Below are 120,075 nucleotides of genomic sequence, written 5' to 3' on the forward strand. Positions count from 1 at the left end.
CTGCTTCCCCCTCCTGAGGCGCCGGACGGTTTGCCAGAATCGCTTCAAGGCCAACCGGTAGTCCTTCTCCATGGCCTCACCGAACTCTTCCCAGGCCCGAGTTTTTGCCTCTGCCACAGCCCGGGCCGCAGCACGCTTGGCCTCACGGTACCCGTCAGCCGCCTCAGGAGTCCCACAAGCCAACCACAGCCGATAGGACTCCTTCTTCAGCTTAACAGCATCCCTTACTGCCGGTGTCCACCACCGGGTTCTGGGATTGCCGCCACGACAGGCACCGCAGACCTTACGGCCGCAGCTATGGGCAGCAGCATCGACAATAGATGCAGAGAACATGGTCCACTCGGACTCTATGTCTCCAACATCCCCCGGGATCTGGTCGAAGCTCTCCCGGAGGTGGGAGTTGAATACATCCCTGGCCGAGGGCTCCGCCAGGCGTTCCCAGCAGACCCTCACTATGCGCTTGGGCCTGCCAAGTCTGTCTGGCTTTCTCCTCCTCCAGCGGATCCAACTCACCACCAGGTGATGATCAGTGGACAGCTCAGCCCCTTTCTTCACCCGAGTGTCCAAAACATGCGGCCGAAGGTCTGATGATACGACAACAAAGTCGATCATCGACCTCCTGTCTAGGGTGTCCTGGTGCCAAGTGCACTGATGGACACCCTTATGTTTGAACATGGTGTTCGTTATGGACAATCCGTGACTAGCACAGAAGTCCAATAATAAAACACCACTCGGATTCAGATCGGGGAGGCCATTCCTCCCGATCACGCCTCTCCAGGTGTCACTGTCGTTCCCCACGTGGGCGTTGATGTCCCCCAGCAGAATAATGGAGTCCCCGGGAGGGGCAATATCCAGCACCCCCGACAGGGACGCCAAGAAGGCCGGGTACTCCGCACTACCACTCGGCCCGTAGGCTGAAATGATAGTCAGAGACCTCTCCCCAACCCGAAGGCGCAGGGATATAACCCTCTCATCCACTGGGGTAAACCCCAACACGAGACGGCTGAGCTGGGGGGCAACAAGCAAACCCACACCAGCCCGCCACCTCTCCCCGTGGGCCACTCCAGAGTAGAAGAGAGTCCAACCCCTCTCAAGGAGATGGGTTCCAGAGCCCACGCTGTGCGTGGAGGCGAGCCCGACTATTTCTAGTCGATATCTCTCGACCTCCCACACAAGCTCAGGCTCCTTCCCTCCCAGCGAGGTGATATTCCACGTCCCTAGAGCTAGCCTAAGCATCCGGGGATCGGGCCGCTGAGGTCTCCACCTTCGTCCGCCACCCAATCCTCTTTGCACCAGTCCCTCACGGTTCCCCCTGCAAGTGGTGGGCCCACTGGGGGATGGCCTCGCGTCTCTCGTTCGGGCTTGGCCTGGCCGGGTCCCGCGAGGAGCAACCCGGCCACCAGGCGCTCTCCGACGAGTCCCGACCCCATGCCTGGCTCCAGGGTGGGACCCCGGCTCCGCCGTACCGGGCAACTGTACTGCTACCAGAAAAAAATGAATTCATAAAATTAAATCTGAATATATATATTATATATACCTATAAACAAATTTATAGGTATATATAGACACAAAAAAACACAGAAGCACTGATCTAGGAGTACTTTCAATGTGAAAGAAATTATTAAATGTTTAAGGCAGTAGTAACTCATTTAGAGGCTTCATCTAGGAGGGGAAGACAGCTAAGCAGATGAGCTCTCTGTTAGGTTTCAAGTCTAGAGGACAAAAGAGAGCACAAATAGTTATGCCCGTTTTACATCAGTACCTAAGGTACTAATGGAATGCCATGCGGTATCAAATGAAGGGTATGAACTCGAGGACATGAGGACAAACTAATGCTACTTAATGGTAGCTTGCTATAATAGTGCTCATATACACAACAAGCCCAGCGTAAAACAATTTAAAGATATTAAAAACAGTTAAAGATATTAGTTACTGAAATAGGCTGTGACTAGTGACACCACCCCCTAACCAGTCAGTGACCGACAGACTTAGCAATGGTATAACTGTTACTATTTTTAGTAAATGCTTGTGGTTGCAACCATCACTAATGGAAAAGCCTAAAAAGCAAGTCGATCTGTATGGACCCGTTCGTAGTTAGTACTAGTGGAAAAGGGGCATTATTCATAGTAGAAGCTCAGTCAGTAGCCATGTCTAGGAGAGACAGGGTTAAACACTGAAAGACAGGGCCATGTGGATCATCTGTAGAAGGTGAGCATTAAGTTGTTGGCAGCAGAGGCTCAGCTTCTAGCTCAGCTTCTTTCTCTAGAAAGAGAAAAACTGAGAGAGAACATAAAGTTAAAAGCTGAAATAACAGCAAATATCGCAAAATTGCAGAGTAGTATGAGAATGTAGCTGAGTGAGTGAAAGTGGTCATTATGTCCTCCAGCAGTCTAAGCCTATAGCAGCATAACTACAGAGATAGCTCAGGATAACTTAGGCCTCTCTAACTGAATTGAATGTAACTAAGATTGTGTTTCAGCTCCATGTTTCCTGTTTGACAAGATCAAATCTTAGATTGAGTACCTCAGGAGCTGGTTTTGGCAATATAAAAGCCAGAACCAGTATACTTATCCAAATCAAAATAACATTCTAACCATAATACAGTTCCTTAAGAGGTGGTCATACATAGGTACTCATTCACACTTATATACAACATGCACTCAGACAGCATTCAGACACTCCCGACCTGCACAGCAATCCAGCACTTCAGCTATCCCGCCAGGCCAGAAAACTCACAGATGGAGAAATAAAAACACAAACCAAAATTGATCACTCAGCTAAGACTCTGCTGAAGATTTCAAGTTGAAATCTTCTCATCCATGACTGTGACTCTGTGTTTTCAGGCCGGCTCATCAGTTTGAGTTGGTGACACTGAATGATCATCTGATCTGTGATGCTGACAACAGGGAAGCACTGCAGACTCACTTGGTTCATATTCTAAAGGTACAACACGAAAACCAACTACTTTAATAAAATAATCTGATATCATAGCAGCCTTACAGTCATCCATTATTCCCTCAGATTAACCACATTCCTGCTTTTTAGGTCATTCTACCAGGAGGTGTGTCCTATGCTGAGGTGGGTGGTGCCTCTGCTGTCAGCAAGGTGTGTATTGTTGATGTGGGTGGGACTTCAAATCAGTCTGATGCCTGGGTGTTACTGTGGGAGGATGGAGTCAGCATCCATCCCATAAAGAGACACTCACAACAGGTTCTGAGATTCGACCTGAGCATGCTCAGTCAACAAGGTAACTAATCAGGTGTTTTGTATGACGGTGTAAAGCTAAGGAAAAAATTATTCATATCAGTGGTTATTCAGCTTTAAAGTAATCTTTTAATTTGTCAGTAACTTCCTGTTCTCTTTCTGTAGAGGATACACCTGTTCCTTTAACTCTGTGTTTAAGTCCGTCTCTCATTATTTACCGCTATCTCTCTGTGTTTCCCCCTTTCTTTCTGTATTTACACCTATCTCTCTGTGTTTCTCTCTGTTTCTAACCCTGTCTCTCTGTGTTTAACCTTGTCTATCTGTTTCTAACCCTGTCTATCTGTTTCTAACCCTGTCTCTCTGTGTCTAACACTGTCTCTCTGTGTTTAACCCTGTCTATCTGTTTCTAACCCTGTCTCTCTGTGTCTAACACTGTCTCTGTGTGTTTAACCCTGTCTCTCTGTGTTTAACCCTGTCTCTCTGTGTGTTTAACCCTGTCTCTCTGTGTTTAACACTGTCTCTCTGTGTCTAACACTGTCTCTGTGTGTTTAACCCTGTCTCTGTGTGTTTAACCCTGTCTCTCTGTGTTTAACACTGTCTCTCTGTGTCTAACACTGTCTCTCTGTGTTTAACCCTGTCTCTCTGTGTTTAACACTGTCTCTCTGTGTCTAACACTGTCTCTGTGTGTTTAACCCTGTCTCTCTGTGTTTAACACTGTCTCTCTGTGTCTAACACTGTCTCTGTGTGTTTAACCCTGTCTATCTGTTTCTAACCCTGTCTCTCTGTGTCTAACACTGTCTCTGTGTGTTTAACCCTGTCTCTCTGTGTTTAACCCTGTCTCTCTGTGTGTTTAACCCTGTCTCTCTGTGTTTAACACTGTCTCTCTGTGTCTAACACTGTCTCTGTGTGTTTAACCCTGTCTCTGTGTGTTTAACCCTGTCTCTCTGTGTTTAACACTGTCTCTCTGTGTCTAACACTGTCTCTCTGTGTTTAACCCTGTCTCTGTGTGTTTAACCCTGTCTCTGTGTGTTTAACCCTGTCTCTCTGTGTTTAACACTGTCTCTCTGTGTTTAACACTGTCTCTCTGTGTCTAACACTGTCTCTGTGTGTTTAACACTGTCTCTCTGTGTCTAACACTGTCTCTGTGTGTTTAACCCTGTCTCTCTGTGTTTAACACTGTCTCTCTGTGTCTAACACTGTCTCTGTGTGTTTAACACTGTCTCTCTGTGTCTAACACTGTCTCTGTGTGTTTAACCCTGTCTCTCTGTGTTTAACACTGTCTCTCTGTGTCTAACACTGTCTCTGTGTGTTTAACACTGTCTCTCTGTGTCTAACACTGTCTCTCTGTGTTTAACCCTGTCTCTCTGTGTTTAACACTGTCTCTCTGTGTCTAACACTGTCTCTGTGTGTTTAACCCTGTCTCTCTGTGTTTAACACTGTCTCTCTGTGTTTAACACTGTCTCTCTGTGTCTAACACTGTCTCTGTGTGTTTAACACTGTCTCTCTGTGTCTAACACTGTCTCTGTGTGTTTAACCCTGTCTCTCTGTGTTTAACACTGTCTCTCTGTGTCTAACACTGTCTCTCTGTGTTTAACCCTGTCTCTCTGTGTTTAACACTGTCTTTCTGTGTTTAACACTGTCTCTCTGTGTCTAACACTGTCTCTGTGTGTTTAACACTGTCTCTCTGTGTCTAACACTGTCTCTGTGTGTTTAACCCTGTCTCTCTGTGTTTAACACTGTCTCTGTGTGTTTAACACTGTCTCTCTGTGTTTAACACTGTCTCTCTGTGTTTAACCCTGTCTCTCTGTGTTTAACACTGTCTCTGTGTGTTTAACACTGTCTCTCTGTGTTTAACACTGTCTCTCTGTGTTTAACACTGTCTCTGTGTGTTTAACACTGTCTCTCTGTGTTTAACACTGTCTCTCTGTGTCTAACACTGTCTCTGTGTGTTTAACCCTGTCTCTCTGTGTTTAACCCTGTCTCTCTGTGTTTAACACTGTCTCTGTGTGTTTAACACTGTCTCTGTGTGTTTAACACTGTCTCTCTGTGTTTAACACTGTCTCTCTGTGTTTAACCTGGTCTCTCTGTGTCTAACACTGTCTCTCTGTGTTTAACACTGTCTCTGTGTGTTTAACACTGTCTCTCTGTGTTTAACACTGTCTCTCTGTGTTTAACCCTGTCTCTCTGTGTCTAACACTGTCTCTGTGTGTTTAACACTGTCTCTCTGTGTTTAACCTTGTCTCTCTGTGTCTAACACTGTCTCTCTGTGTTTAACCCTGTCTCTCTGTGTCTAACACTGTCTCTGTGTGTTTAACCCTGTCTCTCTGTGTCTAACACTGTCTCTGTGTGTTTAACATTGTCTCTCTGTGTCTAACACTGTCTCTCTGTGTTTAACCCTGTCTCTCTGTGTCTAACACTGTCTCTCTGTGTTTAACACTGTCTCTCTGTGTTTAACCTTGTCTCTCTGTGTCTAACACTGTATCTGTGTGTTACCCTGTCTCTCTTCTACAGACATTAATCAAAGGAACTATTGCTGTGACCAAATCTATTAATTCTGTTTTAATGACTTAGATTTTCCTCCTTTCTCAGAGCTTATCTGTTTACCAGAATTTCTCTCCTAGATGAAGCCATTAAATTTGCTTTTGCTGCCATTAAGGTCTTTTCTATTTTCTCTTACAAAGAATGTACTCCTGGATCAGTACTTTCTTTTTTTGTGTGTGTATGCTCTGTCCTTTCAAACCACCAGTTGGTCGTGGCAGATGACTGCTTACACCGAGCCTAGTTCTGGTTCTGCTGGTGGTTTTTTTCTGTCAAAGGGGAGTTTTCTTTTTTGCTGTTGCCAAATTCATGCTCAGTATGAGGGATTGATGCAAATGATGCAATAAACTGTCCACATGCTCTAAATCCCTCTACATAGTTGGGTTGAATTGACTTTATATCTCTGACATAACATGTGCTATATAAATAAACTGAATTGAATGTAACTAAGATTGTGTTTCAGCTCGTTTTCTGTTTGACAAGATAAAATCTTAGATTGAGTACTTCAGAAGTCTGTTCTCTACCCTCTTAAGTTTTTATTATATCATTTTGACTCAGCAGATGGTGTTTGATGACATTAACTAATTAATTAATTAGTATTAATCTACTGGTGCTGATGCTCTAAGCCTGCCGATGCATATAAAGTGAAATTATAACCAAATTAAAATGTAGATGGGTCTTTATCTCAGTTTTATTCAATTAAAGCATAGCAGACCCACAGATAAAATCTTAGTTATTATCATGTTTTTACACTAGAAACAAACAAAGTGTTTAGTAAAAGAAACAGAAATTCTGTATGTAATATTATGATCATTGTAGGACTTTACACATAGGGAGGTTGAGGTTATGTGAATTAATATCCTGTGTGAGTTTGAATTTATTTCCTTTTCAGAAATAGGTTTATGCGAAGATATCATCACCTTGGTAACCGTAGAAAGGTGAGTATCTCACACACCTTCAAATCCAGTCCAGAATCCTACAGCTAAGCCCAAAATGATTCATACATATCTGATTGTGACTTGAAATTATTTACATTCAATAAAGACCCAGAAGCAGTCTTAACTCATAAATAACCTCTTTTAATTTACATTATATTCAAAAAATAGCATGTCAAAATTTTGTATCCCTGTCTCAGCTTCCTCTTACAGCTGAACAGCTTTCTCCATGGTTCTTCTAGTATTCTAATGATTTATTTTTGCTGATGAGCTCCAGATCTTTGAGGTCAGAGGGCCTCCTCACCATCATCCTAATTTTAAGCTTCACACACAGTTTCAGAATCAGCTTTTTTGGCCTTACAAGCACTCATTAGGCATTATGATTTTAGCTGCCCTTTTCCTGACCCTTGACCTGTATAAGTCCTGGATGGAGGGAAGGTCAGCCCTCAATTATTCTCTCTGCAGACCTGATTGGTCATTGCAGTCTGGACCTGTCCTGTTTGGTGGATGATCCAAACCACACTGAGATGGATGAAGACAGGATAGACTGAATGATGACAGTGTAGAAGATGACCAGCAGCTCCTGTGAAAGGTTGAACTTCTTGATTTACCTCAGGAAATACAGTCTCTTTTGGGCCTTCTTCTGAACATTGTCTTTGTGTGAGGACCATCTCATGTCCTGAAAAAGGTTGGTTCCTAGGAACCAGAAGTGATCCACAGGTGTCCAGAGTCTGATCTGGACTCTGGCTGGGCCTCTGCAGAATCTTAATATTACTCCCAGCCAGAAGAAACATGTTGGTCACAGTAAAACATGACTTGAAACCTGAATCTGCCAGGGGTATGAATAAGTTTGGGCTAGTGTGGCTTGTAGAGCTACTTTTAGCAGCAGTAACTCTCCATAGATGTCTTTTGTTGGACTTTATCGGTCAGAGGTGGATAGTAGGCTGATGAGCAGCAACAGTTGCAGATCATTGCTGTTGTTGTTCCATCCTGGCATTGGGTTACCACCAGGTGAAAGTAGTTTTAAATTCTTGCCGGTACTTAGGGGCGGAGCTAGAGAGGGGGGCTGGGGAGGCACTGGGGGCAAATATGTGTGTGTGTGTTAATTGTTACTCTCTTCAGTGCCCCCTCGAGATCTCTCTCAGCAAAGTCCAAACTCAAACTAATTAAATGTATCAATATTTTACTTTACTGAAGGCTGTCTGTATAAGGCAGAAATAAGAATCACTTGACAATGTAGAATATATATATATATATATATATATATATTATTTTTTTTTTCAGTTGTTAAAGAACTGCCATGTATGAAACAATGATAAACCATTTTCTGATGCATAACTTTTCATCTTCAGTTTCCATCTTTTCTTTTGAACAAAGAAGTTATTGTTATCTGCATTGTGGTCAAGTTTTGATTTCATTTAAATTAAAAATTTGACAGTTCGGTTGTTTTCGCAGTTTTTATTTAAAAGTCTGTAGATGGTAAGTGATTTATTGTTCATCCTGTCCAAATGCAAGTGGCGATTTGTTATGTCTGTGCACCACCTGTGTAAAATCTCCCAGTCCATTAAACCGAACGCACCGATCTCCTTGGCAACCGCTCTGTTTTGGAGGTGTTTTTGGAAAACGGTGTTTTCGAGCTGTACTGTGTTGTTGTAATTCAGCAAAATAACATGAAACACAACTAGTTTCTCTCCCTTTGCTTTAACTGGGGTATTTAGTATCGAGCAGACAGACATTAAACGTAGCGGTGCTCGTTTTAAAGCCTGGCCGTTCACAAAAACCTCGAGCTCTGAGGAGAGAGAAGCAAAGCAAGAGCCTTGAGGCTCCAACATAGCAGAACAGTTCAGAAACTATTTGGAATGAGGGGAAAATAACTATATTTATAAACAGATTAAGTCGTGTTATAGACTGATTATTGGTAGCGGATGTGATCTTTGTGTGCTCGTGAGTTTTTGCAGCCGTAACTGGTTCTGAATGACGGCTTCATAGCAGACAGCCGTTCTTCCCTCTTCCCGGTACTGTGTACCGGCGCTGAATCTTTTAGTGGTACGCAGTACCGGACCGTACCGGCTCACTTCACCCCTGGTTACCACACACCTGGATGCCACAGAGCTGCAAACAGACTAAACTTCTGCTTTCATAGAGATGCTTACATTGATGCTGATCAGTTCATCTGTTCATCTGATCAGCAGCAGCTGGCTGTAACTTTGTCTCTAAAATCATCAAGGAGCACAGAGGTTGAACTCACTTCAGTCACTGTCTCTGCATCTTGGATTAGTCATTATGAATAAATGAATGGTGTAACATTTCTTGCGTTTTTACTCTGAGGTTAGACTGACCTCATTTTAAGCCCCAGAACAGATCACTGTCTTTATTATTACATTGTCAGCAATAAAACTTCATAACTGTATTCTGATTGGCTGAGCCCTCAACAGGTAACCAACAGGTGACACCTCCTTTCTCTAATCAGGAGTATAACCTTACGTTTTGAGGAACACCAATGCTGTGAGACCTGGTTCAAACACCTGCAGAAAGCTTTGGTCAATCAAGACTCAGCTTGTAACCGACCACCAGGAGCCAATCGGAGTCCAGCTTGTCTGGGTCTGCACTCAGTAATTGATGCAGGGATTAAAGGTTCGGTTTCCCCAGCCATTGAGCGGTGCATCTCCCACATCATGACCTATGGTGAGTCTGTACAGTCGGATTAATAGAGGACAGGTGTGACTGTGGTTCTGCTTCTTGTTGTAACAAGCTGTCAACAGAAACCAAAGCTGGGACTGCAAACACACCGAGAGACCAGAGAAGCTTTTTTATCCTAGATTCCGACAGAACATTCTGGTCCAGCTGATGCAGTAAACATTTTTGGTCCGTGTCTAGATCAGTGGTCCCTAACTTTGGTCAGAGGGACCTGGGGACCAGGTTAGGACCACCTGGTGTAGATGTTGTTGAATTCAATGGTTCTGAACCCGAACTGACCTGAAACTAAACTTCCTAAATTGGATCAAATCATGTTCCTATTACTGGACTTGAGAAAGTTCAGTTTGGTACCAGAACCTACTGAGTGTCATAGCTGACTCAACCAGCTGACTAAATCAGGACCAGAACACCTCTGCTGGATCTAAACCGGGACAGTAATGGCTCGTTGCCCAATGTGGCTACTCGACATCCGCTAATCAAAAGTTGTGAGGGCGAGTACTTCCTGTTTGGTTTTTCACCCCCAAAGCAAGTTGTATTACACCCGCTGCCTTCAGAACCTCCCAAAAGTTTCAGTTAGTGATGTTCTCCGCTTGATTCAAGCCTTATTGTCAGCTCCATGTTGCAAAAAAGAAAAGGGTTCAAGCTTTTACGTATCAAACTACATTGACAACTATGAAGGTAAGCGTTAAACACATTCAGTTACTGTTTGGCTAATAGCTTACGTATGTAACTCACATATATATATCAATATATATATATATGTTAACACAGCATAATTAGCCCAATAGAATAAAATTTCATCGTCTGAGCCTGCAAAGCGCTCCAAACCAAAACGGATCAGCAGGTGCAGTCCTTCCACTTGGCTCTGTAGCTGTTCACTTCTCTTGTGCAGAGCCGCATTTTCAATCTGTAACTCGTTGGCCATTACTCCTGTTGACGGTTAAACGCAGTAATCATGATCAGGAGCTACAAACACCATCTCTGATTCTGAAGGGTCCACAGGCGGATCTGCAGCGGCAGATTTCTCCTGAGGCCTACGGTCCCACACACAAGCAACAAGTATTTCTTCCACTCAAATAAAATGGGAGTTCCAACCCTTTTTAACCATCTCCTCCCCCCTGGTGTATCTACCAGATCCTCAAGTAAGAAATGTCGGCTACATACCCATGTTTTCTCTACTGGGGCTAAAGTTATCTCTCCGGATTTTGGCTAGCCATTGCTGACGTGCTACATTATCAGCAGGGAAGCTGTGAAACCTAACTTTAGAATTATAGCGTGAGGAACACGAACATTGAGGTACACAACAGTGTGGCGACGATCCGCTCACCCGCTGATAGCATAATTTCTTCCTCTGGACAACTGGCATACTCATTTCTTTCCACTGCTTGCTATCAAAACAATCCAACCTGAATGGCAGAGTTCTCGACCTCACAACTTTTGACTGGAAGTTAGCAGTCGCCATATTGTGCACATAGCCAATTACAATCAGAACAGACACTATAAGGCACACTGTTTCCATAGAAACCTCAGTAGGTGGAGCTTTTATTTCTGTGTCTAGGTCTGAAGGTGGAGGGCATGTACCGGCGCTGCGGCCTCGCTTCCAGAGTCAAAGAGCTGGTAAAGGTTCTGATCACGTCACCAAATGCCGCCCCTCTGGAGGCAGATGAGCAGGGCGTTTTGGATGTTGGCTCCGCCCTCAAGCAGTACATCCGCGACCATCAGAGTCTGATCCCTGAAGGAGAACAGCAGCAGTGGCTGCAGGCTGCAGGTACACACAGAACTTTGTGTCAATTTGAATTAATTATATGTATTTTTACTTTTATATTACTGCATATTTGGGGAACACTACATATTTTATATGAGATTATGTGTCAAATGCTAATGTCATTTTTTTATGATTTCAGGTTTTAATAAGAATAAAGTTCTGGCTGGGTGGGGTGGGTCTGGTTGCTGTGCACTGTCAGTGAAAGACTTTCTCCTCAAGAGAGGAAAAAAGGATATTGATGCTGTTGCGCAGATGATTTTGTTTTAAGTCAATGACAAAACCAGGTGTCCCTAGTTCAGACTAGACAAGCCACTGTAATAAAAAAAAAACAAAGTATGATAAAGACAAAGTAAAAACAGAAAAGGAGGAAAGGAGCCAAAAACAACATTATTAAACTAAATAAAACCAAAATGATAAGAGTAATAATAATATAAAAACCAGGACATGTGCTGAGATCAGGGCTCAGGTAGGCAGTAGCAGGCATGGAGCTGTCTCAGCAGAGCACCTTTATAGTGGGGAAACCACAACCTTCAAATTACTAATCAACTCCTCTTTCCAGTGAGCAACAGCAGAGTTCCATGTAAATACAGTTAAGGCCAAAATTATTCACACCCCTGGCAGATTCACATTTAAAGCCATCTTTCAATGTGACCAACATGTTTCTGACTGGAAGTAATATTATTATGTTCTCGAGTGGTCCAGCCAGAGTCCAGACCTGAATCTCATAGAGAATCTGTGTAGGGAGCTAAAGATTAGGGTGATGGCGATGAGCCCATCGCCAAAAACATAAATCCTCTATAAAACGGAAGAACCATGGTTTGATTGCTGATGATGCTTAGAAAGATTATTCCACTGATTATTGAGAAGGGGAGAGATCATTTTCAGCATGTCAGTTTTTAAAATGTAAATAAAAAAGCTAAATTACTTTTGCCCAATTGATAGCTGCATAACAGGCTGCCTTGCACTTGGCTTCCTGTGCTGTGATGGTAGCAACAACTCTGAACTGATTCACTGACACAGCCAGGCTGACTAGCACAGCGATGCTGAGCTAACTCTAAAGGTTTCATTCTACCTTCAACTGATTCCGTTATTCTAAGATGTCCAAAATAAAATAGTTAAGGTGGAAAACAGTTTGTTGCAAATGGCCTAGTCTGCAGGGCCTACCCTGACTGGACGTGACTGAATAATAATTGTTCTAAAAATGTCATGATAAAGGACAACCATCTATCTTTTCTGCAGCTTCAGTCATCAGTCTAACAATCTTTCTGTCTCTCAGTGATTTCAGAGGAACGCAGCAGGTTTAAAGAGTACAGACGGTTACTACGGCAACTACCTGCTGACAACAGAGCCACACTCAACGTGTTGTTTGGACACTTTTACATGTAACTGACACTTATCCTAACACACAATGATACTACATGATTAATTGTCTGATGTTCAGCTGTCAGCTCCATCTGTTCATTTGCTCCTCCAACTCTGTCTCAGGGTCCAAGTGTTCTCTCAGTTCAACAAGATGTCAGCCCATAACCTGGCTGTGGTTCTGGCTCCGTCAATATTCCACACCATGAACCAGGAGATGATCACACTCACAAGAGACTTCATCATTCACCACACGCTACTCTTTCTGGTAAGTGCTGGTACTGATGACACCACCCAAAACACACCTGAAACATTCCAGAGACTCACAAGAGACAAACATGAGACACACCTGAGACACACTAGAGATACACCTAAGACAAAAATGAGACACACCAAAGACACTCCTAAAACACACAAGAGATACACTTGAAACACACCATAGACACACACACACCTAAGACACACCAAATACACCTAAGATAAACATGAGACAAACATGAGACACACCAGAGACACACCTGAGACAGAGCAGACACACACCAGATACACCTGAGACTCACATGAGATACACCACAGACTCACACACCTGAAACACACCTAAGATAAACATGAAATACACCTGAGATTCACCAGAGACACACCTGAGGCACACCTGGAACATGACTGTTAAAGAGGCAGAACCAAAACAGACAGGTGAAGCCACTACACAAAATAATAGTTTTATTGTTAGTGCAAATCTGAATGCAGCAGAAATGAACTCAAATCATATTCATATCAGTCAAACTGAGCCTTTTCAAGTTATACAACCATGGGTATTATTAGATCCATCAGTTGATTCCGAGCTATGCAGGAACAACACAAATAAAAAGTAATCAGTTCAGATAAAGTATCAATCTGTTCTGTTTATATGTCCAAAGTTATGCAGATGTATCAACAAATGCAGAAAGTGGGACCGGGTCACATTCACTGAGTTTGAACTTAAGTAGGAAAAAACTCCTGTAGTACTATGATGACATGAATTATAGTTTGTATAATGTTGTTTCATTTAAACAGAAACAGAACTATAGACAAGCAAGTTTGCATCATAAAGCAGAAAATGAGCAAAACTTGGAAAAAGTATTTGGATGAAGAAATTAGGGCTTAAGGATTTTAAGCTCAGAACAAAACAGGAAGAAACAGTGCAGAGGAAACAGTTGTGTTTACAGCTTAGATTTGGGCTGTAACTGTAATAATACACAATTTATTAGCAAAAAACATATTACAGGTATATGGGACAGCCGTGGAGAAGATGGGACTTTATATAACAGGAAGAAGTCTGAAAATTAAAGGATACCACTGGTTAACTGTATAGAAAAGGTCAAAGTAAAACTGGACCCTATTGATTTATTACTAAATAATTCAGAATGTGATGGTTATTAGGTCTTAATTCACAATTTTGTTTTGTGTGTGTGTGTGTGGGGGGGGGGGGGGGGGGTGTAAGCATATTTGTATATATAGGTGTGTCTTTGTTGAGTGGGTGTGTGTGACTGCGAGTTTGTCACCTGGAACTGTACATTTGTAAGTGTGGCAAGAACAGTAGTAGGTCTGCAATCCACATCACCAAAGAGCATCAAAGGGCAGGTAGACCCTGCTCTGGAAGGCAGCAGCAGTTCCAGGCAGCCAGACTTTTAAATCCTTCCCCTTCCTATTTAAATCATTCAGATGTGGTCTGTATAAAGTGAAACTGCAATGCTTTGGTTTGAATTTGTCGTTATTGTAGTTCCTCAGTTGTTCATTTTACTCATTTTTTTAAGCTTCCTTTATGACCGTCTCGTTTTGCTGCAGTCTCTTTAAATACTAATGAGGCACTTCACACCCTGCTCCCCTCCAGGCTGCGGAGCCTTCCACTCCACCCGGTTTGGCCTTTGCTGGTAAATGAGGGCTCCTGCCTCATTGCTTTAGACCTCTGCAAAACACGAGATTCCATTACTTTACTTGCCCTCAATAAATATCAACAAATGTATAAAAAACAAGAAGTATGTACAAAATAAATGCACCAACAATGTGCTACGTTTACTAATGCATGAGAACAACAGCACTAAAACTAACATTGTAGCTGTAAACTATCAAATCCAACAAACAACTGTGATGGTTGATTAACAGGCTTTTGCTGAGCTGCAATCATCTAAATCAGGTGTGTTTAAAGCAGGGAAACGTCAGGACCTCGCAAGGACTGACTTTGAACACCCCTGCCCTAGTAGGCTACATGAAAAATGTAAATCCTTAAACAATAGCTGAGAAAAGTGAAGGAATTCACAGTAGTTACAAAAGCTGTATTCCCATTACTGTCACTGACCTCAGATGGGATGAAACCCTATTTCCAGTGAAGTTGGGATGTTGAGTAAAACATAAATAAAAGCAGAATGCAATCATTTGAATCTACTACAAAGACAAGATATTTAATGTTAAACTGATAACCATTATTGTTTTTTTTTGCAAATATTTACTCATTTTGAAATTGATGCTTGCAACACGTTGCAACAAAGCTGGGATAGGATCATGTTTACTATTTTGTTACATCAGCTTTCCTTTTAACAACACTCAATAAGGGTTTGGGAACTGAGGACTAATTGTTGAAGCTTTGTAGGAGGAATTATTTCCCAATCTTGCTTGATGAACAACTTCAGTTGCTCAACAGTCCGGGGTCTCCGTTGTCATTTTTTACTCTTCATAATGCGCCACACATTTTCACACATTCAAAATGAGTGATTATTGAACAATAACATTTAGCAGTTTAAACATTAAACATCTTGTCTTTGTAGTAGATTCAGCTGCATATTGCTTGATCAGGAATTGCAAATCGTTGTGTTCAGTTTTTATTTATGCTTTACACATCCCAACGTCATTGAAATTGGGGGTTTCTGTGTGACTATAACACTGGGGATGTTCCCACTCATGAGGAAATAAAGGTTTAATCTATCTGACATATTAAAAACTGACAGTAAATGTTCCTCAGCTTTGATTTGTTCCAACCAACTGGAAGCTGGTGGACTGAGGACCATGAGCAGCTGAAGATGGGCTCATTTTCATGGTTCTGATCTGATCTGTTTGTATGCAGACACCATACAGCAAGGAAGAAGAAAAAGAAGAGGATGACGAAGAAGAGCAGATCACCATCCTCTAATGAAGTCTTTTCTGTGTTTTTACATTTTAAAAGTCTGGATATTTTACTGATCATCAGACTCTTTTATATGTATTTAAACCAAATGATTTGTTCACAGTTCATGTCCCTGCCTTTTTGGTGTTGGTTCTGATCCAAACTGAAATAATCATACTGAATCAAAAAATAAAAGTCTTCTTGGAGACATTCTGCAGCTGGTCTGCTCTGTGTCTTTACTGGTATTTTAAATATGAATGTGATGCAAAGGTTTAACCAACAGAACAGTTGGTTCAGTTCTGCTTAGTTTTATAGTGGAACTAAAGAACCACCAACTTTTCAGTAAACCAATCCTCAGTTAGACTCCACAATCCCAGCTGCCACCTCTGGGCTTTGGTTCTGAGTTAAAGCCATTACAGAAGAGGATCAGAACCATTTCCCCACAGCTCAGTTCCAGGCTCCACAGCTTCCATGTATTGGGTTCATAACAGCCCCAGGCATTCTTGGGACTGGGCCTTCCTTCAGTACAAGGCTCGCCCCCATATAACTAATCTAAAGGAATAAGCTGGCTGGTTGTTTCTCATTGGTCCAGTTTAACCAGGCAGGATCAGAAGAAAGGAGGCAGCAGTCAGGAATTATTCGGGACATGAAGCAGACTCTATCAGTCAGACAAAACACTGAACTCACTCTAAGCTTCAAAGCCTTCTTTACCAAAGAATCTTATCAATGAACCTATTGGAGATAACAGATTTTAAATAGTTTACATTTTAAATTAAAGATTTAAATGAATTGGCAGGATTATTTTTATCTTTTATTATTTTTATTGCTAGTACACCTTTTTCTACTACCAAAGTTTTTCCTTGTACTCAACTTTCTACACATATGCTTGGATACAGCACTCTGGGAACAGCCAGCAATGACATTTTGTGGCTTTCCATCCTTATGGAGGGTGTCCATCAAGGTTTTAAGGACATCTGTCAATTCATAAGTCTTCCCCATGATTGTGTTGTCTAATGGCCCTGACTGAGTGACCATCCAGAGATTTAGGAAAAATTTGCTGGTGTTTTGGATTTATTGGCTGATTACTTGGAATTATTATTCTCTTCTATTAATGATGAGAAATAAGCTGTTCTAGCTTGGTGAAGTGTCTTTTTATACAAGGGTAAAACATTTGCTCAGATTAAGTAGGATTCATTTAGATGTGTAGAGCACCATTTTTTCTCCAGTTTTCTAACATTGTCCTTTAAAGTAAGCAGCTATTATTCAAACCAGGGAGCTAGCCTCCTATGAATAATTACCTTCTTTTTCAAAGGGGCTACATTGTTTAATGCACCACGTAATGATGAAGTAACACTATGAACAAGATAATTAATTTGTGAAGGGAAAAATTTAAATTACTGCCATCAGTTGTGTTTTTCTGTCCTAATGGGAAAACTAAAAATGGATCAGATTCTTTAAAGGTTGTTACAGCATTGTTTGATAAAGATCTACTATAATTACATTTTCTTTCAGGTGTGGAGTACTCAGTTAAATTAAACTCAATGTTTATTAAAGATGGTCAGACAGGACAGGGTTATGGGAAAATGCTGTTATTTCCAGGTCCAGAGTATGAAGACAAAAGTGGATAGGTCTACAAATGTTTTGAGCAAAGCCAATTGAGTCAAAGATAGCATTAAGACTATCACTTTCACTGTCATCATGAATGTTCCTGTTGCATTGTGTGAAAGGTGGGTAACTTTAAAATGGGCTAAGTCAGTTCAGTCGAATCATATAGATTTCAAGTCAGGTACATACATTCCAGTTGTTAATGTTTTGAGCAAAACCAGTTGAATCTAAGATAGCATTAAAGGCTATATTTAGGCTATCACTTTCAGTGTGAACATGAATGTTAAAATCCCCCACTATAATAACCTTATCTGTATTTAACACTAAATGAGATAAAAGGTCTGAAAACTGATCTAATAATTGAGAGTTATTAGATCATTCAACTGATCCCGAACATGAGCCCGAAGAAGAATCCAGTGTGGGAGGATTTTGAGGAGATAAGGAAAGCGTTGGATTTTCTTTCTGGAGAAACCGCGGCCATCCGACTCCAGCAAAAGTACATCCTGGACTTGGTTGAAGAGGTGAAAACTTTGCGATTTCTTAATGAACAAAAGGATAAGCGGATCGCCGTTCTGGAGAATCGCGTGGCAGATTTGGAACAGTACACCAGGATGAACGAAGTGATCATCACCGGACTGCGTGTCAGGCCCCACTCTTACGCCGGAGCGGTGGCAGGGCCCTGTCCGGCTGGTGAGCCGGAGTCCACGGAGGAACAGGTGGCCTCTTTCCTCTTGTCCAAGGAAATAAAGCTGGACTGTGACTCCGTGGAAGCATGCCACCCTCTCCCGAGACGAGGTAACAACGACAGACCAGCAATCATCATGAGGTTCAGCAACCGGAATCCCAAATCTGCTCTGCTGAAACAGGGCAGGTTGCTGAAGGGGTCAGACGTGTTCATTAACGAGCACCTGACCAAGAAAAACGCCGACATCGCAAGGAAGGCCCGGTTCCTGAGGAGACAGAAGATCCAGTCCACGTGGACCACGAACTGTAAAGTCTTCATTATGCTGATCGGAACACCGGAGGAGGCGAAGGTTCTGGTCGTTCGGGACATCACGGAGTTGGATAAATATGACTGATCTATCTGAGGAGCGTTTGAGCACAGGTGATATCACGCACGACTCACTTCAGCATGTCACAAGTTACAGGAACTCTTTCTTCTTCACTTATGAAGACAACACTAACACCTACAACTGTTAGTGTCGATAATCTGGAGCTGAAGACATTCAGCTATACGGATTCTAAAAGTCAGGACATGGAAGTGGATCCAGATAACAATTTCTTTAATGATATGGTTGATAACTGCTGCTACTACACAACGGATCAATACAACATGGAAGTTAAAGTAGATAATAAGCTTTCAATCATACATTTCAATAGCAGAAGTTTATATGCAAACTTTAATAGCATCAAAGACTGTCTGAGTCAGTTTAAACAACCTTTCAGCATCATAGCGATCTCTGAAACCTGGATCAGTCATGAGAAGGAGGCTGACTTTGAGCTGGAAGGTTATGAGTTTAATTATATCAGCAGAGAAGGGAAACCTGGAGGAGGAGTAGCTGTGTATGTTGATAAAAACTTAAAGTATAAAATAGTAGAAAACATGACCAGAGTGACTAAAGATGTATTTGAGTGTATAACCGTTGAAATATATATGGAAAAGTCAAAAAATGTCATTGTCAGTTGTGTTTACAGAGCTCCTGGTTCCAATATGGAAATATATAGAGAATGGTTTGAGCAAAAATACACATCTACATCTCAGAAGGTCTTTTTCATCTGTGGGGACTTTAATATTGATCTACTTAACTCAACTAATCATAAACCTACTGAAGAGTTCATTAACACCATGTACAGTTTGAGCCTTTTTCCCAAAATCACTCGACCCAGCAGGATCACACTGAACAGTGCCACATTAATAGATAATATATTTACTAATATCTTAGATAATAATACAATAAGTGGATTAATTATTCAGCATATTAGTGATCATCTTCCAGTCTTTGTTGTTAGTGACAATTTCTATATAAAAAATAAGAATAAAAGTAATCCACACTTTAAAAGAGTAAGAACAGAGGAATCACTCATATCTTTCAAAGATGATTTACTGAAACACAACTGGGAGTCTGTTTTGCAAGAAGGTAATGTTGATATAGCATATGAAAATTTTCTAAGTACCTTTAAAGTATTATATGATAAAAACTGTCCATTAATAATGTACTCTCACAAAAACAAATACTCAGAAGCTCCATGGATGACAAAGGGTTTACAAAATGCCTGCAAAAAAAAGAACAAACTTTATAGAGATTTCATAAAGTATAGATCTTTAGAGGTGGAGAATAAATATAAGAAATATAAGAATAAATTAACTGCTATTCTACGATTAGCTAAACAGGATTACTACAGTAAAATATTAGATAGAAATAAGATAAACATCAAAGGGATTTGGAATGTATTAAATAATATTATCAAGAAAAACTCGGGAAAAATTAATTTTCCGCAGTTTTTTATAGATAATGATGGCAAATTGGAGGAGAGTAATGACGTTGTTCATAATTTCAACAAATGTTTTGTGACTGTGGGACCCAAACTGGCAGAAAAAATCCCTGATCCTACAACAACTGGAGCTCTGAATGAAACATTAATCAGTAGAAATCCTTTTTCTATGTTTCTCACTGCGGTGGAAGGAAAAGAAATTATAGATATTGTCAATAAATGTAAAAGCAAAAGGTCAACTGATTGTGATGGTATTGATATGGCAATAATCAAGAAGGTAATTGAGGAAATTATCCAGCCTCTGACTTATATCTGTAATCTGTCACTTCAATCGGGTAAATTTCCAGAAAAGATGAAAATTGCCAAAGTTATTCCACTCTATAAAAATGGGGACAGACACCATTTCACAAATTATAGGCCTGTTTCTCTACTTCCACAGTTTTCCAAAATGTTGGAGAAATTATTTGTGAGTAGACTAGATACATTCATTAATAAACATAATCTGCTTTCTGAAAGTCAGTATGGATTCAGATCACAAAGATCTACAGCAATGGCAGTCATGGAATTGATAGAGGAAGTCACTGGCGCCTTAGATAATAAGAAATCGGCAGTTGGTGTATTTATTGATCTCAAAAAAGCTTTTGACACAATAAATCATGAAATATTAATTAAGAAATTGGAGCGCTATGGCATCCGGGGAGTAGTTCTGCACTGGATGGAAAGTTATCTAAGCAACAGGCAACAATTTGTGCAAATGGGTGACTGCCGGTCACCATGCTTGGACATTGTTTGTGGTGTTCCCCAGGGGTCAGTACTGGGGCCAAGATTGTTTATTATTTACATTAATGACATCTGTAAAGTTTCTAAAATACTTAAATTTGTTTTGTTTGCAGATGATACTAATATCTTTTGTACAAGTGATAATTTGGGTCAGCTTATGGCTGAAATCAACTTAGAGTTATGTCAACTTAAGATATGGTTTGATATGAACAAATTATCATTAAATTTGGATAAAACCAAGTTTATGTTGTTTGGAAACTGCGGAAGTAGAACAGATGTTCAGATCCTAATAGATAATATAGCAGTAGAGAGAGTTAAGGAAATTAAGTTTTTGGGAGTAATGATAGACAATAAGATTTGCTGGAGACCTCATATAAAATACATTCAAACAAAATTATCCAGAAATATTGCTGTTCTCAGCAAAGCTAAATATTTTCTAAATCATGATGCTCTTCATATTATGTATTGTTCACTTATATTACCTTACTTGAGCTATTGTGTGGAAATATGGGGCAACACCTATAAAACCTCACTGCGACCGTTATGCACATTACAAAAAAGGGCCATCAGAATGGTTCATAAGGCAGGATTCCACGACCATACTAACATATTTATAGAGTCCCGCCTCCTCAAACTCCCAGATCTGGTAGAATTTCAAACAGCTCAGCTGATGTATAAAGCTAGAAATAAACAACTACCAGAAAATATTCAAAAGCTGTTCACTGATAGAGTGGGGGGTTATGACTATAGGGAAAATCTCAATTTCAGAACCTTGAGGGTTCGAACCACCATGAAGAGAATGTGCATTTCAGTCAGTGGTGTGAAGGTCTGGAATAAACTCCAAAAAGAGCTGAAGCAATGTCCAAGCATGAGTCTGTTTAAAAAAAGACTAAAACTGATGTTTTTCAACATGTATTGGGATGAAGAGGCGAGGTGAATGGTATCTCATCTGAGCACGGTATGTATGTGTATGTGTGTGTGTGTGTGTTTCTGCTGTGTGTTTGCATGGGGGTGCTGGGCCCTCTTCTTTGCTTCTGGTCCTCTGTAGCTGCAGCCTGACGCTGCAGTTGTTGCAGCCTGGCTTCTCTCGCTGCTCCTCGCTCTGTGCCTCGAGGTGGTGGGGGGCAGGTCGGGGTTCAGGGGACTCTTGTGGACGGCTTGGTAGTTCAGGGGGGTCCTGGGGATCTTGTCTGCCACCTTGCGCTATGGGGTGTGGGGTTGGGATTGGTGGGGGGAGCTGGTGGTGGTGGAGCTGTGGTGTTGGATTGTGGCTCTGATGTGAATGTGGATTTAGGCCTAATGTGTGGTGTGTTTCTGTGAGTGTAGGTATGCATGTGTGCAGTTACATGTACATATGTGGAGGTACATGTGTGTATATGTATATATATAGATAATTGTGTATATATATTTATTTATTAGTTTTTGGTTTGTGAATTCTGGATCAAAAACATAGATGTTAATTAGGAAGGTTACTCAGTTAATTGAAGTGCAATTAGAGGGAGAAGGGGTATTAAAAATAAGTTTTACTTCTTCATACCCCTTTTCAGACAATTTATATTAATTAATAATCAATGTCAGATCTCAGGTTAAATATACTGACAAGTTGCTTGTTGGAATATGTTTATTTTATGTTTATTTTACTGGTTGCTATTTGTGTTTAAGTTAATTTAATTTATTTGGAACTGGAAATTTAATTTAATGTTTACCAAACACCTTTTTGTATGGTATTTGGATATTTGTTCGTTTGTTATAAGCATTTCTGAAATTGATTTATTTACCGAAATCATTGTCTGAAATAAAAAAAAAAAAAAAAAAAAGAGTAAGGACCTGGTGGACGATACAAACCAACAAACAGAAGAGGTTTTAGTGCTTTGCAATTTGGATGAGGAAAACTAAGGATTAAATATTCAAAAGAGTTGTAGCTATTGATTGGTCTGGGACTAATCAATAAATCAGACTGAAAGATGGTTGCTACTCCTCCTCCTCACCCAGTAATTTGAGGAATGTGAAAATTAAAATAATTAGTAGGAGTTGACTCATTTATAGTAACATAATCCTCTTGCTGCAGCCAGGTTTCTGTGAGGCAAAATAAATCAATCTGATTGTCACAAATCAGGTCACTAACTAGCAATGTCTTTGAAGAGAGAGATCATGTTCAGTAAGCCACATTTAATTGTTTTATTTTTCATTTCAGTCTGAGTTGTGTTTATTTTATTAGATTTTCCTGATTTCCTCCTTTTAGATTATTTTTTAACCTATTCAATTTTGGTCATGGACGAGACACTGTCTTAATAGGGTAATGGGTGGGTAGCAGTACAGAAGCTGCAGAGAGGAGTGTTAAACTATGACCCTGCTTCCTGGTCTGAACCCTGGGTTGTCAGAGTTCTGGAGAACTAATAAATTCGGCCAGATTCCTAGATAGAAGAACTGCTCCATCCAAAGTGGGATGGATGCCGTCTCTCCGGATCAGACCAGGTTTTCCCTAAAGTGTTCGCCAGTTATCAATGTAACCCACGTTGTTTTCTGGACACCACCTAGACAGCCAGCGGTTGAATGACAGCATGCGGCTAAACATGTCGTCACTGGTCAGATCAGGGAGGAGACCAGAGAAAATTACGGAGTTCGACATTGTTTTGGCAAACTTACACACCGAAGCAACACTAACTTTGGTGACCTCCGATTGACATAACCGGGTGTCATTACCGCCAGCATGAATAACAATCTTATTGTATTCACGCTTAACCAAGGCATGCAGAAGAGTATCTCTGAATGCACAACACGTCGAACCTTGAGGCGGATGGGCTACAGCAGCAGAAGACCACAACGGGTGCATCTCCTGTCTGCTAAGAACAGGAAACCGAGGCTACAATTCGCACAGGCTCATCAAAATTGGACAATAGAAGATTGGACAAACGTGAGTGTATGTCCACCCTACACTGTGCTCTGTGAAAATACCTTGCTAGGTGCATTCAGAAACAAATGTGAACATCATTTTTTTTTTTTTTCACTAATGACTGTAATCCCAAAATGGCTCTGAAACTTACAGGGCTGTTTTATCATATATGTCATGTGACTTTAGCCCCTTTCCTTTTTTTCTTAAAGCTAATAACAAGGCTGAGGTTGTATCTTTGACAGCTTGGAAGGAATATTGTTCATTTTTAGGTGAACTAGCTGCAGTATTGCAGTAAGCTTCTATTAATGGTTCCAGATCAATTTGGGCATAATGAGGGTGCAGCCTAGGCAAGAGAACAGTGTGTTAATAGCGTGAATAACAATCTTACTGTATTTAAGCTGATCCTTAGCCAGCAGTTTCAGGTAGGATTTGATGTCGCCCATTCTGGCCCCTGGCAGACATTTGACTATGGTCGCTGGTGTCTCTAGTGCCACGTTTCTGACTATGGAGCTGCCAATTACCAGAGTTGGTTTCTCAGCGGGTGTGTTGCTGAGCGGGGAAAATCTGTTAGAAACGCAGACGGGTTTGGTGGTGACCTGTGGGCTGGGATCTAGGACTATGCTTTCTACGTACCGTCACCCAGCCGGCCTGAGGCGCTGGCTCTGCTGGAGGACTGCTACAGGGAGCTACCCTCGGTGGCTCCGCGCTGGCTAAGGGGCCTCGGCTATCTGCTGGGTTTTCAACAGCGCGGAGCCGGGCCTCCAATTCCGACACCCTCGCCTCCAAAGCTACAAAAATACTACATTTATTACACGTCCCATTATCACTAAAGGAGGCAGAGGAGTAACTGAACATCTGACAGAGAGAGCAGGAGAGAGGAGGAGACTCAGAGAGAGAAACAGCAGGAGAGAGAAAACGGGTATCCATTGTAGAGCTGAAGCTAACGCTAAGCTAGCGACCCCTTACCCCAATGAGAAAAGCCATGTGAAACACAGAGGGTTTCCAAACCTAAAGTGCGGCAGCAGAAAATGTGTTTTAATGTCTTTATCTGTTACAATAAGTTACAAATGTCACAGCAAAAACAATTCAGATCAAATCGAGAGAGCATCACACACCCAACAATCTTCCGAGTGGATTGTTTACCTCCATCTCCTTTCTTCTGATGCTTCAGAGGTTCTTATACCACTGATTTAAAGAAGGTTCAGATTCAGAGGTTCAAACATCTCAGAATATTCTATGGTGAGATCAAAGTGAGGAGACAGGCCTGATCATTATGAAATCTTGTAGAAGAAACAAGTAGGAGTTAAATCTCCAATGCTGCCTCTTCATCACTGTCATCAACAAATTAGACCCACCTAAACTGCAGCTGCCGCATTGTCATTGTCACCTGTACCGTAAAAAGCCACATCTGGTGAAAGGAACACAACTGAGACCTAAACTAAAGCATAGTTTTCTCCGTCCTCTATGTATGACCAGACAGTGAAGACAGAAATCCCACCAAGCCTTCCAGCATCCAACAGAGTTCTAACATAAAGCTTTTCAAACCTTCTGGAGCAGAACTTTTCTACATGGTCAACATGTTGTATTCCCTGGTCTGTCTGTTGGAGATGATTTTTATTAAAACAATAAATGCTCTGATTATTTGGATGTGCTGTTGGTGAGAAAACAGATAAACCAGGATTTCAGCCTCATGCTGTCAGACGCTGTTACAGACCAAACCCTGCTGCTCAACCTGAGAAACAGGAAGACAACATCTTCAGTTCCCTGTTTCATCTGAGAGCTTCATCATCAGTCATATTCTATGTCATACAAAAACTGTTTGACTTCATTCAGTAGATCTTTGACTTTAAAACCAACAGTTTACCTCCATCTTCGTTCTTCTGCTGTGACTGATATCCCACACATCCTCTGACATCATCAGTGCTCAAACACTTTGATAAGGACACAGAGCTGAGAGTCATTCTTCCAGGTCCTCCAGCTGCATGTTGGAAGCTGAGATGTCCTTCATCATGATCCTCAGATGGATGTTTGGCACAAAGATCAGACTGATGTATCTCCAGACTGTGAAGAGAGGACTGACCACGGCTGAGGATGTTAAATATTTAGAGATTTATTCTCCATCAGCTTAAACTGCCTAGACTAGAACCTGCTGGATGTTAGATCATTATCAGAACATCACCTTTGCTCCATCAGAGGAGCCATTCTCTGATCTGAGGTCACTGAACTTCCTGGTGATTAAAGCTCTTTCAGAATGTAGTCAGAAGCTCCTGCTGAGCCCAGGTGTGGTAGACCTGCTGTGACGTGTTTCTGCCACCAGGTGTCACTCTCTAGCTGTGGATGAATGTAAGTTTAATTGGCCTTCAGACTGCAGGCTGCCTCCCACATAAACAGGTTATTTCTGAGCTGTGGCACCAACTATTCTAATGACAAGAGATCACTTTATTGACCTTTATCTCTTCTTAGTTCTGGTCATTTCCTTCCTGCTCCCACAATTTGGTGGTCTCATGATCAGTTGGTCCTGCAGACCTGTGTCTCTATATGTGCTCCATCAGGAGCCAAATGCTAGACTCATCTTCTAGACTTGAAAACTGGCTCAGAGTTTATCTGTTCTTTCTTTCTAGATGAAACGACTAAAGGAGCTACATCCATTAACATTTACTTTTCCTTCCCATAGAAAGTACTCCTGGATCAGTGCTTCTTTGTTCTCTTTGTGTCTCTGCTCTGTTCTCTCAAACCTCCAGTCGGTCGTGGCAGATGGCCGCTCACACTGAGCCTGGTTCTGGTTCTGCTGGAGGTTTCGTCCTGTTAAAAGGGAGTTTTTCCTCTCCACTGTCGCTACATGCATGCTCAGTATGAGGGATTGCTGCAAAGTCAACCCCAGTGACTGTCCACTGTCTCTACATGCTCATCCAGGAGGAGTGAATGCTGCAAGTCACTGACTGGATGCAATCTGCTGGGTTTCCTTAGATAGAAAAACATTTTATCCAATTTGAATAAATAACTGAATCTGACTGAACTGTTTGATAGTTAGTATTAACTGGAATGTATGAACCTGACTGGGAATCTGGTTGATTGATTGAACTGACTTTGTGAAGTGCCTTGAGACAACATGTGTCGTGAATTGGAGCTATATAAATAAACTGAATTGAACTGAATTGAAACTCCTGACAACTGAACCAAGAGCTCAGCTGGATTCTCCACAGAGCCACCTAGAGTAGGGACCAAGATCAGCTGAAACTTCAGCTTTCTGTTCATGGTGGAGTAGAAACAGGGACAGAGGATATGCTTCTGGCAGAGTTGAGATTTGTTTTCAGGATTTATTCTTGCTAGATATTTTCCAGATCTCTGAGCTGGAATCACAAGAAAGTAAAGTGCTTAAAATATAATAGGCTGATGTTTTAAAGAGATTCAGTATTAGTTGATGGTGTCTGAAATCTTCAGAGCTGTTGTGTTGTTCCTGCTTCAATGAAGGTTTAAATAATGGAACCTGATAATCTGATCTTCAGAGCTCCAACCTTGGATCGGACTATGATGGACTCATTCAGTTCAAAAATACTTTATTCATCCCAAAGGGAAATTAAATGTTGTAACTCATTTCATCCAAGTTTCTTTAAAGAGTCGTTGTAGATGTCGATGGCTGTGGGCATGAAGGATCTCCTGTAGAGATCAGTATTGGAGCAGATCTGAAGAAGCTTTTAACTGAAGATGTTCTGATGAAGAGGAAGTTCAGGGTTCTCCATAATGTTCTTCTGCAAAATCTGTAAATGAAATAAATTTGTGCCAAGCATAAGTGTAGGGTGGTGACATAAATATGCCAATAGATGGTGCTATTGCTCTGAGTGTTCTCTGGAAATGTACTGTTTGTCCTAGTAGGGACACTGTAGCTCTGAGGTTTTCTGTGTTCAGGATGCCATTTTCCTCACCGTTTTTGTGATGGAAATGACAGTTTCTTTGAGTGCGCTGAATTCCTAGAATCAGTTTATTAAAACGAATAGTTTGAGTGCACACACAGCGAACTGACGTTGAGTGATTCACTAACTAGTACTGAGTCACAGAACGCAGAAGTTCTACTCCTGACCCGCACGCTAGCGCTGAACTGAGAAAGGAACAAATCACTTAATGAAGTGATTCGATTTATTTTGATCTCTCAAATGATTCCTTTGTTTGAATGAAACACTCAATAGTGACACAACACAGAACAGTTTACCTTTGCTGCCTGTGAAGTAAGCAGCATCCCTGGTGGCCTACAGCCCAGCATACATCAGAATGTCTCAAACCGTTCATCCAGGTCAGGCTTTAGCATGTTAAGGTTGTTAAATATCTCAGTGAAGGTTTGATGACCGAGCTACTGTTTCATTGAACAGTTTGAATCATAGTATTGACGCATATTGATGCAATGTCCATACTTGGTGTGGAGAGGCTGGCCATTGAAGGACCACCGTTATAAACTGCAGTTTGTAGCCTAAGTGTCATATCTAGGGTTTGTGAAGGTCCAAAGACATCGGCAGACACATGGTGTATGGATGTCTTCTAATGGAAGGTATGATGAAAGAATCACAGGAACCAGGGAGTCAGCAACGGCAAGTCAACAATGTAGGGACAGAAAACAGGAACCTAAATACAATAGAGGAGAAAAGAACTACATAGAAAACAGGTGAGTGTAATTAACAGAAACATGAACAGTTGAAGATGATTCCTGAACTGCTGCCGTGAAACCAACTCCTTCACTAAAGGCAACTTTTCCTACAGAGAGCCGAGTTTTTTTCCAGGATGTTGGAATTAGAAAATACTGTTTCTATTTTCAACACTTTATTGTGAGAGTTACCAGAGTCTCTCCTGCAAAATGTTTCTGCTGATGCTTTTCATAATTCAGGCTTTTTCATCAAAATAATTATGATTTAAAAATGAAACAGAACCAGATGGGACAAGTGTTTGAGCACCACTGGGGGTCTATATGTGCACATGCCTGGACCTAAGCTTCCTCAAGAAGTACAGTCTGCTCTGTCCCTTCTTGTAGATGGCTTCACAGTTGCATCTCCACTCTAGTCTGTTGTCCAGGTGAACACCGAGGTATTTATACTCCTCCACCACCTCCACTTCTTCTCCCATGATGGAAATAGTGTCTCTTGTTTTTCTTAAAATCTACAATAATCTCCTTTGTTTTATTCACGTTCAAGATGTGATGGTGCTCCTGTGCTGCTGACTACCTGGTTAGACTCACAACCCTTCAGTCTCACAAACTGTGGTCTGTTTGTCAGGTAGTCTTTAATCCAGAAGATTGTTGAGGCCTCCACCTGAGTCTTCTGGAGTTTCTGACAAAGCAAATCAGGTTGGATTGTATTAAATGTTCTGGAGAAATCAAAGAACATGATCCTCACAGTGCTGCTGGCTTTGTCCAGATGACAGTGGGTTTGTTGAAGCAGGTGTATGATGGCATCTTCAACTCCAACTCCACAGCGATAAGCAAACTGAAGGAGGTCCTGATGGCTTATTGTTTGCTTACTCAGGTGGGCCAACAGGAGTCTCTCTAGGACCTTCATGATGTGAGATGTCAGGGCAACAGGTCTATAGTCATTGAGGACTGATGGGTGAGTTTTCTTTGGTACCAGAACAAGACAAGAGGTCCACAAAACTGGAGCCTTCTACTGGGCCAGGCTAAGGTTAAATATATGCCAAACCTTTCAGTTCTGTTCCAGACTCAGACCCCATGACCAGACAGAATGTGGAGATGATCCAGTATCTGAGTCTTCATCCATGGAGTCAGACTCTGAAGCAGAACCTTCCAGAGAGCTCTGTGGGGAGATCAAGAGTCAGAACCTAACAGGAAAAACTGAAATGTACCTGGTTCACTTTGAATCTAAGTGCCCAGAACACCTAAAACTGGTCCTGTCACAATGGGACGCACCTGAAGATAAAGACCTCTGAACCTCAGATTAGACCTCCATCAGCCATAATGGTTTTAGGTTCATTTATTTTCATTATTTGGTCAACAGAGTAACAGTAAGTTTCACAGAGCTCAGCCAATCATGGCTAAGTGTTGGTGGGAGGTCTGCAGAGCTCTGATTGGTTGTCACACATAGATGTTTTCAGCCAGTTCAGCAGGAACCCCAGGATTACAGGGAACTGTGGAGGACAGAGGGAACATCAGGAGGTTCAACTGGTTAACTTCAGGTTTAAACCAATACAGGTGTCTTTACCATAAAGAGGTTCTTCCTCTCTCTTATCCTCCTCCTGTTTGTTGTTGTTGCCACGGATACCATGCATCGCCATGTAGACGTGGGTCTCCTCCTGGGAACCTGAAGAATAGCACATAATAGGTTAATCACATCATGTTCAAGTTGAGGAAAACACCAGTTGGAGTCCAACTGTCCCTGATTGTCTGCTGCACCTGAGGTCCTGGACCAGGGAAGCCACCTCTTCCCCAGGATGAAGAAAGTGACGAAGAAGAGCAGGAGAAACAGAAGGATGACTGAGCAGATGATGGAGATGCTCCTCACAGTGGGGCTGGTATCTGAAGATTGGTTGGTGGTTGTTTGTTAGATTTTGTGGAGATTTCAGTTTGTAAACTTATGGCTTTAATGAAGTGTGGAGAACTTTGGTTTCAGATGATTGTTTGGTGGTTTTTGTTTATGTTTCAAACATTTTTATAGAGGTAGTTTGTGTTTTGCTTTAAATCATCAGCAGTCATGGACTCACCTTTCACCTGCAGAAAGAACACCTTCTTCTCTATTATTGTTCCATGTTGATCATAGACCTCCAGCGTGTAGTTTCCTGAGTCTTCTGCCAGGACTTTGCTGAAGCGCAGTGATCCATCCTCTATAAGTTCACAGCGACTGTGGTAACACTTGGTGGTCCTGTTGTTGAGTAGCAGGTGGAGGTGGGTCCACCTGAAATCTCTATTGGCCCCAATGGTCCTGCCGGACAGCAGCTCTACGCTCTCACCGCTGAATTTAGAAACTATGGTGTAATTAGCAGCTGCAGCTGGGGTCAGAGGTCACACACAGAACATGTAATGGATCAGTACCCCACTTGTCCACCAGGTAGTGTTTACAGTGTTAAAGAAAAACTCAAACCACAACTTTAACTGAATCATTTTGGATTCACTTGTTGAAGTTTGTCGGTTTTAAGCTTTAAAGTTTTATTTCTTTAGGGTCTTTTTAGCACTTTTAGGTTATTCACATATAGACAATGTTCAGCTGAGGCAACTCCAGAAGAAGGCCTACAACTTTCCCCAGGAGCTGCTGGTCATCTTCTCCACTGCCATCATTCAGTCTGTCTTGTCTTCTCCATCTCAGTGTGGTTTGGTTCATCCACCAAACAGGACAGGTCCAGACTACAACCAGCATTCAGGTCTGCAGAGAGAATCATCAGGGCTGACCTTCCCACCATTCAGGACTTATACAGGTCAAGGGTCAGGAAAAGCTAACATCTCTGCAGACCCCACACATCCTGGACACAGGCTGTTTAGGCTTTTACCTTCAGGTGGCGCTACAGAGTGCTGTCTGCTAAACCCAGCCGCTACAGAGACAGTTTCTTCCCCTAGGCTGTTTCTCTGATGGACACCTAAGAGTCAGAGTGTCCATACCAGGAATATTTGCACTAATTTAACCTTGTATTTCCCTTTTGTAAGAACAGATTTATACACTCGTACTTGTCATTTTCCTCTTTATCTGGGACCGGGTCGCGGGGGCAGCAGACTCAGCAGAGACGCCCAGACGTCCCTCTCTCCAGACACCTCCTCCAGCTCCTCCAGGGGGAACCCAAGGCGTTCCCAGGCCAGCCGAGAGACATAGTCCCTCCAGCATGTCCTGGGCCGTCCCCTGGGCCTCCTCCCAGTGAGACGTGACTGGAACACCTCCCGAGGAAGGCGTCCAGGAGGCATCCGGTATAGATGCCCGAGCCACCTCAACTGGCTCCTCTCGATGTGGAGGAGTAGCGGCTCTACTCCGAGCTCCTCACCCTATCTCTAAGGGAGTGCCCGGCCACCCTACGGAGGAAGCTCATTTCAGCCGCTTGTATCCGTGATCTTGTTCTTTCGGTCATGACCCAAAGTTCATGGCCATAGGTGAGGGTAGGAACGTACACCGACCAGTAAATTGAGAGCTTTGCTTTTCGGCTCAGCTCTCTCTTCACCACAATGGACCGGCACAGCGCCCCCATTACTGCGGCAGCCGCACCGATCCGTCTGTCGATCCCCCGCTCCATTCTTCCCTCACTCGTGAACAAGACCCCGAGATACTTAAACTCCTCCACTTGAGGCAGGAACTCCCCTCCAACCTGAAGAGGACAAGCCACCCTTTTCCGGTCGAGAACCATGGCCTCGGACTTGGAGGAGTTGATCTTCATCCCAGCCGCTTCACACTCGGCTGAGAACCGCCCCAGCGCATGCTGTAGGTCTTGGCTAGAGGGGACCAGCAGGACCACGTCATCTGCAAAAAGAAGAGACGAAATCCATTGGTCCCCAAACCAGACCCCCTCCGGCCCTTGGCTGCGCCTAGAAATCCTGTCCATAAAAGTTATGAACAGGACCGGTGACAAAGGGCAGCCCTGTCGGAGTCCAACATGGACCGGGAACAGGTCCGACTTAGTGCCGGCAATGCGGACCAAACTCCTGCTCCGCTCGTACAGGGACCGGATGGCCCCTAATAAAGGGCCCCCGATTCCATACTCCTGGAGCACCCCCCACAGGGCATCCCGAGGGACACAGTCGAATGCTTTCTTCAGGTCCACAAAACACACGTGGACCGGTTGGGCAAATGCCCATGAACCCTCGAGTACCCTGTAGAAGGTTTAGAGCTGGTCCAGTGTTCCACGGCCAGGACGGAAACCACACTGTTCCTCCTGAAGCCGAGGTTCGACTATCGGTCGGACTCTCCTCTCCAATACCCTGGCGTAGGCCTTACCAGGGAGGCTGAGGAGTGTGATCCCCCTGTAGTTGGAACACACCCTCCGGTCACACTTCTTATGAAGTCCACTCGGACTCTATGTCTCCAACATCCCCCGGAATCTGGTCGAAGCTCTCCCGGAGGTGGGAGTTGAATACATCTTTGGCCAAGGGCTCTGCCAGACGTTCCCAGCAGACCCTCACTATGCGCTTGCGCCTGCCAAGTCTGTCCGGCTTTCTCCTCTTCCAGCGGATCCAACTCACCACCAGGTGGTGATCAGTGGACAGCTCAGCCCCTCTCTCAGACCTCTCATCAAGGTCTGATGATACAGATTTATACATATTTACATAAAATACTTTATTTCCCACCAAATCTCTTACAGTTGGGAGAACAAGTATTTGATACGCTGCTGATTTAGCAGGTTTTTCCACCTCCAAAGCTTGTAGAAATCTTAAATTTTTATCATGGTTCTTTACAACTGTGCGTGACGGAATCTGAAACAAATATTCAGAAAATCACATTGTGTGATTTTTAAATAATTAATTTTATTTCATGACATCAGTATTTGATACATCAGAAAAATAAAACTTAATATTTGGTGCAGAAACCTTTGTTTGCAGTTCCAGATATCAGACGTTTCCTGTAGTTCTTGATGAGGTTTGCAGACACTGCAGCAGGGATTTTGGACCAGTCCTCCATAGAGATCTTCTCCAGGTCCTTCAGCTTTCAGGGCTGTCGTTGGGCAATATGGACTTTCAGCTCCCTCCAAAGATTGTCGATTGGGTTCAGGTTTGGAGACTGGCTAGGCCCCTCTAGGAGCTTGAGATGCTTCTTATGGAACCACTCCTTAGTAGCCCTGGCTGTGTGCTTCAGGTCGTTGTCCTGCTGGAAGACCCAGCTATGACCCATCTTCAATGCTCTTACTGAGGGAAGGAGGTTGTTGGCTAAGATCTCCTGAGACATGGACCCATCCATCCTCCCCTCAGGACGGTGCAGTCGTCCTGTCCGCTTTGCAGAAAGCATCTCCAAAGAATGATGTTTCCACCTCCATGCTTCATGGTAGGGATGGTGTTCTTGGGGTTGTCCTCATCCTTCTTCCAAACACGGCGAGTGGAGTTTAGACCAAAAAGCTTTATTTTTGTCTCATCAGACCTCATTCTTTTTAAAGAAAGGGCTGTGAGAGCTGGGATTCTTACTGGTTGTTAGGTGATCAAATACTTGTCATGCAATGAAATAATAATTAATTGCATAAAAATCACACAATGTGATTTTCTGGATTTTTGTTTTAGATTCTGTCTCTCACAGATGAAGAGAATCTATGATAAAAAATTTAAAACTTCTACAAACTTTGGAGGAGGGAAAACCTGCTAAATCAGCAGCGTATCAAATACTTGTTCTCCACATTGTATATTTAGATGTAAATTATCTGTACACTGAGAGCAAAGTGGAGCCAAAGTCAGGTTCCTTGTTTGTGTTGAAACCTGGCTTTAATAAAACTTCTGATCTGAGTAGTTTTAACAGGCTTAATTTAGTTTTTAGTTAATCTGAATCATTGATAACCTCATTTAATCATTACAGACAGCTTTGCTTAAGATGGTGTTTCCATGGTTACCACTGCACATATATAAATCTGTCTGTGTTTTTCTTTCTGTTTATTATTTGTATAAAACTCTTGGTTCTAAACATGAACAAAGGTTTCATCCACTGATGAACCCGCTGGTCAGACCACTCAGGGTCAGTCTCTCTGAGGTGTTGTGTTGGTAATAATGAAACTCGGGTTACTGACTGTCTCTCTCCATCATCACCATCAGGATCATCACCCAGGATCGACCCAACATGGTCTGCCTCTGCAGCTCGTTCTGCCTCTCTGTGATCAGTTTCTGTGGAGAGGAAACACACAGTCTCAGTGGTCAAAGTGGGTTTGGGTCACATGAGTTCCAGTCAGTCAGGACTCACATCCTCCATCCAGCTTCACTTTGGAGTCATCAGATTAAACCATATCAGCTGCTGCAGAGCCTCAGCACCAATACAGAAAGAGCAGAAAGTCTGCTCAGGTCAGGTTTGATGTAAGTTTTATTAAAACTTCAAAAACAATACTGATGCATAATAACTTTTCAGCCTTCCGGGATCTTATTCTTACAAAAAAAACACCCTCATAGAGTAGAACAGCAAGATTTTAATTCCCTTTACTTCCATCCAACAGGTCCAGTAGTGAAAACCCTCCAGCTCCATCTGTGGGATCCCATTTATTAGTGGCATTTTAAAGGTATGTGTATGATTCAGCTATAAGCTTCTTTTGTTAGCTCCAACCGCTGATGGCTAAGAACACGTTCTTGCCCACATTATGAGTCAGCTGAAGATCATTTACCCAGAAAGGTTGGTGGTTTCCAGTCTAGGAAATAATATTTCCTTAAATATTATTCTACTAAACGTGATAACTATTTAAACACCACTAAAGATCCGGTCCAGAAAGGCTGTTGGTCTTCATTCAAAATATTTCCTTAAATATTATTTGTACTAGATGAAGCCTGCTAATTAAACACCATTGATACACATTTATCCAGAAAGGTTTGGTTCTTAATCAAAATAATATTTCCATAAATATTATTTTAATATTTCCTTAGTAATATTTCTTTAAATACCTTTGAACTAAATGAAGGCAGCTAATTAAACACTGTTGAGGATTAGTCATCCAGAAGGTTGGTTTTATTCAGCAAATCATTCTTTAAAATATTATTTAATTAAACTAAGGTTTTATCTGATCTTGCATTGTCAATGGTTGTTTAAAGGTATACCAATTATTGTCTAAGTTAGTTCCAAGACTAACTTAACTTCACTTCCAGATTCTTCAAGATAATCCTTGGTTCTCAAACATAAATAACATTGAATGGTAATATTGCATCACTTTACTGATCATGGTTTTCAACCATCTTTGATTCACTTGTTCATATTGTACATAGCTGGTCTTCTTTATTCTTTCATTCTGCTTTGTTGTTTAGTTGTTCTCGTATAGTAAAGTGTTTGGTTGGAGATTTTCTCCCCCTCTTTCCTCTCCAAACTTTCCTTAAGGTCAGTCCACAGATCTAAAAGTTGGTTGAGTGATAATTGTCTACAGTTAAAGTCAATTAAAACTGAGACCTCCAGATAGTGCTATCCCAAGACCTTCTTTTGTCACCTTCGCAGGTATCCTCATCTGCTGTGCCCTGCCTGCGTACTCTAATTAATAGATTGATGACCTCTAGGTCATATCAGATGACCCTCCTCACAGGTGAAGGGGAACCCTTGGATTCCTCTGATGAGTCTGAAAGTGACTCTCATGATGATTATGTTTTCTAATAAATTTACCGATATTCAATTTAGATATTCAATTCTAATGATGTAGATGTGTACCGAACACACACAGGGTAGATGATAACTCATGATTTCATTTTGCTAGTATATTGGTGTACAAATATATTCTCCTATATTTTCTTCATTTAATTTTGTTTGAATTCTTTATATTATTTGTGTTTTCATTTTATCTGATCATTCCATAAAAGGTTAGATTGGACAGATGTTTTGTTTCCATCAGAATGACAAATTATTTCCAACAAAGAGGATGACAGTAATAATAGATTTGTTGTAGTGTTTAGCTTTGTAATAATGTTTCATTATTCATTTTACATTATTTAGTCTTGTTGGACCACTTGTTTGCTGAATATTGGACCATTTGCACGTTGCTGGACGCCACTTTGCCTTTCCAACATAATCGGCCATTTTGTACCGCAGGATAGTCTGTCCTACAAATCCCAGCGGCCACTGCGGCTGATAAGACGGGGCGTCCCAGTTCCGATGCCCCACTGAACTATATAAACGGACTATGAGACTGCCCACATTTTGCTTTTCACGCTGGAAACTGGACAGGCAACTGAAGTGCATCATTCTGGAGAAGAGGTCCCACGTGGATTTCATTTATTCTCCTCGTTGGCCAACGAAAAAGAAAAATTCATGAAAGAGGTTTCTGGAATAAGAAGGCCAGAAATTTCAATTTGCCAATCGAAGACGTGGGTTTAAAACGTAACAGAAGAAAAACCTCACAGAGGTTTCAAGGAGACGGATCGCCGCCTTGTTTTCTTCCAGTCAACTGCTGACGGTCAGATCATATTTTTCCCTTTCGCCAAGGAGGCCAGAGGACAACCCCTGTATGTACCTGACTTTTGTGAAGTGTCTTGAGACGACATGAACACCACCAAGATGGCGCCGACGATGGCAGCCTCGGAGCTTCGCTCTCTCTTTGTTTTTGTATTTTGTGTGTTTTTATGTTTTTCGGGCCACAGTTCTGTGGTCTCATTCAGCAGAGAGGAACTTCTCAACATCAGAGAGTCCTCTCTTGGGATTTTTTCACCGTCTTTCATCGATCCGAGGTTCACTGAGCTCCTGGCAAGCGGAGCTGCGGCACACTGTGATACTGGGGCGAAAGCGTCGAAGGGGAAAGCGTGCTGGCGTGCTGGTAAAGCTCCGCGAAAGAGGACTTCGCACACCACTGCCTTCAATCCACCTGGCAAATGTCCGCTCTCTAAGTAACAAGATGGACGAGCTGCTTCTACTCACCGGTAAAAACACGGACCTCCGTGGATCAGCGGTTCTCTGCTTCACCGAGACATGGCTGAGTGGAAACATCCCGGACCGAGCACTGCTGATGCCGGACTTCCAGCTGCTCAGAGCGGATCGCAACGTGGAGCTATCGGGGAAGAGGCGAGGAGGCGGAATCTGCTTTTATATAAATGAAGGTTGGTGCAGAGACGTAAAAGTGCTGGAGAAACATGTAGTCCTGATCTGGAGTCATTTTCCATAATCTGTAAACCATTTTATTCACTGAGAGAGTTTTCCTCGTTTATAATAATCGGCTCATATTTTCCACCTCATGGCTGAACTTCTGCTGCTGAAAAACATCTTGCTGAGATGATTACAGACGTGGAGAAAAAATACACGGACTCTTTCATCATAATACTGGGAGATTTTAACAGAGCAAACCTCTCCAATGAACTCCCCAAATACAGACAGCATATTAAGTGTCCCACCAGAGATAAAAACACACTGGACCATTGTTACACAGCTTTAAAGGACTCATATCATGCTGTTACCAGGGCTGTTCTGGGTTTTTCAGATCATTATCTAATCCACCTCATCCCAACCTACAGACAGAGACTAAGAGCTTCCAAACCCAAGGTTCACACTGTTAAGAAGTGGACTGAGGAATCAAAGCAGATGCTACAGGCCTGCTTTGAATGTACAGACTGGACTGTTTTTGAAACCTCAGCCACTGACCTAAACCAACTAACTGATGTGGTGACATCATACATCAGTTTCTGTGAGGACATGTGTGTGCAGACCAAGACCTTCTGCACCTTTGGGAACAACAAGCCATGGTTTACTCCACACCTCAGGAATCTGCGCAGGGAAAAGGAAGAAGCTCACAGCAGTGGAGATTGGGCGCGGTACAGGCAGGCCAGGAACAAACTAATAAAGGAGATCAAAGCAGCCAAGAGAAGCTACAATGAGAAGCTGAAGAACATCCTTTCTACTGGTGACACTTCAGCTGTATGGACTGGTCTGAGAAACCTGACTGCCTATAGGAGCCCCTCCACCCATCCTGAACAGAGTCGTCTCCTGGCCAACCGTCTGAATGGCTTCTACTGCAGACATGACAAGAAGCCATTCACACCTCAAACCATCTCCTCTACATCCCATTCAGGAACAAATTCCTCCCATAAAGTAACCAACCCTCCACCTGATAACGTCTCCCCATCATGTCTGAAAGCCTGATCAAATCAACTTGCTCCGATCTTCACAAGGATCTTCAACAAATCACTGGAGAAATGTGAGGTCCCCTCCTGCCTCAAACGATCCACCATCATCCCGGTACCCAAGAAACCCACCATCGTAGGATTAAATGACTACAGGCCTGTAGTCCTGACGTCTGTGGTCATGAAATCCTTTGAGCAGCTGGTGTTGAAGCACCTGAAAAACATCACAGGCCCCCTGCTGGACCCCCTGCAGTTTGCTTACCGAGCAAACAGGTCAGCAGATGATGCTGTTAACTTAGGTCTACACTTCATCCTGCAACACCTCGACCACCCAGGGACGTACGCCAGGATCCTGTTTGTAGACTTCAGCTCCACCTTCAACACCATCATACCAGACATCCTCCACCAGAAGCTCACCCAGCTCAACGTCCCAGCCTCCACCTGTCAGTGGATCAACAGCTTCCTGACGGACCGACAGCAGCAGGTGAGACTGGGGAGCATCTTCTCCTGATCCAGATCAATAAGTACTGGTGCCCCCCAGGGGTGTGTTCTATCCCCACTCCTCTTCTCTCTGTACACAAATGACTGCACCTCATCGGACTCGTCCGTGAAACTCCTTAAGTTTGCAGACGACACCACTGTCATTGGACTGATCCAGGACGGTGATGAGTCTGCATACAGACAGCAGGTGGATCGGCTGGTACACTGGTGTTGTCAGAACTACCTGAAACTCAACCCACTCAAGACTGTGGAAATGGTGGTGGACTTTTGGAGAACACCACCCCCATACACCCCCCTCACCATCTTCAACAACACTGTATCGGCCGTGGACCACTTCAGGTTCTTAGGAACCACCATCTCTGAGGACCTGAGATGGTCTTCACACATAGACAATGTTCAGAAGAAGGTCCAGCAGAGACTGTACTTCCTGAGGCAACTCAAGAAGTTCAACCTTCCACAGGAGCTGTTGGTCATCTTCTACACTGCCATCATTCAGTCTGTCCTGTCTTCATCCATCTCAGTGTGGTTTGGATCATCCACAAAACAGGACAGGTCCAGACTGCAACGAATAATCAGGGCTGACCTTCCCTCCATCCAGGACTTATACAGGTCAAGGGTCAAGAAAAGAGCTGCTAAAATCTCTGCAGACCCCACACACCCTGCACATAAACTGTTCAGAGTTTTACCTTCAGGTGGCGCTACAGAGCACTGTTTACTAAAACCAGCCGCCACAGAGACAGTTTCTTCCCCCAGGATGTTTCTCTGATGAACATTTAATAGAGTACAAAACAACAGCATACAGATGTTGCAAATGCACCTTTTTATTATATATGTGTACATTGTAAATATGTTTATTCTGTAATACAAAAACAAAGAGCAAAGTGTACCGGAGTCAAATTCCTTATTTGTATGTATGAACTTGGCAATAAAGCTGATTCTGATTTTGATGTGGTGTGAATTGGCACTATATAAATAAACTGAATTGAATTGAATTGGAGCCAATATGGACAGTTTGGGCCAGGAGCGGTTTTATTCCAGCCATCTTGAATCTCTACACATTCCGGGATTATCTGAATTTTATGTTCTCCCATCTTTGACAGTGATTTAAAATTTGATAAACAGATGAGCTCAGCTATTTTTAGGTAAGGTCAAAGGTTACGTCTCTTTTAAATATCTGGCGGGAGTGATTCTTGCTTTTATATAATCAGTAGCAGTTTGGTACTGCGCACGGCCAAGCACATGACCCAGAGCATGGACCAGCGCAAGGTCCAGAGCAAGGTTCAAAGCACGGCCTAAATGTCCATACGGCCTGGGACCTCAATACCTTTGACTTACTGCACGGTCAGGACGCCTAGGTCGGCAAAACAGCTTCTTCTAGAAGACCCAGAGAGCAGGTTCCAAACCAGAGGTGACTGTCATTGGATGGCAGCCCCTGATCTCCAGCTTTGTGCTTTATTACATTTTATTTTCTTTATTTCTTTCAATTAACATTGCATGGTCAGTTTTAGAACTTGATATTTTGCACAGTACTGTGATCATCACTGCATACAACTATAGTTATGTACTTACTTTTTATCTGAGCCCTTCGTTGTCTTGAATTTGATTTAGAAATAAAGTTGGATTTCAGTTGAGGTTCCCTTATTGAAGAGTGGGTGTCAGCCACATATAAGCCCAGGAAAACAGGAAGTCATAACAAAAGCTCAACCTTAAAGGGGAAGAAGGAATTGAAAACATGTTCAGATTAGATTTATTTACAAGAATAATTAGAGGGGCAAATAAATGTGACACCACTGATTTAGTCCAAATTATTTATTAATATGAGATTTTTTTTCACACTGAATAAATCTCCCAAAATTGAAGGTTGGATCTCTATTCTTCAGTGTGAGATGATGGTGTTGAAGGAAATGGTGAACGTTTCTCATGTTCGATGGAATTATTTGAGCAGAGCTTGCAGTAGGTGGAAGAAGGAGGCTCTCAGAATCCAAATTCAGTCGGTGGTGAAGAACCACAGCACAGACATAGAAGCTCTGCAGACCTAAAAGCAGCGGGTCTCAGAATAAAACAGCAGAGCCGTTTATTAAAGCTTCACTGCTGTTTCAGCTGCTAGAAGATCTCTGCGGTCACAGGAAACAGAAACCAGCATCTACAGAGGTCCAACTTGATCAGAAAGGTCTCTGCTGGGAACCAGGAGGGAATAGCAGGTCAGTTAGCAGAAACCATCACTAAAAGCTGCTGCATCAACTGGTTAAAACAGATTCATCAGCTGGATCAGTACACAGGGCTCAGGACAAAGTGATGAGATTGGATCCAACCTGTTTAATATGCAGCTGAAACAAAGGTTCTGACTGACCTGAGAGATCATTGAACATCCATTCATCCATCCATATATGCAGGGTTGCGGGGGAGCCGGTGCCTATCTCCAGCAGTCTATGGGCGAGAGGCACCTTGGACAGGTCGCCAGTCCATCGCAGGGCAACACAGAGACACACAGAACTAACAACCAGGCACACACATTCATACCTAAGAACAGTCTAGAGAGACCAGATAACCTAACATTCATGTTTTTGGACTCTGAGAGGAAGCCAAAGTACCCGAAGAAACTCACTCATGCACGGGGAGAACATGCAACCTACATGCAAAAAGAAACCAGACTGGGATTCAAACCCAGGACCTTTTTGTTCCAAGGCTACAGGGCTACAAACTGCACCACCGTGCACCCCATTTTTCTAATTATTTAGATTTTCTTATGGTAAATGCTAAATGGTCTGCACTTATATAGCTCTTTATCTAGTGTGAGGACCTCAAAGCGCCCTATACTACACCCATTCATCCACCCATTCATCCACTGATAGTGGTGAGCTGCTTTGTAGCTACAGCTGCCCTGGGGCAGACTGACAGAAGGAAAGCTGCCATACAATCAGCGCCTCGGGCCCTCTGACCACCATCAGCAGGCAAGGCTGGTGAAGTGCCTTGCCCAAGGACACAACGACTGAGACAGTGTTGGGACCCAAAGCCATGGATTTCAACATTAAACTCCAGTACAAACTCTTCTGGAACTTTTCAAAATAAATTGGATTAACCTACTTCCGGCACAACTTAGGAATTGGGGGTAACAGCGGACTTCCCATGATGCCTCTGTCTGAATAAGAGCACCCTCTCTCCAACAAGCCAATCTCTTTCCACACAGCCTCTAGTGGGACCGGTCAGGGGAGGCTCAGCGCGCTGATGTCTCTTTGCTGGCAAACAGACATAAACTCTTCAACTGGATCCAAGGAAGCCATACGATCATCGATCATAAGCAAAGATAAGTACGAATGAAATGCTGTCTGTGTATCCGGTATTTTCATTCATGAACGGGGAAATGAAGGTGTAAGAGTTGCTTACTTTTTCCTCTGAGGCCTGCAGAAGCAGGTTTAGGTCTGGACTTTGACTGGGCCATTCTAACACATGAATATTTTTTGTCTAAACCATTCCATTGTAGCCATGGCTTCATGTTCAGGGTCGTTGTCCTGCTGGAAGGTCAACCTCCACCCCAGTCTCAAGTCTTCTGCAGACTCCAACAGGTTTTCTTCTAAGATTGCCCTGTATTTGGCTCCATCCATCTTCCATCAACTCTGACCACCTTCTCTGTACCTGCTGAAGAGAAGCAGCCCCAGAGCATGATGCTGCCACCACCATATGTGACAGTGGGGATGGTGTGTTCAGAGTGATGTACAGTGTTAGTTCTCCATCACACAGAGCGTTTTGCATTTGGCCAAAAAGTTCAATTTTGGTCTCGTCTGACCAAAGCAGCTTCTTCCATGTTTGCTGGGTCTCCAACGTGGCTTCTGGCAAACTGCAAACAGGATTTCTTATGGTTTTCTTTTAACAATGGCTTTCTTCTTGACACTCTTCCATAAAGACCACATTTATTCATTGCACCACTAATAGTTGTCCTGTGGACAGATTCCCCCACCTGAGCTGCAGATCTCTGCAGTTCATCCACAGTCACCATGGGCCTCTTGGCTGCATCTCTGACCAGTGCTCTCCTTGTTGGGCCTGTAAGTTTAGGTAGACGGCCTTGTCTTGGTAGGTTTCCAGTTGTGCCAAACTCTTTCCATTTCCAGATGATGGATTGAACAGAGCTCCATGAGATGTTCAAAGCTTGGAAATCTTTTAATAGCCTGATCCTGCTTTAAACTTCTCCAGAACTTTATCCCTGACCTGTCTGGTTGTTCCTTGGACTTCATGATGCTTTTTGCTCCCCAATGTTCTCTTAACCAACCTCTGAGGACGTCACAGAGCAGCTGTATTTGTACTGAGATTCGATGACACACAGGTGGACCCTACTTAGTCAATAGCAATCATCAGGCAACTTCTGAAGGCAATTAGTTGCACTCAGAGTAAAGGGAGCTAAATACTATTGTACACCAGACTTTTCTGTTTTTTATTTGTAAAAAAAAAAAAAAGAAATCATGTTTAATTTTTGTTCCACTTCACAACTGTATACCACTTTGTGTTGATTTTTCACATTAAATTCCAATAAAATATATTTATTTGTGGTTGAAATGTGACAATATGTGGAAACGTTCAAGGTGTATGAATACTTTTACAAGCCACTGTAGATATGCTGGGTAGCAAGGGTGAATAAATTGAAAAATAGTCTATTCAGGAGTAGGTTTTAAATACTGCTGAGTAGCACAAGAATTCCCTTTTGCTGGTGTTAAGGGTTCTCCACGGGTCGCAGAGATTTAGATCTTTCAAATATTTCTGATTTATCTTCCTAGTTTTAGAATGGGAGGTATTTTTCCCCGACGAGCGATCCAACTTGGGTCCAATGCACAATTCATGTCACCTGCCAAAATAATCTTACCAAGACGTGTGGCCATCAACAAAAACAGATTCTCAAAAACTGAACGGTTATCTTGGGCTTGGACATGAACCAAATTAATATTTTCTCCCGGGATAGTACCTTCCACCACCAAAAATCAACCAGTTTTATCCTCAACTGCGTTTTTCACTGGGAAATAAACTGACTTGTGAATTAACAACATAACCCCTCTAGAGCGAGAGGGAAAAGAGGAGGCCAGTACTGTACCTGGTCATCTCCTCCGTACCTTGCCCAGGTCCTACCTGATTAAATGGGTTTCCAAGATAAACACGATGGATGGTGCAAGCTGCTTGAGCCTGGTAATAATCTGATTTAGCTTCATCAATTTAACCATCTCCCTTTTGTTCAAAGAAGTAAATTTAAAACTATTATTTGAAGTCATCTTAATCTAATAATATCTGAGATGGTACATATGGCTACGTTCCCACTGCAGGTGGTACCGAATGTTCATCGATCTTAGCTGTTTTTCACCCGGTCGAAGCCTCTCCTCCACTGGTGAAGCTCCACTGAAAGATCCGGGAAAAACAGGACTTCTTTATTGCCACAAACAACCTTGCCTTTGGCCTTTGCTCAGATCTTGTCCTGAAGGTTTAGAAATTTCACGATGAGGACTCTTGGAGTGTTTCACCGTCCCGGTTGTGCGTTTTCAATGAGAATAGGCATTGGAAATGTCATTGGACCCAGGGCTTCAGGAAGCCACTTCTCCAAGAAAGCAACTGTCTCACTCCCTTCAATTTTCCCGGGCACATTAATTAATCGCAAGTTGGACCGACAAGAGTGTTATCAAGCTCATTTAGTTGGACCATAAGGTAAGCCACTTGTTTATCCAATGGAGCAGCCTTGCCTTTCTCTGCATTCACTGTGTCTTCCATGTTGCTAATACGTCCTTCAACCTCATCCATGCGAGCTGAGAAGTCAAACACATCTCTTTAAATGTCTTGGATGGCCTCCAAGACCTCATCTATCTTTGTGGAAAAGTCTTTTCTGATCCCCTCAAGAATGTGTATCGCATCCAAGTTCTGGACTTCACTAGCATCCTCCTTGTGTAAGCACAGGGCTAGCTACATCGGTTGAGTTAGCTGGGCTGCTAGCTTCTGAGAAGTTGTCCTCCTTGTCTGGAGAAAAATGTTTTAGATTTGTTCCGCGCTTTGTCAGCATATTGTCGTTGGTAGATAATAATAACAACTCGCTGCAGTCAAGAGTTGTCACTGTTAGTGCAGTTCCAGGAATATACTCAGGATTTTATCGATGTATCGTCAGGAGCTCACCAAATGACGTGAGCTTAGTTCAGTGCCATAACCAATCAACCCCTAAACAAATGGGGTTTTAACCTTGATTTAAAGAACTCAGAGTTTCAGTACTTTCAGTCTTCTGGGAATTTCAACTCAGTTTATTCATATAGTTATTATATAATGTATAATATAATATACTATATATTTATTTATATATAGGTTGTGATATATATTTCAATATGAAAAGACTCACAAAGAAAAGGGATGGCAATTAGAAAAGTTTTAATGGTGTGAAATTACATGGTTATTTCTTTGGCGCTCGGACCTGGGAGGAAGACATGAATGCTGAGAATGACATGAGTTAAGATGAACATTTGTAAGGTTTAGATTTAGAGATGTCTTCCCCCCGATCCGACACTGGTGGTGGATTGGCGGCCAGGGAGCGAGGAAGCCGGGTGGAGATGGGCAGGAAGATGGTGGAGGTGGGGTGGAGGAGGGATGAGCTCAGCTGAAAAGCGAGGATTAACACAGCTGAAGGTCTTTTAAAAACAAGGCATCGGAAGGTGATTGGACGGAGAATCAGGTGGACAGGATGCTGATTGGAAGGCCGGGTGACGCACAGAAGAGTCATTGGAAGGTGGAGGCGGTGAGTCTTTCATTCTGAATTTTCGTCTAAACTCCATATCACAACATGCTGTCTCAAGTCAATTCGATAGAATGAAAACAGATGGATATCAAGTCAAATACATTCAATCCACTTGTACATTCTTCTCCATTTTAGGTACTGGTTCTGGGGATTCAGAGAAGACCGGAACCAGAATACCTGAGTGGTCTGGGAGGTTGATACACTGACAGCAAATCTGTCATTCATTAATATATAAACTAGCAGTATTTTAACATCTATTATCTGAGATGTCTCTAGAAGTAGAATGGGAGGCAGATCCTTTAGTTATCAGGTTCCTCTCCTGTGGAACCAGCTCCCAGTTTTAGTCCGTGAGGCAGACACCCTGTCTACTTTTAAGGCTAGGCTTAAAACTTTCCTTTTTGATAAAGCTTAGGTTATAGCTAAAAATATCCTGTTTTTCCCGGATCTTTCGGCAGAGCTTCACCGGCGGAGGAGAGACTTCGACCGGGTGAAACAACAGCTAAGATCGATGAACATTGTGTACCGAATAGTTTACCCAGCCAAGCTTCAGATGTGAATTGCCACGTTATTAATAAAATTGAATTGAATAGATGCAGGGTGATGGGGTGATGTGTTCTACATTCTCTGTTTTCATCCCTTAATGTGCCACCATGTTTTTCAACATGGATATTTTGTCTCTGTTGGACATTTTTAACATAGTAATTCTTCCATGTAGGCTACTGTGCTTTATTTTTAAACACAACACAATGTGTGCATATATCCTATTGTATGTCATGTGTCTCCGCATATCACATTACTAATCATGGTGGGCTGCCATGACCAAAATTGGCAGGGCCATTTTTTGGTCCCAGTCCAGCCCTAGAACACAGAGTCAACTAAACGTAGCTGTAGAGATAGACTGGTCCGTCTACAATGTCAGTGATCTGGCTGCAGCATTTTATATGGCTTGGAAGTGTGAAAGGAAAGATTTATCCAAACCAGTTAACAGCTCATTACAGTAATATAAACGTGATGATACAAATGCATGGATTATTCTTTCCATTCAGCTGAAGAGACCATATATCAGTTTAGAAATGTCCCTTAAATGAAAGAAACAGGAATGAGACTAAGATTTTAGATTCAGAGGCCAGAGAGGAGTCCAATATTACACCATTACAGTGGAGCCGGGGTCCCACCCTGGAGCCAGGCCTGGGGTCGGGACTCGTCGGAGAGCGCCTGGTGGCTGGGTTGCTCCTCGCCGGACCCGGCCGGGCCAAGCCCGAATGAGAGATGAAAGGCCATCTCCCAGTGGGCCCATCACCTGCAGGGGGAATCATGAGGGACCGGTGCAAAGAGGATTCTCGGCGGCCCGATCCCCGGATGCTTAGGCTGGCTCTAGAGACGTGGAATGTCACCTTGCTGTGGAGGAAGGAGCCTGAGTCTGTGCGGGAGGTCGAGAGATATCGACTAGAAATAGTCGGGCTCGCCCCCAGCTCAGCCGTCTCGTGTTGCGGTTTAACCCAGTGGATGAGAGGGTCACATCCCTGCACCTTTGGGTTGGGGACAGGTCCCCGACTGTCGTTTTGGCCTACGGGCCGAGCAGTAGTGCGGAGTACCCGGCCTTCTTGGCGTCCCTGTCGGAAGAATGGAGCGGGAGATCGACAGATGGATCGGTGCGGCTGCCGCAGTAATGGGGGCATTGTGCCGGTCCGTTGTGGTGAGAGAGCTGAGCCGAAAAGCGAAGCTCTCAATTTACCGGTCTGTCTACGTTCCTACCCTCATCTATGGCCATGATCTTTGGGTCATGACCGAAAGAACGAGATCACGGATACAAGCGGCTGAAATGAGCTTCCTCCGTAGGGTGGCCGGGCACTCCCTTAGAGATAGGGTGAGGAGCTCGGCCATCCGGGAGGGGCTTGGAGTAGAACCGCTGCTCCTCCACATCGAGAGGAGCCAGTTGAGGTGGCTCGGGCATCTATACCGGATGCCTCCTGGACGCCTTCCTCGGGAGGTGTTCCAGACACGTCCCACCGGGAGGAGGCCCAGGGGACGGGCCAGGACACGCTGGAGGGACTATGTCTCTCGGCTGGCCTGGGAACGCCTTGGGCTCCACCCAGAGGAACTGGAGGAGGTGTCTGGGGAGAGGGACGTCTGGGTATCTCTGCTGAGTCTGCTGCCCCTGCGACCCGGTCCCAGATAAGCAGAAGACGACGAGTACGAGAATAATGGATCCAGAACCGACCCCTGTGGAACCCCACAGGTTAGAGAGGCAATCTTAGAAGTAAACTTGTTTGCCATGACAGAAAAAGTCCTTCCAGATAAAGGTCAGAAGTAAACCAATCTAGTGCATAACCAGAGATACCAGCTAAAATCCTCAGCCTATTGTTGAAAATGTTATGGTCAATGGTATCGAATGCCGCACTGCATGTATAATCATTGTGGACGATGTTCCCTCTAAGCTGCGCATCTGCGCAATCACGCACTGCTCACACATTGTCAGAGCACAAAAAATAAAATTCACCATAAACTGTATATTAATTAGACCAATAACACTTTTTCTGTATCTTTTTGCAAAATAACTGAGTGTGTGACAGATGTCCAGCCATGATACAGAATGGTTCATTTACACAGCCAATCATAGCATTGATAGTGCTTGCGTATGCGCCCATTCGCGCCGTGGTGCTCTGCAGGTTAGCTCGGTTCACAACAGTGCGGCGGAGACACAAAGGCTGACCCCTTATCATGGCGAAACAAACATTGACATTGGCATTGACACATCCACTCACCAAGCCAAAGTAAAAAAGAAATGCGGTTCTTTTAAAATGGACTGGCTGTCGGAGTATCTGCAAACAGAAGAACAAATGGTGAGCTGGATGAGACTTTTTATTTTTCGAGTGAGAAAGGTCTGCTCTGCAAAACTTGTAGCGAAGCCAAAGGAGCAAATGGGTTTTCAAAGGGAAAAATGTGGCTTTAGTTTATTAAATCATTTTAAAACAGCATCCAGAAATCGTCTTGAAATGACACATTTGGACCAGCTGATGCGCATAAAGTCAAAGTAAGAAGCAGATGGAGCCATCAACCTGTGTACAGCCATTGGACAAGGGAGGACAGACATGACAAATAAGGTCAAATTCAAGTCAGATTAGATATTTTACAAAGAGTTACAGGAATGTACAATGTATCACCAACTCAGCAAACGTTATTGTTGAAAATTTGAATGTTTTAATGTGAACAAAATGTTATGTCTGAAAGGTGTTTACGTCTCATTTTCCAGAGCAGCATTCTCTCCTATAACATATTACACATCTCATGAGCAACAAGATTAGTTTCTTTTTTGTTTTAAATGGGCCAAGTCACTAATAATAAAAGGAAACTAATGGAAATTGCTGCTGTAATTTGATTTTTTTAATAAGCCATGTAACTTGCAGTGGAAAGCCTGTCTGAAAAGGGTCTTACATAGCTGAGCTCTGAACTGACTTTCTACAACTTTTTATAAAAGGCAGTTATGAAATCGTCCGATAACTACTAAGAAAGCTGAAGAAAGCTCAAGATTAGGTTTCTCTAGTAGTGCAGGTATCTCAGCATGTTGAGATACCTGCACGGTAAGGAACACAGTGACGGTTTCATTTTACCAGGAAATGTATCAAACTCATCAAGTGTGATTGTTAAATAACAAATGACTCCAGGCTCTGAGGACCATCAACATGAGTAGAGGAACTCGGGGTCCACGACCTTATTCACAAAATGATGGAGATGTCTTGCAGTCATCGTCAAAGTAACACAGCATGCTGAGGTGGAGGAGATGCAAAACTGTTGAATAATAGCCAGGACAGGATGAGATGACTGAAATAAGAGGATCTAGCCTCTTTCACTGCCTCATTATGAAAGTAAAGAAGCTGTTTGAAGTTCTCGTGATGGACAACCAAACCTGTGAACCTCCACCTTCTCTCTGCTTTTCAACTAGAACGTGAAAAGCCACGAGTCTGGTTGTTTAACCAGGCTGAGCGAGAAATACCACAGGGCTCTATTCTTCCCCCCACAGACTCTATTTTAAAGAAATGTCGCATCTTTTTGGAGCTACGCAGATCTAAACATCTGAAACATGACAATGCTTCAATGGTCGATGGTTCATCACCTCTAAAAGAAGGAAGCAGTTATCCAGCATACTAGACTCCATCACCTACTCTTTGGATCTGATCTCAGAACAAGAAAACAGATTCAGAGCAAATCATGTTCCTGATTATTGATGTTATTTTGTGTTTGGCATCATCGCCTTGTTTGATTTGATCATCAGCTGATGTTTCACAGCTGCTTCATAAATACACCAGATCTGGTCGTTGCTTACACAGACTGTAGATTCTGACCCATAAAAGGGGACAGGGCAGTTCTTCTTACCTGAGAGTTCTTCAGAGATCTGCGTGAGCTGCACAATCCGAGACGATGTGGAGCCAAAGTGAACAAAGCAGGAAGTGAGAAGAGGAATGAGCTGCTGAGCATGCAGAAAGACCCAAACACTAGCCTGCTGCTGATCACCTTATAAATTATAAACAGAACTAAGTCTGTTCTGATTGGACCACAGAGTACAAACCTTCTACCAACCAGGAAGTGTTTTCTCCTGCTGGCCAAACAATGAATCAGCATGTTGATCCAACAGAAAGCATCTGGGATCAGCTGGAGAAGATTTTGTTGCTGCTGGTTGGATTCAAACCCTGGTTCAGAGTCAGATGATGGATTACTCCAGGAATGATGATTCAAGAGAAACTTTAGTTTCTCTAAAAACCTCAACCTCCTTTCTGACAGTCTGAGCCGATCTTAAGTAAACCTGGACTCTCCTTAGAGATCTGAGTCAGGAGACCTGCTGGCCTCCATCTCCTCTTGATGTTTGCCTCCCTGATGGTCTCGTCTGCTCAGTGAAACTCTCAAGATGTTGAAACTTCATGTCCAAGAAGGTTTAAACTGTCTGAAAAGTTGCTGAGCTCTGAGACTGGTTCTGAGACGGACCTCCATGGAACCAGTTCTCCCAAAGATGACATGATCTCGTCCACATTCAGGGACCACTGCTGCCTGCTCCACAGTGGATCTGATCCATTTCTCATTACAGATATGAAGTTAGCTCTTCAGATGGGCGCAGGAAGGAAAAGGTGAGATCAGCAACCTGCTGCAACTCACACACACACACTCACACACACACACACACACACACACACACACAGTGACCTCAGTGGCCTGAGTGTTTAGTTGTCAGAAGGAATTCACTGTTGTCTTATTTCTCTGAATGCTTCCTGAAAGAGAAGCTCCTCAGCTAAACGTAACGCCCCAAACTCCATGTACATTAAATGTTAGCATGAATGAAGATTCTCCCCATCAATGAAGTCGAAATGTAACACTTTTGTTGGACAGAAGATCAGAAACCCGTTGGATAAAAGCTCCACACTGAAAAATAAACTCCTTTGCACTCATCCAAGTCAGATACGTCCATCCTAGTTCATCCGAGTTATCAAACAGTTCAGTCAGGTTCAGTTATTTATTCAAATTGGATAAAAAGTTTTTCTATCTAAGGAAACCCAGCAGATTGCATCCAGTCAGTGACTTGCAGCATTCACTCCTCCTGGATGAGCATGTAGAGACAGTGGACAGTCACTGGTGTTGACTTTGCAGCAATCCCTCATACTGAGCATGCATGTAGCGACAGTGGAGAGGAAAAACTCCCTTTTAACAGGAAGAAACCTCCAGCAGAACCAGAACCAGGCTCAGTGTGAGCGGCCATCTGCCACGACCGACTGGAGGTTTGAGAGAACAGAGCAGAGACACAAAGAGACCAAAGAAGCACTGATCCAGGAGTACTTTCTATGGGAAGGAAAAGTAAATGTTAATGGATGTAGCTCCTTTAGTCGTTTCATCTAGAAAGAAAGAACAGATAAACTCTGATCCAGTTTTCAAGGTTAGAGTCTGAAAGAGAGAACATAGAGTTAGTTACAGTAGAAGCTCAGTCAGTAGCCATGTCTAGGAGAGAGAAAGGGTTAAACACTGAAAGACAGGGCTATGTGGATCATCTGGATCATCCCAAAAACATGACTGTTAGGTAAACTGGTCTCTCTAAATTGCTCTTAGGGGTGTGATGAGTGTGTGTGCTTGGTTGTTTGTGTGTTGCCCTGTGATGGACTGGCGACCTGTCCAGGGTGAACCCCGTTTCTCACCCACAGACTGCTGGAGGCACCAGCTTCCCCGCGACCCACTATGGAAGAAGGGGTAGAAAATGACTGACTGTTTAACCTGAGTTAAACACATGAGTTTATGGCGCCCTTGTGTGGTAATGTGACTTTGAATTTTTTTATTGTGTCTTTAGTTTACAGTACAGGTCAGTCAGTCAGTCATTTTCTACCTCTTATTCCATAGTGGGTCACGGAGGAGCTGGTGCCTATCTCCAGCAGTCTATGGGCGAGAGGCGGGTCCACCCTGGACAGGTCGCCAGTCCATCGCAGGGCAACACACAAACAACCATGCACACACTCATTCATACAAACTCCATGCAGAAAGACCCCCGGCTGGGAATCGAACCCAGGACCTTCTTGCTGCAAGGCAACAGTGCTACCAACAGCGCCACCATGCAGCCCCCAGCACATGTAATGCAGAGAAAAAACAAGTTTTAGGAAAACATCTGCATGGAAGTAACAAAACCCAAACGCAGCTGCAGCCTTTCTGACCCAGACTCCAGCAACCAGTAAACTAATAAACTAATCTGATCTTCATCAGCTGTTGACACTTGATTCAGTTCATTTCTAGAGCGCCAATTCACAACACGTCATCTCAAGGCTCTTTACAAAGTTTCATCTGAAACTAAAAGACCTGATATAAAGTTCTGATAATCTGTTCATGTAGGACTTTCACCTCTACCCTTTTTATTAAAATAATACAGCAACGTTTTTTCCATAAAGATTTTAATGAGTAGTTTTGTCGTATTGAAGTTATGTTGCGCTTCTGTCTGGTTCACAGTACTGTGGTATGAAGCTCAGGCGGCCCTGCAGAATCTTTAACCCTCTGGACCTACTGGTACGTTACGGCAGACTAGGGGGAGGGCCCCTAAGGTTTGCCTGGGGGCCCCAAATGACTAAGTCCGCCACTGTTGAAGCTGGAGTGATGATGAAGCTGATCTGAGGTCAGTGCAGACAGCTGAGGGCCGCTCTGCAGAGGTCAGACTCTGAACCTCAGCCCAGCCCGGTTTGATTATCTGGCCCAGTTTAATAAGATGGATTTTAAAACATAAAACTCCTGAGTCTGGATGTTTCCCCCACAGCAGAACCTGGGTCCAGCATCATGTCCTTAAACTTTGGATGTAGCCCATTGGGATCAATAAAAGTATCGATAGGATATCAATATCTATCAGCAGTGTCTGTACTGATCCAGCTGCAGATAGAACCCTCAGCAGACCCAGGCCAGCAGGAAAACATTTGCATAATCCGATCCAGAGTCTGCTGCAGAGCGTCTGTCCGGGATCTGGGTCACGTGACCACTTCCTGTCAGCTTGTCTGAAGGTCTCCGGGCTGCAGTGACGTCCTGAGTTCCCTTCAATCGTCTCGTCTATCAGCCGGAGGAACCGTTCCACTTGCAGATGGTCTCCTGTCCGAGTGTTGTCCAGCACGCAGTGTCTCCCTGCACAGCGGGACACCAGCTCCGACACGCAGCGGTTGGACCGGATCCTGTCCGAGATACTCCGGCCTCCTAGAGCGTCTCCGTGAGTGAAGAGCACCACGGCATGTTTGGAGAGATTTCCGTCAAGCAGCTGAGTCATGATCCGGAGCAGCCGGGAGTCTCCGCCGGACAGCCAGCCGATCTTCACCACAAACACATACACATGAGGTCCTGGTTCTGCCAGGTCCATCGTGGTACTGATTTCACGGACCAGCTGGTCCAGAGTCAGACCTTCACCTGGGAGTCCTGCAGAGTCCACCACAGTGAGCTGGACCCCGTCCACCTCTGCAGAACCGCACTCTGGTCCCCGTCTGACTCCATCAAAGTCACAGTCAGGTTCAAACCGATGGAACCCCAGCAGCGTGTTCCCAGCGTGTTCCCAGCAGAACTCTTCCCAGATCCAGCAGGTCCGATCAGAATGATCCTTCTCTCCTTCAACCTGATGCATCCACCATCAGCTGGACCAGTCCCATGGTTCCTGAAGACCCCTGATGTCCACCATCGAACATCAGAACCATCCGGACCGGTTACATGGTTACATGGTTCATTGGAAACGTCTGGATGAAGACAGAAGATACATTAAATACTGACAGACATGGATCAGTACTGCTGCGAAACTTCAAGAGGTCCTTCAGGCTCCTCCTGGAACACCTGCTAACTTGTTACCTGCTGAAGAAATATTCAAGTGTCCAGACCTCACCAGCAGATCCTGGACCTGCTGTCTTCCTCCGTCTTCATTGTTGAACATGTGAAACCTCTCAGAGAACCTTCTAACAACATCTGGAAGGGAGCTCTGGTCGTCCTTGAAGATGAAGTCCTGCAGCGAGGTGTTCTTCAGGCTGTCTCCGTGTGTGAAGAGCAGGAAACAGCAGCTTGAAGGCCTGATGTCCAACCACCCTGATGGCTGCCTCCACTGCCTTCCTCTGCTCTGTGGTGAACCGGTCCACTTTCACCACCAGCAGGAACAGATGAGGTCTGAAGGTTTGCAGGACTTTCTCACAGCAGGATTTAATCTGCTCCTCAAACTCGAGGATTCCTGCCATGTCAACAACTTGGATCAGTTTTCCAAACACTCGTCCTGCTTCCTGTCTGACGGGGACATTACTGGGACTGAAAGACGCCTTGGACTCGAACGCGGCTCGTCCTAAGATGGTGTTTCCTGAAGAGCTCTTACCAACACCAGAGTTTCCCAGGAGGACGATGGTGAGGTCAGGATCAGAGCAGGAATCCATGTCTGAAGCTTCAGGATCCTGAAGGGCAGAGAACAGTTCATTAGAATGTATTCTGGACTCAAGTTTATCTCTGCTGGGCTGTGAGTACAGAGATGTTCAGGAGACAACAGAACCACAAAGATCTGTGAAAAACCTCCTACTGAACAACATCTAAAGGAAGAGGTTTCTGCAGGAACCCGAGATAAGCCGGGTTTGACCTCGACAGGAACAGGTTTCTGATGTGTGGTCCTACAGTTGGATCTCTGAGCATGTTTCACACGTTCCAGTTTACCACCACAGGGACTGTACTGGACCCTATGAGGCCAGGTTCTCACTTGGGACCAACATCTGTCCCAGGTCTTCTGATCAAACCAGGTTCTACTTCTTGGGACAGACACTCAGAACTTGAAACCCGGAAAACAAATCCTTGAGATCAGCTCAGAAGCTTCAGCACCATCTTTGATCCAAAAATATTTCGATGCGGACTGAAAGGCAAGCTCTGAGTCTTCCTTACCATCACCCTAATCTTTAGCTCCCTCCACAGATTATATATTAGATTCAGGACCGGACTCTGGCTGGGCCGCTCCAGAACATTATTATCAACTCCAGTCAATTTAAAAGACCCCAAACATCATTAGAAAACATATTATGACGTTGTTCAGGAATATAGTGATGAAAATATTAATAATGATTAAACCACATTTTCCAGACCACTCTCCATTTCCATCAGCGGTATCATCCCACCAGAACCAAGGAGCTTCCGGATCAGCTGTGAACCTGAACAACAGTGAAGGATCCTCTAAGTCATCAAACATCTCAGGAAGCTGAAGGTGAATGCCGAGGGCAACGGATCAGTGGTCTAGTTAAAGCCAGAGTGTTCAGTACAACAGGCTAAACTCTGACCTTTAGCTGGGTCACATGGACAAATTTCCACCTGATATTTTATTCTAGGATGTATTCACCTTGCCACTATTGGTCCGCTTTAAACGGACCAGAGTTCGTTTCCCTCCTCGGTCCGGACCTTTTGTGCAGGTGTGAATTACACTCAAGTGAACCCTGGTCCGGACCAAACAACTGGACCGAGACCTACTTTTTCAGGTGGTCTCGGTCCGCTTCCAAACGGACTCTGGTGCGGTTCGCTTATGGTCTGAATACAAACCGGCACCGATCCGAACCAACTACAAAAAGCGTACGTCTCTTTGGACCTAAGAAGCCACCGTAGCCCATAGCAAAGGTGTGTGTTGCTTAGCAACGCTACCGGCTTGTTGTGGGACAAGGCACGTAGAGAACGTCGGCGTTCAGCACGCGTTCTCCAACGGGGTTCCAACATTATAAATAGAACGTCTCAAAGTCTGTGTTGAATGAGCTGCTCTTCAGTTTCATAATAATATTACAGCTTTAATAACGACATAAATATGCAGAACAGAGGAGCTGAACGCAGCACATCTACAGATGTTTTCCTCCATGTCCAGGTCTGTGCAACATGAGCAGATGTTACTGACAGTCCCCAGTGGGGCGGTTCTACCTGCTAATATCTGGTTCCTCAGGTGGACTTCTCCTCAGCTCTACAGTCGTCCACTCGTGTCTTCTGGAGCCAGGAGGCTGTAATATGAGCAGAAGCAGAAATCATATTTCTGATTGTTTACAAGCAAATAAACAAACATCGCAGCAGAACTCTCCAGAACATGGTCTGGATCATTCACTCATTCTGTAATAATTTGATCTGAACCAGAACCGACAGACACAAAACAACTACTTTCCCAGCAGATGTTTGTCTTTAACTCAAATGATCAGAGAACCTGTCGCCCATCCTTTAATTCTTCCCTGAGCTGCAGAACAGAACCACAGATGACCTCGGTATTTACTAATCATTGGTTCCGTTTAAACTCTGATGAACTCTGAGGATTTATCAGAACTTTGCCCCTCAGTGGTCAGAGCTGGTTTTAAGATTTCAAACAACCAGAACCCATCAGAGAGGGGAACCTCCAAACATCTGACCTGGAGATATAGAACCATACTGATGCTGACATCAACCTGGATCAGGACCGCTGCAGGTTCAGCTGCCGTAACCTACACACCTGGACCGAACAGCTACATGCAGGTTCGGAACTCTGGCGTCACGTGATCCTTTCTGCAGTCCGGACCGGCCCGAGCTCGCCTGTTTAGGCAAAAGAATCCAGAAAGGTTCGATGAGGCCACCGAGGAAACTTGTGATTGTTTACTTTCGCTTCGTCACTTCCGCTCTTACGTTGAACGGTGTTGCGTCATAAAGTGACTGACTATGGCAAGCCAACTGTGCCAAAACAAAGGCCACTTTTACCACGCGTCTGGCTAATATGTCACGCATAAATGGCCTTTTATAAGTCAAGACTATGGCAGGCCACACAGGACGCCGTAAAATACGACGAACATGCAATGAAAGCGCCGTTTAATGCAGAGTTTTAAGAGCACGCGCAAAACGCCGAAAAAACTGCGTTTTTCTCGTCGTTGAACGCCGCTTTTTACGCGCGAGGGCGTTCAATGTCCTGACAAAACGTTGTTTTTTTCGCAACTTTGTGACAGTTTTTCTAAATTAAGCAGGGCCCTGTCCACACTCTTTTTATCCAGTTAATTTAAGCTCCAGCCACCCAATAAGTAACTACAGGTCCTTCTCAAAATATTAGCATATTGTGATAAAGTTCATTATTTTCCATAATGTAATGATGAAAATTTAACATTCGTATATTTTAGATTCATTGCACACTAACTGAAATATTTCAGGTCTTTTATTGTCTTAATACGGATGATTTTGGCATACAGCTCAAGAAAACCCAAAATTCCTATCTCACAAAATTAGCATATTTCATCCGACCAATAAAAGAAAAGTGTTTTTAACACAAAAAACGTCAACCTTCAAATAATCATGTACAGTTATGCACTCAATACTTGGTCGGGAATCCTTTTGCAGAAATGACTGCTTCAATGCGGCGTGGCATGGAGGCAATCAGCCTGTGGCACTGCTGAGGTCTTATGGAGGCCCAGGATGCTTCGATAGCGACCTTTAGCTCATCCAGAGTGTTGGGTCTTGAGTCTCTCAACGTTCTCTTCACAATATCCCACAGATTCTCTATGGGGTTCAGGTCAGGAGAGTTGGCAGGCCAATTGAGCACAGTGATACCATGGTCAGTAAACCATTTACCAGTGGTTTTGGCACTGTGAGCAGGTGCCAGGTCGTGCTGAAAAATGAAATCTTCATCTCCATAAAGCTTTTCAGCAGATGGAAGCATGAAGTGCTCCAAAATCTCCTGATAGCTAGCTGCATTGACCCTGCCCTTGATAAAACACAGTGGACCAACACCAGCAGCTGACACGGCACCCCAGACCATCACTGACTGTGGGTACTTGACACTGGACTTCTGGCATTTTGGCATTTCCTTCTCCCCAGTCTTCCTCCAGACTCTGGCACCTTGATTTCCGAATGACATGCAGAATTTGCTTTCATCCGAAAAAAGTACTTTGGACCACTGAGCAACAGTCCAGTGCTGCTTCTCTGTAGCCCAGGTCAGGCGCTTCTGCCGCTGTTTCTGGTTCAAAAGTGGCTTGACCTGGGGAATGCGGCACCTGTAGCCCATTTCCTGCACACGCCTGTGCACGGTGGCTCTGGATGTTTCTACTCCAGACTCAGTCCACTGCTTCTGCAGGTCCCCCAAGGTCTGGAATCGGCCCTTCTCCACAATCTTCCTCAGGGTCCGGTCACCTCTTCTCGTTGTGCAGCGTTTTCTGCCACACTTTTTCCTTCCCACAGACTTCCCACTGAGGTGCCTTGATACAGCACTCTGGGAACAGCCTATTCGTTCAGAAATTTCTTTCTGTGTCTTACCCTCTTGCTTGAGGGTGTCAATAGTGGCCTTCTGGACAGCAGTCAGGTCGGCAGTCTTACCCATGATTGGGGTTTTGAGTGATGAACCAGGCTGGGAGTTTTAAAGACCTCAGGAATCTTTTGCAGGTGTTTAGAGTTAACTCGTTGATTCAGATGATTAGGTTCATAGCTCATTTAGAGACCCTTTTAATGATATGCTAATTTTGTGAGATAGGAATTTTGGGTTTTCATGAGCTGTATGCCAAAATCATCCGTATTAAGACAATAAAAGACCTGAAATATTTCAGTTAGTGTGCAATGAATCTAAAATATATGAATGTTAAATTTTCATCATGACATTATGGAAAATAATGAACTTTATCACAATATGCTAATTTTTTGAGAAGGACCTGTAATTCATAACAGATCAACTGTGCTGAAAAGTTTTTCTGATGGATTTCATATATTCTGCAGCACTCAGTGTGAGCGTTTGCGTCTGTAATCATCTAAATTTTAATTTTAATGTCTTCAAAGTGAAAAGCAGAGATAAAATACACAATAACTGTCTGAAACCAGTGAAGACCGACGTGCAACGTTGACATCAGAGTTGTAGCTATAATACTTTTCTTCTCCGCCAGATGGCACTCGCTCGGGGGCCACTCCACAGAAGCGCTATCTGTGGACATCTGGTGGTTGTAATGTTATTAAATACAGCAAAAATACATCTTGTACGCTGTGTTTGCGGTCATTTTTCCGCGTATCAGAAGGCTGTGTTTGAAGATGTTCTGTGAGCAGATGCTTTATGTTTGTGGTCCGGACGGACCCAGTGAGGCAGGAACTACATCCTGCTTCGGGTTTGATCAGAATGATGGATTACAGGCTGTTGGGCAGGAGGGCAGAGCTGTGTCCAGAGCTCCCTCCGCTATTGGCGCACATGGGTCAGCTGGTCGGCTGCGTCTAGGCTGACAACACGTCAGCAGCGCCCAGCTTGTTTACTGTTTCTGAGTGAAACTCGCAGATAAGAAATTGGCCAATCAATATTAACAATAAGGAAGACAAATATGTCTGTTATTTAATTAATTGGGGGGTTTACCTCCCTTAAAATTTTAATTCTTTTTGGGGACTCACCATGTTCTTTTTTTAGAGTCTGAGTTTGAAGAATAAACAGTCACAATATTTACGCCTGAATTTAAGATTAGCAACATAAAAGTTGTTTTTTGTAGGAGTTGGCTATCTCTATATTATAACCTTGCTAATTTTATTTGATTGTTTAAATGGTCATTGATGACAAAGTCATTTTTCACTTTGTAAACCCTCCCCTGGCTCCAATTGCTCTGCAATAACACAATGTTACTGTCAATAATGCAATGTGTTTAGTGACAACGTTAAAGCGTACATCCAATCAGTGACTTGCAGCATTCACTCCTCCTGGATGAGCATGTAGAGACAGTGGAGAGGAAAAACTCCCTTTTAACAGGAAGAAACCTCCAGCAGAACCAGAACCAGGCTCAGTGTGAGCGGCCATCTGCCACGACCGACTGGGGGATTGAGAGAACAGAGCAGAGACACAAAGAGAACAAAGAAGCACTGATCCAGGAGTACTTTCTATGGGAAGGAAAAGTAAATGTTAATGGATGTAGCTCCTTTAGTCGTTTCATCTAGAAAGAAAGAACAGATAAACTCTGATCCAGTTTTCAAGGTTAGAGTCTGAAAGAGAGAACATAGAGTTAGTTACAGTAGAAGCTTAGTATATTGCTACCATTGCTACCATATATTCCGGATTATAAGCCGCTACTTTTTTCACACACTTTGAACACTGCGGCTTATACAACGGTGCGGCTAATACATGTTTTTTTCATGCCGCCAAAAACATTTTGCCTGGTAACAGTAGACCAATCAAATTGATGAGTAGTTCAAAGAGGTCCAATGAACTTGTGCAATAAATCAAGAGCACTTTCACAATTCAATTACCGGTATTGTAAACCAATAATTTATATTCAACCTCATCAACATGGAAAATCACCAGCGGATTTCTAAAGGCTGGACTGCGGCGTGAATAAGGGGACCGGATGCGCTCAAGTGAGAGCGTCAACAAAGAGGCTAAAGTGAGTGATGTGATCCTGTGGCTGTTCAATTCGGACACTGAAGAAGAGGACTTTGATGGTTTCAGTGCGCAGGAAGAAGATGAAGAAGGCGATCAATGACTTTTGACCAGGTAGGCTGCAGTGTATATCAGTTAGGGGATATTGGATGTTGTCTGTGGTCTGTTCAGTAAAAAAGCATTAGCAACGAAATTTGTGTGTTACTGATAACGTACGTATATTTAAAGGTAGCCGTGTTACAGGCACTGTTCGAAAAAAAGCAATTGCAATATGCATTTGTTTATATTACCATACGGAGTAAATTAAAAGTTGAAAATTCCTCACGTGTTAATATCTTTCTGTGTAAATCATATTAAAACGTGGGACACCCGCACCTTAAGATCCGGTGCAGCCTGTACAAGTACATAATTGGTTTTCTTTCTAAAATTAGAGCATGCGGCTTTTAATCAGGTGCGCTCTGAAGTCCGAAATTTACAGTATGTCTAGGAGAGACAGGGTTGAACACTAAAAGACAGGGCCAAGTGGGTCATCTGTAGAAGGTGAGCATTAAGTTGTTGGCAGCAGCAGCTTGGCTGATGTGTCCCTCCAGGAAGGTGCCACAGCTAAACACAGAGCCAGGCCAGGTGTAGCTTCTAGGAAGAGAAAAACAGAGAGAGAACATAGAGTTAAAAGTAGAAATAACAGCAAATAACGCACAATCGGAGAGTAGTAGGAGAATTTACGTGAAATAGAATTACAGTTAACAAGCTGTGGCACTACTCTGGTAGATGATCAGTTATGTGCACACCTCTGCATGATCAGGTTTGTGCTTCAGCAGCAGATGATCTCACCGACAGCAATAGTGTGCTGGAATGATCCAGAAGAAGTGTTGGAGGCAGTTTTATGATAGGAAATGTCATGGCTTCTGTTTGTGATTGGCTCCAAATTAGACCTTTGATAATCATACATAGAATCATTTATTCTCATCTGTTTATTATTTATTATTATTTATTTTTATTATTTTTATTTTTGACTATCCCAATCTGTCGACACATGAACAGAAGTTTCTCTCTTTCCATCATCTGTCATTCTTTCTACACTTCTTTCTGGCCACAGTGACAGCAGACATTTTTGAGTCCCAGTTAAGATCTGCATTTCAAACGTGCTAAATCTAGAACCAAAAACAGCACTGCAATCCATTTCAGGTTTGATAAGTCGCGATGTGGGTGGTAATATCCTCCTCCCATAAATTGTTTTGGTCATTATCCTATGTTTTGCATATTCATGGATCCAAACACGCACAAAAATTAGCAACCACTGTCTCGCTGATTTTACACATGCAATCTGATGAACACCTTGTTTGTAGATCAGCTTTGCGTGTCGTTCTGTACACGCAAACTTTTTGAATATCAGCCCCTTAATGTTCTGATTCATTTATTTAGACAATATGTAAATATGATCAGATGTAGAAATTATTTACAGTTAAAACAGAACAGTAACCATTAATTACAAGTTCTCTGTCCCATAGAAAGTGCTCCTGGCCCAATGTCTCTGTCTAACTGAAGGAACACTTTCTCTTTAGCAGGATACAGTTTGAGATTGCAAAAACAAACCTCAGCACAAAGAAGCAACATATATACGAAACAACATCATGCAGGGGATCCGGTGAAGGCGGTGTGAAGGGGTGTGTATGTTTATATGAGCATGTGAGTCCATGAACTCTGTCACAGAGGTCATTGCCCTTGATGGTACGTTGGAAGGTTCATCAACCGGCCACACAGTTCTGAGCAGGTCCACAGATGTCCTCAGGGAAGAGAGGGGGCAGAGGGAGCAGAGCGTCATGGTTACATAACTTCCAGGAGAAGTTGAAGATAACCAGCCATCAAGGCCGTGCAGGGGAGCCAGATTCAGAAAAACAATAATTATTTGGGTCAGGCTGACTCTTAATTTTCTGTCAGCCTTGAGAGTCTCACTGGTGCTTCTCAAAGGCGAATCCAAACAGTCAAATTCCTTGTCTTTCGGCAGATCCGAGCGAACAACTTTCTCCAAGATTTATACCATTTCACCCCTGAGTCCAGGAACCGCAACCTGCCTGCGATCCTAAGGATCACATCCAGTCTGCGATTCAGCTCACGTAACATCTCAGTCTGAGTGTTGATCACTCTGAAGATCCCATCATACATGCCAAGCAGCCTTACAATGGCCAGGACAGCTGCTGACATTCTCCGAATTTCCTGATATGCCAGGTAACCGCTGACTCCAAAAAGCAGAAATCCTGATATCAAACATCCAATTATATACATATCTTCCACATCCTCGACTGACATTATTGACAGACACACAATCCTCCACTTCTGCCAGGAGTCCATTGTGTATCCGGAGAAAAATGTCCCATCTGGACAAGAGGGTTCCCCTTCACCCTGTCGTCTCGTCGAGAAAAATGTGATCAATTGCATTGAGAGACCAGCTGACCAAAATCCATAACTCAGAATTTTGGAAGATATGCAAGAGGCTCCAAAAAGAAGACAAGACAAAGCTGAAGCAGGGCAGATATGGGAGGGGGTGGGAGACAGAGAAAAGCATCCTCCTCCACCGAGAGCAGAAAGAAAAAGAAAAACGTCTCATCCAGGCTTTGGTTGATCCTCCTTCTGTTTTATTCTGGGTTTTTATCAAGGACCATATGGAGACACTTTAACGTGATAAATAACATCATGTATCCCAGTGTCTCTGCAAACAGAACCTCTAACATGACCACCTTGGTTTATTAACACTGTTTGAAGCAGCAGTGCTGCTGAACGCTTTACAGTCCTGATTAGCTGATCTCTGATCATCACCAGCAGCTGGAGAACTGGACTGGAACATCTTTAGAGTTCGATTTATTAAAACGGCCTGGAGATATTAACAAACCTACAGGGTTAAAGGTCTGAGCTGAAATAAAGTTTCTGGATTCAGTAAAAAACAATCAGCAGCTAGCGGCTCATTGACCCACTGCAGGAAGATCAGAGATTGTGAGATTCTGTTGTTCTGGCACTTCTTTGTTCTCTTTGTGTCTCTGCTCTGTTCTCTCAAACCTCCAGTCGGTCGTGGCAGATGGTCGCTCACACTGAGCCTGGTTCTGGTTCTGCTGGAGGTTTCTTCCTGTTAAAAGGGAGTTTTTCCTCTCCACTGTCGCTACATGCATGCTCAGTATGAGGGATTGCTGCAAAGTCAACACCAGTGACTGTCCACTGTCTCTACATGCTCATCCAGGAGGAGTGAATGCTGCAAGTCACTGACTGGATGCAATCTGCTGGGTTTCCTTAGATAGAAAAACTTTTTATCCAATTTGAATAAATAACTGAATCTGACTGAACTGTTCAATGGTTACGATTAATTGGAATGTATGAACCTGACTGTTGTGAAGAACCTTGAGACGACATGTCGTGAATTGGCGCTATATAAATAAACTGAACTGAATTGATAGGTGGAGGTCCATCAACCCGGAGGATTGGAGTTTACAGTAACTGTTTGATGGACTACTGATGATGTTAGAAGCGGGTTCTGAAAAGGCTGAACTTGGAAGACACTGTTTGTCAGTCAGTTGGTTTATTTTGTAGCAAAGTCCAGCTGTGGGTTTCCTGTAGAGAACAGGACCTCCATCTGCTCCTTCATCTGCAGCTCTAGGTCATCACTGACTGGGCACTGAAATCTGCTGCCATTCTACACACATTCATCTTGAGATGTTCCAGCATCATCTCCAGAATTCATCTCTGAATCTCTTTCATCCACAGTCCATGACTGTTCCTCTTCAGCCCACGAGAACCTCGTGGTGTCCTGTTAAGCTCTGAATGAAGGTTCTTCAGATGATGATCTTCTTTAAATTTGCTCCTGCTTGTCTTCCATTTCAGTCGTTCATTTTCAGGTAGGTTCCTTTTCTGGTACTGCCAGGTCTCATTATGGTCTACCTGGATGTTTCTATTTTCCAACCAGAAGATGTACGTAGTTTGGACCCAGCTGACTGTTTTCCTTGTTTGAAGCAGTTCAGGATACTTTCCACAGCTCTAGCTTCCCGTTCAACTGCAGGAGATCTTTACAATCTAACAGATCTCTCTACTACCTGCTGACTCATCTGCAGAATCAGACTTATGCAGGTATTTGTTTTAAAGATGGCCATTGATTGTACCATCATCAGTAGCTTCTGGCTGTGCCACGTGTTCTCCAGCAGGTGGCGCTGTTCCATCGAGAAGCTGCAGAGTTTCTGCCTCCTTTCAGTCTAAAGTCACAACAACCAATTATTTCAACAAACTCGCCATTTGTGCAACAGACACAGCACACACACACATACACACACACACCACACACACACACACACACACACAAGGCAGAGGGAGGAGATAATGACAGAGTGGAGGAGTTGGAGCTCCGCCGCTCTCAGTCAGTCTGGATCAGTACGTCTGCTAGGACGTCGTTCTGTCCTCCTGTCTGTCTTCATCCTTCCCAGCATGGACCAGCCTCGTCATGGATTTCTGATTATTGTGTTCCTGCTGCAGATCAGCCGTTTCCTCTCCGTTTACATCAGCGGCGACTCAGGTGAGATCAAACTGCTGTACTGCAGTTCCTGTGTCTTCTTCTTCTGTGGTGGTTAGGTCCTCCAGCCTCTGACTTCTGCATGCTGACTGGCTCTCAGCAGCTTTGATGCACATATTCATAAATCTCAGTGTTTGTGTTTCAGGCACTCAGAGAATGTGAACCATTCAGGTCAGATTTCATCATATCCTCCAGCCTGTGTGTGTCTGTGTGAATCATATCAGCCACTGAGAACACGCATCCATATGTCTGAACTTCCAGAGAGGAAAAAACCCTGAGATTACTGAGCGCGCTCCAAAGTAACATAGCAGGGACCTGAAGGAGTCAGAGGGATCCTGGTGTTCTTCCAAAATATGTTCTTCTCTCAGAAAAAGGATCCAAAAAAACAATAAAAAGATTTGCAAGAGGCAGAAATGTTAAAGCTGCAAAGAAGCAGGGAAAAACACTTCAGGAAAATTGATCTGAACCACATGGTGCAACCAGGAAGAGATAAGAGACAAAAAAAACTCAAAATCAACACAATCAGATGTGTTGAACCTCAAAATTACATGACAACAAAACTGGAAAATAGAAGAAACATCAGAAACTAAAGAGATGAAAAATGAGCCCAAACATAGAATACAACAAAGTGGTCTGTATGCCAGAGGAACCAGGATGGGTTTTACATGCTTTACAAACTAAAATGGTCTGCAGAGATGACAAAGATCCCAGAGAGAGAAACCGACCAGTGACGTGTTAAAGATAATTTATAGCAAACACAAAGTTAACTAAATGATCTCAAAGGAATTAAGAATTTCTTTCCTTGAATCCTGAACCTCTTTCAAAAGAGTTTCTACAGACCTTAAAGTAAAATGCTCAGAGAAAAACCCAGAAGAGATGTAAAATAGCTCCAAACAGACCTGGTTTGGTTCTGAAGAGCTCCAGTCTGCACAGATGTGAGTTTAATGAGATGAATCAAGCTTTAAGGAATCATCATCAGCAGTTCTAGTCCCACCAGAAGGATCTTGACTGTTATGTGCAACCAAGGTGTTGTTGCACATGTAACAGTCATGTGCAACCACACTCAGGTGGGAGCAGGAAGTGGAGAAGAAGCTGTGTTTCAGTCCCTCTAATTGGAGGAGCTGGAACAGGTTATTTCCCGGTTTCCAAAGGTTTTCTGAGCTGTTTTTGTAAGATGCAGCAGAGCTTTTTTAGTCTTTGGTGCAGATGGAAACTTGAAGCATCTCAGAAATGTCAGCTCCCTTAACTCCATTAAAAAGCTGAGATGTTGTCTCAGGAGACTCCCCCATGTGACGGTAAACATCTCACTCTCTCTACCTGTCGATGCTGATTGGACTGGGTTTCCTTCTGGTCCTAAAAACCACAGGTAGACCCACAAGTATTCATACCCCTGGCAGATTAAGAATTAAAGTCATTTCATTTATTTCTGATAGAGGAAAGACAGGCGTCTGTCTGAAGATAATAAAACACTAAAATGAAAATCATTCTTTCACTGTCTTTACCCTCCCATCCATGTCAGATCACAGGGGCCTGGTGCCTATCTCCAGCAGTCATAGGGCAGGGGACACCCTGGACAGGTCTCCAGTCCATTACAGGACAACATGGAGACATAGAGGACAGGCAACCATGCACACTGGGCAGTTCAGAGATCAGTTACCCTAACAGTCATGTTTCTGGACTGTGGGAGGAAGCCGGAGTACCCAGAGAGAACCCAACCATGCACTGGGAGAACATGCAAACACTATGCGGAGAGACCCCCGACCAGGATTCCAACTGAGGAGAAAATGATTATCAGTTTGGAAAAAAATCTATTATTTGCATTTTATTAAACAATGGCATGTTGCCAATATTCAGAGGAAAAATCTTTAATGGCTCTGCATCAATCACACCCATCTTCTAAAAGCTGAGCAGCTTTCTCCATGGTTCCTCTGGGATTCTTATGATTTATCTTTGGTGATGAGTCTCTGACGTTGGAAGGCCTCCTTACCATCACCCTAATCTTTTGTTCATTAACAAAAATGTTAATGATTAATATTTCTTCCAGTGAGAAACATTTTGGTCACATTAAAAGATGACTTTAAACCTGAATCTGTTGGGGGTATGAATAATTTTAGCCCTAACTGCACATCCCTGATCTCCTTACATTGAGGCTGACTGGTACTGATCCAATGATCTCAGCAATGATCTCACAGAAATGTGGATCCGCTAACAGCTGCTGCAAACAAAGAGAAATCTTCACAAAAGGGGTTTATATGAAACAACATGGAAGCTTCAAGCGTTGTTAGACATCAGAGGGACACAAAGCAGACAATAGTCACAGGTTTTACCAGCTGGGTTCTGGAGTTTAGATCAGTACTATCTGGATCCACCTGCAGCTCAGCTACAGTCGCGGGTCGTATCAGCGCCAAAAGTCATTTCTGTTAATGCAGGACAGATATTATCAGAATGAGACCAATTCAGACTGTCCTCAACGACAGAATGTCCCTTTCAGCTGTTGGAGAAGAAAATGGGAGAAGGTGATCTGGAGGTTTTTCTGGAAGGTTTTGTAGCCTGAAAAGCCTGGATCATAGTTAACAAATGAGACAGAAAAATGCTCAGCTTCATGATTTGAAGAATGTTTATTAACAAGAAGACCAAATATGAACTAAGGACTGCAGGAGTTTTGGAAATAATTCATCTGTTTATCAGATGTTTTAACAAAACCAAAAAACCTGAAAGATAAACCATTTTTTTATCCTTTGGATCCAGACACTGAAACTCCCAGAGGAACAGCTGATCCAGGATCAGAAGTAGATTATTTTTACTTTCCTGGTGATGAAAAACATGAATTTCAGGATAAACAGGGTCATGTGGTATGCCCGCCCAAGCTGGCTGCATGGTTTGAGTTGGGGGTCTTTGCTTTCCCAAACCCGGATAAAAACATGAGTTAATATCGTTGGTTTGAAATGACTCTGGTCTTAATGGCATACAAAAGGTGGAATGAGTCAATTCAATTCAATTGAGTTTTATTTATATAACACCAATTCACAACACATGTCGTCTCAAGGTTCTTCACAACAGTCAGGTTCAAACATTCCTATTAATCGTAATCATTGAACAGTTCAGTCAGATTCAGTTATTTATTCAAATTGGATAAAAAGTTTTTCTATCTAAGGAAACCCAGCAGATTGCATCCAGTCAGTGAGTTGCAGCAGAGATTCAGAGATGAATTCTGGAGATGATGCTGGAACATCTCAAGATGAATGTGTGTAGAATGGCAGCAGATTTCAGTGCCCAGTCAGTGATGACCTAGAGCTGCAGATGAAGGAGCAGATGGAGGTCCTGTTCTCTACAGGAAACCCACAGCTGGACTTTGCTACAAAATAAACCAACTGACTGACAAACAGTGTCTTCCAAGTTCAGCCTTTTCAGAACCCGCTTCTAACATCATCAGTAGTCCATCAAACAGTTACTGTAAACTCCAATCCTCCGGGTTGATGGACCTCCACCTATCAATTCAGTTCAGTTTATTTATTTGGCGCCAATTTACAACACGTCGTCTCAAGGTTCTTCACTAAAGTCAGGTTCATACATTCCAATTAATCGTAATCATTGAACAGTTCAGTCAGATTCAGTTATTTATTCAAATTGGATAAAAAGTTTTTCTATCTAAGGAAACCCAGCAGATTGCATCCAGTCAGTGACTTGCAGCATTCACTCCTCCTGGATGAGCATGTAGAGACAGTGGACAGTCACTGGTGTTGACTTTGCAGCAATCCCTCATACTGAGCATGCATGTAGCGACAGTGGAGAGGAAAAACTCCCTTTTAACAGGAAGAAACCTCCAGCAGAACCAGAACCAGAACCAGGCTCAGTGTGAGCGGCCATCTGCCACGACCCACTGGGGGTTTGAGAGAACAGAGCAGAGACACAAAGAGAACAAAGAAGCACTGATCCAGGAGTACTTTCTATGGGAAGGAAAAGTAAATGTTAATGGATGTAGCTCCTTCAGTCGTTTCAACTCTCCAGAAAGGTGTCATAGGTCTACACCTGGCCTGACCAGGTGTAGCTTCTAGGAAGAGAAAAGAGAGAACAAAGTTAAAAGCTGAAATAACAGCAAATTATGCAAAATTGGAGAGTAGTATGAGAATGTAGCGAAGAGGGTGAAAGTGGTCATTATGTCCTCCAGCAGCCTAAGCCTATAGCAGCATAACTACACAGATAGTTTCAGTTCAGATTATTTAGTTAAACGGCGCTTATTTACAACAATGTCGTCTCAAAGAACCTCACAAAGGGTCCCACTGATGGTCATTGTTATACTAAAAACCACAAGGATTGGGATACCTCCCTCTGTCAGACTGATTATAACCATTGGAAAAGAGAAGGGGTCATACAGGTAGCAGAAATGGAGGGTGTGTTTGCACCTCAACCATAACTGAGCCGGTTTAGGCTAAACCTGACTCCCCCTTACTCCAACCAACAGGGAGGGAAGAAGACGGAGTCAGAGAAGCCTCGTAGTCACCCTCCTAACCTGCAACATCATCAGTAGACATGGCAGCCACACACCTGTTGGTGCAAAGAGTCCAGTCTGACCAGCTTACAATCTACCCACGATATTGAGATGTTGGCTCTGGATATGAGCACTGTGAAGAGTGCTGTCAACAGCCAATAACCCTGAAGGAAAATCAAAGAACTTTCTTGAAAGAGATGGAAGCTAAAGCTAGCTTAGAAGCCACTGAAGCAAGAAAAACAGACAACACTGGAGGAGTTCCCCCTACACCAGAATATTCAACTTTCTACGTCAAAGAACAATCAGGAGGGCTGTCTGAAATCTCTGCTAAAGGAGGTGCTAGATATCGAGGCAGACCTGCGGGACGAAATGGACAGAACTCATCGTCCTGGACCCGGATGAGATTTACCGCGTGACACCATTGTCTGTTTTCTGCAGGATAAAACCAAAGCAGCGTGGGTCCTCACTGCAAACCACCAGAGGTGGGAGATGGGATCGAGTCATAACTTTCCAGGTCACAAGTTAGTCCTCCAGACCAGGCTAACAAGTCCCAAGTCAAGTCCTATGGTGCAAATTTTAAGTCAAAAGGTCATGTTGGGCTATCCCTGAAACACTATACACACAAACACCTAAAACTTTTTTAAATGTCATAAAGTATCTAAACAAATACTTTGTTTATCTTCTTTCTTGAAGGCTTTCAGCCCTGCAGTGGATCGGCAACTTGTTCAGGGTCAACCCACCTTTGGCTTGTTGGTAGCTGGGATAGACTTCCTAACCCAGCTGTCTTACAGGACCATAAATATCATGTAGCAGAAGAAAATGTAATATAATGAATGAAAAGTCATAATTCACCATTATGTTAGTTAAAGAAACAAGCAGATTCCTTCCCACTGTTTCTTTTCAGTCTTTTATTTTTGTGAAACATAAAATCAGTGGTAGTTTCTATTTAAACTATTCTTTAAACCTGTTAACACAAAATAAGAACGTGGTTCAGCACCGCTAGAAAGCATGAGTCGAAACAAATTTAACATGAACTAAATAACAAAGGAGTGGTTAGTTCTGAGTATAGCTCTACACTATTGATTGCTCTAGTTATCACTGTGTGGGCATAACTAGATTGGAATTTTATTTCATTATAGTTAAAATCATTTATGTTTAATACATTTAATAAAATAAAAATGTGTAAAACACAAAATGTTTTCAACTCCCCACAACTAGATAGTCGTCGTCGTCTTCCACTTATCCGGCACCGGGTCGCGGGGGCAGCAGACTCAGCAGAGACGCCCAGACGTCCTTCTCCCCAGACTCCTCCTCCAGCTCCTCCAGGGGGAGCCCAAGGCGTTCCCAGGCCAGCCGAGAGACATAGTCCCTCCAGCGTGTCCTGGGCCGTCCCCTGGGCCTCCTCCCGGTGGGACGTGCCTGGAACACCTTCCGAGGAAGGCGTCCAGGAGGCATCCGGTATAGATGCCCGAGCCACCTCAACTGGCTCCTCTCGATGTGGAGGAGCAGCGGTTCTACTCCGAGCTCCTCACCCTATCTCTAAGGGAGTGCCCGGCCACCCTACAGAGGAGCTCATTTCAGCCGCTTGTATCCAGGATCTCGTTCTTTCGGTCATGACCCAAAGTTCATGGCCATAGGTGAGGGTAGGAACGTGGACCGACCAGTAAATCGAGAGCTTCGCTTTTCGGCTCAGCTCTCTCTACACCACAACGGACCGGCACAGCGCCCCCATTACTGTGGCAGCCACACCGATCCGTCTGTCGATCTCCCGCTCCATTCTTCCCTCACTTGTGAACAAGACACCCAGATACTTGAACTCCTCCACATGAGGTGTTCACATCTAGATAGTGCACCTGTAAATCTGTAAAAAAAAAAAAAAAAGGAAAGAAAAGAAAAGAAAAGAAAAGAAAAGAAAAGAAAAAATTGAAATATCTTACTAAGTTCAACATTGTCATGTCACCATCAGTAATCTATCTTTGAACCACATATTTTACACATGGCAAGAGGATTTTATTGGAAACCTTAGAGTTTTTTTAACCGAATGAAATTACCTTCGGGGTGAATTTTCCGCTACCAAAGTTCAGTCAGTCAGCGCTTTGTTAGTCTCCTGCTACATAGTGGGAATGGGGTGAGAAGGAAGACATTAATGAAGTCATTTTAAGTAAAGACGCCAGTAAAGTCCAAGTCAAGTCTCATCAAATCTGTGATGCAAGTCTGACTTGAGTCAAGTCATCAAGTCAAAGTCCACATCTCTGGTTAGACGGGCCTAAGAATATGTTTCTGCTGAGATTAGGCACAGGAGGTTCAAGATTAATTCAGTTTTATTCAGTTTATTCATATAGCACCAATTTAAAAACACATGTCGTCTCAAGTATCTTTACAAAGACAGTTCAATCAACCACCCAGAGTTCCAGTCAGGTTCATACATTCCAATTAATCGTAATCATTGAACAGTTCAGTCAGATTCAGTTATTTATTCAAATTGGATAAAAAGTTTTTCTATCTAAGGAAACCCAGCAGATTGCATCCAGTCAGTGACTTGCAGCATTCACTCCTCCTGGATGAGCATGTAGAGACAGTGGAAAGTCACTGGCGTTGACTTTGCAGCAATCCCTCATACTGAGCATGCATGTAGCGACAGTGGAGAGGAAAACCTCCCTTTTAACAGGAAGAAACCTCCAGCAGAACCAGAACCAGGCTCAGTGTGAGCGGCCATCTGCCACGACCGACTGGAGGTTTGAGAGAACAGAGCAGAGACACAAAGAGAACAAAGAAGCACTGATCCAGGAGTACTTTCTATGGGAAGGAAAAGTAAATGTTAATGGATGTAGCTCCTTTAGTCGTTTCATCTAGAAAGAAAGAACAGATAAACTCTGAGCCAGTTTTCAAGGTTAGAGTCTGAAAGAGAGAACATAGAGTTAGTTACAGTAGAAGCTCAGTCAGTAGCCATGTCTAGGAGAGAGAAAGGGTTAAACACTAAAAGACAGGGCTATGTGGATCATCTGTAGAAGGTGAGCATTAAGTTGTTGCCAGCAGAAGCTCAGCTGATGTGTCCCTCCAAGAAGGTACCACAGCTAAACACAGAGCCAGGCCAGTTGTAGCTTCTAGGAAGAGAAAATACAGAGAGAGAACCTAGAGTTAAAAGTTGAAATAACTGCCTCGGACTAAAACTGGGAGCTGGTTCCACAGAAGAGGAGCCTGATAACTAAAGGATCTGCCTCCCATTCTACTTCTAGAGACTCTAGGAACCACCAGTAAACCTGCAGTCTGAGAACAAAGTGTTCTGTGAGGAACATATTGACATAATTTAATGCCATCCAGTTTTAAGTGATTGACTAAGCAGTTTCTTTTTTAAAGACTCCGGTCCAAAGACGACAACTTCTGTCTTGTCTGAATTTAGAAGCAGAAAATTTAAAGTCATCCAAGTTTTTATATCTTCAAGACATGCTTGTAGTCTATCTAACTGGTTAGTTTCATCAGGATTTATGGATAAGTAAAGCTGAGTATCATCAGCATAACAGTGAAAATTTATCCTATGCTGCCTGATAATTTGACCTATTGGAAGCATATATATAGTAAAGAGAATTGGCCCAAGTACTGAACCCTGTGGTACTCCACAATTAACCCTGGAGTTTAAAGATGATTTATCATTTACATGAACAAACTGGAATCTGTCAGACAGATAAGATTTAAACCAGCCTAGCGCTGTTCCCCTGATCCCTACAGCATATTCTAGCCTTTCTAAGAGAATATTATGGTCGACTGGATCAAATGCAGCACTGAGATCTAACAGAACCAGAACAGACACAAGTCCATTATCTGAGGCCATAATAATATAATTAGTGACTTTCAGCAGAGCTGTTTCAGTGCTATGATGAGCTCTGAAACCTGACTGAAACTCTTCAAACAGGTCATTGCTGTATAAATGTTCACACATTTGATTAGCAACTATTTTCTCAATAATTTTAGATAAGAATGGAAGATTGGATATAGGTCTGTAATTTATTAAATCCTCTCGATTAAGCGAAGGTTTCTTAAGTAAAGGTTTAATTACAGCTACCTTAAAAGCCTGTGGTTCTGATCCATTTACTAAAGATAGATTAATCATACCTAAAATGGGGCTGGTAATCAGAGGGAACACTTCCTTAAATAATTTGGTTGGGATTGGGTCTAACATACAAGTTGAAGGTTTAGATGAAGCTAATATTTCTGATAACTCAGGAAGCTCCACAGGATCAAAACAGTCCAAACACAGATCAGGTTCTGCAGTTATTTCCAATGTTGTCTCACTTGCTGAGGATAAAGTAATCATCTTTGGGAGTATGTCAAAGATTTTATTTTTAATAGAATCAATTTTATTTAAGAAGAATCCCATAAAGTCATGACTGCTAAGAGCTAAGAGAATGGATGGCTCAACAGAGCTATGACTCTGTGTAAGTTTAGCAACTGTACTAAAGAGAAACCTATAATTATTCTTGTTCTCTTCTATTAATGATGAGAAATAAGCTGTTCTAGTTTGGTGAAGTGTCTTTTTATACAACAGTAGGCTATTTGAGCAAAGCCAATTGAGCCTAAGATAGCATTAAACGCTATATTTAGGCTATCACTTTCAGCGTCTACATGAATGTTAAAATCCCCCACTATAATAACTTTATCTGTATTTAACACTAAATCAGATGAAGGTCTGAAAACTGATCTAAAAATTAAGAGTAAGGGCCTGGTGGACGGTACAAAACAACAAACAGAAGTGGTTTTAGTGCTTTGCAATTTGGATGAGGAAAACTAAGGATTAAATATTCAAAAGAGTTGTAGCTATTGATTGGTCTGGGACTAATCAATAAATCCAACTGAAAGATGGTTGCTACTCCTCCTCCTCGCCCAGTAATTTGAGGAATGTGAAAATTTAAATAATTAGTAGGAGTTGACTCATTTATAGTAACATAATCCTCTTGCTGCAGCCAGGTTTCTGTGAGGTAAAATAAATCAATCTGATTGTCACAAATCAGGTCACTAACTAGCAATGTCTTTGAAGAGAGAGATCTTATGTTCAGTAAGCCACATTTAATTGTTTTATTTTTCTTTTTAGTCTGAGTTGGGTTTATTTTTATGAGATTTTTATGATTTGCTCCTTATTATATAGATTATTTTTTAATCAAATCTGGCCGTGAGCAAGGGTACAATAATCAACACCAAAGTTAACGACTGTATATTATCTTTGGGTCTGACAGAGGCTTCTACTTCTGAGAAATTGAGGTTTACCATTTTTCATTACTGACTTGTAAACCAGACAGAACCAGACAGTTGGGCCTTGGGTTGGTAATATAGCCCTTGCTGAACATGCCACAGTGGTGTTAGGACTATGTTGGCCACATAAGTAGAGTGATGAATGATTTCTGGGTTGTTAATGATGGCTCTATTAAAGATGCTGTTGGATCCAAAAAACAACATTAAGCAAAAATTGTCCTGATCAGCTGCTGCTGTTCCACAGACCTTATCCTGATGATGAAGAATAACAAATATTAAATATTTCTCTTTCTGCCGGTCTGTCAGGTTCTCTTCATCAGGTTCTGTCAGAGTTCAGCATCATTCGTCCAATCAGAACTGATTCAGAGGGACGTTTCTTGTCAGCATCAGTCTCTGCCCACCAACTTTACCGCAGCAAGAGACACGCCCCTTCCACTGAAGACACACCCACAGACTCCCTGGCAGAGCAGGCCCCACCCACCTGGACATCATCATTCAGCCATTCATGGAGAGGGAGGAGTCCCAAGGAAGAGGTGGAGCTCTTCTACAACGTGACTGTGTTTGGTCATGATCTCCACCTGAGGCTGCATCTAAACTCCCGCCTCATCGCCCCCACTGCCACCTTGGAATGGGAGGAGTCTGGACACCTGCGCTCTAAGCCAATCAGAGAAGATGGGTGCTTCTATACAGGAACCGTGTCAGACATGGACGACACATCAGTGGCCATCAGCAACTGTGACGGGCTGGTAGGTGACCCCTGCGGTAATCAAACAACTCCTTAAGAAGAATAATCTGGATTCATTTATATTTAAGAATTATCCACCAATATCAAATTTGCCATTCTTGGCTAATATATTAGAAAAAATATTTTCTATAGTTAAACAGATTTCTACCCTGGAACTGTTTTGATGTTTGTCAGTCAGGTTTTCGTGAAGATCACGGTACTGAAGCTGCTCTTGTGAAGGTTTGCAATGACCTCCCCCTCAATACTGATTGCAATAATATCTCAGTACTAGTTTTACTTGATCTCAGTGCAGCGTTCGATATAGTTGATTATGACATTTTATCATCCCATCTAATAAACTGGGTTGGTCTTTCTGGGACAGTCCTCAGCTGGCTTAAATCCAGCCTTCACAATAGAACCTTTTCTGTGCCCATAGGTGACTATGTTCCCCAAGGTTCCATCCTTGGTCCTCTCCTCTTTAATATTTACATTCTTCCACTTACTTCTTCCACTAATTCTGCATAACAAGAAGATAGAGCATCACTATTCTGCTGATGACACATAATTGTATACTAGTATTTTATCAGGTATCTAGAGTCCAATACAGTCACCTATTATTTGTAATTAACAGATTAAAAGTTGGATGTGTCAACATTTCAGCAAAAAAAATTACATTGAAGTTTTAGTTTCTGGACCGAAAGAACACAGCGGCCATGTTCAGTCTGTTGGTGTAAAAAGCCCGTACAAACCCAGAAATCTTGGCGGGATTATGGACCCTCATTTGAATCTGGAAAACCACATCAAACGTATCATAAAGACAGTGTATTACCACCTGACACATGTTGCCAGAATTAGACAACTGATGTCCCAACAGGACTCAGAGGCCTTGCCTCACCTGAAATATGAGATCTGTTTCCAGAGCCGGACTCGTCCCAACATCTAGGACTAGGATCAAACTTCTTTCATGTCAGAAAGACTGTGTTGAGATGCTTTGGAGGGATAGTGGATGTATTGGACATAGGGTGTTGAGAAGAGCTGACAGGGAAGAGGAAAAGAGGAAGAATATGGAGAAAGATTGTGTCGGAAGAAGGATCTGCAGAGGAGGGTGATAGATATTAACTGCAATGGAGGCAGATGATCCACTCAGGAGACTCCTAAAGAGCATAAAGAAGATGTTTAACAGGCAAAATAATTTTAGTAAACAAGATAAAACTATTCTTATTTTAATCTGATTGGAGTTTAAAGTTTGTACACCTCACTGTTAATGTCCCTGAAGAAGGATCAATTAGGGAACAGGTTCTCTGAAGAAGCTTAGAACCTTAAAGATGGGTTGAAGCTAAACCAGAATATAATGGGAAATGTGCTCAGTCCAAGTTTAATGGAGCTGTTCACAGAACCTGGAACAAAATCTTCATCCTGAGGGAAGGAGAAGCAGCTGCTGGTGAATACAGATGTTTGAATAGCTGTCTCCTCATGTTTCATACATGCTGCAGTGACAGCAGAGGGAGGTTTCAGTGTATCTGGGCCTCCAGTTGTTGGTCTTTATTAATGATTAGTGAAAGGTTAGTAGAGCTGTTCAGAAATAGAACGCGTTTGAAGGTGAACCTAATTAATCTGTGTTTTATGTTTAGTAGAAATTCCACTAAGCGGAAATGTCATTTGATCCAATGGAAAGATTTCAGTCCTGTAGAAACCAGAACATCCAGCTGTATAAAGTGAGGGTCTGAAGCCACCTGATCCCAAGGAGCTCCTGCAGGGTTCGTCCTCCGGAGCTCCACTTCGAACAGTGTGGAGGTCCAAAGTGAAGCCAGATGTGGAAGAAAGATGAGAGGAATATTTTTCTTGTTTTAGGGACCACTGTTAGATAAAAAAAAATATCATGGCTTCAGGTTCACAGCAGAAAGATCCAGATTCTCAGTGACCCGCTTACACTGAGGAACTTCTCTAAGGAAGGTGTTCCCTAAAACAGATAAAAGATTAACACTGACAGATTATTTCTGCTGTTTGAAAACTGCTCATTCAACTCTAACATAGTTCAGACTCATTTTCATCATGCTGGTCTTTATGAAATACTGAAAGATGTTTCATCACTCAGACTTCAGTAGATCAGACTACTGCTCATTAAATGCTGGGTGGATGAAACTCCATCTAAACAGGAGCGATCCCGTCCATTCAGACTAGCTTACATGCAGTACCGACAGGTGAACCGTAAAGGTACAGTAGATCCAGGACAGACTGACAGCAGATTCCTGCTGCTGTCTCCAGGCAGGGATGATCCGGACCAGAGGAGATGAGTTTTTCATTGAACCGTTTGATCAGTGGAGGTCAGGAGAAGATGATGATGAGGAGGATAGAGGCGATCAAAGGCACATCGTTTATCGCTCCTCAGCCATCATGGAGAAACCATCAGCTGCCAATCAAACCACAGAGGACTACCTGCGAGGTGAGTTCAGCAGACAGTTTCATACCTGACTGTTTCAGCTATGGAATTCAGCCATCTGATGCAGCATGTTTCAAAGCAACCATGCATCGGTTCTGCCCTGCCAGGGCGCATCTTAGACCCGGTAGACACGGTCCACTGTACAGAAATGTGGCTTCTTGGTTCTAATAAATAATATCAATCTTCAGGACGTCAATCCAATTTATTTCGGTTTATTAATGGAAATGATGTCTGATATTTCATTTTAATCAAGGAGGGCCAACCAGGGATCAGAACTGAGATAATAGAAATAGGAAATCCTGTGAGGTTTTCAGAAAGTAACACAGAACAAATTTAACATCAGTACTCCTTATCTCCGTAATTCATAGAAATATAACAGATGTGCAATGGTTTAAGTATATGTGTGCAAAACAGTTTGTTTACAAGTGGAAAACGGAAGGAGGAGGGAACAAAATGGCAAGCGGAAAGTTTGAAGGAGAGATGACATTTGCTGTGAATCAGTGCTTTAGAGATGAAAAGATTAAATTCAGCTGAACTCTCTGAAATGCAGGTGTGAACTGCTGAAGGGATGAACTCACCGGTGTACAGCATCATGTCTGTTGTATGGACGTGTTCACCCTCTGTGTTGCATGTTAGCATGATAAGAAGCAGATGCAGAGCTGAGCTCCAACTTCTTCCACATCCTTCATACCAGCTGCTGCTGTTCCTGCAGAAGGAAAAATACAAATGAAATTGATGGAAAAGGTCCAGGAAACTTGGCTGAGCCAACGAAGCTTTGGGCTAAAATACACACAGAGATACACACACAAACTGCAACTAAACCACTCAAACCTGCAAATATGCTGTAAAACACACAGTTCAACACACATTAATGCATTAAGACACACACTAAACCCAGAGAGAAACACATTGCGAGCCAGCAGCGACGTGGCGGTCTGGACCTCACAGCTCTAGAGAATCTGTGCTCAGAGTTCATCTCCCAAGCAGCAGGAACTGTGGAGCCCTCAGCTCTGGTCCTCACTTCTCTGATATCACACACAGACAAATCAAACATGTGTTCAGACACTTCATGATGGTGTCAAACATGTGCATCAGCTGTCTGACATCATCAGGGCTAACACATGTTAACACATGGAGGTCTGCAAATCCATTTGGTTACTTGGTACCACCTACTTGGCCAAGGTTCCGAGGGAGCCGAGTTGAACTGAAATCATGACATCAGAAGACGGCGGTCACTGATTTGGTAGAGGGTGATGTCTGATTGCGTCACTCGAACTCAAAACCTTCAGAAATGATTCTCATTTGAATCTGATTTGAGGTTAGATCATGAAAGTCTAGAGGAGCTCTTACACCTCATTGCTACTGTCCCTGAAGAAGGATCAGTTAGGGAACGGGTTCTCTGAAGAAGCTCAGAACCCTAAAGATGGGTTATAATCACTGAGCTGGAAGGTCAAATTCTGAGACAGTTTCACATCCTGACCTGGTCTGCACTGATCATTGCCTACTGGTTCCACACTGAGGTCCAGAAGTGTAGAACCAGTAGGGATCACTAAACCAGAATATAATGGGAAATGTGCTCAGTCTAAGTTTTGTGGAGTTGTTAAAAGAGGCTAGATTAATCAAGATCTTCATCCTGAGGGAAGAAGAAGCAGCTGCTGGTGAATGCAGATGTTTGAACAGCTGTCAGAGTTGTTTGTCTCCTGATGTGAGCTTGCTGCCACCTGGGGTCCCTCTTCTATATTCACTGGAGCGGTCCGCTGCCACAGATCTGCTCCAGAGTAGAAGTGTTAGTGAGCATCCTCACGGTTGTTTTCAGAAGGTTTATGGGACAAGAACAGTTTTTTCTCTGCCATGTTTCCATAGTGGCAGTTTATAGACATCAGTGTTTGCTGGCTTCAGTCTGAGAGGTCAGAGGTCAACTGTTGGTTCCTTTGCTACAGGGCTCCAACAACCTCTGGTTTCTATTTGCAGTGGAAGCAATCATATTTCCTCACACACCTGACCTCAGATCAGCTAAGGCTGGGAGTTTGTTGCATTGAATTGTTTAATAGAGGTTGTGATGCTTTAATCGGGGTCATTAGAGGATTCAGAATGGCCAGAGGAGACATGGTGGACCCACCAGTGAGAGGTTGATGAGGCTTATTGATGTCACTTAAACACCAAAGTCCTCTTCTGGCCATTAGAGACCTTATTATCTTCATCAGTTGCTTGACATCCATTTCAGTTATTTGATTGACAAAATAGACAGAAAATTAAAGCAATACTAAAACATCAGGGGTTAAATGTGGTTAAATGTATTGACAAGACTGAAGATATACAACCTGTTTGCAGGTCCTCTCTTAGGATCTCTGAACTTGAACCAGACCATGGTGTCACACAGGTCAGCTCGGCATCGCCGTGACACCACGGCTGAAATGTTTCACATCGAGGTACGTGTATATCGGTGCTGAACGTTGCTTTGATTGCTGAACTATGGATTCATTGTGACATTAATAACAAATCTTCATGTCTATAATCTACACTATAAAATAGTAGGTAATCAGTCTCATTAATTTCACCATTAATCCCATGATCTCAGCTTCAGTCTAATGGGATTTTTTCCTTCCTCAGTTAACAATCTGTTGTTAAACCTCAATCAATTATTAACGTCATTACAAACTATCGGAGACGAGGACATGAAGCTGCTGCTCGAATCAAAGAATCATTTTATTACTAATCAATCCGATCTATATTTACAAGGATTTACTGATGAGAAACAATCCAGACTAACAAAACACATAATCTGCTTCTACTGAACAGAGTTTAAAGTGGCTCTGGCAAGAATAAATTGACTTTTGGTTAATTATCATTCAACTTTTCAGGCTGGCAGACCTTTCACATGTTTTTTCTTAACCTGGTCTGAGAAAGATGCATAATCTTCTCTGATAATCTACCTAACTTTTGGAGGTTGGAAGGAGAAAAGGAGGAAGTCCATCCAATAATATCCATGGCCTTGAATATCACCTTAGTAATATAAACAGTCCCTACTGGTGAACATTCTGCCTCTCACAGATGGTACGTTCTAGTCTGGATTGGCAGCTAAAGCTCTCCTTCTCCAGGAAGTCCATATCACATCAGTCAGAGGCAGCCAATCAGCAGAGTGATGGGAGAGACTGAGGCGCTGAAGGAAGGAGAATAATTAACAGAGAGATTAATTAGACACAAAGGGACACACTTCTACCACTGACACAAGAGAAATAAACTACTCGTACTCGTCATCTTCCGCTTTATCCGGGACCGGGTCGCGGGGGCAGCAGACTCAACAGAGACGCCCAGACGTCCCTCTCTCCAGACACCTCCTCCAGTTCCTCCAGGGGGAGCCCAAGCCGAGAGACATAGTCCCTCCAGCGTGTCCTGGGCCGTCCCCTGGGCCTCCTCCCGGTGGGACGTGCCTGGAACACCTCCCAAGGAAGGCGTCCAGGCGGCATCCGGTATAGATGCCCGAGCCACCTCAATTGGCTCCTCTCGATGTGGAGGAGCAGCGGCTCTACTCCGAGCCCCTCCCGGATGGCCGAGCTCCTCACCCTATCTCTAAGGGAGTGCCCGGCCACCCTACGGAGGAAGCTCATTTCAGCTGCTTGTGTCCGGGATCTCGTTCTTTCGGTCATGACCCAAAGTTCATGGCCATAAGTGAGGGTAGGAACGTAGACCGACCGGTAAATTGAGAGCTTTGCTTTTCGGCTCAGCTCTCTCTTCACCACAACGGACCGGCACAGCGACCCTATTACTGTGGCAGCCGCACCGATCCGTCTGTCGATCTCCTGCTCCATTCTTCCCTCACTCGTGAACAAGACCCGAGATACTTAAACTCCTCCACTTGAGGCAGGAACTCCCTTCCAACCTGAAGAGGACAAGCCACCCTTTTCCGGTCGAGTACCATGGCCTCGGACTTGGAGGAGCTGATCCTCATCCCAGCCGCTTCACACTCAGTTGTGAACCGCCCCAGCGCATGCTGTAGGTCTTGGCTAGAGGGGGCCAGCAGGACCACGTCATCTGCAAAAAGAAGAAACAAAATCCACTGGTCCCCACACCAGACCCCCTCCGGCCCTTGGCTGCATCTAGAAATCCTGTCCATAAAAGTTATGAACAGCACCGGTGACAAAGGGCAGTCCTGCCGGAGTCCAACATGCACTGGGAACAGGTCCGACTTAGTGCCGGCAATGAGGACCAAACTCCTGCTCCGCTCGTACAGGGACCGGATGGCCCCTAATAAAGGGCCCCCGATTCCATACTCCTGGAGCACCCCCCACAGGGCATCACGAGGGACACAGTCGAATGCCTTCTCCAGGTCCACAAAACACATGTGAACCGGTTGGGCAAACTCCCATGAACCCTCGAGCACCCTGTAGAAGGTTTAGAGCTGGTCCAGTGTTCCACGGCCGGGACGAAAACCACACTGTTCCTCCTGAAGCCGAGGTTCGACTATCGGTCGGACTCTCCTCTCCAATACCCTGGCGTAGGCCTTACCAGGGAGGCTGAGGAGTGTGATCCCCCTGTAGTTGGAACACACCCTCCGGTCCCCCTTCTTATAAAGGGGGACCACCACCCCAGTCTGCCAGTCCAGAGGCACTGTCCCCGACCACCACGCAATGTTGAAGAGGCGTGTCAACCATGACAGCCCTACAACATCCAGAGACTTGAGGTACTCAGGGCGGATCTCATCCACCCCCGAAGCCCTGCCACCACGGAGCTTTTTAACCACCTCGGTGACTTCAGCCTGGGTGATGAAAGAGTCCAACCCCGAGTACCCAGCCTCTGTTTCCACCACGGAATGCCTGATGGCAGGATTGAGGAGATCCTCGAAGTACTCCTTCCACCGCCCGATAATGTCCTCAGTCGAGGTCAGCAGTCTCCCACCCCCACTATAAACAGTGTTGGCAAAGCACTGCTTCCCCCTCCTGAGGCGACGGACGGTTTGCCAGAATCGCTTTGAGGCCAACCAGTAGTCCTTCTCCATGGCCTCACCGAACTCTTCCCAGGCCCGTGTTTTTGCCTCTGCCACAGCCCGGGCCGCAGCACGCTTGGCCTCACGGTACCCGTCAGACGCCTCAGGAGTCCCACAAGCCAACCACAGCCAATAGGACTCCTTCTTCAGCTTGACAGCATCCCTTATTGCCGGTGTCCACCACCGGGTTCTGGGATTGCCGCCGCAACAGGCACCGCAGACCTTACGGCCACAGCTACGGGCAGCAGCATCGACAATAGATGCGGAGAACATGGTCCACTCGGACTCTATGTCTCCAACATCCCCCGGGATCTGGTCGAAGCTCTCCCGGAGGTGGGAGTTGAATACATCCCTGGCCGAGGGCTCCGCCAGACGTTCCCAGTAGACCCTCAGTGGACGCCTCTCCAGGTGTCACTGTCGTTCCCCACGTGGGCGTTGAAGTCCCCCAGCAGAATAATGGAGTCCCCGGGAGGGGCACTATCCAGCACCCCCAACAGGGACGCCAAGAAGGCCGGGTACTCTGCACTGCCACTCGGCCCGTAGGCTGAAATGATAGTCAGAGACCTCTCCCCAACCCGAAGGCGCAGGGATACGACCCTCTCATCCACTGGGGTAAACCCCAACACGAGACGGCTGAGCTGGGGGGCAACAAGCAAACCCACACCAGGCCGCCGCCTCTCCCCGTGGGCCACTCCAGAGTAGAAGAGAGTCCAACCCCTCTCAAGGAGATGGGTTCCAGAGCCCACGCTGTGCGTGGAGGCGAGCCCGACTATTTCTAGTCGATATCTCTCGACCTCCCGCACAAGCTCAGGCTCCTTCCCCCCCAATGAGGTGACATTCCACGTCCCTAGAGCCAGCCTAAGCATCCGGGGATCGGGCCGCTTAGGTCTCCACCTTCGTCCGCCACCGAATCCTCTTTGCACCGGTCCCTCACGGTTCCCCCTGCAGGTGGGGGGCCCACTGGGGGATGGCCTCGCGTCTCTCGTTCGGGCTTGGCCCGGCCGGGTCCCGCGAGGAGCAACCCGGCCACCAGGCGCTCTCCGACGAGTCCCGACCCCAGGCCTGGCTCCAGGGTGGGACCCCGGCTCCGCCGTACCGGGCGACGTCACGTGCCTCAATATTTTGTTCTTCATGAGGGATTCTTGAACCACTCTTTGTCTGACCCGTCACCTAGAGCCTGTTTGCCATGGGAGACCCTACCAGGAGCATTTAGGCCCCAGACAACATAGCCTCTAGGATCATTTGAGGACTCAAACCCCTCCACCACGTTAAGGTGGTGGTTCAAGGAGGGGGAGAAATAAACTAAATCCGCAAAAAAAAAAATATAGAAATAAACTAAATCCCCAAAAAATAATAAAAGACAAGGAAGAAACTATTCTAGAAAATCCAGAAAAAGATCAAAACATAAATAAACAAGGACCATGACAGGACCCCCCAACCTCTGGCAGCTTGGTTATGTCTGCTGAACCTGTAGCAGCATTTGGGCATCTAGATTATTTCAATTCACTAAGTTTCTCTGGTCAAAACTGTTGTCCACATGAAATTGATGACTTGCTGCATTGATGTCTCAGCTGTGTTACACCTGGTAACTGCTTCCCTTCAATTGGGCCCTGCAGTGATAGAATAGAATAAAAAAATAGAATAGAATAGAACAGAACAGAATAGAGCTTTATTGCCACTGCAAGAATAAGCATCGTTAAGAACAAAACTGCGGTGATCAAACCTGATTTGACGAAGCTTACTCTATGTCTCATGTCTTAAGGAGAAATTACGGACCCATATCTAACCAACATTCTCTTAATCTCTTTAACCCTGGCTGTCAGGTTTTCAACTGCACCACAGAACCAAGACTGCATTAGTAAATGTTCTGAATGACATATGTCTGAAAAGTGATGCATCGTTGTCTGTTTCTGGATGGCAGTCCTGCATTCAGTACAGCTAATCGTAACGTCCTAACCCACACACTGGTAGCATTTAGCTTTTATGCTCCTCAGCTCTGGAACCAACTGTCTGAAAACCTGAGATATGCAGGTTCTAAACTGTTATAAAATAGGATTGAAAACATTACTGATCACGACCAACAATTAATTTCTCATTCCTTTCTTGTCTCAGCCCCTTGTTTGGTTTAATGTGGTCATTTTCAATTCAATTCAATTCAATTCAAAGATACTTTATTGATCCCTGAGGGGAAATTAGAAGTCCAGTACAACCCATCCAAACATACATCATGACACAAGACAAGGGTGGGACGGGTCACCGAGGCTTTGCTGCCCACTCACAGACCTTGTTAGATGAGAAAAGAGGCCACATTAGGTAAGTAGAGGGAAAAAAATCATATTTCACACTTTATCCTTAACAGGATACAGTTTGAGATTGTAAAAAACCTCAGAACAAAGAAGCAACTGTTGACAAAACAACATCATGCCAAACATCAATAGCCAAATTTAAAGTTGCTTTCTTTGATACAATTATGTCTCATGTTTTAATGCTTTTTTGTGATGATTCATTCGTGGCTGTTTTTAATCTGTTTACCTGCTGTATGATTGATGCCATTTAAATAAACCACCTTGATCCCGGCTTCCTTCAGGTGCTGTTGGCAGTGGATTATTCTCTGGTTCTTTTCCACGGCCGAGACCACATTCTCAAGTATCTCCTGACCCTGATGAACATTGTAAGTGGAAACAGAGACATACATTCTTCATCTATTAGGTGATGTAGGTGTTGATGCTGCAGGGGAAGAACAATCTTTTTATAAGTTGTTAGAGGATGAATAATGAGGGCATCAACAACTCAGGCCAAGGGTTTCAATGAGCTTGAAGAATCACTTTCTCCTCTCAAAAAGAATCCACAACGAAATCTTCTGATTTTAGGTCCATTCTATCTGAGTTCCTACTTTTCTCCAGCTTTGTTAGGACCACTTTGCTCTTGTTGTTGTAAAAAACTACTAAGGTTTTCAAGTCTTTGTTTTATTGTGGTTGGATCAGGCCCAATAGAATATTGCTTGGCAACAACTGACCAGATATCTTCGGGCTGTTATCTGAACCCAGTATTTGTGTTGAGGTTGGGAAAGATCAGAAGGTCCTCCACCACACTCATATGATGGTTTTCTCAGGATTCATATAGGGTGTGTTTGTCTCTTCCAGGTTAATGAGATCTATCAGGATCACTCCCTGGGGGCCAACATTAACATTATTGTGGCCAAAATCATCATGCTCTCCGCAACAAAGGTATGAAGTTCAGAGTCTTACTGGTCACCAGGCAGTAGGTCATCCTGAAGGTTCACGTTGTTCTGGTCATTCCAGTAATAACACAAAACATGTGAATGTCCACTGTAGTACATTCCTGTTTTTATTGTTAATGTTAAAGGTATCAGGTAAAAACCACCATTATCTATGAAGGGTTCTTTTCATCCTATTTAGTAGAAGTTCTGATCTATCTCCCAATAGTTTTTGAAGATTTCAGTTTCTTTGACCACCTAACTCTGACCAATGAACCATTCAGTCAAAAAGATGAAAAGAAATAAACCAGACAAATCAGCAAAACCTTCAGTTTTTTCCCTCCCATCAGTCCCAGGAGCTGATCTCTGTGGGGAATCCTCAGAAGAGCTTGGAGAACGTTTGTGGATGGTCATATCTTCAGCAGACGGAGCAGAGTCATGCCGAGCAACATGACCACACCATCTATCTGACCAGGCAGGAGTTTGGCCCCCCAGGCATGCAGGGTATGAGTATTTTTACTACCAATCATAATACTACCTCTGATACTACCAAAACTCTTGTAAGGACTCTTAGAAGTACCTATGTGTTCATCTCAGCAATAAACTGGACTGGAGTCACAACACTGAGGCTCTTTACAGAGCAGACTCTACCTGGTAAGAAGACTGAGATCTTTTTGAGTGCCCTTCTGAGTGCTACTGGTGCCTATTTTTGACTACATGGTGTCATCAACCATCTTCTGTGGTGTAGTATGTTGGAGCAGCAGCTCATCTACAGCTGAGAGGAAGCAGTTAGATAAGCCCATCAGGAAGGCCATCTTTGTCCCAGGATGCCACCCTGGACCCAGTTCAGGTGGTGGAAGACGGAGGGACTCAACAAGCTCAAAGAGTATTTACACCCCTGCTGGGTGTACAGTTTGCACAGTTTTTCCATGTCTTGTAAATAGTCTGCTGTTGTTTTTAACGTACATTCACATTTTGTTCATTTTTAAAGTCATTTTATTAACTGGTGCATTAACTGTACAGTATTTTTTATTCATTCATTCTCTATACCGCTTATTCCCTAGTGGGTCACGGGGGTGCTGGTGCCTATCTCCAGCAGTCTATGGGCGGATGCGGGGTACACCCTGGACAGGTCGCCAATCCATTGCAGGGCTACAGACCTAAGGGCAATTTAGAGAGAATTTTGTATGTGGGAGTAACCCAGAGTACCCGGTGAGAACCCACCGGGAGAACATGCAAACACCATGCAGAAAGACCCCTGGCCGGGAGTCGGACCCAGGACCTTCTTGCTGCAAGGCAACAGTGCTACTAACTGTGCCACGGTGCAGCAGTTTTTCTTATCATGTAGTAATTGTTTCCCTCCTGTATCGTCTCTTATTCTTATATTTACATTTGTGTGAATCTGCATGCTTCGACTAGCCTCTCCTGTTGGTACACCTGAATTTCCCCACTGTGTGACGATAAAGGAGATTTCTATTCTGTTCTATTTTATTCTATTCTATTCTGTTCTAATCTATTCCGTTCTATTCTATTATGTTCTATTCTATTCTATTCTATTCTATTCTGTTCTATTCTGTTCTGTTCTGTTCTGTTCTGTTCTGTTCTATGCTATTCTATTCTATTCTGTTCTGTTCTATTCTGTTCTGTTCTGTTCTATTCTATTCTATTCTATTCTATTCTGTTCTATTCTATTCTGTTCTGTTCTGTTCTGTTCTATTCTATTTTTTGTCTATTCTTTTCTTTTCTGTTCTATTCCATTCTATTCTATTCTATTCTATTCTGTTCTATTCTATTCTGTTCCATTCTATTCTATTCTATTCTATTCCATTCTATTCTATTCTATTCTATTCTGTTCTGTTCTGTTCTGTTCTGTTCTGTTCTGTTCTATTCCATTCCATTCTATTCTATTCTGTTCTATTCTGTTCTGTTCTGTTCTAATCTATTTTTGTCTATTCTTTTCTGTCCTGTTCTATTCTATTCTGTTCTGTTCTGTTCTATTCCATTCCATTCTATTCTATTCTGTTCTATTCTGTTCTGTTCTGTTCTAATCTATTCTGTTCTATTCTATTTTTGTCTATTCTATTCTGTTCTATTCTATTCTCTTCTGTTCTATTCTATTTTTGTCTATTCTTTTCTGTCCTGTTCTATTCTGTTCTGTTCTGTTCTATTCCATTCTATTCTATTCTGTTCTATTCTATTCTATTCCGTTCTATTCTATTCTGTTCTATTCTATTCTATTCTGTTCTATTCCATTCTGTTCTATTCTATTCTGTTCTATTCTATTCTATTCTGGTCTGTTCTATTCTATTCTGTTCTATTCTATTTTTGTCTATTCTTTTCTGTTCTGTTCTGTTCTATTCTATTGTATTCTATTCTATTCTGTTCTATTCTATTCTGGTCTGTTCTATTCTATTCTGTTCTATTCTATTCTATTCTATTCTATTCTGTTCTATTCCATTCTGTTCTGTTCTATTCTATTCTGTTCTATTCTATTCTATTCTGGTCTGTTCTATTCTATTCTGTTCTATTCTATTTTTGTCTATTCTTTTCTGTTCTGTTCTGTTCTATTCTATTCCATTCTATTCTATTGTATTCTATTCTATTCTGTTCTGTTCTATTCTATTCTATTCTGTTCTGTTCTATTTTTGTCTATTCTTTTATGTTCTGTTCTATTCTATTCTATTCTATTCTATTCTATTCTATTCCATTCTATTCTATTGTATTCTATTCTATTCTATTGTATTCTATTCTATTCTATTGTATTCTATTCTATTCTATTGTATTCTATTCTGTTCTATTCTATTCCGTTCTATTCTATTCTGTTCTATTCTATTCTGTTCTGTTCTATTCCATTCTGTTCTGTTCTATTCTATTCTGTTCTATTCTATTCTATTCTGGTCTGTTCTATTCTATTCTGTTCTATTCTATTTTTGTCTATTCTTTTCTGTTCTGTTCTGTTCTATTCTATTCCATTCCATTCTATTCTATTGTATTCTATTCTATTCTGTTCTATTCTATTCTATTCCGTTCTATTCTATTCTGTTCTATTCTATTCTATTCTATTCTATTCTGTTCTATTCCATTCTATTCCGTTCTATTCTATTCTGTTCTATTCTATTCTATTCTGGTCTGTTCTATTCTATTTTTGTCTATTCTTTTCTGTTCTGTTCTGTTCTGTTATATTCCATTCTATTCTATTGTATTCTATTCTATTCTGTTCTGTTCTATTCTATTCTATTCTGTTCTGTTCTATTTTTGTCTATTCTTTTATGTTCTGTTCTATTCTATTCTGTTCTGTTCTATTCTATTCTATTCTATTCTATTCCATTCTATTCTATTGTATTCTATTGTATTCTATTCTGTTCTATTCTATTCTATTCTATTCTTTTCTGTTCCCACTAACATGAGCTTTGCAACCAGGAAGGAGTTTTGCAGGTGGGGTGTTAATGATTATACCACCTGTTTCATATATTTACTACTTTATATTCATTTAGTAATACTTTATCCAAGTAGTACCATCTATAACTGGCAATGATCAAAACGATTTCTGAAGGCTGTCTGCGCCTTTGATCTTGCAGGTTATGCTCCAGTTACAGGAATGTGTCAGTTGCATCGGAGTTGTGTTCTTGTTCTAGAAGACGGCTTCTCCTCGGCTTTTGTAGCTGCACATGAGACAGGACATGTGTGAGTCCAAAACATCGAGAAAATAAATAAGTCAGAAAAACAACTAATAGGTGTCAGTGTGGAGACAACACCTCCCATTGTCTGTTCTTCTGTGGGTCTTCAGGCTAGGCATGGAGCATGATGGTGAGATGAATGACTGTGTTGATGATATCCCACTGGGCAGCATCATGTCTCCGAGGGTCCAGGCAACCTTCTATCGTTACCACTGGTCCAGTTGCAGCTGGAGGGAGCTGCACAGTTACCTGAAGTAAGCACCAGCAATGATCCAATGGTCGGGAGAGCTTCTATGTGGTCACGCTTTTGCTCACAGTTGGTTTGTTTGGCTGCAGCACCTATGATTGTCTACGTGATGATCCCTTCAACCATGATTGGCCCACTCAGCCTCAGTTACCGGGCTTTCAGTACTCCATGGACCAACAGTGTCGCTTCGACTTTGGCCCGGGATTTAGCCTGTGTACTGCCGTAAGTCTGTCTGTTTCAGAGTCTCGCTGACCCTGAATCTGATCCATTACATTTGTTCTGAAAAATAAGTCAGTGAGTCTGTTTTTATAATATTTATAATGCTCTTTTAGGGGAAAATAAAGAAAAGCTATAAAGCTATAAAAGTAAAGTCTGAATATTTACATGGATAGACAATAAACCTAATACAGTCTAGTGACATCATCCTTTCAGCCATATATTTTCAGAACCACTGTAGAATATTTCTGTTTCCAGCCATTTTAAATTTACTGGATGGGTAATTTCCTACTATAAGAACTAAAAACCAAATTAGAGTCAGCATCGTATATCAGTTTGAGACACCTGAGGAAAATAAAGGGCACAAGTCTTGATCAAGTTCCAATGAAATGTGATGCAGAAGGAGAAGAATGTGAGTAAAACCACAGGAAACCAAAGTCATGTGAGGAAAACTCGTTCCACTGCTGGAAGTTTATCAGACTCAGAATTGCTTAATATCATAGTTTCCTGCTATGAGGTCCACTTTCAGTTGATGTTCTGAACAAATGGTGCAGCTGGACTTGGTGAACATCTGGACTCTTCACCTAAAACATCAGGGAACTCATTAAAGTCCAGTTTTAGTTCATGTTTTCCACTTGGTATTCATCTCCTCTCTTGTCTGGATGTTTGCAGGCTTTTGCTGTGAAAAGCCTTCTGTTTCACTCCAGTCTGAACATTTTACGTCCCATCTGGAAAAATTTTGTTTCTTTGTAATATTGTTAACCTAATGTAACTTCAGTCTTCCAGTTTTCCCTCTGAGCTAAACAGTTGGATGAATACATGTCAAAGACACCAAATTCTTTTCATTAAATGATCTTGTTTGTCTTTAGTACACGACCCCTGACCCCTGCAAACAGCTGTGGTGCAGTGACTACAACAACCCATTTTTCTGTAAGACCAAAAAAGGCCCGCCACTTGATGGGACCAAGTGTGGACCAGGGAAGGTAGGATGATGGTTCTTTGACTATTATGTCTGAGGTCAGTTCAAAACCATTTATTCATCATAATTAAAGTTTGTTTTAACCCTGCGTATGAGTGTTGATGTTCTAAGTTCTGCACAGCAGAAGAGAACCGATAAAAAGCCAAGCATTACCTCACTCGTCATGCAGGTGTGGTTGGTTTCAATTCAATTCAAAAATACTTTATTAATCCCAAAGGGAAATTAAATGTTGTTATAGCTCATATCATGAAGGTTTCTTCAAAGAGACGTTGTAGATGCTGATGGCTGTGGGCAGGAAGGATCTCCTGTAGCTCCGTCTTACAGCAGATCTGAAGAAGCCTCTGACTGAAGACACTGTTGTTGTAGGACAGTCTGATGAAGAGTATGCTCAGGGTTCTCCATAATGTTCTTCATTTTATGAAGAATCCTTCTTTCCACAATGATCTCCAGAGGTTCTAGAGGAGTCCCCAGAACAGAACCAGCCTTCTTTATCAGCTTGTTGAGCTTTTTTAAGTCCCTGGTTCTGATGCTGCTTCCCCAGCAGATGATGGTAGAAGAGATCATACTTTCCACAACAGACTTATAGAAGATATGCAGCATCTTGCTGCAAACACCAAAGGACCTAAGCTTCCTCAAGAAGTACAGTCTGCTCTGTCCCTTCTTGTAGATGGCTTCACAGTTGCATCTCCACTCTAGTCTGTTGTCCAGGTGAACACTGAGGTATTTACAGGTCCTTCTCAAAAAATTAGCATATTGTGATAAAGTTCATTATTTTCCATAATGTCATGATGAAAATGTAACATTCATATATTTTAGATTCATTGCACACTAACTGAAATATTTCAGGTCTTTTATTGTCTTAATACGGATGATTTTGGCATACAGCTCATGAAAACCCAAAATTCCTATCTCACAAAATTAGCATATCATTAAAAGGGTCTCTAAACGAGCTATGAACCTAATCATCTGAATCAACGAGTTAACTCTAAACACCTGCAAAAGATTCCTGAGGCCTTTAAAACTCCCAGCCTGGTTCATCACTCAAAACCCCAATCATGGGTAAGACTGCCGACCTGACTGCTGTCCAGAAGGCCACTATTGACACCCTCAAGCAAGAGGGTAAGACACAGAAAGACATTTCTGAACAAATAGGCTGTTCCCAGAGTGCTGTATCAAGGCACCTCAGTGGGAAGTCTGTGGGAAGGAAAAAGTGTGCCAGAAAACGCTGCACAACGAGAAGAGGTGACCGGACCTTGAGGAAGATTGTGGAGAAGGGCCGATTCCAGACCTTGGGGGACCTGCGGAAGCAGTGGACTGAGTCTGGAGTAGAAACATCCAGAGCCACCGTGCACAGGCGTGTGCAGGAAATGGGCTACAGGTGCCGCATTCCCCAGGTCAAGCCACTTTTGAACCAGAAACAGCGGCAGAAGCGCCTGACCTGGGCTACAGAGAAGCAGCACTGGACTGTTGCTCAGTGGTCCAAAGTACTTTTTTCGGATGAAAGCAAATTCTGCATGTCATTTGGAAATCAAGGTGCCAGAGTCTGGAGGAAGACTAGGGAGAAGGAAATGCCAAAATGCCAGAAGTCCAGTGTCAAGTACCCACAGTCAGTGATGGTCTGGTTGCCGTATCAGCTGCTGGTGTTGGTCCACTGTGTTTTATCAAGGGCAGGGTCAATGCAGCTAGCTATCAGGAGATTTTGGAGCACTTCATGCTTCCATCTGCTGAAAAGCTTTATGGAGATGAAGATTTCATTTTTCAGCACGACCTGGCACCTGCTCACAGTGCCAAAACCACTGGTAAATGGTTTACTGACCATGGTATCACTGTGCTCAATTGGCCTGCCAACTCTCCTGACCTGAACCCCATAGAGAATCTGTGGGATATTGTGAAGAGAACGTTGAGAGTCTCAAGACCCAACACTCTGGATGAGCTAAAGGCCGCTATCGAAGCATCCTGGGCCTCCATAAGACCTCAGCAGTGCCACAGGCTGATTGCCTCCATGCCACGCCGCATTGAAGCAGTCATTTCTGCAAAAGGATTCCCGACCAAGTATTGAGTGCATAACTGTACATGATTATTTGAAGGTTGACGTTTTTTGTATTAAAAACACTTTTCTTTTATTGGTTGGATGAAATATGCTAATTTTGTGAGATAGGAATTTTGGGTTTTCATGAGCTGTATGCCAAAATCATCCGTATTAAGACAATAAAAGACCTGAATTATTTCAGTTACTGTGCAATGAATCTAAAATATATGAATGTTAAATTTTCATCATGACATTATGGAAAATAATGAACTTTATCACAATATGCTAATATTTTGAGAAGGACCTGTATACTCCTCCACCACCTCCACTTCTTCTCCCATGATAGAAATAGTTTTTGACTTATTCCTGTTTCTCTTAAAATCTACAATAATCTTCTTTGTTTTAGTCACGTTCAAAATGAGATGATTGTTTCCACACCATGCCACAAAGTGGTCCACTACCTTCCTGTACTCAGCTTCTTGTCCATCTCTGATCTACCCCACGACTGCTGAATCATCCGAGTATTTCTGCAGATGACAGGAGTCTGTCTTGTACTGGAAGTCTGAGGTGTACAGAGTGAAAAGGAATGGTGAGAGTACCGTCCCCTGTGGTGCTCCTGTGCTGCTGACTACCTGGTTAGACTCACAACCCTTCAGTCTCACAAACTGTGGTCTGTTTGTCAGGTAGTCTTTGATCCAGGAGATTGTTGAGGCCTCCACCTGAGTCTTCTGGAGTTTCCACAGCGATAAGCAAACTGAAGGAGGTCCTGATGGTTTATTGTTTGCTTACTCAGGTGGGCCAACAGGAGTCTTTCTAGGACCTTCATGATGTGGGATGTCAGGGCAACAGGTCTATAGTCATTGAGGACTGATGGGTGAGTTTTCTTTGGTACCGGAACAAGACAGGAGGTCTTCCACAACACCGGAACCTTCTTCTGGGCCAGGCTAAGGTTGAAGAGGTGCTGCAGAATCCCACAGAGCAGCTCTGCACAGACCTTCAGGACTCTAGGGCTGACATGATCTGGAGCTGCAGCCTTATTCCTATTCAGTCTCTCCAGTTTTCTCTTCACCTGACTTCTAGAGACACACAGGTGGAAGGAGGAAGCAAAGGAAGCATCAGCATCTTCTGATATGGTTGATGGCAAACATGTAGAAGCAGAAGGGTCTAGGGCTGAGGTGGAAGATAAAAAATGTGAGGTGTTACTGGACAGCTGTGGGTCCTGTGGGTCAAAGGAAGGTGGAATGTCTGTTTGGCTGTGAGCAGGAGAGGAGGATGCTGATCTTGTTTCTGAACTGAACCTATTGAAGAATGTGTTCATTTCATTGGTTCTGTCCAGACCTCCATCGGTCTGATCATCCTTCTGCTTGAAGCCTGTGATCTTCTTCATCCCTGTCCACACATCTCTGATATTGTTTTGCTGGAGCTGCTCTCCAGCTTCTTCTTGTACACCTCCTTGCTGTCTCTTATCTTGACTTTAAGTTGCTTCTGTAAACTCCTCAATAATTATCTGTCTCCCTCTCTGAAGGCTCTTTTTTTCTTGTTAAGCAGGTCCTTCAGGTCACTGGTGATCCAAGGTTTGTTATTGGGGAAGCATCTCACGGTTCTGGTGGGGATGATGTTATCCACACAGAAGTTTATATAGTCGGTTACACACTCAGTCATGGCATTGATGTCCTCTCCATTTGGCTGGCACAGTGCGTCCCAGTCTGTAGCCTCAAAGCAAATGTTTAATGTGGACAACAAAAGAGAGTGTTTTCATTCTTTATCTGCAGAGCTAAATTTGTCTAAAATGTGTCACCAAGCAACTGTCTGTGGTTGCAGCACTGCTTTAAAGGATTCTGCATAAAGTTGACCCCAAACCTCCTGAAGCAACATGGAAACTGGGGAAGATGGAGTCCATTTGGCAGCTGCTCCCGGACCTGTGGAGGTGGGGTGAGGTTTCGGACCAGACAGTGTGATAACCCACCGTGAGTGACCTGTCGATCCACAGTGATGTCACAAGTCGCACCAACCTGACACACTTACCTGTCATTGTTCTCAGTCCAGCCAACGGAGGGCGCACCTGCTACGGGAACAGCTATGAGTTCCAGCTGTGCAGCCAGGAAGACTGTCCTCCCTTGACTGACTTTAGGTTAGTAAATATGTTTGTTTCCGTGTCCTCTGGCTGACTTTGGCTCAGTAAATCTGATGTCTCTTTGTGTTTCAGGGAGGATCAGTGTAAAGCCTGGAATCCATTTTTGGAACATGAAGGAATGAAACATCACTGGCTTCCATATGAGCATCCTGACCGTAAATACACACCCAGACACACATCATGACAGTAAACATAGCGGAGATGAAACACACTCATTCCTGGCTGCTGAACGTAGGGATTCAAACACAGTTGTCTCTTTTTGAGGACCTCTGGGTTTACCCGTGAAAGTGAGGACATTTTTCTGAAGTTGCTGGGATGTTGTGTGTTGCAACAATGCTGTGGGACTGACCCACACTAATCTGGGTTCAGGTTCATGTTTAATGTCCTTGGAATGCATTATGTAACTGAAGGTCCTCACAAATTCCCAAAGACATCTACGTGTGTGTAGGTGTGTGCTTCTTTAGGTTGTCTATTTAAGACCTTTTCTGGTCTTACACCCACCTTCTGAAGGTCTTATCGGGACCAAAGTTGAGTATCAATTCGGTAAATGACCGTTTAGGGGTCAGGGATTAAGCTATGGTGTAAACTAGGTTTAGAATGAGGTTAAAGTAAATGTCTGAGGCCTAAATGCAGGAACTAAAAAGCTCCTAATATGGCCACAAATACGTGTGTGTGTGTGGGGGGGGGGGGGGGTTTACATGTTAAAGTCATCAGGCAGGAATCTGTTGTTGAAGGAAACTTGGAGCCTCTCCTCCCTTTAACTTTTCATCTTCTGAGAATAATTTAGTGTCTCTCTCCACAACGTTTTATGATCAACTTCAAATATTCCACCTTACGTCTCTCTGAGAACAGGTGTGTGTGTGTGTGTGAGTGTGTGTGTGTGGGGGGGGGGGGGGGGGGGGGGGGGTTCACATGTTAAAGTCATCAGGCAGGAATCTGTTGTTGAAGGAAACTTGGAGCCTCTCCTCCCTTTAACTTTTCATCTTCTGAGAATAATTTAGTGTCTCTCTCCACAACGTTTTATGATCAACTTCAAATATTCCACCTTACGTCTCTCTGAGAACAGGTGTGTGTGTGTGTGTGTGTGTGTGTGTGTGTGTGTTTGTGTGCAGAGGATGAGCGCTGTCGTCTCTACTGCCAGTCCAAGGAGACAGGCGCCGTGGTGTCCATGAAGAGAATGGTGCATGATGGGACGCTGTGTTCCTATGATGACGCCTACAGCATCTGCGTCCGAGGAGAGTGTGAGGTCTTTATTGTGCTTCGGTTTCCAAGTGTGACTCACACCCTGCAGTTTTTCTCCTGAATTTAGTTTTTAATTTAATGATGTCTGAAGAGGAACAACTGAGCGGTGCTCTTGACACAATAATGCTGAATATTTTCATTTTAGACAGTGATTGGTTGTTCTGGTGATTTAGTTTGTTTATCTTTTTATTGACCTCAAGGTGAATACATTTTCATTTCATTCATAGTATGTAGATTTAGTGTGTAAGGTCCAATACATTCACCAGTAATGCAGTTGGCCTTTCTCACCTTGTCTCCTCCCTCTTGCAGCATGTAGGATGTGACAGTCAGATTGCTTCAGATCAGCGGGAGGACCAGTGTGGAGTCTGTGGAGGAGATGATTCCAGCTGCAAGATTGTCAAAGGAAACTTCACCCGAAGCACCAGGAAGCCAGGTGATCTGAACTGAACCAAACTCACCCGTGTCCACACTGATGAGCTATACTATTGTGACCATTGACAGGCAAATTGAAAAACCGAGTCACAGCTTTTCCATCACTGTGGCTCTAAGTAAAATCTTTGGTTGGCAGTAAGGACCTAAAAAAGTGGCCCAAGGAAAACCTGAAAGCTGGAGACAGGGTCAGAGACAACCAAAGATCAGGTGAACGATGATCGGGGTCTAAAGGAAAGCATCTCTACCTCAAACTGTGGTTCTGAAATGTTCTGGTTGGAGCAGCAGACCAGTCAGGGTGTCCATCATGACCCATGTCCAACATCTAAAACTCCTACAGATTGTGTGAGCATCACAAATGGAAGGAGGTGGTCCAATCTGATTGATCATGTTTTCTGTTGCATCATATGGCTGCTCAGGCCCATGTTCATGTGTTACTTGGGGAGGACAAGGCACCATTAAAGAAAAGTAACCCAGTTGTGGCAGTGTGATACTTTGGACAATATTCTGCAAGGAAACCTTACGTCCAGCCTACTGCTGCTGACAGGCACCAGTAGTCAGATAGCAGTGGCATCTTCCAGCAGGATGTAATCCCTTGATGAAAGGCTTCAACGGTATCTTGAAGAACTCACCATCCAGACCAGGCCTTCACCACAAAGGATTTAAGTGACTTTCTCTCATCCAGTCTGAAGCTGTCCAGGCTGGTCCTGGCCAGGCACTGATGGCTCTGACCTCTTTACTAAGAGGTTTCAGTGTGATCCACACTTTTACTCTTAGCCAGCTTGGGGTTGGTCTGCTCATACTGAAGGACACCCTCTGGACCTTGTTTTTACTTTAGGTCTGAACATGGACTTGCTCTGGATGGTTTTCATCATCATCATCATCATCATCATCAACTTTATTCATAAAGCGCTTCAACATGAGCCACAGCTGAAACAAAGTGCTGAACATTGGGGATAAATAAGAGAAAAAACATCAGATTAAATAACATAGCTAAACACACAACAATGTAAATAACTTAAAAACTCAATACAAACATAATAAAAACCAAACAATAAAACAAATAAAATCAAAACCTATAAAAGTTGGGTTGAAGGCCAGGGAGTAATAGTATGTTTTTGAACAGGTTTTAAAAATGGACAGTGAAGGGGCCTCTTGAATGTGCAAAGATAAAAAAAATTATTTGTCATCACCACCTTATTATTTAGTTTTATCTCTTGCAGTCTTCAGCAAGGTTACATCTCCCTTCGTAAGTTCTTCTACTGCTGCTTTTATTCTATTTATGCTCTTATGATGATGTAAATATCCTCAGTGATGATTAAAATAAACACCAGCTTTCAGTTCTAGAAAAGCAGGTGTTGGGAACAGAATCTTTACTTTTCCTCTAGAAAGGTAAAGATTCTGGTTTGGACCAGATGCTGAAAAAGAAACTGCTTAGTCAATCACTTAACCTGGATGGCATTAAATTGACCTCTGATAATAAAGTAAAAAACCTTGGTGTTAACTTTGACTAGGACATGTCATTTAAATCCCATATTAAACAGGTTTCTAGGATTTCCTTCTTTCACCTCCAGAACATTGCCAAAATTAGAAATATCCTGTCTAGGAGTGACGCTGAAAAACTAGTCCATGCATTTGTTACTTCAAGGCTGGACTATTGTAATTCTTTACTATCAGGATGTCCACAAAATGCAGTTAAAAGCCTTCAGCTGATTCAAAATGCTGCAGCAAGAGTTCTGATGAAAATTAAAAAGAGAGATCATATTTCTCCTATTTTAGCTTCCCTTCATTGCCTCCCTGTTAAATCCAGAATAGAATTTAAAATTCTCCTCCTCACATATAAAGCCCTTAATGATCTAGCTCCATCATACATCAGAGATCTGATTGGTCCATATGTTCCTAACAGAGCACTTTGTTCTCAGACTGCAGGTTTACTGGTGGTTCCTAGTCTCTAGAAGTAGAATGGGAGGCAGATCTTTTAGTTATCAGGCTCCTCTCCTGTGGAACCAGCTCCCAGTTTTAGTCCGTGAGGCAGACACCCTGTCTACTTTTAAGGCTAGGCTTAAAACTTTCCTTTTTGATAAAGCTTATAGTTAGAGTGGCTTAGTTTATCCTGAACTATCTCTGTAGTTATGCTGCTAAAGGCTTAGGCTGCTGGAGGACATAATGACCACTTTCACCCTCTTCGCTACATTCTCATACTACTCTCCAGTTTTGCTTTATTTGCTGTTATTTCAGCTTCTAACTTTATGTTCTCTCTTTTCTCTTCCTAGAAGCTACACCTGGTCTGGCTGTGTGGTTAGCTGTGGCACCTTCTTGGAGGGACACATCAGCTGAGCTGCTGCTGCCAACAACTTAATGCTCACCTTCTACAGATGATCCACATGACCCTGTCTTTCAGTGTTTAACCCTTTCTCTCTCCTAGACATGGCTACTGACTGAGCTTCTACTGTAACTAACTCTATGTTGTCTCTTTCAGACTCTAACCTTGAAAACTGGATCAGAGTTTATCTGTTCTTTCTTTCTAGATGAAACGACTAAAGGAGCTACATCCATTAACATTTACTTTTCCTTCCCATAGAAAGTACTCCTGGATCAGTGCTTCTTTGTTCTCTTTGTGTCTCTGCTCTGTTCTCTCAAACCTCCAGTCGGTCATGGCAGATGGCCGCTCACACTGAGCCTGGTTCTGGTTCTGCTGGAGGTTTCTTCCTGTTAAAAGGGAGTTTTTCCTCTCCACTGTCGCTACATGCATGCTCAGTATGAGGGATTGCTGCAAAGTCAACGCCAGTGACTGTCCACTGTCTCTACATGCTCATCCAGGAGGAGTGAATGCTGCAAGTCACTGACTGGATGCAATCTGCTGGGTTTCCTTAGATAGAAAAACTTTTTAACCAGTTTGAATAAATAACTGAATCTGATTGTTTGATATTTAGGATTATATGGAATGAATGAACCTGACTTTAAATCTGTTTAAATCTTTATATGTGTTGTGATTTGTTGCTATAGAAATAAAACAGAGTTAAATTGAATTGAGACTGTATCAGGACCAAAGCAGGCCTTCGGAGCCCTAATGAAGTCTATGGTCATAATGTTATGACAGAATTACAGATGGTTATCCAGTGATGTCTGAATAATTGCCTTAATTGACTGATTTTTGACAATATGCTGTAGGTTACCTGAAGATGTTGGAAATTCCCAAAGGAGCCAGGCGCCTCACGATCCAGGAGTTTAAGGGGACCCCTCATGTTCTGGGTAAGAGGAGTATAGAAACCAAGACCTTGTGTTCATTGTTGGTTCACAAACTATCTTGATCCAGAGTTTTATGTTGCAGCTGTAAAGAACCAGGAGACGGATCACCTCTTTCTCAATGATGAACATGAGATTCCTGAAAGCCGAGTGGTGATTGAGAAGGGTGTGGTCTGGGAATACAATAAGACTGGTGAGCAGGAGTCCCTTCAGACCAATGGGCCACTGAAGTATGGAGTCATACTCATGGTCAGTCACTTGAAGAAAAGACACAGTATTGTCAATGTTTCTGGATAGAAGGTCCACCAGAGTGAACCTTTTCCTTCCTTCTGTTCTTCAGGTCCGTTCTCACCTGGATTCCAAGGTGACAGTGTCTTATAAGTACATCATACAAGATCATATCCGTTCTTCGCTTGAGTCCAACATGGTTCAGGAAGAAGCCCTTCTCTATGAGTGGGCTCTGAAGAAATGGTCTCACTGCTCCAAACCCTGTGGTGGAGGTATCTACTAGCTCACAGGCTCCCAGTATCCAGTAACCCACCTGCGATGGACTCAATGTCAAATTCTGTTGCAGGGACGCAGTACACCCGGTTTGGCTGCAGGAGGAAGGCTGACGGGAAAATGGTTGAGAGAATAGACTGCTCCGACATCAATAAACCCAGACCCATCAGCCGCAAGTGCAACACCGAAAGCTGCAGATCTCTACGGTAACTCACGCAGACTGCCATGGAAACACAACATGATTACACCAGAGTCATCCAGTCAGAAAGCAGCAGATTCATTTTAACTTTGGAATCTTGTCCCAACCACCAGGTGGGTGAATGGAGACTGGGAGGCCTGCAGTGCCTCCTGTGGTCTGACTGGGTGGCAGCGGCGTTGGGTGAGCTGCCAGCAGGAATCCAGCAGTGGGAAACAGCAGCGCTCAGTTAACAGCAAACTCTGCACTGACGACCGGCCAGAATCCAAACAGCCATGCAACCGCTTTCCCTGCCCTGCAGCGTGGAGACCCGGGCCTTGGACACCTGTAAGGAGATAGTTACAGGCATCCAGGAGTCACCGACTTGTGGATTACGTCTGACGTGATTCTCTGTGAACTACACATCTCCAGCTTCCTTTCTCTTCTTTTTAATACCAAAATTCAATTTCTTTTGAGGTCAAACTTCCTGTCTCTTCCTTCTTTTTGGTCTATGTTTAAATGTTCCTTTTTTGACAGCCTTTAACACTGTTCTCTTTAACTAAGATGTATGTTTCTCTTGGGAACAACCTTCCATTTATACAGCCTTCATATTCTTTCCTGATATAGACTCAGTTTATCTTGAAGCTAATTTTTTTCTCTTTATTTCTGGACTATGTTTAATATTCAATTCAGTTTATTTATATAGCGCCAATTCACAACACATGTCGTCTCAAGGTTCTTCACAAAGGTCAGGTTCATACATTCCAATTAATCGTAACCATTGAACAGTTCAGTCAGATTCAGTTATTTATTCAAATTGGATAAAAAGTTTTTCTATCTAAGGAAACCCAGCAGATTGCATCCAGTCAGTGACTTGCAGCATTCACTCCTCCTGGATGAGCATGTAGAGACAGTGGACAGTCACTGGTGTTGACTTTGCAGCAATCCCTCATACTGAGCATGCATGTAGCGACAGTGGAGAGGAAAAACTCCCTTTTAACAGGAAGAAACCTCCAGCAGAACCAGAACCAGGCTCAGTGTGAGCGGCCATCTGCCACGACCGACTGGAGGTTTGAGAGAACAGAGCAGAGACACAAAGAGAACAAAGAAGCACTGATCCAGGAGTACTTTCTATGGGAAGGAAAAGTAAATGTTAATGGATGTAGCTCCTTTAGTCGTTTCATCTAGAAAGAAAGAACAGATAAACTCTGATCCAGTTTTCAAGGTTAGAGTCTGAAAGAGAGCACATAGAGTTAGTTACAGTAGAAGCTCAGTCAGTAACCATGTCTAGGAGAGAGAAAGGGTTAAACACTAAAAGACAGGGCTATGTGGATCATCTGTAGAAGGTGAACATTAAGTTGTTGCCAGCAGAAGCTTGGACGATTCCCCTCTCCAGAAAGGTGTCACAGGTAGACATAGAACCAGGCCAGGTGTAGCTTCTAGGAAGAGAAAAGAGAGAACAAAGTTAAAAGCTGAAATAACAGCAAATAATGCAGAATTAGAGAGTAGTATGAGAATGTAGCAGAGAGGGTGAAAGTGGTCATTATGTCCTCCAGCAGCCTAAGCCTATAGCAGCATAACTACAGAGATAACTCAGGATAAACTAAGCCACTCTAACTATAAGCTTTATCAAAAAGGAATGTTTTAAGCCTAGCCTTAAAAGTAGACAGGGTGTCTGCCTCACGGACTAAAACTGGGAGCTGGTTCCACAGGAGAGGAGCCTGATAACTAAAGGATCTGCCTCCCATTCTACTTCTAGAGACTCCAGTAAACCTGGATAGGATATTTCTAATTGTGGCAATATTCTGGAGGTGAAAGAAGGCAAGCCTAGAAACCTGTCATTATCATAATAGGCATGTCGGGTTTAGCCTTCAGGCTTTTAGGCTTAGGTCCATCCAACCGGCCGAATATGTTCTTTGCATGCAGAAGGAAATTAAATAAAGTAGTTCTACACAATATTGCATAAACTAGTCTTTTACTACTGTGATATTGCCCACATTGCACACAATGTTGCAATGATGGTGCTTAGGTACATGGGTCAGCTCTGTTTACTGCTTCCTCAAACAATTTTAACTACAGAAGGTTTATTAGGTGTAGTCAGGTGGTCCAATTAGAGTCTAATTATTACAAATGTTTGCCCAGTGTTCAGTCTCCTGTGGAAATGGGACTCAGGACCGTCAGGTTGCGTGTTTAAATCCTGAAGGTTCAGCTGGAAACTGCAGCGATCCTCAGCCAATAGCAACGCGGTCTTGTCAGGCCCCGCCCTGCAACGGTAGGCATCCACCAATCATTATATTTCTTTATTGGAGCCAATGGTAAACTGTTAACTGCTCTGCTTTGTGTGTTTCCTTCCTTCAGGAGATCAGAAGAACGCCATCATCCTGTGGCTTTCCAGATCCAACCCAAACTTCCTGGCTCCACAGACATCTCCCAGTAAAACATTCAGCTTCCTGTTGTGTTTCCATTAGAACCTTCTGATTTATCTCTTAGTAAATATTTGGACCAGTCAAACATTACTAATATCTTGCTGATCTTTTCTCAATATGCCAACAACAAAACCAGTCAGAACCATGAAAACATCCAACTGGACCTTTGAAGCATTAGCTCTATAGTTGGGTTGGGTGTTAATACTTTAAGGTCTTGAGTTTGGGTCCATCACTTTGACCTGAACTGATTGCTCTGTATGTCCCTGTGGGTCAGGCTAAGTTTGGCATTGTCCAACAGCCTACAGAGGAGCAGGTCTTTAAAGATGTTGGTTGTCTTACAGAACTTCCTGGTTTCACAGACAACAAACATTGGAGATAAATTGCATTGTGCAGTATTGTTGAGAGGCCCAATGTGATCTATAACCAGAGGTTCAATAGTTTAATTTTACTTTTAAGATCATCTAATCCATCTGTGTCTTCAGGGCAGCGTTGCCGTGGTGACCGCTCTGTGTTTTGCCGGATGGAAACGTTGAGCCGGTACTGCTCCATCCCCGGATACAGACAGATGTGCTGCAAGTCCTGCAACGAGACAAGCGTCAGCAACTATGATGGTTTCAGCAACTCCAGCAATTACAGCAACTTTAGTAACTTCAGCAACTTGAGTCCCACAAACAGGTCAGACATGACAGAACTTTCCAAGTTGTAAAAACAGAACCGTCTTAAAAGATGGAATACACAGCTACACAAAATTAATGCTAAGACCCCCTGAGACCGGATCAAAATGTTCTGACCAGCAACAGCTGGTACCAAATGAACAGAAGTGATAAATGAGCTGTCTTTAATGATGGTGTTAGGGTGCTTTCAGCAGGTCTGCTTCATGTTTGTATGAAATATCTGCAACAGGTTCAATCAATAATGGTGCAAGAATTCAGCTGGAAACAGTTTGATTATTATTTTTCATTTTTTCACAGATGTGGAAAAGATTTAAATGGCTTCATACTATGGAATAATGTATATTGATATAGACGGACAGACAGACATGAACTCTGTTGTCAAAGCTTGATTTTTTTTTTTTTTTAATGACCAGAGTCTGAGAATTTGAGTCCTTCTCTCCTTTGCCTACCCAGTACAAATCAATCTAAAATGCTTTTGCTTTCGTCTTTTAGTTCCTGGGAGTTGACTGAAACGATGTCAGGGACCACGTCTACCTCATGGGTTAGTTATGTCCCCAATGAAGTCACCAGCACACGGCCCCCCACCAGCAAGAGCAGCACCGACTTCGTCTACGTGGAGTACAGTGATTACAACGAGTTTCTGGCGTATGACAACGCTCCGCCACTCTCTGAGACACCGCCTCCTGTTCCAACTACCACTGCTATTACCACTACTACAGCCGGTATCACAGCTGGTACGACAGCCACTGCAACTACTACAAGGTGTCCAAGAAAAACCACTCAGGTGTTTTTATCAAACAGAAAATCTCCCCCAGTGCCCTTAGTTACGCTTAATCCAAACCAAACACCGGCACCACTCAGAACATCTGATCTCCCAGAGTTCCCCATAGCAATGTCCACTGAACACACCATCACCACCACACCATCAGCAGCACCACCTTCAGTACCTGTCTCGAAGAAGGAGAACAACTCTGTGAATGAGGTTCCGTACCGGATTGTTGGAGCGGACAGCAACACCACTAGAGAACAGCAGAACGTCTTTGTTCCAAGGATGCTGCCTTTCCACGAACGGACTCAGAACAAACGCATTGAGCAACTTCTAAAGGAGAGACGGCTGCAAGACCTCCTCAGACTGCTGAATCGGACCAGAACGAGACGGAACCTCCTGACAGAGGTCCACCGGACCAGAGTGAGAACTAGGGACAGGAGAGATTGAACCGGTTTTGTTCTTTCTGCTGTTGAGCTCCTTAATCTAAGCGCTAAGCCCAATAAACTGAGTGAGAAAAAAAACTGACAATAAATCCTTCATCTTTATGTCTACTGAGCTTTAAACCAAAGTTAATCTGTCAAGCGTGAAAGACCAGAGCCTGGACTGCAGAAAACTTCGGGTCTGTTCGGGTTTTGTAATTATGTTGTCTATACCAAATAATCCTGTTTTTAAATAAAGCAAAGTCTCATCCAGCTGCTGATGTCACATATAGTGACTCATGCACATTTGGATCAGATCACATCGTGTCTGACTCCTAAACCCTCAGATTGTCCCTGATCCAGAGTCTGTTCATCTTTAATGACTCTCTGGTGTGACCAGAACCTGGTATTTTCCATTTTATCTCTCATTTCAGTGTTATTCAGCAGACTGTTGGGTTTTACATCACATTATCTCCACTGACCTGTTAACACAACTTCATTCAAAATCCAACCTCCATCTTGTCTATATTTTTAGATTTGGTGCAGCTTGTTGAGGTTTGCAGACATTCATTTCTGCTCAAGTCTTCAAAGGTCCAACCTCAGCATTTGGATCAGGTTGAGATTTGGACTTTGACTGGACCTGTCATATTAGAACTGATCTCCCTGACCCACATGCAGAATCACTCTAGGACACAGGTAAGTTTCAAAAGTTGAATTATCTCAAGAGGCAAAACTGTCCTTTTAATTCTCCCAAAGGATGCGTTCTCTGGTCATCTAGTCCACTCTCGGGCTTGTGATCTCCTGGTAGATGATCTAAAGGGAGGGTTCTTGGGGCACAATCCGTGGGCAGCAATCCAGAGGGTCAGAAGGTGTGCTTCCAGTAAAGTTGGAGAGCGGGCAGGCTGGAGGATAGTTGGAGCTTGCAGAAGCAGCTGGTAGCTGGGTTCCAGGGTTTTTCTGTCCGAAGGTGAAGGAAGTGAATCCAGAGTTGTGATCCACACGACCTGAGAGCAGCAAAAAACACGGGCTTAGATTACTGCAATGTTTGCACAAAGACTTACAAACTTTCAACCATGTACTTGGAAACTGGAGCATCAGGCAAAGAATGCTTGTCCTGCAGCTGCTTAAAAACACTCCAGCCAAAATTGGATACAGACTGCGTCTGCACACCACGTCCACCAGCAAAGCCTGTCCGGGAAGACGGAAAGACACACACACACACGCACACACACACACACACACACACACACAAAGTAGCACAACACAGATTGTGACAGGACTATTGCACTATCTTGATTCCTTTCTTTTTCACCCATTCTCTGTAGATCTGCTGTTGTGTTCATGGTCCTGTTGATGACCCAGTTTGGACCAAGCTTCAGCTGTCAGATGGACTCACATTTGACTCTCGAATATTTTGGAGTTCATGGTCTAGTCAGTGACTGCAAGGCCCAAACCATTATCGCTCCAGAACCATGCCTAACAATCTGTATGATGTGTTTTCTGCTGTGTTTGGTTTTCTCCAACATGGTTCTGTTCATCATGGTCAAACATCTCTATTTTAGCCTCATCTGTCCAGAGGACATTGTCCCAGAAGTCTTGTTCTTCTTTCAGATGCAGCTCTGCTAACCAACAGTTGTGTTCAAAATAATAAAGTCCAACTAGACCAACTAGATCAGTCACTGTTCTTGGTAGAAACCACAATCACCACATGGCAAAGTATTCACCAGTAGGTGTAGTAGAGTCCCAGAAAACCAATAGAACCACCACTCATTATCTCCAGGCTCCTGAGTGTAAGTGAATCATTTATTGAAAGAGGATTGTTCTAAATAATAGCGGTGTGAAGTTCAGTTACTGAGGTCCTTCGTTCTGTGAAGAACCAGGAGTCCATCAGGTGGCGCTCATCTAAAGATGACTCCAGCACATGTTGAACATGTATTTCTCTCTGAAAACCTGACAGAAATGGGTTGTTTCAGACATTGTTCAGAAGAACAGCCTACTTTGATTAGGACATTGAGTGGAGAGGGTAAAACGTATAAAGAAGTGCAGAGAATGATAGACTGCTCAGTAAAATGATCTCCAAGGCTCTAAAATGGAAGCAAACCCAGAGAGACGTGGAAGAAAACCAGAGACTACCGCTGGAGTGGATGAAGAACAACCAGAATGACAGAGACTCAGCCAATGATCATCTCCAGGGTGATCAGAGAAGATCTGAAGGTAACGATGAAGACTGAGACAAATAGAAGACATCTGTTTGAAGCTAATCTATCAGCAAGAAGCCCCATAAAGTCCCATGGTTAAAGAACGTGCTGAAGAGGATCCAGTTTGCCAAAGAACACGTCAACTGGCCTGAGGAGACATGGAGAAATATTTAGTGGACCTCATGAAGGTCAGATTGTTCTCTTTGGGTCCAAGAGCTGCAGACAGTTCATCAGATGACCTCCAAACACTGAACTGTGTCCACTCTGAAGACAGTGAAGCACGGTGGTTCAAGCATCATGATGTGGGGACGGTTCTGTTCCTGTTGTGTCGGGTCTGTTTATCACAGACATGGAATCATGGGTCAGCGTCATAGAGACAGGTCATGTTGCCTGATGCTGAAGAACTGAGTCAACAAGACAACGACCCAAACACATCAGTAAGCGAGCTGCATCCTGGTTCTAGACCAACAAAACCAAAGTTCTGGAGGGCCCGGACCGTGATCCGACTGAAATCTTGTGGGGTGACATCACAACTGCTGTTTCTGAGGCAAAACCAACAAATGCAGAGAAATGTGGAATGGGCCAGAACACCTGTTCACAGGAGCCAGAACCGGGTCGACTCCATGTAGCACAGATATGAAACAGTTCTCAGAACCAGTGGTTCTGCAACTGAATATTATCTTAGTGATTCAGTGTTTCTTCAGTTGATCCAGTGAAGAACAGTGAAGACGCTGTTATGTTGAACCAACGTTGATGTTTGTTCCTGGTTTGAGTTAGAAGATCATGTCCAGAGTTCCAACGCATGGAGATAAAAACTATTCTAAGGGTTCTGAGCTTCACTCACGGTTAAACTCACCGCTGGCATTCTGGACTCAACTGTATAGGACAAGACATGGTCGTCCACACTTGACTCCCTGGACGTCTGTTGGACATAGAAAGCTCAATGTTTACGACCGCGTACGCGGTGCCACAAAATAATCTGATTGGCGGGAAAAAGTTCCCACATCAAACTGATTTTCTATGACACATTGGTCGAGAGTAGGCACAGCGTCACGGCCACTCTGCCTCGTGTAAACATGTCTATTCCTCTTCCTCCCTAGTCTGTTTTTTTTTTGGTTTTTTTCGGCACTGGAGGCCTTTATTTTTGGCAGTAGGTAGACAGGAAAGAGGATTAGATAGAGGGGGAGACATTCAGCAAAGGTCACCGGGTCCGGTACTCGAACCCGGGACAGCCGCTTCGAGGACTGTACCCTCTGCATATGGTCGTGCGCTTAACCCCTACACCATCAGCACCACGCCCCTACTAGTCTGGTTTAATGGCCTTTAACACCACCTTCTTTTCTTTTTGTTTTTCCAAAGCTACATGGCAGAAAGTGTGGGAAATGTAGGAATTTATCAGCAGAAATACAGGACATTGGTACGCTCAACTATGTGAGCGCAATGTCCATGCTGCTCACAGTATAGCCGACTAAGGTCTGCCTTTAAGTGCTGATGCTATCTGGTTTTTAGAGGAAAGAGAATTTCTCCTTCAACCATCCAAACAGATGGACTGGTTCAGTGTTTTTCTAACTGTCCTGTCATGACCTGTAATTTTTAACTTGCTAACTGAAGCCTGTAGAGTCTGAGATGAAGTTCTTGGGGTTTTGGTTATATCTGAGCTTGACGCTCTGACCTTGGAGCAAGATCCTCGGTTACTCATTTTAATCCATCTAATGTTCCTTCTTAGAGACAGTGTTGGTTTACCTGCCTGGTGTTTCCATGGTGACCTGAGAAACCACTGAAACCAAGCGTTTTTTCGATTTAATTCAGTTTTATTTCTATAGCGCCAATTCACAACACATGTCGTCTCAAGTCACTTTTAGTCAGTTTAATCAATCATCCAGATTCCCAGTGAGGTTCATACATTCCAGTTAATCCTAACAATCGAACAGTCAGATTCAGTTTATTATTCTAATTGGAATGTAGCAGAGAGGATGAAAGTGGTCATTATGTCCTCCAGCAGCATAACTACAGAGATAGCTCAGGATAATCTAAGTCACTCTAACTATAAGCTTTATCAAAAAGGAAAGTTTTAAGCCTAGCCTTAAAAGTAGACAGGGTGTCTGCCTCACGGACTAAAACTGGGAGCTGGTTCCACAGGAGAGGAGCCTGATAACTAAAGGATCTGCCTCCCATTCTACTTCTAGAGACTCTAGGAACCACCAGTAAACCTGGATAGGATATTTCTAATTGTGGCAATATTCTGGAGGTGAAAGAAGGCAAGCCTAGAAACCTGTCATTATCATAATAGGCACATAGCTGTCAAGTCTCCCGTTTTGGCTGGGAAACTACTGTATTTTAACCTCTTTCCCGCCATCCTCCCGTATTAGTATTCTCCCGTAAATCTCCCGTATTACAATATAATAATAAAAAAACATTCCTCTGCTTCTTTCTCTGAATTCTGTCACTAGCCTCGCGAGAACTGCCACCTGCAGTAGCCTGGGTGGCAGTTGTCGCGATATTAGTGCCGACGGCGGGAACAAACCTGGAACAACAGAGGAGAGAAATGGATAGATGTGACGAAAGGGAAGGCATTCCTGCCAGAAAAAGAAAGACATCGTGCAAATATCTTGAAAAATGGGACAGCGAATTTTATTTTCTAAAGAAGAGCAGGATGGGGCACAGTCATGCGTTCTGTAAGATTTGTAACTGCGATTTTAGTGTCTCCCACGGGGGAAGGAACGACATCAGTCAGCATGAAAAATCGACCAAGCACAAGCGCTGGCTAGAGGCACAGAAACAGGCCCAGGCAATGTCAACATTTGTGACTAGAAATACCACCGAGGCAGACCAGGTCATAAATGCGGAGGTTAAAATGGCAATGCTGTGTGCCAAAAACAATGTTGCTTTCAACTTCTGTGATGACTTCAATAAGTGTGTAGCTGAAATGTTCCCGGACTCTGCTATCGCACGGAAATTCTCGGCGGGAAAAACCAAGGCTACCCAACTCATCAAAGGTAAGCTGAGTCAAATTAAGTATGAGTATTGTTTATGCATATGACTATTTAATAATGTCCCGTATGCATATTGTAGGGTAATGGTTAACTAATTTTAATTACTGGGCTCTCTCAACAGGTGCCATAGCAACAGAGCTAGATGACGAGTTGGCCAAAACATGCCGATCTCAGCCATTTTCTGTGATGTGCGACGAATCGAACAACAGAAAAGGAAATAAAGAATTCGTCATCCTAACTAGACTCTACGATGAGGCCACTCTGCAGGTCGTTACAAGATTCATGGAGATGCCTCTATGCAACGTGGGAAATGCAGAAAATCTGTATGAAAAACTGAGTGAAGCACTAAGGTAAGGGAACTGCACTGTGTTGTTGACGTGTGTAATAGTTTGCATGTAATTATAACCATACGTTTTGTCTAAGTCGTTTTATGGCATTTCTTTCTGTTATCCATAGAAAAAGAGGCATCCCAGGGGAGAACCTGATAGCCTTTAACTCTGATAATGCGAGCGTCATGAAAGGCAGACACAACTCTATTATCAGCAGACTGAAACAGAACCAGCCCCACGTCCAGGACCTCAGCTGCATCTGCCACCTGGCACAGCTGGCCACTGGCTGTGGCATCAGAGCAGCCCAGGTACCGGTGGAAGACATCCTGGTGGGGATATACACCCACTTTGATAAAAGGTAGATGCAAATAAATTAAATAGGACTTCTATTTTTTCTAGGTCTGCAGTTAATATTCTTATAAACATTTTTCTATCTTTCAGTGCAAAAAGATGTGAACTCTACAAAAGGTTTGTAGATTTCACTGATTCAGACCACCTGAAGCTCCTCAGGTACTGCAGCACCAGATGGCTGAGTCTGCTAACCTGCATCCAGAGAGTGTTGAACCAGTGGGATGCACTACAGGTAAGGATGGTAACTCCAGCAGATATATACACAGTTAACTATGCTAGATTTCCATTTTAACCATGAATTGCCACCCTGTGTCCATATGTACTGTAGGCCTACTTTAACAGTCAGGAGGAGGTGGAGAGGAGTGCCAAAGTGCGCGATCTAGCAAGCCATCTGCGTGATCCAATCGTGAAGGCTTACTTCATGTTCCTGAGTGCCCTTAAGCCTTTATATGAATTTAATATTGTCTTCCAGGTGGGTGTCAATCATATTGGATGAATTAAATATGGTTGTACTTATTGTAGCCTTTTTATTACAGTGTGACCAATTATATTTTCTTCAGTCGGAGGCCGTGCAGATTCACAGACTTGAAGAGGAGATCTACAGGCTGATCAAGAGGATCCTGGGGTTCCTCATACCAGCCGGGGCCATCATGGGTGTACCTCTCAAGGAGGTGGAGTATGGAGAAGGACATCAGCTGGCTGATGAAGAGCTCTTTATAGGAGCAGAAACAAAGGCATTCATGGCAAGGAAAGAGCTCCCTGTGTCAGCGGAGAAGAAAATCTTTCAGTTTTTATTACCCAGCAGTTATTTAATTATATCATCTTTTCACAGTATGAGATTATAGGCTGTAGTGTTTTTTGTTTACTCTTATGCTGTTGTAGATCTGTGAGAAGATTCTATGAAGCAGTGCTTCAGAAAATGTTCTCCTGCTTTCCTCTTGACCATCCACTCCTGAAGGACATGAAAGTGCTGGACCCTGCTGCTCGCCTTGACATTACTCCAGGGACAGGTAGATGTTAGAGTCAGTTCCTCATTGATTAAATGAATATTGCATGGTTTAGATCTGCAATGTTCAGTCAAACACTTGTTTTACTTTACAGTGGCAAGGCTAGGGGCCCTTTTCCCTCAGTTGATCTTGAGTGAGGATAGGCTGAGAGGAACTCATTGACTACCAGGTGACAGATAGCAAGCATCTCCCTCAAGAAGACAAAACTGACAGATTCTGGGGTCTGGTAGGGAAAGATGTGAGGTTCAGTGAGCTGCCAAGATTAATGAAGGCTTTACTATGCATTCCCCACAGCAATGCCAGTTCTGAAAGAGTGTTCGGTATGGTAAGAAAGATTGTTACAGAGAATAGGATGTCATTAGACAACAGCACGGTTTATGCTTTACTGTCATGTAAAATCAACCACTCTGGCCCAGGCCACAAATACACTCCATCGAAACGAGTCTTAAAGGATGAAAAGTCTGTAACAAATCTGGATAATAAGTCTTTAGTGAATGCCAGAGAGCCACCTGAGTGAACATGAGAAATTTAAATAAAATGTGTAATGAAGACAAAATGTAAATGTTTAACCTAAAGACAAGCAATTTAAAATGTGTTAAATAAATAAATGTGCTTGAACCCCTTTTGTGTTTCATTTAGGCTCTGTTATAACATAGGAATGTCCACAGCATTCAGTGTCAACAAAGGTAGGCTTATTGTAGACTGTATCCCTTGCTAAAATGCAAGGGATACTGGAGCTTGGTTGGGGTCGTGGGATGGCTCGCAGCGGGCCCCAGAACATTTCCCTTATTTTCAAATCCAAAACTTGACAGGTATGAATAGGCATGTTGGGTTTAGTTAGAAATAATTAGAAACAGAATACATTGAGCTGGAAGCGACTCTTTCACATAATAAACACATTAGAACTTTATACATCAAAGAATCTTGAAATATATGTAATTAAATACTCTAACATAATATTACATGTAAAACTTATGCTTCCAGACTCTGAAACAAACAGAGCATCAAAACGCTCCAGTTCTCATTAATAGTCATCAGTTTTATTGTTGAACCACTTTCCTCCTCTGATTCTAATAAATTCTGAGCGGTAAGAAGGTTTATTTGTACTTAATTTTAGCATCTTTACAGTTTTCTATGAACTAAAGTCTCAGGATGTCATAATTTACATGGTAGGTGATCTCCTTCTAGTGGTACAATTTCAAGCCAGCAGGTTATTTCTGATAAACAGTCCAATGAGTCGTCTTCAGTAGCTTAAATGTCTCCAATCTGTGTGGTCAAAGTATTTCTGAGGTGTTTAGAAACAACACTCGCCTTTTGACTGAGGTGGATGATATAAAACTTTTGGACCTACTGCTTAAATAAACTGGTGGTGGCTTTGGAGGTTCTTCACATGGACAACATGGCTGAGCGCCCAGGGCACCATTATGTCATGGGGTGGTATGAACGCTCAGAGAAAAGAAAAGCATACAGCTTATAAAATCATGTATCATGTGCCTTCTGTGTTGCTGACCCACCAGGTATTTATATTCTGAAACAATCAGAGATTTTTAAAAGAACTAAGTCAGAGCTAGTCTGAAGGAACGTTGTGTTTCTGTTTAAGGAAGTAATCTGTGGAATAATCTGTCCAAACAAACCTCAGAGAGAAGATCCTTTTTATCTTTAAGAAAATAACCAAATATATTATGTTGTTATGAGATAATGATATATATTGACCTAGTGGAGGGCTGTATTAATGAGATTATAGTTTATTTTGTTATTGCATGATTTTTCCAAGGAGGTATATGTATGGTTGGTTAGCCCATATTTAGTTTATCAAGTTTTAGTAAATTGATTTTTTGAGAAGGGGTAGATTATATCAGATTTTTTCTTTTTCTACTTCTTTTCATTCATTTTTTGTTTCTCGTGTACATATTAAAATGTCTTATGTTTATTTGACCAGTTTTTGAATTAAATAACATTTGTTATGATTATTTTAGGCACCAACAGCAGACTTGTACATTATAGGAGGCAGGGGGGTCAGTACCCTGAGGTTCTGTGTCTGGTTTGAGATCCATCTTTAGATTAGTGCTGAAGGACCACAAGTAAGAACCTAGACTGGGTTGAGGTTCTGTAGTTGTACCATGATTTTAAAAAGGAGATAAATTAACTACAGTAAGCTGTTTCATTTGGGCGTGGTAGTAAATAGTTGGGCAGATTGTAAGTAGTTACATTCATTTTAGTTCTTGTGAATTTCTTTGGATTTCTCTGCACAGTCTAATCCTGTAAGGACAAACTCAGGGGTGATCGCCCATATTACGAGCCTGCCAGGATAAACCCAGGGCATAAACTCTCTACGGTCGTCCTTGACAAACAAGAAGCCAAGATGGCTGCCGCCGCAGTGAGGAATCTGGGCTCCAGTTTGGCTAAAAACATCCGAGAGATCCGCATCCACCTTTGCCAGAGCTCTGCAGCCAGCCAGGGGGCCAGGTGAGTGGGGAACCGGGCTCTGAGGCAGGGGCGGCCCGGAGGTTTCTCCGGTTCGTACCGATAGAAGGTCCAGGGAAAGACAGAGGCTAACACCGGCGAACAGCTGCGCAAATTAAACCTTAAGAAGCTTTAGAAACTGGTCTTAATGGTTTGAATGTCCCTCCAGCAGAAGCTAACTGGGGCTAGCCGTTTGAATCATCCTCCTGGGTGTAAATATTAATCAGAACCAGGACCAGATAACGTCACTGGTTCCAGAGAGGCTACTGTTGGTGTCCACCACCCTCGGCTGGGTCAGCCCAGTTCTGAGGTCCGGTTTATTGTCACTTTGGAGGTACTTGTACTGATCCACTCAGTCCAAACAGTATTAACCGATGATATGTTTCATAAAGACTTTGAGCAGGTAACCGGGTGAACATCTGAACCAGTTAAAAGTTCAGAATGTTTCTGACCCGGTTTTAATAAACCGGGTCAGAAGAGTTTAAACAGCAGCGGGAAGCTGAAGGAAGGCTAATGTGGGAGCAGACTATTTCCTGGAAGCAGAGACACAAACAACCTGTGATTCTGTTACTGAGAAGACTGATTACTGGATCAGGTTCAGGTTCACAGTCGGTAACTCAGAGGGACTTGGACTGTGTCTCCAAGTCTTAAGTTCTGTTGTTTCATGTAAACCATCCGAGAGAAACCTGGTGTTTGGCTGCTGAAGATTAACTCAGGATGTTCTTCTGGTGGACTATGTAGAAACCACAGACAGTCAGTTTATGTTCCAGCATAGCTGCTTCTGGTATGAAGTCTGTAGATGAGAAGAACCTGGAGCTCATTGGTTAGACATAGAGAACAACAGGGTTTCTCCAGGTCATCTAAAAGCATCACATTTGATTTCAGGTAGCATTAAAAATTCTTTCTGTACTTTTTAAGAAAAATACTTGTGTAATTATAAACTATGTTTTGTCAGATATGTACATTAGTGTAAACATTTTGGTAACTTCTTCCAGACGGTCATAATTCCAGATGTTTGGTAAGAAGCGTGCTGCCTGGTGGGTGGGAAGAGAACTGGTAACAACAGTGGCTGGAAAGGCTGCAGCCTGTTGGTGGTAAAGATGCAGAATGAATCCGCAGTGTTTGTAAAAAAAGAATGAAGCTTGGTAGGGTGGGCGTCAGCGCTGTGAGATCTCGCAGTCAGACAGCTACAAATCAGCTGCTAGGGCTGACAACCGCTAACTGTGTTGAGTTACTTTCTGTAACCAACACCCAAACACCATCACCAACGCCACACCTGCAGCTGCAGTGAGCGCTACTGCCTCTGATATCGGAAACTCAGGCAGTCTTCCAGGGTCATTTAGAGCCAATGCTGCACTGTTCATACGTGTCCAGTGTAGGTGGTTCTGAGTTGTTCCAGACCAAAACATTTCACCTGTGGAAAAGACAAAACTAGCTACATTTTAAGGTGTGGATTCGCTCCACACTTCAAAAACGCTCAGCAGAGAGTGGCTTCTTTACTGTGGGGAAGTAGAGACTTACAACATAAAAGAAGAAGGCCCAGAGATTAGTCTGTGACCACGTTTGAGCTTGTGGGTAGGTTCTCAATGTGGACCTCACAAAACTACTGACTTCTGTGGCCTCAGCCAGGACCAGGTGTGGGATCTACCCTGACGAAGAGGGGGTGCCATTTGTGGAGAGAATAGCTTTGAAAGACGAGCTGGAAGAACTGAGAAGGGAAACGTATAGGTAACATCTGGTTATCATTTGGGTAACATCTGGTTATCATATAGGTAACATCTGGTTATCATCTGGGTAACATCTGGTTATCATATAGGTAACATCTGGTTATCATCTGGGTAACATCTGGTTATCATCTGGGTAACATCTGGTTATCATCTGAGTACCATCTGGTTATCATCTGAGTAACATCTGGTTATCATCTGGGTAACATCTGGTTATCATCTGAGTACCATCTGGTTATCATCTGAGTAACATCTGGTTATCATCTGGGTAACATCTGGTTATCATCTGGGTAACATCTGGTTATCATATAGGTAACATCTGGTTATCATCTGGGTAACATCTGGTTATCATCTGAGTAACATCTGGTTATCATCTGGGTAACATCTGGTTATCATCTGAGTAACATCTGGTTATCATCTGAGCAACATCTGGTTATCATCTGAGTAACATCTGGTTATCATCTGAGTAACATCTGGTTATCATCTGAGAAACATCTGGTTATCATCTGGGTAACATCTGGTTATCATATAGGTAACATCTGGTTATCATCTGGGTAACATCTGGTTATCATCTGAGTAACATCTGGTTATCATCTGGGTAACATCTGGTTATCATATAGGTAACATCTGGTTATCATCTGAGTAACATCTGGTTATCATCTGAGTAACATCTGGTTATCATCTGAGTAACATCTGGTTATCATATAGGTAACATCTGGTTATCATCTGGTTATCATCTGAGTAACATCTGGTTATCATCTGAGCAACATCTGGTTATCATCTGGGTAACATCTGGTTATCATCTGGGTAACATCTGGTTATCATCTGAGCAACATCTGGTTATCATCTGAGTAACATCTGGTTATCATCTGAGTAACATCTGGTTATCATCTGGGTAACATCTGGTTATCATATAGGTAACATCTGGTTATCATCTGAGTAACATCTTGTTATCATCTGAGTAACATCTTGTTATCATCTGAGTAACATCTGGTTATCATATAGGTAACATCTGGTTATCATCTGAGTAACATCTGGTTATCATCTGAGTAACATCTGGTTATCATCTGAGTAACATCTGGTTATCATCTGAGTAACATCTGGTTATCATATAGGTAACATCTGGTTATCATCTGAGTAACATCTGGTTATCATCTGAGTAACATCTGGTTATCATCTGAGTAACATCTGGTTATCATCTGAGTAACATCTGGTTATCATCTGAGTAACATCTGGTTATCATCTGAGTAACATCTGGTTATCATCTGAGTAACATCTGGTTATCATCTGGGTAACATCTGGTTATCATATAGGTAACATCTGGTTATCATCTGAGTAACATCTTGTTATCATCTGAGTAACATCTGGTTATCATATAGGTAACATCTGGGTAACATCTGAGTAACATCTGGTTATCATCTGGGTAACATCTGGTTATCATATAGGTAACATCTGGTTATCATCTGAGTAACATCTTGTTATCATCTGAGTAACATCTGGTTATCATATAGGTAACATCTGGTTATCATCTGAGTAACATCTGGTTATCATCTGAGTAACATCTGGTTATCATCTGAGTAACATCTGGTTATCATCTGAGTAACATCTGGTTATCATCTGAGTAACATCTGGTTATCATATAGGTAACATCTGGTTATCATCTGAGTAACATCTGGTTATCATCTGAGTAACATCTGGTTATCATCTGAGTAACATCTGGTTATCATCTGAGTAACATCTGGTTATCATCTGGGTAACATCTGGTTATCATATAGGTAACATCTGGTTATCATCTGAGTAACATCTGGTTATCATCTGAGTAACATCTGGTTATCATATAGGTAACATCTGGTTATCATCTGAGTAACATCTGGTTATCATCTGAGTAACATCTGGTTATCATCTGAGTAACATCTGGTTATCATCTGAGTAACATCTGGTTATCATCTGAGTAACATCTGGTTATCATCTGAGTAACATCTGGTTATCATCTGAGTAACATCTGGTTATCATTTGGTAATTTTCCACCTTTGCTGAATAAATATCAGTTATCAGCTGTTTGCTGATCTCAGGTGTTTTTCAGATGAACTTCTCATTCTGCAGAACCTCGTCGGCTGAATAACATGTTTCCTGCAGGTCAGAGGTCAAGAGGCCTCCTGCAGATCCTTGGTACTCCATTGGCTCTGATCCAGTATTTTTGACTGACTGCAGCAGAATCTATAGTCAGCTGCAGCACCTGACAGACTGATGCTGACCCGCCTATTTGTTGATAAAGTTTAAACTCCAGACATCTCTTCTACTAACACAGCGCCCCCTGATGGTTCTATCTTTCAGGGACTTTGTGGAGCAGAACTACGTGACCCTGAAGAAGGCGAACCCGGGGTTCCCCATCCTGGTCCGAGAGTGTTCTGGAGTCCAGGCCCGCCTTTGGGCCCGATATGGTAAGTCCCTGTAGTTCAGGGGATCTGTGGAGGTATCACTCTGTTTCATTCCACTTATATCATGTTTTTTTTGTTTGTATTCAGATTTTGGGAAGGAGAAGAGCGTCTCCGTGGACAACATGTCAGCTGCTCAGGTGGCCGCAGCCCTGCAGACTCTGGCTCAGTCCAAACATTAATCCCCACTCCCTCTGAACCTGTTCTGGTTCCATGTCTAATTCAGCTGAGTTCTGGTGTTTTTCTGTAAATATTAATAAAGACAGACTCCACAGCTCCGTGTTTACTGGGTCCTAACTGGTTTGGTGGAGGCTCAAGTGGTCTTACTTTCAGGGTAACTAAGATGGAGGGATCTGATTGGTTCACCTGTGGTTTCATTGGGAAAAGTGAGTCAGAAGGAGGATTTCAATTGGTCTGTGCTGGTTCTGAGGATACCAACTGTTGGTGGAACTAGAACATCATCCTGTGGAGGGAACTCAGACTGGGCCCATTTCCATCCCCAGTGAGCCGCTTTATTTCACCAGCTTCACAAACTGTTTTAAAGTTAAAAAGAAATTCTCAGACTTTATGAAACTATTTTAAAATGGTTTCTGTGATTCATAAAATGTGAAGATTTTCAGGATTTTTCTCCATATGAAACATCAACAACAAGGACGGTTTAATAAATAAATTCAGATCTTTGGAATAAAGTTAGTTTTAACTGAGAAACGCCGTCCAAATAATGGGAACAACTTTACATGTCTTCTCTGTTATATGTTAATGTCACTATAACAAGAAGACCTGATCAGTGAGATCTTCTAAACTGAGATGTTTCCCATTCATCGTGTCACTGATGACCTCCCTTTGCTGCTGGTTTCCACTGTTCTCCTAAATCTTCCCCAGAAACAGAACCAGCTGTGTGAACACGGCTGTCTGTAGCTGTAACTGTCTCATCATTTCGTAGATGTAAACGGAGGCATCTTCTGCCCAACTTCTCACAAAGTCTGAAGATGGAGATGTTGTCTAAATACCCATGAGTAACCTCAGCCGTGAGACCACCAACCAGGTGAGTCATTTCTGCCAACTGGTCAAAGTTTGCAGGAGAAATCGGGCCTTTCACACCTACCCCATCATTATAAAGACCCTCTGCTTAGAGGCTCTGATGTAAAGTTTTCAGGTCTTTTTGTTGCATGAGTGGAACTGATGGCAATGTTGCTGGAAAAGAAGAAACAGGTTTCCTGTTTGATTGGAAGGTTTTCAGTTGATGATCAAATTAGACCTGCATCTTGGTTCTTAATTGTGTCTTAAGAATAATATTGTATTGTTTTATTTAAATTTTATTGTAGTTAAAACACTCAATGCTAAAAGTAGTTTATTAGATAAATGGGAAAATGGAGCCTGAAGCAGCAGCAGAACCTCCGGCCGGCCCTGGAGAACCTTTAACAGAAGTAGCTGCAGTGTCTTCTCTAGCCTGCAGAGGGCGGTATTACCCTGCTCAGTCCAAACTAAAATTAAACTAATAAATAATAAAAACTTCCATCTACATCTGCCGACTGGAAGTTTAGGGGTTCGTCCATTCAAACATGGATTGGTTCGTTTGGACCTGTTTCCCCTCCGTTTTTCCGGTTTCCCTCCTCTTCCTTCCT

General features: G+C 43.1%; 6 protein-coding genes across 12 annotated transcripts in view; 4 read left to right on the plus strand and 2 right to left on the minus strand.

Annotated features, from left to right (window-relative positions):
- Positions 1-15,851, plus strand: part of LOC124876804 (arf-GAP with Rho-GAP domain, ANK repeat and PH domain-containing protein 1) — a 42,928-nt gene extending 27,077 nt beyond the window's left edge. For all 3 annotated transcript variants that reach the window (XM_047379817.1, XM_047379816.1, XM_047379818.1), the window contains 8 exons: positions 2,844-2,943; positions 3,046-3,247; positions 6,635-6,680; positions 9,148-9,362; positions 10,933-11,142; positions 12,416-12,521; positions 12,625-12,766; positions 15,596-15,851. In XM_047379817.1, coding sequence (XP_047235773.1) covers positions 2,844-2,943; positions 3,046-3,247; positions 6,635-6,680; positions 9,148-9,362; positions 10,933-11,142; positions 12,416-12,521; positions 12,625-12,766; positions 15,596-15,661 — 1,087 coding nt within the window. In that variant the 3' untranslated portion in view covers positions 15,662-15,851. The remainder of the gene's footprint in view (positions 1-2,843; positions 2,944-3,045; positions 3,248-6,634; positions 6,681-9,147; positions 9,363-10,932; positions 11,143-12,415; positions 12,522-12,624; positions 12,767-15,595) is intronic.
- Positions 15,852-29,385: 13,534 nt separating this feature from the next.
- LOC124876693 lies at positions 29,386-50,252 on the minus strand. 3 transcript variants are annotated; one of them, XM_047379660.1, is made up of 7 exons: positions 49,700-50,252; positions 48,091-48,147; positions 34,077-34,170; positions 30,102-30,386; positions 29,794-29,916; positions 29,603-29,701; positions 29,386-29,528 (listed from the first exon to the last, which is right to left on the minus strand). In XM_047379660.1, exons 1-7 carry the CDS (start codon positions 49,943-49,945, stop codon positions 29,476-29,478), a joined length of 957 nt encoding a protein of 318 aa, XP_047235616.1. In that variant the 5' UTR covers positions 49,946-50,252; the 3' UTR covers positions 29,386-29,475. The 3 variants fall into 3 exon arrangements, with proteins under 3 accessions (XP_047235616.1, XP_047235617.1, XP_047235618.1); XM_047379661.1 differs by lacking the exon at positions 48,091-48,147; XM_047379662.1 differs by lacking the exon at positions 29,794-29,916.
- Positions 50,253-51,828: 1,576 nt separating this feature from the next.
- On the minus strand, positions 51,829-56,461 carry LOC124876454 (GTPase IMAP family member 1-like). Of its 3 annotated transcripts, none has more exons than XM_047379242.1 (4): positions 56,283-56,461; positions 55,730-55,806; positions 53,660-54,243; positions 51,829-53,550 (listed from the first exon to the last, which is right to left on the minus strand). In XM_047379242.1, the coding sequence occupies exon 4, from the start codon at positions 53,439-53,441 to the stop codon at positions 52,617-52,619; it is 825 nt and encodes a 274-aa protein (XP_047235198.1). In that variant the 5' UTR covers positions 53,442-53,550; positions 53,660-54,243; positions 55,730-55,806; positions 56,283-56,461; the 3' UTR covers positions 51,829-52,616. The 3 variants fall into 3 exon arrangements, with proteins under 3 accessions (XP_047235198.1, XP_047235199.1, XP_047235197.1); XM_047379243.1 differs by having other exon boundaries at positions 53,694-54,243; positions 56,203-56,461; XM_047379241.1 differs by having other exon boundaries at positions 56,203-56,461.
- Positions 56,462-63,499: 7,038 nt separating this feature from the next.
- Positions 63,500-105,270, plus strand: LOC124876446 (A disintegrin and metalloproteinase with thrombospondin motifs 2-like). Its single transcript, XM_047379226.1, has 25 exons — positions 63,500-64,692; positions 74,729-75,168; positions 77,412-77,589; positions 79,918-80,015; positions 85,158-85,241; positions 85,714-85,797; positions 86,138-86,291; positions 89,366-89,471; positions 89,575-89,718; positions 89,801-89,933; positions 90,797-90,910; positions 94,757-94,902; positions 94,977-95,066; positions 95,142-95,224; positions 96,182-96,315; positions 96,621-96,744; positions 99,912-99,992; positions 100,072-100,235; positions 100,327-100,486; positions 100,561-100,693; positions 100,800-101,010; positions 102,805-102,934; positions 103,021-103,095; positions 103,571-103,763; positions 104,255-105,270. Exons 1-25 carry the CDS (start codon positions 64,500-64,502, stop codon positions 104,976-104,978), a joined length of 4,176 nt encoding a protein of 1,391 aa, XP_047235182.1. The 5' UTR covers positions 63,500-64,499; the 3' UTR covers positions 104,979-105,270.
- A 4,011-nt stretch (positions 105,271-109,281) lies between these two features.
- On the plus strand, positions 109,282-112,406 carry LOC124876706. The gene is made up of 6 exons (XM_047379681.1): positions 109,282-110,144; positions 110,263-110,491; positions 110,598-110,828; positions 110,912-111,053; positions 111,150-111,293; positions 111,382-112,406. The coding sequence occupies exons 1-6, from the start codon at positions 109,694-109,696 to the stop codon at positions 111,664-111,666; spliced, it is 1,482 nt and encodes a 493-aa protein (XP_047235637.1). The 5' UTR covers positions 109,282-109,693; the 3' UTR covers positions 111,667-112,406.
- Positions 112,407-113,933: 1,527 nt separating this feature from the next.
- ndufa2 (NADH:ubiquinone oxidoreductase subunit A2) lies at positions 113,934-118,724 on the plus strand. The gene is made up of 3 exons (XM_047378579.1): positions 113,934-114,294; positions 118,350-118,456; positions 118,541-118,724. Exons 1-3 carry the CDS (start codon positions 114,191-114,193, stop codon positions 118,630-118,632), a joined length of 303 nt encoding a protein of 100 aa, XP_047234535.1. The 5' UTR covers positions 113,934-114,190; the 3' UTR covers positions 118,633-118,724.
- Positions 118,725-120,075: the final 1,351 nt, after the last annotated feature.

Source organism: Girardinichthys multiradiatus, chromosome 11 (assembly GCF_021462225.1).
Source record: "Girardinichthys multiradiatus isolate DD_20200921_A chromosome 11, DD_fGirMul_XY1, whole genome shotgun sequence".
Classification (NCBI taxonomy): domain Eukaryota; kingdom Metazoa; phylum Chordata; class Actinopteri; order Cyprinodontiformes; family Goodeidae; genus Girardinichthys; species Girardinichthys multiradiatus.

Coding starts and splice junctions, on each gene's coding strand:
- LOC124876454 (XM_047379242.1), bottom strand. CDS start 53,441: ATGCATCAGGTTGAAGGAGAGAAGGATCATTCTGATCGGACCTGCTGG.
- LOC124876446 (XM_047379226.1), top strand. CDS start 64,500: ATGACAGAGTGGAGGAGTTGGAGCTCCGCCGCTCTCAGTCAGTCTGGA. Junction 90,911..94,756: donor CCAAGTGTGGACCAGGGAAG/GTAGGATGATGG, acceptor CTGTGGTTGCAG/CACTGCTTTAAAGGATTCTG. Junction 100,487..100,560: donor CTCCAAACCCTGTGGTGGAG/GTATCTACTAGC, acceptor ATTCTGTTGCAG/GGACGCAGTACACCCGGTTT.
- ndufa2 (XM_047378579.1), top strand. CDS start 114,191: ATGGCTGCCGCCGCAGTGAGGAATCTGGGCTCCAGTTTGGCTAAAAAC. Junction 114,295..118,349: donor GCAGCCAGCCAGGGGGCCAG/GTGAGTGGGGAA, acceptor TCTATCTTTCAG/GGACTTTGTGGAGCAGAACT. Junction 118,457..118,540: donor CCGCCTTTGGGCCCGATATG/GTAAGTCCCTGT, acceptor GTTTGTATTCAG/ATTTTGGGAAGGAGAAGAGC.
- LOC124876706 (XM_047379681.1), top strand. CDS start 109,694: ATGGATAGATGTGACGAAAGGGAAGGCATTCCTGCCAGAAAAAGAAAG. Junction 110,492..110,597: donor AAACTGAGTGAAGCACTAAG/GTAAGGGAACTG, acceptor TGTTATCCATAG/AAAAAGAGGCATCCCAGGGG. Junction 111,294..111,381: donor AATTTAATATTGTCTTCCAG/GTGGGTGTCAAT, acceptor TATTTTCTTCAG/TCGGAGGCCGTGCAGATTCA.
- LOC124876693 (XM_047379660.1), bottom strand. CDS start 49,945: ATGCTGATTCATTGTTTGGCCAGCAGGAGAAAACACTTCCTGGTTGGT. Junction 48,148..49,699: donor GATCTCTGAAGAACTCTCAG/GTAAGAAGAACT, acceptor TTCTGTTTGCAG/ATACTCCGACAGCCAGTCCA. Junction 30,387..34,076: donor GGTGATGATGGAGAGAGACA/GTCAGTAACCCG, acceptor CTCTGACCCCAG/CTGCAGCTGCTAATTACACC.